At 28.1% G+C, this 125,105-nt stretch overlaps 4 protein-coding genes and 2 pseudogenes across 5 annotated transcripts; 5 read left to right on the top strand and 1 right to left on the bottom strand.

Moving 5' to 3' along the window:
- Positions 1-27,316: 27,316 nt before the first annotated feature.
- Positions 27,317-29,004, top strand: LOC132937141 (uncharacterized). 2 transcript variants are annotated; one of them, XM_061003973.1, is made up of 2 exons: positions 27,317-27,593; positions 28,161-29,004. In XM_061003973.1, exons 1-2 carry the CDS (start codon positions 27,497-27,499, stop codon positions 28,880-28,882), a joined length of 819 nt encoding a protein of 272 aa, XP_060859956.1. In that variant the 5' UTR covers positions 27,317-27,496; the 3' UTR covers positions 28,883-29,004. The 2 variants fall into 2 exon arrangements, with proteins under 2 accessions (XP_060859956.1, XP_060859955.1); XM_061003972.1 differs by having other exon boundaries at positions 27,985-29,004.
- A 12,654-nt stretch (positions 29,005-41,658) lies between these two features.
- LOC132935188 (thioredoxin-like protein 1) lies at positions 41,659-43,706 on the top strand. The gene is made up of 2 exons (XM_061001660.1): positions 41,659-42,389; positions 43,163-43,706. Exons 1-2 carry the CDS (start codon positions 41,853-41,855, stop codon positions 43,481-43,483), a joined length of 858 nt encoding a protein of 285 aa, XP_060857643.1. The 5' UTR covers positions 41,659-41,852; the 3' UTR covers positions 43,484-43,706.
- Positions 43,707-51,637: 7,931 nt separating this feature from the next.
- Positions 51,638-52,973, top strand: LOC132941068 (uncharacterized; annotated as a pseudogene).
- Positions 52,974-78,136: 25,163 nt separating this feature from the next.
- LOC132933605 (uncharacterized) lies at positions 78,137-79,832 on the top strand. The gene is made up of 2 exons (XM_060999873.1): positions 78,137-79,592; positions 79,657-79,832. Exons 1-2 carry the CDS (start codon positions 78,137-78,139, stop codon positions 79,830-79,832), a joined length of 1,632 nt encoding a protein of 543 aa, XP_060855856.1.
- A 17,860-nt stretch (positions 79,833-97,692) lies between these two features.
- LOC132941058 (uncharacterized) lies at positions 97,693-98,401 on the bottom strand. The gene is made up of 2 exons (XM_061008914.1): positions 98,134-98,401; positions 97,693-98,075 (listed from the first exon to the last, which is right to left on the bottom strand). Exons 1-2 carry the CDS (start codon positions 98,399-98,401, stop codon positions 97,693-97,695), a joined length of 651 nt encoding a protein of 216 aa, XP_060864897.1.
- A 217-nt stretch (positions 98,402-98,618) lies between these two features.
- LOC132941050 (uncharacterized) lies at positions 98,619-100,514 on the top strand (annotated as a pseudogene).
- Positions 100,515-125,105: the final 24,591 nt, after the last annotated feature.

The following is a 125,105-nucleotide window of genomic DNA, read 5'->3' as shown; positions in this document are numbered from 1 at the left end:
TAACGCGTGATCTATAATACATTATGATTATTATCATAACGACTTTACCGCATATACTTATATGCATTGCCCAATTATTATTATAATATCATTTAGGCACGCGGCGGTGGCGACGGCCACACATATTATAGCGATATCGATCGATGATAATGATAATATTATTATTATAATTGATGGAGCGAGGGCCACCTATAATACTTGGTACGTTGCATACATACGTGAGTACTCGCATACTATCATTACACACACACATGCATTTATAGGCTAAAATAGTATGTATAGTGTGTGCGCAAACGTACGTGTGCATTGTTCGAGATACTAAACAGTATATAATATTATTATTATACTATATCGATGATAATAAGAAAATGGCACATAAAATTTAAATAAATTAGCACGTGCGATAAACCTGTAGAAATTGACCCGGTGTTTTATTGTATGTGCAATTATCGCACATTACTGGCTATCTACCACGCAAATTACCGCGTACCTATAATACCTACTGCTGTAGAAAGTGATAACAGCGGCACCGCTTTGATTTTCCGTGCGAGTTGAAGTTTATATTATTATAATATTTTGGCACCGCGGCGTTCAAATCGTTCGATGTACAGGTACTAGCTAGGTGTTATATAACAACCTATGCAGGAATGACAAAATATCAACTCGATAAGGCGACAACTTCTAACATAAGACGATTATTATATAATGCGGTCATTATCGCTATATTCTCGCGTAATAGCGTAAGTCTACATAGTTTGTACACTGCACAGTCTCGTGGCTGAAAATAACGGTGAAATAGATCGGTACCTATACAACGGTCAGCTTGAAATAATAATACAAACATGGCTACGTAGTTAATTATACATGAATATAGTAACAAGAATAAGTCTAGCATCAAGAGTATAGCGGATATAGAGGTATAAAAACCGAAAAAAGTTTGACCCTCCCCCTTTAAATTAGTTTTTTTCATAACTTAAGAAAGTATACTATCTTATGACGTCCAGACACTCCCTGCGGGACACATTGTATATAGCATTATAGTGTAGAATTCTTAGCAATTTTACCGTCCTAAACCAAACAACTATCCAACACAATAACTACAAGCAATAACAAACATAATCACCGCTGAAAATTACGCCATTCTTGAAGCAATTAAACTAGCCAATTCCCTCCGAGCAGCCAACATACTAACTATTAACCCTTAACGTCCCAACAGCACTCAAAAACCAGTGGCCCAATATTGTAATTCTCCAAAACACTCAAGCTGAATTGATATTGACTCTCATGAGAACATATAGAATTCATGTGGATGCCGTCTCACATTGGAATAAAAGGAAACGAGAAGGTCGAAGAAGCAGTCGATTTAGCCAACATATAAGTAGCTACCTACAAAAAATAAACTATAACATGTTAAAATCTACCTATATAACTATATAGGTATTTATATAACTACAACATCGAAAATAGATCCTCCGATGACATATTTAGGTAGGTACATCTAGTCGTAATAAAATTATATCGTCATGGCAACACTATACTGGAATTCCATCTCACCAACAAACAAAACTTAAATCTATCAAAGGTTCAGTTAAACAATGGTATCCACCTCCCGACCTCCAGTCATCAAGTCATCACCATTACCAATGTATGAATTGGACACACTTTCATTAGAAATTCCTTTCTAATTAGCAAAGGTCCTCCCCCAATATCACGCAATACACGTCAAACATACATCACAATTAAAATATCTTTGAGGAATGTCCAAGATACGAATCGACACGCACAATTCATAATCTGCCACGCAATATAAAAGATTGAAAAAAGCCATCAACCTCGAAAATCATCACGTTTATTTCTAAATGTGATTTACTAAATAAACTTTAATATTGTAAACAATAGCCATAATCATACATCAAGTTATATTTATTACTAATTTGGCATGTTCAATATCTGTAGTATAATGCCGTTGGCTAATAAGTTATTAGTAGGTATAATAACCTTAGCTGTTGCAAAGCCAGTATATTCTGAAATAAAAAAAATAAAAATGTACCTATAGCTAATAAACGACCCGAGACGGAAAACAATACCTATGAATCGGATTAGAAGTTTACCTACGGCTAAATACACCGACGCGTATAATATTAACAAAATATTATAGATACAGGGTGATTATTTAACTATGCTCACTCTATTTGTATGTACAAGTTATGAAAATTCTGATTTAAAATTTTTAAATACAAGTCTTGAAGACCATATTTTTGAAATGAGATTTTTGTACCACTTATGACTGATCTTGTGACAATATTAATTTATAATTTTCAATTAGGGCCCCCTCCCCCCTTTTTAACTTTTAATAATTCAGCAGATAATTTTTTTAAAAATTTTAATTTTAAAATCAAAATTCAAATGATTAGATTTGAGTTATATAACTTTGTGTATTAAGGATAATAATATGCCTTTGCTATTGGGATAAGTAGGTATGGGGACTTAATTGATTTGAAAATGTTAGTAACTAGCTGTCCTGCCCGACATTGTCCAGGCCAAATATTAGTATTTTTAATAAATATATTTGTACAAAATGTATATGCCATATTTTTTCTAATTTATTATAATATAGCTGAACCCATACAAAATCCCGTAAAAAATGTCAACTCTTAAAAAAAATATGATTGTTCAACTCCTTTTGGATATAGCTTGCTGCAGTAAGTTCAACTCAGCCAGCCCGATAGGAAATCCGACTACATCGGATCGTGGACAATTTGCGACACCATATCAAGTAGGCCAATCACAAGTTGTAAAATATATTTCTAATTGTTCATGTGAAATATCTATGAGTTATACAACGTTGGCTTATAACCTTAACTATTAAAAAGCCTGTATGCTTGATTACAAAAAAAATGTACAAATTTACAGGTTGGTAGCTTGGTGGCTACTTATAACCAACGACACAAGATATACCGGAACCGCGTAATTTATACCAGTCGGCGGTGTTATAAGTTTCCTCGCGGCTAAAATACATCAATGAAAAAAAAACTGGCAATAATAACACTCGTACAATAATGCATACCTGCGTATATTATAATATATATATATATATATATATATAGCCCATAATATTATAATATATTATATTAAACATTACGTGAGTCACATAATACTATGTCTCCTGCAAAAAATCCGCACGGAGTTACGGTCACACAGCACCCGCGGCGGCAGTGTGAAATTCGCCAACTCCGCGGCAGTAACTTGTAGACGTTGTCGCGGGTGTGGTGACCGCGGGCGGGCGGGCGGGCGGGCGGGCGGCCGAAAGTCTACCGGACATGATGGCGCGCGCGGCGTCCGCTCTCGATGACCGTCAAACGGTGCAACGGTCGCGGGTACTTTCGCCACCGCCCGCCGACGGAGCGTCCCTGATCTACGCGCGGTCACTCCGTGGAGAGTAAATTATGAACGTACAAATAATAATAATATAATACCTAATAATATATATAATGTGATATAATAACGAGTACGTGCGATATCGTTAAAATCGCGGCGACCGCGTGTGGGCGCGGCGGCCCCGCGCGAGTTGTTTTTTGCACGTTGTCCGCGATCGCATTTCGGCCGGTCGGGAGGTTTTTTTATTATCTCGCCGTCATGTATTAATAATAATAATAATAATAATAATAATTCGTTATTTATTTCCGTCCGCCACCCGCCCGCCCGCCCGGTGCAAGTGTGTATAACGAGCACCGGTGTGTAATAAAAAAAAAAAAATCGCGAGCGCAACATTCGCCAATTACCGGCGGGCGGGCGGCGGCGGCTATGTAATTACACACACACACACACACACACACACACCCGGTCGTTTTTTTCGCGGTAAACGACGCGGCGGCGACGTTTAGCATTGACCCCGTCGCGCAGTGGTCGTCGTACCCTATGCGCCGGAAACACGTCGACTTCACGGCCACCACCGCCGCCGCCGCCGCGCCGTCGTTATTTTTGTAATTTTTGCGTTTGTATAATAACGTGATTATATTATTATTATTATTATTATACTTATCATCGTACCGCGGAGACGTGTTGTTCGATACTACCAAGAGCGGATTTAGGTATCTGTGTGATGGCCTTTAAGTGAAATATATTTTGGGGGCCCCGAATAAATGAACAGGACAATGCAAAAGTATGTATTTTTTTATCATGCATTAATATAAGATTTGATACTTTCCATTTATTGAATTTACTTAATAATAAATTGTAAGGACCATCAAATTGGGTAGGTAATGTCATTGATTATGAATACTATAGATCGCAGTGGGCAATCTATAATACCTATTTATAATCAATGGTATGTACCTATGTCATAATATAGAGTTTCTTTATGAAAATTGCCTAAACATTAAAATATTTAGTGTGACTTAAGTGAATAATAATAATAATAATGTTTATAGGTACCTATAATGATTAAAATTAAATGTCTTAAAGTTTTCTTGATTTTATACTTTCGGCGTCAAACAGCACAAAAAAAACCTTTCTTATATCTAGATTCTAGAACATTGCCCATTTATTTGAATTTGAATGGTTACTATATGCGGTCCATCCTTTGTATACGGTCTAATATTAAAAATTCGAAACGAAGACACATTGTAGGTTTTAATATTACATGCATTAATATATTATATAATATAGAATAAACTACTTATATAATATAATGTCTTTAGTCATGAAAAATTATATTATCATAAGCAATTTATTAAGTTTTATACAATTTCAACTAAATTAAAACCAAAACTTGTCAAAGATGGTTTTGAGTTTTTGTATAATATATAATTATATATTTACCATAAATATAATAATATAATATTATAATGAATTGTTTTTGTAATTTACATTTTTGTCTGAAAATTGTACTTTATAAAATTGTTTTTATTATTTGACTTGTTTGTATTATTTTATTGGTATACTAGGTATATGTTTGTTTGTATGTATATTATAATTTATAATAGTACAAAGTGTCCGTGTTCTGAAGTATACATTTTTACCTAACTTCAGTACATGTACAAATTGTCCATGTTTCGCACTAACATAACAGCTAGAATCATTAGAACGCACGTATTACATACGCTAATGGTTAATACAATAATTTGTAAAAATATACAACAATTTCTATTTTATTATTTTTATGAAAACTTAGTTTCAGAAGTTTAAGTTCCATAAATCATAATATTATACATATAATATATTTTATCATAAATACGTTTTTGGTTTCTGACCGATTTTTTGTGAGGTTTTTGTTGCCATGGTTTCACTCATTGACAAAAATATACACTTATGATTTATAGATTTTCCTTGTAGAGGGAAAATATCGAGAAGCGTGTTATGGTTAGTAAGTTAGTTTTGAATATGTGTGAATTTAAACTAAATACATACACATTTAATACATACATTTGTATGTATTTACCGTTAAATAATCATACAAAACTGTGGGGCTCCTGGGCTGCACCCATTCAGTCTTTCCCTAAGTCCAGTCAGGGCCAGTCGAAGGGCTGCTAACATTTTGGGCTGGTAGGAGAAATTAGCCGCAAACCGGGTTATGATGACAAACTATATAATATAACCTATACTTACCGTCAACAAACGTGATAAGGTGATTATTATTTATCAATGTTAAAATTTGGTCAATATGGGCTTGGACTTCTATAAACATTTCTCGAAGGGCCGAGACTACCCAATCCGGCCCTGAGCCCGGCCCTGGATACAATAAATGGTCGTATCTGCAGCCTGCAGGTACACACGATGTTATTAAATTATACAAATAATATATCTATCAGAAATAATGCACATCAGCTGCTAAATATAATATTATTATTTTTATTAACCGGCGGCGGAGCGATCGTTTCTTACAATATAACATAATAATATTCTCGTATATTCTCTCGCGCGAGGGGTTTTGCGTACGCCGCTGGCCGACGATCACCTTGACAAGGACGCTGGCTGCCGCAATCGTGCAGCACTCGCGGACATCTCGTGAATAATGTAATATTTTATTATTATGATTTATTAAATTCCACGTTTTTCGTAAATTATATTATAGTGTTTAATCATCGTCTCGCGTAATCCGTCCCGTTCATATCGTCGTCGTCGTCGTCCAATAATAATGTATTGCACATACTATTATTATTATTGCAGCACTATATACGGATTGTCATTAGAATATTGTTATTACATTGGTTATATAATATGCATTATAATGCGCATTAAATTACACCGCCACCGACGCAGAGTAAATAATATAGCTGTACGTAATTTATAGTAATCGGTCGTCACCGTTAATTATTATTTTTTATTATATAATATAATATTATTAGTAGTATTATTATACCCATATGATGAATGCTGGCGTGGCGTATTGGTTGTACTACTGCTAAAGCCTCCACCGCCCCCGCCACGCAGACACCACCTCGTAAACGTTGTAGGGGGGTTCGAGGGGGTATTCGGCGGGCTCGCGTGACCTACATATACTTATAATAATGAGCGTACAAATCGACTAGGGCAATTAACGATAATTGCAATGTGATTATATAGAGACAGTTATAAGGTATATGGATAATGGAAAAAAAGTAAATAATAATAATCTGTCTGTATAGTTATTACTTATTAATTATTATGTCCGCGGTTGCAGTGTATAGATACACGTCAGGATTGTATACGGACATTACAGTCCAACGCGAAACGTAAGAGACGACAACAATTTTATCCTGGATTTCATGACGTTGTTTGATTTTGTGTTTTTTATAAACGATATAAATCTATGTTTTGAAATACTATACTTGTATAAGAGGTACCTACATAAAACAGTCACTAGATTGTCACACAAATACAAACGTATCATCGTACGAATTTATGATTTTATTATTGTTCGTGATCATGAATAATTCAAGGGAGTTTTACTGGACAGGAAAAAATATTTTTACTCAATTTATACGTTAGGTGATAAATACTAATCGAATGACATAATAATACACATAATGGCATTTGAACATAATATTATATTATGTCTTATAAATAACCGGGAAATGGACATACGTGGATATTCTTTGGCTTTAATCGTATTTCAGTGCCTCAGTGATGACGTTTGATGTGTTCGTCCGCAGAATAATTATACTCGTGACCCAATATTAGCAATATGTAGGTCCTAGCTAGAGCTGAAAGGCTTACAAAGTTATAATATGTCTTATGTGGCAATAAGGAGCACAAACATATTAATTAATGTATTATAGTGCGTACTACATATTATTATTAACTATTATTACCATTATTACCTATACATTATTATAATAGGCACCTAACTAACGTCTAACTGAATATAATTAAGCTTCGCACGTGTGTTAAATCATTTTTGAGGACACCACAGTGTGAATTAAATTAAATCCTGGGAAGTCACTCCGCTGAATAGTGTTTTAGATGTCAAGTGTACCTCGTCATTGAGTACGTCAACTGTAGTCTGTAGAGTATTCGTTTAAATGTATAAATCCAATGGTACACCATCGCATACGAAAAACGGTTCTGAGCGGAGACGGAGTATCAGACTTTTTTTTCTAATGATAAATTTTATAATTTATTTATATGACTATTCGTAATATATTTTTCTATTAGTAGGAGAGTACCTATATTGAACTAATTTTTGCCAAAAACATAGCACCTATTATATTATGTTATATTCATATATATTATTATTATTCAATGGCCTAGGTATATTCATTGACGAGGTCCACTCGAAATGTACTTTACAGCAGAGTGACTTTCTGGGTATTTTGTCTTTTTTTTGTATATTTGATTAAAATTATTATAATTATTATGTTATTTTGTTACTACTCAAAAATATTATTCGTGGGGGACTTTACTTATATTATTTAATTTTACTATACATAATGACATTTTAAAATTTTTTAAGCTAACTGTATTACCTATTTAAACCACGAACCAAGACATATATATTCACACCATTCCACGGTAAGTATTGGCATTGACTTAAAAGTTAATAACAATATAATATATGATATAAATATATATAATATTATAATAATAAATTAATAATGTAATAAATGCTATATTTTCAGCAAAAATTCATTCAACCTAACCTAACCTATTACTAACACTTAACAGTAACATAAATTACAAATAGCAATATAATTATTATTTACAAAACCGTCTCCGGTCAGATTCATTTTTCGTAGGTACGAAAGATTTATCATTGAATTAAAATTTAACACATCCATTACCGGTCATCTATTCAATGACTCACTAAATTCGATACCTATATTATATACAGCAAAGCGAGTTCCCGATTTAAAAAAATTAATACTTTTGGGTGTGGCTTTATTGACTACAAATTCCCGTCCAATGTTAAAACATTAAACTTTAAATTAGTACTTCCTAATAAGTTTTTTTTCTTTTTTCCCGTTCTTAAAAAAAATTTATAGCTCTAAGTATATAATTATCATTATTATTAATTTGATTTAAAAACAAATTATGAGGAACATTGTTTTCCATTTTTATGCTTTTTGACTCACAAAAAAATGTTATCATACATATTATAAATCAAAAAAATACTAAAAAAACTAGAAAATTTAAAATGTTGATAAAAAGTTTAAAAAGAGTCATAATATTTCGACACTTTAATTTTGACATTATGTCGTGCATAAGACATGCTGACATAAAATATACCTGTTGAAAATGTTAAGTCTCTACAACAATTATTCATGTTTAAATTGCAACAAAAAAACAAAATCGATTTTGTTTTTTCTTTGTTTATATCTTGATTATTTTTAAAATTTAGTACCAACTAGATCTATTTTGCTTCAAGAAAACATACACAGTGTAGAAGATTGAACTATTGATGTAATTTAACAACTCAAACCCGTATTGATGGATACAACGAAGAAAGTGAAGAGGATGTCAGCGCAATGATTGTTTTCTCTCTCCGACCCACGCGCAACATAGACAAAACGCATTTACGCAGAATCATTTTTTCTATGTTTTTAAGTTATCTTATAGTAATATAACTAACTCATAACAAAAAAATAGAGAATTATATTTTTGAGGGAATGACATATCGATTTGTCTAAATATTGTCTCAAAAAGTCAAAACCATAACATAATTTAAATTTACAACATTTGTTTGTTTATTTTGAAAGTTGAATACAAAGTGAAATAACAATAAAATATAAAATCGATATGTCATTCCCTCAAAAATATTATTCTCTATCTTTTTTGTAATGGGTGATTTTACTCTAAAATTATTTAAAAACATAGAAAAAACGCTTGTCAAGTCAGGGATCGGCATGTAAACTTTCTTGATTTTTAATTTTTAGAAATGTATTAACTCATATCACACCCAACAGTATAACAATTTGAATCCAGAAAAATATCAGTGTGAACAACCCCACAAAAAATCATTTTCATTTTCATTTAGTGAGATCGATCTCCGAAACCGGACAGCGGATTTCGTTGTTTGGGGTCTTGTTAGATTCACATTGGTTAGATTTTCAGAACTTTATCTTTAATAGTTAATTCACTACAGAACATTAAAAATAATTAAAACAAATTTTATTGGGCGTTTTTTTATGTTTTTCAGCTTAACAGCTTTGTAGTGAAATCACGATTGGAGATAAAGTTCTGTAAATCTTCACTGCACTTCTCCTAGCCAATGCGAATCTAACAAGACCCCAAACAACAAAATCCGTTCTCCTGTTTCGGAAATCTACCTAGCTAAATAAAAATCTAGTAAAAAATAACTCTTTTTTTATCTGTGAAAAATTAAATATTTTTTTTTAGTATCTACTTGATAATCCCTTTTTAATGAGTTTTCAACCAACTTTCTAGCTATCATAGTTTAGGAGAAAAGTTTAAAAAAAATAGAAATTTTGGGACTGTTCACGCCGACGTTTTTATGGAATCAAGTGGTTATACCGCTTGGGTGTGATATCAAATCTCTCTCATTAATATTTTATATTAAAGCTAGCTAAATCAACCACCTACTCATTATTACTGAGTTACAATTTTATTATTTTCCTATTTAACAAAAATTCTTGAAGTTTTAAAAAATCAGACTTTTTCATTTCAATTACCATACTTACTTGATTAAAAATCAAGAAAGTAAAATGATTCTTCGTTAATGCGCTTTGTCTATGTTGCGCATGGACCAGAGAGAGAAAACAAATAGTGCGCTAACATCATCTTAATAAAACAAATCATTGTAAAATATCGTTCCACTCAACATCTAAAATAGGTACACTTTATTTTCACTTTATAATAAAGTTTATTTTAATTAGCATAAAATTAACAAACGTTACTGTTACTACCATTATTTTTAGAATAAATTAAAAACCAAATAAATGTTCCATTAAGTTTTTAATTTTTGTTTTTTCAATAAATAAGTACCAAATGTAACCTTTAAGCATACATGTACCGATTTAAAAATTCAATCCGCATATCCGATCCGATGTCAACTTGTTATTTCATGAGTCGATGTGATTTTTTTTAAGCATATATTATATAGGTGCACTAAAACATGATACAGATTTATCTTAATACCTTAATATCGTATTAAAACATATCAAATTATATATCTTTATTTTATTTATTTTTATTATTAATATATACAATCTATAAAACATTATTTACAATACGAATATGTGCCAAGATAAACATGACATGAGTTACATGAAAAAAAAAGTAACCCAGCGGTTACACTTTATAAAATTATATATCGTTTTTTTCATATAAAACTGAGTTAAAGCCATACATTATTGTATTTACTCATTTTACTTGATTAAAAATCAAAACATTTTAATCTTTTGCGTTAAAACTGTTTAGCAATTAATAAATAATAACTAATACCCTGTATAGTTAATGGTTACGTATGTTATTATTATAAGTTATTTTATCTATGTCATAGGTTTGTAATTAAAGTGGGTAATATTATCTGTCCCTGTGGAGAATAAATATCAGATAAACTATTAAATACGTTTTAACTAAAAAATAAAAGCGAACGTGTTATAATTAAAAATTAATAACTATTAATTAATTGGTAGGTGCTTATATACATAAAAAAATAGGTTGTATTAATTAAATATTTTCAAGGAACTTTGAATTTTATAATTTGCTAAATTTCTTTTGTATAGTATCTACTATAATGAATGATAATAATGTTTAATAACATTAATAATATAAACTTACATTTTAAATACATTTAATCAAGGTACTTAATTACAACATACAATTAAAATATGAATACATTATAATATGGACAACTCCTATAAATATTTACCTAATAAATTATTATATTGTCGTATAAATATTTCAATATTTTGTTAGAAAATATTAAAACTAATACCATTGTTTCTCCATAGATAATAAACATATGAATTGATTTTGTTTTCTGGAAGTTTTGGTTTTGGATTTAAAATCCTATATAAGGAACTGAACAAATCAATTCAACTGATATTTAGTACCTAGGTATCTAAATATATTATGCAGTCATGTCAGATACTCAACGACCAACCTCTAATTTTCAGAATTGCAAACTTTCAGTTTTACAGAACACACATGTATGTTGAACATACCTCATAAAAGCTCATGTACATTAATTGTACATATAGTTTTCTCTTTTCCGTTGTATCCAGTTAGGTGGCACTTATGAAATAGGTCCATATCTCATAAGTACCTGTGGTAAAAAGGAAAACAACCTTACGAGTAGCTACATATAAGTTACACGTAAGTCGTAACTCGTAATATTTATTAAGTAATGACCAATAACATATATATTATTTTGTACTTTTTAGGTTCCTTATACTTATCAAGTTTAAGGGCCGCATTCGTAGTCGATGCTCAAGAATAAGTATTGCTTAAGCTAATTTTGATAATTTAAAATATAAACAATTTGTGGTAATAACTAAAATCAATGCTTAAGGTAGGCAGGCCTCAACCAACCTTAATTTAAGTAATACTTTTTCTTTTCTTAAGCCAAAGTCTCGTTTATGAATCTCATTCGAGTTATAACTCATAAGTAGGTATGGCTTAAGCGATACATATTCTTAAGTATCCAGTATGAATACGGCCCTAAGGTTTAACTTATGTTGACAACCATACGTTTTTCATGAGAATGAAGATGGCTAGTGAACGGGATATAAGGAGCTCGCGCGTTTAGGACAGTTAGCTTGTAATGGTGAGTCGTCAGCTACTATATTATATAGTTTCCATGAAAATTCGAGCTGTTATAACTTATAACGAGATTTTTCGTGGAAAACATGTTCTATAAATTACAAGCAGTATTCCCGTTACGTCATCATTGTCGTCGTCGCCAGAAAATTTCGTTGTCCAGGGACATAAATGTGGCTATGATGTGATGCACTGACGTCATTGTCCTTGTAGGTATATGTAGGAACATTTCTTAAAAATTGAATTTAGTTGTGAAATATTTGTTATTGGCTGACAATCATATTGACGAGTGTATTACTTTGTGTTGAATGTTACCTCCGACCTCCGTACAACCGTACCCTAAATGTGAGTGTGTGTGTGTGTATTATGGAATTAATTATATCCATGGTGGAAAGACGTACTTGCATATAACAAAATAAATACAATAAATCAACTTACATTCTTATTGTATAATATTATTACAAAATTGTACATAGGTACTATTTTATAGTTTGATAATTATTTTATAAAGGTACCAAATCCTGGTCGGATTATATATTAAGGTGTTGTGCTATTACAACCAGGGATCGGAAGATTTTTAATTTAGCGGTATCGGTTCCGCTACTGGTTCTCCAAAAATAATATAACTGTTCCGGTTCGGTTCTGGTTTTTTGATAAAAAAAATAAAGGTATCGGTTCCAAATAGTTATGATATCGGTTCCAGATAATTTAGGTACCGAAAAGTATAATCATTTTAAATACCTATCCGGAATGTGGGTATAATTAATAGAATGATAATATTAGAAAACTCATATTATGATCATACATAGTTTATACACAAAACCATTAAATTATGATAAAACAAAATATTTTATTTTTGAACCTAAAAGAACCTATTTAATTTAAAAATTCCTGTTCGGTTCCGGTACTTAATTTATTAGAATAAAGGTTTCGGTTCTTAATATTTTAAAGGTTCCGGTCCCAGAACCGATTCTTTTAGGTTCGGTTCCAGTCCCTGATTACAACCAAAAAATCATTTACCTATTTTCTTCTGACTTTTCTAGATGAAGGACGGATTTAAATTTAGCATGGAGAACAGAGTCTGAACTGGTATGGTTAATACCTCTTAATAGTTTTTTTTTTAAATATTTTTTTTTAGTATTAAATTTACTTTCTTACTTAATACTTACTTTAACTCTGAGCACCCTATACGATCCATTTAGCTCTACATCTTAGTTGAAATTAACAACTGACGAAATAAGATAGCGCCCAATCGTTGTACAAGTTGTCGCACTTGTTTGAAAAATCAAAACAGCCACATACGACAGGACTTATCTGAATACTTAAGAGTAGTAAGGACTCTAAAAGTTTGATAGAAAATAAAACGGATCGTGTATAATACTTTTAAATTTGTATCACCAAATTCTAAATATACCTAAAAATACCTAAAAATAAAAAAATACTAGTGAATTTTATTCTAAGAATAATAAAAAATTATTAAACTATAACGATTATACTATTGTACTTATAAGAAAAAAAAAATATTTTAATATGTCTTAAATTTAGTTTATAGTTTCAGTAAATAATTTGAATGAATTAATGTTTTTAATATACATACCTATTTTATAAGATTCTCAGTGCTTGTTGTTGATAATAGTATATTTAATTTTATTAATTTTATATTTACTTAATGTTTTTGGAATAGTACCTATTATAAGTGTATACAGAACGCAATTGGAAATTAGATAAGTACTAAAAGTACTAAGTCTACTCAGATACTAGTATTATTAAATAGCATCTATATAACCTTTTATACAGTAGAATCAAATTTATTATTAGGTATCTACATATTTGTTTTTTTATGCCCATTTGCAATAAATGTTATTGCTAAAACCAAACTTAGATGCGCCTATACATGTTTTATGCTAATATAATTAATATTGTATAAATGCACTAATAAATTATTACATATTATTATATTACCTATGTAATTTCGTATTCCGTGGTTTTTTCTCAGATATCCTTCATCAAACAATGTACTTATTCAAATATTATTCTATAATATACTAGTTCCGACGTTTTTCTGTATTTGTGTGCCAATTATATGTTTCATTTCTTTTTTATTGACGTATTGCATCTTTTCATTTTCAGTACGGTACTCACAGCTGAATCAATTATACAATCTACAATGTATAGATAAGTACATAGGTAAAAATGAGTACCTACACGCTGTAATTATTATTGTTTATTTTATGTTATGCATGCTACATTATAATAAAATATCCATATTTCATAATATTATTCATGAAATGCATTTTTGAATTAATTTATAAAATATATTTTGCATGAAAATAAGTACCTACTTATTTCTTTTATTATTGAAATAATATAATGTCATAAATACTTAATATATTAACATATTAATTACATTTTTCGATTACGGCTGAAAGTATGTAATACTATATATGTGTTCAGTACTCTAGTATTTTATAAATTATTAGACACAATACTGAATATATATTGCGACTAAATATTTTTTTAATACCTAGTTATTTTATATACATAAGGATAGTTTCTGAAAAATCAAATTAATAGATTTTAAATAATATTCATTGTTTATCGACATAAGTTTACCTAATGGATGATTTGAACAGTTTATATCCTATCTACTAGAATTATGATTAAAGTTATTACTTGTTATTTATACAGATGGCTCCATGATATGATGTTGTCCGTTGTCGTATAATAACTTTTATTAGTAGGTAATTTAACCATAAGAACAGATCACAATTACAGAGATACAGCGTTGTTATGATTTTATATCTTTTATCGTTTTTTGGACGTTACATTTAATTTTGTGTTAAATAAGTTTTTTTGTATTTTTTTTTCAATTCATAATATTATATTATAATGGCGAAATTACGTTTTATTAGTATTTTAGCATTATTACCAAATAAATGCATACAAACGTAGGTATGTATTCATTTTTTGTGTAATACGCAAAAAGAACAAGGACTTTGGGTAATTGGTTAGGTATATTTTTTCTACTCCATAGCAAATTTTGAATGTGAAAAGGCTATATCCAATGGTACTAATGCAGCTTATGAAATGTAGCCGCAAACCAATATTTCAGGGTGTTGGTTTCGCATGTAACACAATCTTGGTGTCGTCAAATACAAGATATTGACTTTCAAATAATTTGAATTTGGAAAATGGCTACACAATATAATAATATATTTTACTTATTAATCCTGAAACCGGAAATGATTGTTTCGTCGAGGACTTTATGAGCGATAGTGTCCAATTGATGAAAGATTACACAAATTTGACAATTATTACTTTGTTGAAAAATATTCATATCTGAAAACTATATTTATTCACCAGAACCTTGGAAAGTTGTATCTTCAGCACTTACACGCATAACAAAAACCTGTGAGTCATTTCATGTAGGTATATTTAAAAAAAAAAATTTTATTGACATTTTCTATCTATTTTACTGGGTTATAATTTAATAAAAGACGTTTGTTGTAAATTATGGACCTACGATAAGCCAAAAAACCTCTGAACCAAATTTTGAAACTACAAAAAAAGGAATATTTAATTGATCAATCTAATAAAAGAGGAGACATATTATGCCGATAAATATTTATCAAATATTCGTATCACTATACAAAATATTAAGATACCTGTTTATAACAAAATACAATTTTAAATTATTAACCATTAAAATTAAAATTAAAACTACCTACTTTGAGAGTAAAATTTAAAATTTTTACATTTCACAGTGTATGTATGTTCCACAGTATTACTTACAAAATATTACTTAGAAAACCTATTTGAATAAAATTAAAATTAATTATTTATTTCGTATAATTATTTAAATGCATCTTCTTTTGTAATAACGAATAACAGGGTAAAATACTCTATATGTATGCAATATAAATTTTTAATTTGTAACTGTTATACTTGAATGTGTTTTAAGTTTTTTAAGATAATTTTTAATTAATAATCTATTATGTAGCTTCTTTTTTTTAATAGTTCAAAGTTATTTTAAAAATCATTGGCAAATTCAAATTTGTAAAACTACATCTTTTTTTTATAATAATAGGGTTTATTAAAATGTAAAACTGAAATTTGCTGAGTCAGAAAATTAAAATATATTAAATTATTATACACTGGCAAACGGAAAGGTTGATTTTGGTGGGAAAGTGGAACTCTCAAACCTTTTTATTCTAATTATAGACACTTGTTTATCTTACAATTTCACCTTGCTTCTTACTAAATAAGTTTAATAAATAAGTTTATTATTTTTACATGATTTAATTTTATTCATACATCATGTACATGTTGTACCTACACATATATAAATATATTATGTGTACATTTTAATTTCTGAGCGGAGCGATGAATTTATTGGTTTTACAATGATGTGTTTTTTTATTTTTGTGTCTGAATACCATGACCTATACCAATATACTATACTATACTATACTATACTCGTTTATTTTTATAATAGAAAAATGCATAAATTTTCAACTTCGAAGAGGATTTCTGGTAAATAATTGAATGTAGCTGGTACTCTAAGGTTTTAAAAGTAAATTGCACGTACTTTTCTTAATAATCAGGAAAAACTATATTACTGTGTATAACGGTAATATTTACGTAAATACTAAATACGTAACTATAAACGAAAAATGACGATACCTTTTTTTCTAATGGTTATAGTTATTTAATTATTAATTCAAAAATATATAAACGAAGTTAGGCACTTGAAGTAAAATAAGGTAAAACATTTTAAATTTTCTACTTTTCTAGTTTTTTTTTTTTCTTATAAATCTTTATATTTGATACAATATGCACATTGTTGGATAAACTAAGTAAAAAATATAGATAATTTAATATATTACCCTAGGTTCTTAAATTCTCATACATTGTCTTTATGGAATTTAAAATAAAATTGAACGTAAATCCAATTAAATTTTTATGAGTGGATGAAGTTCTATTTAAACGATATTTGATATTATTCACACGTAAAGTATCGTTTTCTCCTCAAACTACTTTTGTTATATTGTTGTAGTTCAAAACATATTAATTGTAAAAATTCGAAACTATTCGTCATTACGTAATGATCGTATTTACTATGCACAACGAAATATATAAAATATGTTATTAATCTTAAGTTATATACACCACGAACTTATTCATATCGTTCTACGGTATTGACTTATAACTATCATAAGATAATAACAATACTAGGTATATATGAATATTATATTATATTATTAAAATAAATTATAAACATTTATTTCACATAACGTATTAATAATTTATTGCAATATAAATATATAACAAAATATTAGTAATATACAGGTTCACAGACCACTCCGATCAGAATCATTTCACATACATTTATTTATCATTGAATTCAAATTTAACACATCCATTAGTCACCTATACTCAATGACGAGATACACTAAGATTATGTACGATATAAAGCAGAGTGACTTCCAGGTTTTTTTAAATTTCTTATTGACAAACTGAAAAAAAAAACTCAATTTATATCAAGTCTCAACTGAATATTAGAAAAAATTTATGTATTTCAGAAAAAAAATAGTCCAGATTATAAATATTATTGTTGTTTAAATCTCTATTTAATACTAAACATAATATGTATATAGTACGCACGTGTCCGAAATATTATGGGTTTTAAGGCCTCGCCACCACGGCCTTAGAACTACCTTGACCGCCACCGATGTGAGAAATAGCATACTAAGCTTTATTTTTGCCAATATGATTGGTGTATACAAGGTCCATGACGTGTCCAGGGGGGTAATACGAGACTGCGCAAATTCCGATGACTGATTAGTGATTACACAATCATCAAGATATTAATCACTTGTATACATTATGCACCCATTGTCGTCTGTCACACTACCCAGCTCAATAGCTTATAAATATTTAAACCTATCTACCTAGGCTACCTACTACAGAGTATAGGTTCACCGTCTTAAAATACTATTTACACGAAATACCAAACACACAAAATGTACTAATACCTAGGTACGCATTGTTCACATCCACATGACGTATTCCAAATCAACATTAAATTTACGGATTTCAACCTATACCTATAATACCTATATTTACCTTTTTTACCAATTAAAAAATATATATACAATTAAACAATTTATATTAACATGATATAAGTGTATTTCAATTTTCAGTACAAATATTCTAAATCCGTAGGTACAATGTTTGTGAAACTTGAAACTATGCTATTTAAAACAGACATCATAATGCTAATGTGCTTGTTATTTGAATAAATTTTTAAATAATTTTAAAATATTTGAACACTAAATATCTAATATATATTATGTAAAAATGAATTTTTAACCAATTTTGACCAATTTTTGAGCAAATTTTATGTTTGTTCATTTCTTCCCGGTTGAAGTCAGGTTATACAGTTAGTATATGTAGGTATGTAATACGTACCCAGACATAATTTTGAAATGATAATATTATAATAACATTATAATAATATTTTTAGTCAAACATTTGCTAAAAATATTTAGACTGAATTGGGAACTATAATAGAAATAATGTTCGTGATTTTTACTTCAGATACTCATAAACAATTATTGTGGATTTACGCTCATCTTTTTTTTTTAGTTTCCACTAACAACAACTTAAGAGGAACCTTGTATTACATTTTCAAGTTTTTTGACCAAGCAAAAACTTTTTTATTGACATTTGTTAAATAAAAAACTACTAGTAATCGAAAATGTCATATACTTACCTACAAATAATTTAACATGAGTCAAAATTATTCTATGGTGTGTAGAAAATGCTAATATAAACATTCAATGAAAATTTCATGTATCTACAGTAATTTTAGTGTTTGAAGTAATTTTTGTGTTACAACAAGAAACCCGATTTTGCGTAAAAATTACTGTTTTTATGGTTTTCCTTACACTTTTGGAAACAATATGAAATTTTAAATTTTGACTTCCCAATACATCAACTAGATTTATTTTCCATAGGAAAAGATACTGAAGTTGAAAACCGAAGAATTTTTTTAAATACTTATTGTATATACACAGACACAAAAAAAACACACAACATTGTAAGATCAATATACATTTATTGCTCCGCTCAGAATCTAAAAGGTTTGAAAAATGGAGAGGTTAGGTACAAATATTTATGTATAAAACACTAAAAATTCGTATTTTTCACTGACATTATTACTTTATAATTTATAATTTATACATACATATTTTATTTAATACTGTAAAATAAATTGTCCGTCCTTGATCAAAATTTTTATTTTATTGATAATATCTTAATCGTTGATATACAATATTCAATAGGTAAACCTATTTATGAAATTCATAAAATATTAGTTAAAAAGTCACTCAGCCGTATAAATATATAATTTGAGTGCACCTATCTCGGCATTCAGTAGGTCATTGGGATGATTGATGTGGATGCATTAAATGGATGGATTAAATCAATCAATGGATGCATTAAATCTGAATCTGAATCTGAATGATAAATCGTTGCAGCATATAGAAAAAAGAAAAAACGATTCTAATCGAAGATGGTGTGTCAGCTTTTTCTTCGAAGATATTTATAATTTATCTGTATTACTATATGTCATTTATTTTTCAATAAGTAGTAGCTAGGATATGTAAAGTAGTATAATATGTTATGCGTATTCGAAATTTTTATGTTATTATGTTATTATAATATTATATGATATACTTACTATTGACTAACCACACAGCATAAAAATATTTTCTCACTATGGTAAAAATATTTTCAAGAAAATAATATGGTTGTCAAAATATTATAAAAAGTTGCGTAAATAATTAGGAAATATTTTAGTTATATTATTTACCCAAGAAGTTCAATTTTCGAAAATATTTTATAAAACACATTTACAAAACATTTTAATCATATTATATTTTCAAAAAATATTTTAATGGAAACTTAATAAAAATAATATTAAGTCAACATTTTTATGCAATCATATAGTACAATATTTCGTTATTACGAGAAAAAAATACTTAATATACAATATAATATAATATAGTTAAATATTTATTATTCAAGCATTTTGAAATATTCACAAAATGTTATTATTTCCCAAATGCTGCAGTGTGGGATAATATTGTTATTCAATGACGAGGTAAACTCGAAATCTACTTTACAGCAAAGCAAGTTACCTGAAATATTTTTTATTTTGGTATTTGTATCTACCTATATTTGAGTAGGTATCAATAATAGATTCTTGGCGGAGCATGTATGCGTTGAATATATAAGACTTATTAATACAGAAAAAAATAGGTATGTTTTTCAACTTCAATATCTTTTCTTGTAGGAAAGTGAATCTAAATGCTTCTAGGAGGCAAGAGTAAAAATTCTCATTAATTTTTAAAATAAAAGGAAAAAATCGAAAAAAAATTAGAAAAAAACAGGAGTTTCTACGCAAACAAGTATTTGACAAAAACGATTTTATTATTTTGTTATACCTATTGTACCTAATTCAAAAACGAATAACTATAGATACTTGAAATTGTCACCAAATATTTGTATTATTATTTTCTATACATGGTAACATTTTAAAAATATATAGACTCTTTTCAAAACTATTTATAGACATTGAATTTAAGATTTTAATTTATTTAAATGTTGATAACATTTTTTCTTTTGATCAAAAACTTCAAAATGTTGTTCACAATATCTTTTAAGTTGTTACTAAAGGTATTGCATAATAGTTATACATACATGCCTAAGACAATTAACGTAGTTCGTAAATATATATTAGTTTTCTTAATTAGTATACTTACATTTTTTTTCATTTTTCATGAAGCTGAATTTTTAAAAGTTACTAATCTATCAAGGAAATTTCAAAATAAATGAAACAAATGACAATTGTTTGGGAGTTGTATAGTCATGTATAGATGGTAATTATTGGTAATGTTAAAAAATTGCAAAAACAAAATATGTACCATACCTAGGTTGGTTAATTAAATGATTAATATTTATTATTATACATATTATTAGAATATTATATACATAAATTATATAATTAAATATATATTATTAATTAATATCAATACTTAATAAAATGATTCGAACATTATACTCTTAATAGTACACTTTTCAAACGAGATTTCCGATTCAAAGATCTTCCTTATTTCACCTTACTCGTTAATAAACCACTTCAAAGTTAAAGTTCTAGGTTATATTAAATATAACACTAAAATGTTTTCTTCCACTGTTCGCCTGTTCGCCTACGTATGTTATACAATACTCGACTTTGCTTTAGTTCGGTCTACATTGGAGTATGGTTCAGTTATTTTAAATCCTTATCTGAATCAATATAGATTCTTCTCTTATGCTGCATAATAGGTATATTCTAAAATGTCTATTATTTTCCATATTCCTTCTCATTCCACTTATTATGGCAAAAATCATCTTCTATACTGTTTGCTCATTGCTCGACTAGGCAAAATTATTAAAGTAGGAACTCTGTTTACTTTTTGAAAAAGAGCGTCTCCATCACTTGTTAAAAGTTATTGAACAGTTATTGAATCCCCTAATACCTCTCTTTAAATCATATAAAAAAAATTTATAAATAATCTAATTAAAAAAAAAAATACAAGTTAATATAAGACTATAGTTACTGTACCTATTATATATTTATATCTAGGTACTATAGTTAAAAATAATAAACTCAAAAGTATAATAAAAATAAATAAATTTATAGATCCGTGGTTATGAAATAATTCATAAAGCAAATTATGATGGTATCTAATGCATTTTGATAAAAATGAAGAATAATAAAGTGTCCTGCGTGTTCCCCTTATAAATAATAATAGCTAAAATTTCTAAAAAAAAGTGTTAGTTTACTTCGTTCCCCTGTGTCGCTCCAAAGGTTGAGCACTGTGTATGCTTTGTTCCATTAATAATAATTCATATCTGTGTTAACCTTAAATATTTAATCATATTATGTTAATTTATTATTGTTAATAGTATATTATTGAATATTGTCCATAATTGAACTTTATCAATTACCTATCTACCTATATGTTATTAATTGTATTATTATATCTATATTTTAATTCTATAATATATTATGTAATTATATTATTTAGGCACCTACTTATAACCTACTTGTAAAACTGCCAATTGGTGTTAATCAATAAAATTTAAAAAATAATAAATTAACATTATAAACATATAGGTATTACATTTAAATCATAACACAGATTCTAATCGTATTTCACCACTGTGTTCAAAAGAAATATAACCATCAGACTTGCATAATATTATAAGCTTTGTGTTATTTGATATCGTTTGTTTAATGCCTATCGGCCATCAAGTGCTAATGTGTTATGATAACTGACTATTGCAGATCATAACAGCCTAAATGATTATATTAAGACTTCAGACTGTTACTAGTTGAAATAATTATTCAATAGTACCTAAGTTTTAAACAAAAATAGTAATGTTTATTGCACTTGTTTTCCATCTGAACTAAATGTTTAAATTTTTGATATTAAATATATAACTACCTATTTTCAAAACAAATATATATTTATGAAAACATAACAAATAGGTACCTAACATTTAACAATACTTAAAAAGTATTTATCTATCTAGAATTATAATATGTACCTACTTAAGTATCTAGGGACCCAATACAATGGGATAATAATAATATTATGATAAGTTCATTAAAACAAATTACTAATTATTAAATTTTTTAGTTAGGTATTTTAATAAAATAAACTAAAAATTGATTACAGAACCCAAAGAAGATACTAATTAAGATGTTAATTTGGAACCAAATTAAACATTATAACGGCAATTTACCAGAACTTGAACGTTATTGTAATACAGGGGCCACCAACTAATTTCTATGGGGGTCTGTTTTGAAACTTACCAAACTTTCCGTAGTCCTAGTAATATAAATTTTATGTGACACATTTATAGTTTCTATATTTATATTATACAAATTTAAAAACTACTCCTTGGATAAAGGTCCATAAAAAAAGTGTTCGTGGTCTGCATCAGGACCGCGGTCTGCCAGTTGGTGACTCCTGGTGTAGTACAACGTTGAATTATCAATTAAATATAATTCAAAAGGCCACATATACTCAAAAATTAGAATGTTCAAGCTATACTAATGGTATATAAACTAACCTATCTACCAATGTAAAAATATAATTATATTATGTAATATGTATGTTACTCAACCAATAATTAATAAATTCTAACATGTGTGATGGGTAGGTACACAATTATTAGTATAATAAATTATTAGTTGACACTTGAAATTAAAATGTATTATGATAGTACCAATAGTAGTACCTACTAAGATAGGTAAGTAAATTTAAGTAGGTAGGTATTTACTTCTATTAATTATAATATTGTTCTTGATAAATTATTATATAGCTACTAGGTACACTTCATAGTCAACTGATTATTGAAGTTTAGAATGTATAATAATAATTTATATAAAGACAAGTTTAGCTAATATACCTAACTTAATTAAATATAAATTATACCATGTTATCTATCAACTTTAAAATATGCTAATGATATAATATTATCCCATAAAATGTTTAACTGTTATTTGCCACATGAATATAGTGTACCTACCTAGAGTGTATACGGAGGGAGTACATCCAAAATATAAACTATAAATTATAATTCAAAACACTTAATTTAGGTACTTAGTATAGTAGGAAGGTAATTAAATGTATTCTGTCTTAATATTATATTATTCTTATATATTTATTTATTATATTTATCTAAATAAAAATTAATACCCATTCATATATTATGTTTGACTTGACCAAGTTTATGAGTGTACCTACTATGTTGTATGAATCACTCTGTAAATTAACAATAAACTCATTGATATATTACCTACTAATATACCACTATAATATATTGTAATATATTATATCAAAGATATTTTTTATTTTGGCTTAATTTGAAGTTATTGACAGAATATTACATTTTACCAGAAATATATTGTGATTAAACTAATATAGGTATAAATATAGGTAGGTATATATTATGTTAATTAAAATATAAGTAAACTCTGTTTTAACTAATGAGGTACCTGATCAATTTTTAGATTGATATTGACTTTTAAGCACTTAATCCTAATTCTTGGCAATTATGAAATAATTAAAAAATATTGGAAAAACTCGTTGGTGCTTTGATGGCCAAATTTAAAGATTATAATCCTCAGTCCTCGTAACATGTAAACATGTTTTACAGAGATTAAAAATTCCTGTGAAAGTAATTAATTCATGGATTAGTTATTGTATAAATACTATGAATTCCCACAATTGTCTATAACAGAACACATTTTTCAGATGCTAAAGCTAAATAGTAGCTGTAAGCTTGTTGCACTCAATATTTCTAAATTTCTTCCCATACCTAAAAAACTGACAATTGATGACAGAGGAAAAAAATATGATAAAATATTCCTTAAAAGATTTATAAAATATCTTCATGGTAGCTTGCAACACATACCTACGTAACAAAGACAATGGTCAAAGATTCCAAAAATAATCTCAATGAACTGAAATCCGATTCTGCCTTTAATTACCACTAGGTACATCCAAAGAAAATAATTGTTTATTTCAATAGATCTCTGTTACAAAATATTTCATGATCTATTTAATTTAGAATATTCAAATCAATTAGACGTGATTGGATTTTCATTCAAATTAATTATAATTGACACTTGATAAATGTTACCCTAATTTAATCTAAATAATTTGTAACTTGGACCATAATGTATAAACAAAAAAATTTAGTTATTTAAATAAACTGTATTAGTTTTATTGATTTTATTATAATATTGATACCAATTTAATATTATACAATCAATGAGTAATAATTATAATAAAATATAGATATCTACCTAATAATTTAAATATATTTATACACTGTTATTATTACTTATATTCAAGGCTGGGCATTAACAAATTAATAAGTTAGAAATTAAGTTAACATTAACTTATTAACTTAACTTACTAATACGTGGTTTTAATTAACTTAACTTTAACTTAACTCATTTGCCTCTATATTAACTTAAAATCAACTAACCGTTTTATTTATTTTCCCAACTAAGTTAATTTTGAATATTCCTATTATCCAGAAAAATATTTTGTTTATATAACGTGTTTTTGGTTTATAATAATTATTATAAGTTCACAGAATATAGAAAATATTACCAGAAAAAAATAAGGTATATTTACAAAGAACTTCATATTTATGTTTAAAGATAAAAACTAATAAGTTACTTATAAATATTAATAAAAGGGCAACATTATTTAGTCGCTAGTATGTTTGAATAAAGACATCAATAGCCCACAATGCCACAAATTATATTCATAAATCATAATACCTATTCATTACTCATTAGTTACTAATTATTTTTTATTCGTACAATAATGATTATCATAGATTGTTTGAATAGTAATATACCTATGAATGATGATTACTATTATCACTTATTTCATTAAATAATAAATCATAAATTAATTTTTTTTTATTATTAACTTAACTTATTGATTGAAGTTAAGATAAGTAAGTTAATGGTATTTGTCAACTTAATCTTAAAATTAATTTATGTAATAAAAATGTCTATTAACTAGTTTTTAATTTAATTGAGAAAATCATAATGAACTTAACTAAACTGAGTTAAAAAATATCATTAACTTACCCAGCATTGCTTATATCAATAGGTACCATTGTAGATACTTCATATTACTATTTAAGTAACTGATTTTAATGTACCTGCCTAACTGGAGGGGTTTATAAAAAAATATATATTTAATAAATTAATATCATAAATTAAACGCCATATTAAAATGCTGTAAAATCAATACATTTGGGAGGAGGAAGTTGACCCCTAACCGCCCTATATATGCCACTGATTATAAGTAGCTATATATTTTTAATTTTTAAAATTTTACATACTAACATAGGGTACTTATATAATAGATAGGTACCTACTGTATAGGTATATTACAGAATACAGAATATTTTTAAAACAATGCATAGTATCTAATAATATTATAAATTATAATTTATTGTGTATCATAAAAAAAGTATGTGTGTCTTGTGGAAAATATTATTTTAATAGCCATCAACATTCAACATGTTAATAAAAATAAATTCTCACAATAGAATAATTTTAAATGTTATTACGAAGTATTAACATTTAATTGATTTTTCTGTTGGTTTGAATTGAGTATTGTTGTTATCCTGCTCAGCTATAACTATTTAAAAACAAGTTTAATTTTAACAACTAGGTATCCTAGCCTACCTATACAAAACTATAATACGCCTTAATCCTATTAACTATAATATTGCTATTATTTAGTATTTTAGTGATAGTTACTTTACGCTGTGCAAATGTGACATTTGGAAATCTAGTGACCAGTATCTACATACGCAATATAGTAAGCATGTATTGACGTAGTGTGGACAGTTTTCGTTAATAAAATTCTGTAGTTAATACTTAGTTTCATATAGAAGTGCCAACGGGTTACAGATAGGTATCTATACTAACTAGATAAGGTACCCTCCCAGTGGCGCATTTAGGGGGGGGCAAAGGGGGCAATTGCCCCCGGCGGCAAATTCATAGGGGCGGCAGTTTTTGTACCTAAATAATTATTAAAAATTATAATAATATAAAATTTATAATTTTGTAATTTGTTCTAAAGTAATGTTAGCCGCTAGGTACCTAACAAAATATGAAGCAATTTTAAAATAATATGTAATTTACATAAATCGTTTACACATACGAAATTGATCGCTAAACAATCTCAGGTTTGTTAAATGTTATGTTATAAATACAGACTACCTATGGGCTATGAAAACATAAATCTATTATTATTTATTACGTTGGATGCCCGATGCGGGATGGCAAGAACATTGATAACGTAGACGGGTCCTCGTACCGGCTTATCTGTGTTTATTATGTATTCTAAAAATAGTTGTTTCTTTGATTGTCCGTTCTTCGTATTGAAAATATTTGATCATTCCTGGTTTCATATTGCATAACCGTCGGATGTCATTCGTCTGTTATAAGATATGATAAGATTTTCTTATAATCTCTGTGTTTGAGTTTTAACTTTTAAATTTTAAGTACATAAGTTCATTGTATATTGTTATTTGTTCGTACGTCGTACCTAAACTAAGTCTTAGGTATCTTTACATTTGAACTTTGAATTATGGACGGTCGAAAAAGGCTAAGTGGTGCTAAGTATAAAAAAAAATGCATGCACTAATAAAAAAACAGAAACATACTGTTCTTTTAAACAGTTTTATGAAAATTCAAGAGATGTTTAAATCTTCAACATTAACAACTGAAGGTAAATTGTTGTTTATTTTGCTATTTTATTTATTTAGTATAAGTATGAAGTATATAGGTATTATATTTAAAAGCTAGTCACTCTTTTTTTAACCAAATAAAAGTTTGTTGTTTATTGATTTTAATATACACGGTTTGAAATTTATTTGAATACGATTTATCTATAATAATCAGGTCCATGAAACAATTTAATAATAATACAATTAGAAAACTTAATTGCTTTTGGTTTATTGTAAAGTGTATTTAAATAACTTTAAATTTAAAAAAAATGTTAAGCTACCTTTGGTACCTACTTAGTTAGAATGTCCTATACTAAATAGTTAATTTCTTACAAGTCATAATAAATAACAATGAAGCAATTTATAATAGTTAACCGTGTACTTATTATGTAGTGATGAACACAAATGTTGCCATACCTTGGAAATGTCATTCTTGTCATTATTTTGGGGTGATATTCTTAATCAATTTAATAAATGCAGTAAAAAACTACAATCAGTTGAAATTAATTTGGGTACAGTCATAGACATTTATCAGTCATTAATTACTTATGTAAATGACCTTCGTACAGATGAAGAATATATACGTTATTTAAATCTGGCAATTTCAATTTCATCTGGACATTTTAAGAACACAGTAAACAAGCGCATAAAAAAAAGGAAAACATTCAGTGACGAAAATATAGATGATGAAGCCAGCAACAGTGACATAAATTATAAGATAAGTACATATTTTGTTATCTTAGATAGAATCAAAAATGAGCTAGAAAAAAGAAAAATAGCCTATGATCAGTTATTTGAAAAGTACTCGTTTTTCTTTCAATTGGAAAAATTGAACAGCGTAGAAATCAGAGAACAGGCAAAATGTCTTCAAGATATATATGTTGATGATTTAGGAAGTTCTTTTCCCAATGAATGTGTTCACTTTAAGTCACATATAAAGAACCTCAAAGTTGATGAAAGACCAAAAAATATTCAGCAAATGCTTATATTTATCAAAAATAATGATTTTTCTGAAATGTATCCTTACATTGTTATTGCGTTAAGAATGTTATTATGTACACCATGTAGTAACTGTTCCACTGAACGGTCTTTTTCAGCTTTAAAGAGAGTTAAATCATACCTAAGATCAAATATAAAAGAGGAAAGATTAAATGCGTTGGCAATCCTAAATATTGAAAATGACATTACAACAAAACTAAATTATAACAATGTTATTAATAATTTTGCTACTAGACAAGCACGTAGAAGATTTCAAAAGCTGAAAAAGACCTTTTGGAGGAAAAGTTTTTAAATAACCTCAATGTTTGAATAATGTTTAATAAAATTGCATAAATTATTATTATTATTTTTTTTTTTTTTTTTGGGGGGGTAGGGGCGGCAAAAATACGTTGCCCCGGGGCGCATATTTTCCAAATGCGCCCCTGTACCCTCCTATATAATTAACATTATTATCAAGTTAAGCTCAATTGTGGACGGACGCCACATTTTATTCCCGGGACCCAATTTCCCGAGATAAGGTCATTTGGGACCAAATTAAATGGTAAATGCCCACATGGAAAATAATTATAACGAATACGAATTTTCATCTAACTTTATTCAGACTTCATTCAGACTGATAAGACAGTAATAACTTAAACATAGTTGGTGTGGTTATAATTTGTTTTTTTGCATTAAAAAAAGTATAATCCAATTTTTAATTGAATCCAGTCCATATAATATAGACAATGTACCTAAAAGTATAGGTGTGTAATCCATATTATATTATACATAAATTTGATTAGATTTACAAAAATGAAATACAAAAACAATACAGTTAAGGTCAATTAAACAATTTTTTTCGTGTGGAAACTTACGTAGGCGCGGGTGTATTATTTTCGTGAAGAAACTTACATATTATGGAACCATTTATGTTAACCTGCTAGGTTTCGTCTTCCGTGTAATCGTGTGGAAACTTACTAAATCTAGTAAACCTCTTTTTGAGTAGCCAGTACCTATAGGTACCTATTTTGTTTTTAATTTTTAATATAATAATTTAAAGTGTTTTTGTAACTTATAATTTATTTCTCAATACAAAAATTGAGCGATTTTGATAGTAATTGATTTAGATTTGAATTCTATAGAAAATTATGAAAATAATGCGGTTTAAAATTATAAGGTAACTAGCTGATCCCGTGCACTTCGTTTCCTGTTAAATGTACCAACTCTATATGACTCAAACTTTGTTCAATTCGTTATTTAATATTCGGTGTATGATATTCAAAATGTATCTTAACTTTTCTGTTACTTGCAATAAAAATTCTGATTCGCAGCAGTATATTATCAGGGAGGCAATCTACCTGCGGTAGATCGCGGACCCCGTACTGTTTGTACGTAACTTTATAATTTAGCTATAAAGTATCTAAGTTATACCAACTACCAAGTATGTCACTGAACTCCTCCTGAACGGATGGACTAATTGTGAATACCGAGTCTGAGGGAATATTTCCTCCTCGTCCACGGAGACGTGGCATTGTTTTATGTACGTAACTTATATGTGAGTATAATACGCTCAATATTTACGTAATTGCGATACATATAATATCAAAACACAGCGTACAAAAAAATTAAATGCATTGAATGAATACACTGATTTCAGGGCTATTATAATATCTTTAAAACCCACGGAAACCATTTATAAACAAAAATTTCCACCGTAAATCTCTAAATCCCCGTTTGAGCACATCTCCTAGTTGGACCTAGGGGGATGATTTGTGAATCTAAACCATCCAGGGCGTCACCCAAACGAATACAAAAAATTCATTCAAATCGGTCCAACCGCTTAGGAGGAGTTCATTCACAACACACGCACAGTAGAATTATATATATAAAGATAAAAATACCAAATAGATATTTCGCATATTAAATTATATATAGTATACCTATATATAATATATATTATAATATTTAATTTTTCAATACAACAAGTATACAGCTAATGGCGGTCAAATGATTTTGTCATATTATGGAGGGTAGAGGCTGATCTTTTAATATATAGGTACTTTGATCATAAAAACATAATTCTTTGATTATTAATTAAAAACATAAACTAAAAATCTAATGAATAAGTATCAATATTGTATCTAAATTAATAGTAAATTGAATTCAAATATTTCACCTGGGGTTATAATGGTTATATCTACAACAGTATAGGTACAACCTTACAATAAACAGGCTTTGTAGCCAAGCCATTGAGACGACTCTGGAATAACATGATAATTATTAAACAATTTTATTTATTAATAATACAATTTCAAATTAACATTTCAAACATATTTTAAATTAACTATAAAATAAATGAAAAACAACTTAAAAAGTTATAGTTTATAGGTACCAGTCTTGTAAAGAATACAAAATAAATTTTGTATTTGGAATACATATTCGAATAAATGAGAACTAAGGTATTCAGAATACGTATTCGAATAGTTCTTAAAAAATATATTCAGAATACATATTCGAATACTTTAAAAAGTATAAGTTATTTATAAATTTTGACCACATTTATACAGCCGATACGTAGTACAACACATTGGTGTTTATAAAATAATCATATCATGGGACAATATTATATTTCGTTCAAAGAATAAAATTAATGTTCAGGATGTTCACGATATAACTATTTTTCTGGAAGGAAAAAAAGTATTTTTTGAATGAATAAAAAATACAAATAAAAGTATTCAAATACTTTTATTCAAATACATTTATTCGAATACTTTACAAGACTGATAGGTACTATGATATAAATATACCTATTATGTTTGCTGAACCGTTAATTTTATACCTAGGTATTTATTTTATTTACATAGGAAAATAGCAATTATATTCTTTTAGCCTAAAGCACAAGTACAGACTACAGTATTTACTTCTACGGCTCTATCATATAGATTATAGTTGATTGTTTTAATAATCAGAAAAAAAAATTCATTTTACCGCTGATTTGTACCTACATCAGTTCCGTCGATGCTGCTGCAACACGCACACGGCCGATCATCGTGGCCGCGAAATCATCTATTTAATTATAATATAATAGATAACTAGCCAACTAGGTAAGCACACTGCCACCGATGAGTTATAAACTTATAAATTATAACTAATTAACGGCGCGTGCATCTCTTGTACACACATTAACAACAACTACGAGACAACCACGTGTATCGCATACCTAATAGACGCCCTTATTGCAAACGATTAACGACATAATAATAATAATATTATACGATGATGGGGACGGCGGCTCTTACGATGACATTTCGTGGGCAGCGTTTATGTCACGCAAACGCGCGCGCGCTCCAGGAAAAGCCGACCTCCACTGCCGCCAACACGGCGATTAATAATTATATACCTTCGTCGCTGAAAACCCAATGGTAGGTTACATCTTACACGCATTTACATAATATTGTAAACACCGCCTGCACCGTAGTTGCAAAATCTCTTCATAACGGATACCACGACGGTTATTATTATTTATTAGGTAGGTATATGTATTATATTATTGTTATTGTTATGTGTATTATTTTGCATTATTGCACGTTGGCCGCCGCCCTGATACAGTGACTGTGTAATAATTATTGTATTTAGCATCAGTGTCATTGAGGCATTGAGCATAAAATAATACTACGTTAAAAAAATTTTAATATTGCACCTATTATACTATAGTACCTATAAGCCTATATAATAAAAATATATTGTATAAAGTACAATAATTATTATACCTATGATACGTTGTCATGTTACCTATAATATTGGTCTTGTCTTGCGGTGCACCCGGAAAACTGCAACTCGCGTTGCCGTTGCAATTAGCTCACGTTTTCCGATCATAATATACTATGATATACTATATTACCTAATTGTGTGTAAAAACCAGTGTTGGGTAGTAACGTAACGTGAATTACAAATTACTGTAACGAAATTACTTTTGCAGTAACGCTGAAGTAATTTAATTATATTTTATTTAAATTAACACAATTGTAACGAAATTACTTTTTAAAAGTAATTTCTTTGGAGTAACGTGTTTTTTCCTACGTTATTAAAATAAGTTATAAAGGTAGAGTGTATAAAAAACCCGACCAAGTGCGAGACGAACTCTCGCATGAATAGGGTTCCGTACCATCATCTATAAACATGTTGGCAACACTACTTATATTATTTATTCTAGGATTTTTAGTATTTGTTGTTATAGCGGCAAAAGAAATACATAATCTGTGAAAATTTCAACTTTCTAACTTTCACGGTTCTTGAGATACAGCCTGGTGACAGACGGACGGACAGCGGAGCCTTAGTAATAGGGTCCCGTTTTACTGTATGGAACCCTAAAAACTAGCGTTTAGGATATTTGAGATAAATTAAAAATCCGTAACATTTATTTACGATTTAAAAAGTCTTTATAAAATAAATAATAATCAACAATCAACATTATTATTAAAGACCCCAGGTTTTAATACGTAGGTATACATTTAGTTAATTTATAGCATTAATAAGTCATTGAAAATGTAAAATAATTTGACGGTGTTCTTAAATAAAATAAATTAAGTATGTACGGGATCAATATACATTATTTTGTATGCTAGGTTGGTATTACTATGTAGAAGAAGTTTTATGTGGTACAATAATTTTATTTATATTGTTTGCAAAAAGGTTTTATCTCATATTTGATTATTAATTTTTGGGCTAAAAGGTCTTCTCTTTAGAACTATTTAGTTCCAAGTTTTGTTTTATCAATATTATTTGATAACCCAATTCCTTCTCAATTAACTGTTCAGATAGTATAAATTCTGATTCAATTTAAAAATTGTTGATAATTTATACGTCCAAATCAAATAGTTATAAGCTGAAAAATATTTAAACACATTTAAATTGGCTTTTCTGAAAAATTTCAAATTTACACATAGAACCTTTTGGCCCGCGAATACTTCTTATTCGATATCGACTGATTTTGTAATTAATTTTTTTAAAAAAGTAATATTATTTGTAACGCCCTACTTTTTGAATAAAAAAGTAAAGTAACGTGATAAAAATAATTTTTGGGTAACGCAAATGTAAATTAAATAAAAATATTTAATGTAACGAGTAACGTAGTTGCATACTTTTCAAAAGTAATTTACCCGATACTAATAATAAAATAAATATTTATAATGATAGTAATATTACAGATTATATAATATAATATAATTTAATATAATCTGTGGACTGTGGTAATATTATCGTTATATATTACATTACACACTGCAATAAGTGTTCTGCTGTCGCGCAGTGAGCCAGTGATAAGTGGTTCGACTATATTTAATAATTTATTGAGAAATATACTAAAAAAAGATGTGTATATATTTATTAAAAATTTGCATTAAAACAAACCAAATTGATACAGTTTTTGTACATTTTAGATATATTATTTTATTAATTTATTACAGATAATTCACAAAAATAACATTTCACTTTTTCCATCTGTATAAAATTTTATTGTATAAATTAGGCAATTTAAATATTATATACCTAATGGTATTTCGAATTTCTAGATTTTTTATTATATTAGCTTTAAAAAAAAGTTGTTTTAACGCATCCATATGGCAGCAATAGTCATTGGAGATAAAAACAACTGGTTGAGGTACCTAAGCATAAACTATTAAATGATACCATGTAAATTGCATTATAATTTTATACATGATGATAAAATTGTACCTACAAATTAGAAGTTTAGCTTCTTATACATGCAACAAGCATTTACATTCAAATAAAATGAATTATAATATTATGTACAATGTACAGTATTAAATATTATATTATATTCTCCGCTCTAAATTTAGTCCTGTGACTAAATAAGCATCTGTGTGTATTATGTGTATCAGCTATAGTACTCATAGTTAGTATACTGTATAGTATAGCTATACAAAATATGCAAATACAATAAAACTAATAATGCTTGTGTACCATGTACGAATGATGAATAGATTAATTGGACTCTTCGTCTTTAATTGTCATGGATTTTTATTTTTTTTAGTATTTATCATTATTTGTTTATTTTTTTTTTATCATTCAATGTTGTATTGGATGGACCAAATGGTTTTTGGAAGAAAAAAGACATATCGCGTAATATGGATATGAATAAATAATTTTAAAATTTGCGAAAAGTGTATACTAACTACGTTACTGGTTCTATAATTATAAATTATAATATGTATACTAAATATGTTAAAATTTTAAAATTACTCATAGTCTCATTCGATTCGTCACCAATAGGACGTATCGAGAGCGAGGACTTTTGGGGCTCATGCCTTCTCCCACCAAAAAAATTATTTTTTATATTAGATTATATTATAACAATGATGAATAATTTTGGTATTTTTTTCAAATTTGATACAAATGTTCAACATAGCTAATTGTACTTAAAAAATAATCCATTTTACTCTGTTATTTTTAAAATAAAAATTGAATTGACCCATGATAAAATTTCAAAGTGAGATTATCAGAAGTAATAATCTCTTAAGAGAAGGTCAGCGCACTATTTGTTTTTTCTCTTTGACCCACGCCCATCAAATCAAATTTTACGTTCACAATAATGATTTTAATTTATAATCATAATAATTTCTAAAATTTGAGTGAAATTGCCTGTATTGAAATTTAAAGGTAAGATTATTATCTAGGGTATATCGTATATCATAGGTGTTGTATTATATTTTAATTTTAAAGCGAGTTATACGTATTCTAAAATGCAAGGTTGGGCATATTAATGAGTTAAAAGTTAAAATTAAGCAATGACCGATCGATTATTTGGTTGAAAATTATTTTTAGATTTATTATAAGTTCTCCATTGGTGCAACTAGGGGGGGGTTGGGGGCTTACCCCCCTGACTAAGATTTAGCCCCCCACAAATATCCCTTCATGATTTAGATATAAGCCCCCTATTGGTAATTTTAAATAAATAGTTTTGTTAGCCCCCCAGAATTTTAACCCTAGTTGTGCCAATGAAGCCCCCCCCCAACAAAAATCCTGAGTGTGCACTGGACGTATAATTACTGTATATTATATGTACGTACGCACAGTACTCGAGTTATAGGTAACTTATGTCTTATAAAGTTATAAACACATTTTGGCTGGCATGAATAACTACATTTTAACAGGTTTAACAGTCTTACGTTCATCAAATCAAGTTCACAATATGTTCTGCTGGGTATGCTAAGCTATGGGAGTCACCATACTCACCAAGCGTCACATAGTTGTTCCATGCTGGATATTATATTATTATATTATAATTTACCTAATTATTGCAGATATACGCTTTGCATAAATCAATGACTAGTCAATGATCATCATAATGACTTGATATAATATTATTGTCTAAACTGACAAACAACTACAGTTGCTGCGGCATGACAATAACCAGTGTTAGCCAAATACGACTATTTTCTTAGACTACCTAAATTATATACCTATACATCTTTTCCACCGGCTAATTTATCAACAATTTAAATAACTTATATTACATAGTACAAGTATAATATTTTTTGATATTTAATTTAATTTAAGTAGGAAGTAAAATAGTACAAATAAAATTATAGTAAGTATAGAAATACAAACAAACAAACTCCGATTAACACTAAAATATTAGGATGAGCACCGTAGAACAAATAGTAATCAGGCCACGATTTGGATTAGACCTTTTTTCGTAGTTATCTTTGGGAGGCATTATAGCCTTATTGTAATATTATGCAGCCAAACGTCGCTTGCATGATGTCATCTCAATCCGATAACGTGGACGCGCTAAAGTCATTACCTGCACAGTGCAACTAATTTGTTTACTTTATTATATAGGTATACCCAATATGACCATGCACACCATATTATATATATATATATATGAATATAAATGTATATATTATATTATATAATATTATAGTACGTTGATCCCCCTTCACCAACCAAAGGTCGGACGAAAATGGTGAAAACAACCACAGCAGCAATGACGGTCGGACAGCAGCGAGGTTATGATCGTCGTTCGTTGATTATTATTAATTATTTATTATTATAATCTACTCTTCAATATTTATTATTACAATATATTTAATGTTATTTATTAATATTATGTATTAGAATGTAACTGCATAGTGCATAGTATACATTATTTTATAGAGAAGAAAACATGTATATATACATATTTTAGACTAATATGCAAATAAATGATTGACCTACCTATTATTTTTTTGTGATAAATTATAAAATGTACGTTTATATAAACTTGTCAAAGGTGCCTACATAGCGTTAGGTAGTATTTATTAATCGTAAGAAAGTCAAAAATACTATCTACGTAGACACTCATCCGCTAAAATTAGCATATAAATCGAAAATAGATATATCTCTACCTAAACTTATATACATAAAATGATCAATTTCCAACAAACAAAATAATAGGCATCGCTTATGCGAGAGTTAACACTTTAAACGTCATGTTGTCTTTGCATAATAATGTTGTACCTTTATAATAAGCTCATATTATGCATATTCATACAATCATACATATAGACAAATAACTAATAATATATATAAATTATTATATAGGTAGGCATACCATTACTACACACGAAAGTAGTAGAATATAGACTGGTATAGGTATAGCCTATATGATAAAGGAACACGTTTTTGTAACCTGTTTATAATAATATTAGTACATTAAAATTCACTATTCTGGATTGAATTTTTCAGTTTGAGGTGGGCTATTAAACGGATATTACCTATGCGTTGGGAGTTTATTTAAATTTAATCAAATTAAAATTTTTATTTTCGCACTATAAAATATAATATGGGACTCTCTCTCTTCTGTATATACAATATATTTCGAGTGTAGGCATCATTGAGTATAAGTCAATATAATTAATATGTTAAATACAAATCATGTCAACCAGTCAACCTACCTATATATTTCCAGTGTTTTGAAAGAACGTCGTTAATGAACGCTTGTTCACGCGTTCACGTCCATATTTAGTGAACGATATGTGAACGACATTCGTTTCTTTTAAAATAGAACGTGGACGTGAACGAAGTTTATATATTTAATGAATTTTAACGATTTTTAAGACGTTCAAATTTATTTATTATTTAATAAATATTTATTGATAATACAATAAAATTATGATATATGATATATTACGAATTATAAAAATAAAATTCATGAAATTCCAGTGAGCACGCCTGGACATAAAACAACAATAATATTATGATTTTCACGATTTTGTATCGTTTTTAATCGATACATAAAAATAAAATAAAATAAATTAAATGAACTTCGAAATGAACGCATTTAAAATTTTAAAGAAGTTCATTTGAAAAAAATATGAATTTGAATGTGAACTAGTTGCTTTTTTAAGCACTGAACGTGAACGTGAACGAATTAATTTTTTTTAGTGAACGTTCCGAACACAGTATATTTCTAAGTATATTTTATCATATAATTATTTTGCTATTATAGAAGTTAGTTGATTTTTCTATGAGTTATACGGTCGTAGGTTGGACTAATTTTTGCCAAATCCAATTCGCATAGTAGGTATGAGTAATTATTATTATAATATTGTTTCATTTAATATTAAATACCAACTGTTATAAACTTATATATTATAATAATAGATTGGGGTCGACGATTTTTCCAGTATGCCGGTTATTGTTTTCCGGTATGCTTACCTATCGGTATTGCGGTATATACTGGTATTAAGATTTACGGTACTATAGCATTTCATACCGCTAACCCTAAATAAGACAATACCGACATACTGTAGCCAGGTATGATGGAATAACAAAATGGCCTTGTTGTTTAAAGTAAATTATAATATAGGTACGTATAGTGACGAAAATGTTATAGTCCTTGATATTTTGTCATGGTACCAACCTATATATTTTATATATTTTAAAAGAGTTTGGAGAAAATATAGTAGCTTCTCAATTTACTATGAAAAGGTATAAAAAGGCCGAGGAAAAATATATATGAATAGCCTGACGAAAAGTATTACCTAACGATCAACCATTTTACAAGAAGTAAAACAATGGATTTAAAAATGAAGCAAGGTGAAGATTTTTGGTTAATTAATGATAAACAAAAAATATAGTTTTTTTGGGTCATACAAACAATCCATTCTTAAAAGAAATTGATACATTATAATATGTGGATGGAACTTTCAAATATTCAGCCCGTTTTTTTTTACACAACTGTTCACTTTCTATAATATAATTTGTTTTACTATACTTGCCAGCCAAATCGACAGAATTACAGAAATATACACATTAAGGTACATTTCGGTTAATAATAATTATACAAATATAATAACAATATAATTATTGTTGATGAATGTTCCACTCTAAATGTGTAATTATTACCACTTCATATAACTATAGATTTCGAAAAATCTATATTAAATAGCATTTATTAAATTTACCCTAATGGAAAATTATCGGTAGTAAATTTCACCACACAATCATGGTATACTCGAATTAAAAAAAGTGGGCGAGTTTGAAGTACGTTACGCTCTGATGTAGGTGTCTACAGTGGTCGCTTTAACGGATGTGTTAATAAAAAGTGAAATAAAATAATTGTATACACGAAAAACCTTAAAAACCTTAAAAAACCAGTTCTGGGACCGAAACCTTTATTTTAATAAATAAAGTACCGGATCCAAACAGGAATTTTTAAATTAAATAGGTTATTTTAGGTTCAAAAATAAAAAATAATTTTATTTATTGTAATTTAATGTTTTGTAGGTTAGACTATGTATGATCATATTATGAGTTTTCTAATATTTCTCATACTATTAATTAAACCCAAATTCCAAATTCCGAATAGGTATTTAAAATTATTATAGTTTTCGGTACCTATCTGGAAGCGGTACCAAAATATATTATTTTATAAATATTTTATTTATTTGGAACCGATACCTTTTTTTTTCAAAAACCAGAACCGAACTGGGACAATTATTTTATTTTTGGAGAACCACGTACCGGAAACGATACAAATAAATTCAAAAGGTTCCAGTCCCAAGTTTAAATACTAAAATATCTATAAAAAAAACTGTGTTCATATATTTTTACATTTTTTGGTTACAATATGAATTATTTATGAGAAATATTGTTTTAAATTTCCAATTCTCAGCTATACAAATTGAATATTTTATAGATTTTTAACTAGGTACAAAATAATTTGCACATTTTTGATATTATGATGATATTTGTCAAAATGTTAACTTTAAATGCTTATAAATATTAAATAGAAATCGTGCCCACGTATCTTTAAAATTGTTCAACTGCTATTATAACAACTTATAAGAAATCTTGTATCTAAGCTTAAGCTTTTTGACCCAACTAAAACTTTTTTTGAGCATTGAACAAAAAAAACTAAAAATAATTTCAAATTTCAAATGTTTAAAAATAGCTCAAAACAAATCGAAATATTTTGAAATTTTTATCGTGTATGGAAAATGATAAAATAAACATAAACATTTTAAGTTTGGAATTAGGTACAAGTGTGCATCCAAATAAGAATATCGTTCAATAAGAATTCGGGTGAATATCAAATGTGGTGAAAATTTGAACTTAAACGCTTATAAAAATTGAATTGACTTTCTGGTAAACGTTAAGGGTAAAAAAACTTATGATAAGAGTCTTGTTATACATTTTTAAATTAACAAATCAACAAACTAGTTTAATCAATTTATAACTTAAATTAAAATGCTAGTTTTCGTGATTTTGACGAATTTATTTAAAGTTTTTACTTCGAACGGTCATAACTTTTTTTTTAATTTCTATTAACAGTGACAACTTATGTGGAACTTTGCATTATATTTTCAAGCTTTTGATAAAGGTAGCAAAAAATTGTTATTGAAATTGAAATTTTAATATTATGCCTAAAATAGCTCAAATAAATTCAAAATATTTTATGGTGATGCTACACATTTAGTGAAAATTTAAAGTATTGATGGTTATTATTTTTTGAGTTACATAAAAAAAACTAAATATATTTTGTATTGTAGAATTTGTATTCGTTATCTCCCCTAAGTATCAACTTGATTCACTTTCCCGACAGAAAAGATGCCGAAGTAGAAAATCAAAGCATTTTTACTGCCCCAAAAGTTGTGGTTGGACAATTTCAAAACTATGCGGAAACATTTTTCAAAAAAGAAGACGGGCCATGGCCCGACGTTAGTGTGGAATTTGGCGCCACTGAGAGCACCAATAGAATAAAGACACCCTCTATCCACCACTATACCTGCAACCAAGAATTACAGATTATATCATTTATATTATCTTAGTCCGTGTCTACACTGTCTGCAGCGGAAAATAAGGCTGGTTGGCGGCTACTTCACGAGACACGGGAGCAGCTGCAGCAGCTGCTAACAATTGATTCTGTCCCCACCACTGAACGTCTGCACGGCAAGAACACCGGCTCACCGTTTTTCGACCTATACTACATTAGAGCTCCAGTATTTTTATCGATCTCGATAGATGTACCACAGGACAATTGGCCCACCCGAAATTACGCCGTATGCGGACATTCATATTGGCCGCCGTCATAATTGTATACACGAGCAATAAATTGTTCCCAGGCCTCGAGGCTACAAAATATTTTTTTAACATAAAACGTTTTTGCATTTAATAATTTAATATTAGAAAAATTATAATTAGAAAAAATAATTAGTAGGTAAAATGTTCTTTGATGTTTAATAGTAATACTTGGACTATACAAATAATTTAAAAATTCAACTTCTGAAAAGTTAATATTAAAATTGATACAAATAGATAAAATGTTTTTTCTTTATCGCGTATAGTTTTATAATTATAAAACATTAGAAGATATGGTGGAACAATAGGTGGTTGACGTCTCAAATACGTTGTTTTTCAAATTCTGTAATTGTTGCTTTATAAATTCCATACTCATTACTTAGTGATACGTAACTTTAATTAATTATTGTAATGCTGCAAAAAAAATTTCAGTGTATCGAGATAAAAAAATTGGCAATGGACGTCATGCCGTGGGCCGATTGTCGGCATTTTTATATGGGGACCAAGTGTCATTGGTCCACGGACCAACTGTCTGTATACCATGGGCGATGCCCACATTACAATACAATTTAGCCATTTTAGGTTCATCTTTTGTGTGCCGTTCTGTTGTGTCTGTATTTTTCCGCTATAATATCCTTTGTTTCATTAGTCTTTCCAAATTTTCTTAAAATCGAAAATCTTGTCAAACAGCCAAAATGGTCGTGAAAGAAATTGTGAATGATTCCCAATTTCGAGATATATTGAACTTGAACGTCTCGAAGCTGGTCGTCGTGGACTTCTACGCTACTTGGTGCGGTCCGTGCAGACGTGTCGCGCCTAAGTACGAAAAACTGTCGAACAGGTTCAACCGTGCAGTGTTTCTCGAAGTGGACGTTGACAAGTGCCAAGACACAACCACCAGTGAAGGCGTGTCGGCCATGCCGACTTTCATACTGTACCGCAATAAATTACAAGTGGCAAAGATCCGGGGTGCCGATATGATAGCCGTCGAATCGGAAATCATACAATTGTACGAAACATGTAATGTTGATGCCGTCGAAGACTGTGGAGTACCGTGCCAGAGGGATCTTAGCTCGTTCATTATGAAAACTCAGTGCGAGGCCCTCAATGATTCAGATGACCATCCACTGCCGGGGCTTTTCGAGAAAAATGGCTACATTGAATCGGACTGTGATCAGCAACTCATTTTGTCATTGACTTTCAAACAGCCTGTCAAAGTGCATTCCATCAAAGTGAGTTTGTTAACCATTTAATAATAGGCAGTAACAAATGTAATGTAATATCATGTGGTTGTATTGCCAGTGTTACAAACACCTGGTTGTTAACTGCTAAGGTAAATTAAGATAAGTACCTAACTAAGATTTCCTACAACTACCTACGTTGATGCCATGGTATAACGAATTTATGTATTATTTGTTAAGTTTAATTAAGTATTAAACTCAATATAATTTAGTATTTATTATTCAATAAAAGTATAGTGTTAATTACAAAAAAAATTATTTTAATTAACCCTCCTAAAAACACAATATTTAGAGATTCCTATAAAAATATAATTGTTTCAGCATCAAAGATGAATCTATAACCCCTATACAGAAATAACTGAAAGGGAAATATAACACCAGGCTGGCGATGACTACTTAGGTATACATGTACCACAGTAAACTGATTCTATATTTTACAATTTGTTGTAGGAGTACCTTTTAATGATATTATAATTTTCACAAAATGTATAAGTTACTTTGCACTTTGATCCGTTTAATAGATACTTCTTAATGTCTTAATTGAATAATGAATTTCATTCAACCGTGAACTGAAAATATTTAAATAGGTAAATCAATTAAAAGTGATAAATGCTATTGTATGAAAATGAAGTCTATTTATGAAACTATGATCCTTTAAACGAAACTAATATGTAGATGTAATTTATAATTTTTTTCAATGATTATTTTTGTATGACTGATTTCAAAATATAAATACAATATTTATTTTTTTTATTATCATTTAGGTTAAAGCTCCTAAAAATAATGGACCAAAATCATTGAAGTTGTTTATTAACCAGCCAAATACCATAGATTTTGATTCTGCAACACATAATTTAGCTGCACAAGAACTGGATTTAAAACCTGATGAATTAGATGGTAAAATTGTCAACTTGAAATATGTAACATTCCAGAACATCTATAATCTACAGATATTTGTTGTAAACAATCAAACTGAAGAGGAAGTTACAAGAATTGATAGCTTGGATATTATTGGAACGCCTATGTCTGCAACCAATATGGGTGATTTCAAGCGTATTTCTGGTAAAAAGGGAAGAGCTCATTAAAAGTCCATTGTTAATTTTGTTCACATTTAGTTCGTATGGTTTTTTAATAAAATGTCGTTTGTAAATTATTTATTTAATTAAAAAACCATATGAACTAAATTAATAATCTTAATAATAACTAATTATATACTTGCCATTTTTTTTATTCTTATAAAATTATACATTTTTTATGTTTATTATAAAACTTGTATTTGTAAAATAAAGCAAGTACCTATTAAGTAAACATATCATCTGGCTTAAAGTCTTTATTTATATTAGATCCTTCAAATTCAATATTTCATTATATCGTTCGTAGAAACTATCACATATAATATACACATTTAATGGACAATGGAAATAATATGACATGTTTCATTGATTTAGACGGAGATAAATTTAAAAGTTTTCTAACCTTTCACCGTACATTTTTTTATATAAATTTTTAGCTCATTATTTTTTACCTAATTAGCTCTACATTCTTTAATTAATATTTTATTTTTTTCTGACAACACCGCCTTACTCAATATTTTTCCAAAACAAAAAGGTATCCATAGTGGTGTAGTGGAGGGTACACATAGGTACACAGCGTGTGCCCACCTCCTAATTTTATATTTACACGTGTACCCTTAACGAAAATCGTGGTACACAGGTTAGGCGTAGCTCCTACGTTACTTTTTACAATGATTAAGGAGTGTACTCATAAAGTTTTATAGGACTACATCACTGGGTATCCAAGATAAGTAATTATTTTATAAAAAAGAAATGCATCAAGTTTCTGTGTAACTAAAAATATTTGATAATCCTTTCATTAAAATAAGCGCCTAAAGTGTTGTGTTGTATAAATTATTAATGCGGGCACCAATTTGCTTAATTTTTTTAAATTAATAATTAAAGTTTATTATTGAGTTGAGTTAGTGTACTTGTGTTAAAATTAATAATTGTTTTTTATGTTGCATACTAAAAATAAACTTAACAATATTATGTATACAATTGGCATGAGAATCATGGCATTATGAAATATTATCTTCTTTCTGTGTTTACTACTAAAATAGACCTGTCTTATGATAGTTGTACCAACTTTTACCTACGTATCGGATAAAACTTTTTAAACATGTTTTAATTTGTCATAAACGTTACGTAAAAAACAACTTTTCTACTTTTTTTTGAAATTGAACTCCTAAACTCGTCAAAATAAAATTTTAAAATTTTGAATATTATGAATCCTGGAATGTTGATTATATTGAACTAAAAAAATTATACTATTTCTTGTACACACAGTAATAAATGATCACATGCTACGCACGACCCGCACGCAAGAGTATAGGAAATTTCCAATATTAAACTCTTTAAAAACGGCTAGTATCAAAAAAAGGAGATTTGATTTGCGCAATTGTCAACTGCTTGGAATACCATTTGGAGAAAACTACAGTTACAAACTACATTAAAAGCATTAAATTAGTGCATTGCGCAATGGCATACAAAAATATAACTTTCCTACTAACTTTAATTAATAAATTACAAATCATGCTTAGGTCGCTTATGACTTATGTTTAAGACTATATTATAATGTTATCTAAACTTAACAAATTAAAAATACAGACGGTGGAAGTATAAATAATAAGTAATAAGTATCAACTACGCTCGCTACCTTCTATTTTGTTTCTAAACAATAATTAATAAGTATTAAACAAAAATGTCACTTGAAAAATTTCTGGATTTAATAAAAAATTAATTTATGAAAATTATAGTACCTACCTAATGTATTTTTATATAATAATTATCTTAAAATATCACATGTGAATCCAAATTTTCAGTTTTATTATCAAGCTGCAATAAAAAAAATCATATTAGACTCGGGCTTTTCAATTGGTGGTTTTATATTGATAAATGCAGTAGTTTTTAGTTCAGAACTTTTTACCAGGATTATAAGGTATATTAAGGATTTTCAAATCAAACCATTTTTAAGGTTTCAGATTTATGCAATATTCTATATTATCCACTGTGAGTGCTGTGTGTTTACTGTTTAGTACTGGTAGTGACTGATCGCTTAATCACTAATTTAATCAATAGTGTGTGTAAGTTCCATGAGCACTTTATGTAACTAAAGATAAACTACAGCTAAGACTCTTGGAATCCAGATGCGTACATATATCACATCACTATATTTTGTGTTCAAAAAAGTTTCAACTCCTGTAGCTATGAAATTCCCAAAAAGCGAAAGAAAAATTCACCCAGTACCAAAAGCTTGATTTTAATTCTGAAAACATTTTGAATTCTTTATTATGATTTCTAGGTTTTTTAAGAAATGGATTTTCGATTTGTTGTATTGTTTAATTAGTATAATACCAAATTAATTTTCTTTTTTTCAAAATGCACTTTTACTGTAATGTTAGTACTGTTACTAAAAAAAATTAAACAAAAAAATAATTTCCTACAAAAAAACAGACATTAAGTGCAAACTAAAATATTTTTTTCAAAATTCAAATTGCACTTCTGGAAGTATATATTTTTTCTTTTGCTAATAATATTTATCTAAATGCAAAAAAAAATGGCCCACTTTCAATAGTCTCAAATCTTCAGAATGTATCATAAATGAACTATTTCTGAATTCTGATAGCCAATAAGAATTTAGTACATTGCTACTATTTTTAGAATGCGCATACTAAACTTCTTATAATAGTATAATTGCAAAACAGACATTGCAAAGATATGTGATAAATTAGTAAAATTAAAACAGTAAAAACAAAGAAGTATAAACATTAAGACAATTTAACAATAGCTAATTACAGGTTATGTACTTAGGATTCATAAATAATAAAATAACGAGCAGTTTAACACAGGTGCGCAATTACTTGCTACAAACTATACTGTACTTGCTAGCTATGTTATACATTTTTTAAGATAGAGATCATACATATGTATATAAAGTCCAGTTAAAAAAATAGCACAAAATTTGAATTTACAATCAAACCATTCATTTGACATATATTTTAAGAAATCAAACAGCATTTGTATTATTTCTGCAACATTATATTATGTACCTACCTATTTATATTTATATATTTTATTTATAATTAGGCATAAATTATAAATGTAGAAATTAAATATTAATAATAGGTACTTAAAAAATTATATTTTAATTTTTACAATTATTATTTTTAAATTTTACTTTAGACTTTTATGATAAAATATACAACTGGCTCAATTTATTGCTTACAGCAGTTGGCAACTGTGTGAAGTCTAATTCAAACAGCAAATTTTAATAATATGTATCACTAATAATGTTTACTTAAAATAAACTAATTGTAATACCAATGTTTTAATTATGTTTCACTTTATCATACTACAATAATATAAAAAAAAATCCCATATTATAAAATATACAGTAATAAAAAAAAAAGGAAAAAATAACTGTCAGTTCATCAACAATAATAAAGATACAAAGGTAGTAACAATAGCTACTTAGTTTATTGCAAACATGTATTAAACATTACAGGTAATTATTTCTATATATTATAGTATAACACAGAGAAACTTCTATACATAATGGTCACCAAAAAAATTAGAAAAAACGAGCACTATATAGAGGCAAACATCATTTTGGGGCAAATATAAAAGGAATCATACTTGAACAATGGGACCAAAAAAAATACTGTTATATAGAAAGGGCTGTTGACAGAAGTATCACTGTACCAATATTATAACTTTTAAACTAAGAATAAATAAAACTATGATCCTAGTGATCCACAATAAAAATAAATATAACTTTACTTTTAAACATGAAAATACTTTTCCAGTATGTTTTTTTAAATTAATGGTGATCTAATGATTTTTTAAAACATTTTAATCAGTAATATTTAAAATAAATACAAAATAAGTAGGTAAAATATGTAAATTTTATAAATCAAAAGTACAGGATATTGAATTTATTATAGTAGTATGTTGCACAACTGCCACACCCAGATATATTATGAAACAATTTACCAAAGCTTTCCCTTAACCAATATGTTATAATCAGACCACACAGTAAAATATTCAACCAAAATTGATTTGAACGTTGAATATTTTTATAATGCACATATATCTGTAACAAAAAAGGTAGATAGATTTAAATTATTTTTACTATTTAAGAAACTACAATAATAATACAAACTACAAAGATAACATTAATTAATATTACCTTAAAATAACTGTCATTGAATTTAAAATTATTTTTAATGATATTTGAACATTTCAATTTATCTTGAATTGCAGCTGTAACATAGTTTTCATTTTTATTTTAACAATAATATATTATGACTATTATATTTTAAAGTATATAATAGAAGTATATATTATAATGACACTATTTCAATACCTACAAATTTTAAGAACCAATGTGTATTATCATTCAAATGATTACTTTTTATAGAAATATTGTGTTTTATAATTTTTAGATTCTGAACGGAGCGAGGAAACTAGTGCTTCTACAATAGTGTTTATTTTTTATCCTGTGTACAAAATTTCTACCAGAAGGAGTGTTTTAATTTCAACATATAGTTTCTTATCTTTTAGCAAATTGGACCAAGATGGTACTTAAGAGAGGTCATTTTTCTCAAAAGTTATTTAATGCCACGGGAAAAACCACCGACAAATTACGAAATACCGCTAGAAACGGGATTTTAATTTCTAATGCTTTATTTAACACCATAAAAACGAATAAAAAAATAATAATATTATAATAATAATTCAACTTACAGGCTATAATAAATAATAACAATATAAAATATCCAGACTGACAAACCGTCTCCGCTCAGAATCGTATTTCTTATAAAATGATGTTATATCATTGAATTCAAGTTTAATACAATTCATTATACATTGACCCACTTGTACAGCAGAGCAACATCCACTTGACTGCTTTTTTAAAATATTGCATTTAATAATAAACAACATATTATAACATTAAACATTATAAACAAATATTTATAGTATTTGTTTAGATTTAATTTTTTCAATATATTTTTCAATCAAAAAATAATAATATAATAGATACATTGTTTATGCCATGTGCACATATTTGTTGTATTTAAGTAAAATGTTTAAATCATTATTTTATATATCAGTGACTTATTATAAAAAACATATGAAAATAAAAACTAGATAATAATACTTAATAATAAGGTAACTACAATCCATTTACCTAAAATCAAAGTATTTCAATTTCAATCTTAGTAATTGCCAAATTTACGTTGGAACCATTTGACATTACAGTATCTATGTTGAACTACTATTATCATTGATCGTCTATTGGGCGTCTATTGATCTGCAACCTGTACCGCCAATTGATGTTGTCGATGTTGAACTTTGCCACAGGTAGTTAACATCAAATGAGACAATCTAATAACATAAAGGGTGCATTTAGAATAAAAAATCGAATTACACTAAAATATAAAGCATGCGATTGAGGAGCCTATACCTATACCCACTTTTCATATGTATTTTCTTATATTATTAAAATTATAACAAATACCTATATTAATTTTTCAGCATCTTTGAAAAATTGTATATTGTATATTGTATATGGTTCATGATCAAATAATAAAATAAAACAAAAATATAACCACTAAATGTTTTAACAATTTAATTTTTTTTATTCCATTTATTTTATATTATATTCAATATTGTTACCATAAATTGTACTGTCACAAATAACTGTAAGAGACGCTCCATTAATTACAAGCCAAATAACATCTTCAAATAAATTAATATTTCTTTACCTTTAGACATTACAAGAATTTATTAAAATGAGTCATACTCATACATCTAAATAACTTAAATCAGTCACCTATTGAAAACAAATTTCAAAAAATTAGTTTGTACATAGTTGCTATAGGTTATGAGTTAATGATTTATGACTTTATGAGTTATGGATTGAATAAATCAAAACAAGATTTTAAAATATTTAATTTTTAAGAAAATCATTCAATTAATAACTATTGGTGAATTTCAAAAAAAATCTTTAGAATTTAAGCAGAAGAAATAAATGTATAAAATGTTTAGTATGTAATTCTGTGTATTTTTTACCCATTTACAGCTGTTATCACAATTTACAATATTACACATTTTACGCAATATGCATACTTACGACTATATTATGAATTGTATTACGACATGCATCATACTAAAATATATATTCTACTCACCTATATAAAATATTGTTTCATTCATTAACTATACAACATTTTAGTAAAATTAGAAATGAATGAACGACATTCAATACAAAATTATATAGATGATAGATATTATCCACACTTTATTATTATAAAATATCACGGTTTGTTAAATAGTACTAGATAGCGAACTCCCGCCATGAATCGAAGCTTCAAGGTCAGTTGGCAATTGTATGGTATTTTATATATGACAAAATAAGATTAATATTATGATTTATTTTGTATTGTATTTCATTAATTCTAAACCTGTAGTTTAAAAAAAAAAATAAATATTTAATATAAATCATTTTACATTTTCTATTTTATTTAGCCATTGAAAACGATATGATTCCTAATACATTTTGTGTAATGAATAAAATGTTTTGCCAACCGACAAAATGGCGGCCGTCCACAGCTGAGCTCCACCATAAATAATATAAGATATGAGCTTCACTTGTAACAATGTAATTTGTACCTAAGGAGTTCCTTATCTATAGTGTAATTATTTATTCATTTACACATTTCAACACTTGTAATGTATAAAACTTTTGCTTCCACAAATCGCGGTAAATTACGATTACATTGATTTCAATAATGCGGCATCCCGGCACATTTAGCAATTTATTAGGTATCTCTTTTTTTACATCTGCACTGCGGCCATTTATATAGTGTAAGTTGTCCTGACCGTTCGAGTGATGGAAGGAAGAGAGGGGGGGTCAACGGAACTATTTAAAAAAGTCTAATTGCCTCCTAAAAAATTCAAGATGAACTTAATAACTTATCATTCAAAAAAAAAAATGTATCAGTCAGATAATTATATATCACTATTCAAAATTATATGCATTAATGTAATGAATTAATAGGTTATTAATAATAAAATAGATTTTTTACACAAAATTTAAAAAAAAATAATTTAATTGAAAATTATAATAATAAAACATGAATTTTAAGTTATATAATAATTAAAATATATAAACTTACTTATTTAGATATTAGTAAAATAATATATCAAAAAATGTTTATTCATATTAGGTAGGTACTATTATAATACTATTATTTAAATAAATATGTATGCTATTTTGTTTTTGTTGAATAAATTATTATTGTTATCCTAAGAGTTTAGTGTAATACCTATTATTTATAATGGGTGGTTATTTTTTAATAATGATAATAATATGCATATAGGTTATGAATTATTATTTTATAATATAATGTTTTTTACCTTTTTTTTACCTATTCAAAAATATGAAATATATACATTTAATTAATTTAGGTAGTTAATACAAATTTCTACTTATATTTATTATACTATATTATCTTAATAATATAATCAATGAGATTTTCCATTAGGCAAACAATGTTTTATGTTTTGTAATAGTTTCCTGGGGTTTTTTTTAGATGTACCATGATCACTTAAAGCTGGTCTACCTACAACATAATCAAATTTGTTAAGGCACAATATTATTGTTATAAATGTCTATTATTATAAATTACCTGATGGTAAACGCTTGCTACCTCTTGTTATCCCTGGTCTACGCCTAGATATTGTAGTCGGCTGTACTCTAATAGCTGCACCCTCTCTATAACGTAATAGTATTGTCACAGAACCAGAAGTTGCCAAAAATGTATTAAATTGCCCTTCTGTTTTTAGTTTATCCAATCTATTTTTAAATTTAAGTAAATTTTCAAGATTTTGGATACATGCTACCTGCATCAAGTGTAGAGTTAAATACTTTCTGAGTTTCTTCAGTAGTATCAGAATACTTATAACATCTTTCTAAATGCTTGCATCATTAATGTACGATGTTCTTTCTTTATGTAGTTATTTTTAGAACAAATTATGCTTTTTATATGACAGTTTGATAATTATATTATATGATAATTAAAAAATGTATTTTATCACACAATAGAGTATTTAAGTGTTTTTAGTCTATTAGTCCTTGTTCATTTTTTCTTTTAATCCTACATTTCTTAAAATTAAAAGATGATTCTTAAACTAACTTTTGATAATCTTCCTCCATCATTTAAAAACATCATAACTGTAATTAATGATGATATTACAACAATACGGCCAAATGTAAATGATTTATTGAGTATGACCAATTGGATAGAAGAATTTTCTTTTAAAACTTGTACAAAGTAGAATGTTAGGACATCTGTCCCTAACAGTAAATACATTCAATGCAGGTTAATCACCTTATTAACTTTTTTAAATTGAAATCAGTTACAAGTGTAAAAATGATTTCCTAACTGTATGATTTATGTTATTATTATTACCTATCTTAGAAAACAATACGTGTGTCATCATAGCTCTTGCCACAAAGTTGATAGAGGAAACAACTAAAGAGGTTGTTTAAAAAACACATACTGTAAAGTCACAATTAAAATTGTCATTAAAGTTGATACTGTTACCACGAGGAAAAAAGACCCATTTGTTAAAGTAAGAACAAGTTTTTTTTTCTAGGCCTTCCTATAATTCAATGTTCACCCAGTTAACCTATGTATTGTGTTCGTTAATTTGATATTTATTTTTTACTTATTTTAATATATAATAGTTTTATACATTTTATCATTTTTATATATTTTAATATTTATAATTATGCATTGTTATTCATTTATTACTCATTATATTTTCCTTTGTTATTCATTTATTACTCCTTATAATAGAATGTATTTATATATTATAATTATTGGCACTTATAATCAATTTATGGTACCATTTAAGTGCATTGTTAAATATATTTTAGGATGGATTGCTAACTGTAATCACTATTATAAATGAGCATAATCATAATTTAAACACTGCTGAAGCACTGAGATACTTAAGTGCAAACAAGAACCTTAGAATGAAGTTTGATGAATATTTCACAGATGGTATGACCATAACTAAAGCAATTTGGTGAGTTATTTTTTAATTAACACTTATGAAAAAATACTAGATAAAGTTGTTAGGTATGTTTTGTTGATTCATCTTGTAATAATATTGCTTTAAAAAGTTATAATGTATTGTTGATAATAAAAGCTTTGTATTTTTAATTTTTTAATTACCTACACTTCCAATTTACCATTTACCTATAAAACTAATTTAATATTTAAAATAATCAAAATGGGTTTATATTTTTGACAATTCGGTTTCGGCTTATTTACTTTACGGGTATCATGAAAGTGTTTTAACTATATCTGATTGTTCTGTTGAAGATTTTGCAAATGCTGTAATTAATCCAACATACAGAGCGATACAAAATTGGCATGACCAATGGAGGGTGTCAAATCTAGGACCACGTACTGGAGAAGGAGTTATCAATGTATCAATATTATAATTAATAAAATAAAATAATTAGGTATCCACTGTTTAGGTGCATTAACAATAGTTTCCTTTGCTCTGATATTTAAAATGTTTTTAAAAAATTCTAATACAATAATAATAATTATTAGCAATATTTTCAATATTTAAAATGGACATAACATTAGTTTAAATTGTACTTTAAATGGTATGTATTTTATAGTTAATTTAATCCTTATTTACAATTTAAATGTATACAAAACAATTGATCAGAAAATGTATATATTTATCTTCTTACATAGGTATTTATATTTAACGAAAAGTAATACAAAATTATAAAAAGTTAGTATAAAATCTAAATGATTAGATTTGTCTATAAATTTGTTGCAATATCAAGTTCACCCCCAGTCATGAATTTTTTTTTGTAATTTATAGTTTTTTTTTATCTTAATTCCAAATAAATATAATGTAAAATTCATGAAACAAGTGGTTCAAAAGTTATAGCGTTAAAAATTTGAAATTTGTGACTGGGTTATAAACATAACTTAGGCCTATCATTATAACTCAACTAATAGTCACTCAAAATATTTATCTAGAAATTAAAAAGAAAATAAAGAAACCTATGCTGAAAGTGGAGTTTCAATATTCTTCCAGTCTGAACCATTTGCTGTGCTAATATTAGCACCAATCATGAAACGAGCCCATGACTTACCTCTATCAAAAAAAATAGTATTTGTTGACTCAACAAGTGCATGTGATCCACAGAACCATTGTGTAACTTTTTTATTGACACCGTGTGCAGCTGGCGCTGCTTCTTTAGGTGTGATAATTACACATGGTCAGAGTGAAAAAGCATATAAAACTGGATTCAGTCTAATTAAGAATAATGTAAAAAATGCATTTGGTGGACTATCCTTCTATATTTTTAACTGATAACTCTGATGCCGAAATAAACGCTTTAATGACAGTATGGCCAAATTCAACTTCACTTTTATGTATTTTTCACGTTATGCAAGCAGTTTGAAGATGGTTATGGGATAGCAAAAATAGCATAAAGAAAGAACATTGGACATTAATGATGCAAGCATTTAGAAAGATGTTATATTCTGATACTACTGAAGAAGCTCAAAAAGCATTTAACTTTACCCTTGATGCAGGTAGCATGTATCCAAAATGGCAGAAATATGTAACTGTACATTACTGGGAGCATAGAGAGTGTTAGTGCTCAGCTTGGAGGGATCACACAACTAGAGGCCATCATACAAATAATTATAGTGAGATGTCTGTTAGGATCTTTAAAGAAAATGTGTTATGCCAAGTAAAAGAATATAATGTAATTTCACTAATAGATTTTTATTGCACAAAATTGGAAGAATATTATAAAAAAAAATGTCTTGAGTTTGCCAATCAATGACAGAAAAGCTACAGCTCGCTTATATTTTGAAAGCATAATCAAGAAAAGTAATTATGTTACAAAAGATAAAATTACTGTAGAAAATGAGCATTACTATGTACTTAGTCAAAATGATCAACAACTAATGTACTGTGTAGAGCCAAGTATAGGAATTTGCTCTTGTAAAGATGGCATGTATGGTAGATTTTGTAAACACCAATGACTAATTTATGTATATTATAAATGTGTGGGGGTTAATTTTCCACCTATAACTGTAGAGGATAAATTTTCAATATCAAATTTAGTATTGGTAGCGCCTAGTAAGACATTTTATGAAGGGCTTATACTTAAAGAGGCATTACACCAGCAACTCGAAACTCATCCAATACACTTGCCTATATCAGAAACACACAGACCAGACGTAAATAATATACATGAAAATAACTATAATATTACAAAAAAAAAAAATGTATTCAAAAGTACAACAGTGCCCAATGAAGACAGTCTGATATCAAATACACAGGATAGTTATACAGTATTGGAAGATATAAAAACTCTATTGACTAACAATGTAAAACAGTTCAGCCAATCTACTCTTGAAAATTTACTTAAATTTAAAAATAGATTGGATAAAGTAAAAACAGAAGGGCAATTTAATACATTTTTGGTAACTGCTGGTTCTGTGACAATACCATTACGGCATAGAGAGGGTGCAGCTATTAGAGTACAGCCGACTACAATATCTAGGCGTAGACCAGGTATAACAAGAGGTAGCAAGCGTTTACCATCAGGTAATTTATAATAATAGACATTTATAACAATAATATTGTGCCTTAACAAATTTGATTATGTTGTAGGTAGACCAGCTTTAAGTGATCATGGTACATCTAAAAAATACCCCAGGAAACTATTACAAAACATAAAGCATTGTTTGCCTAATGGAAAATCTCATTGATTATATTATTAAGATAATATAGTATAATAAATATAAGTAGAAATTTGTATTAACTACCTAAATTAATTAAATGTATATATTTCATATTTTTGAATAAGTAAGAAAATTTATTTATTAAATATTTAAATATCTTTTGTCTTTTAGTTTCAAAATATGTGCAATAACATAGACATCATTGTCTATTTCCAGAATGTAGCTATAGGTACCAAACTTAATATTATATGATATAATATTTTAATATTTTTGAAAAATGTTATGTTAGAACTTGTATTAAATATGTGTACACCAAATGAACGCATAAATACATTAAATAATGAACGTTATATTATATAAGACTGTTGTAATAAATCAATATAATGTTGATAAAGTAAAATAAAAATAAATACCCAATTATTTGAGTTGCCTGCTTAAAATAAGGTTAGGTACCTTTGGCTCTTACAAAGGTAAAAAACATTATATTTTATAATAATATAAATAATAATTCATAACCTATATGCATATTATTATCATCATTAAAAAATAACTACCCATTCTAAATAATTGGTATTACACTAAACTTTTATGATAACAATAATAATTTATTCAACAATAACAAAATAGCATACATATTTATTTAAATAATAGTAGTATAATAGTACCTACCTAATATGAATAAACATTTTTTGATACATTATTTTACTAATATCTAAATAAGTAAGTATATATATTTTAATTATTATATAAACTATAATTCATGTTTTATTATTATATTTTTCAATTAAATTAATTTTTTTTAAATTTTGTGTAATATTTACTGTTGTAATAAATCAATATAATGACAGTTGATAAAGTATAATAAAAATAAATACCTAATTATTTGAGTTGCCTGCTTAAAATAAGGTTAGGTACCTTGGCTCTTACAAAGGTAAAAAACATTATATTTTATAATAATAGAAATAATAATTCATAACCTATATGCATATTATTATCTATATTATCTATATTATTATTTAAATTTTCCCTCCAAATGTGTAAACCAATCAGAAGGCAGGATTTAAACATTGGTTTTATTTCGTGTGCAGAATGGTAATATGCGATGCGGATACGATTAAAGATATCTTTAATCGTGGATCCGGCCGGCATTATATCTATCTACAGTGTGCAGGACTTGAAGCGAACATAAGAAACGACGTTTCATTGATTCTCTCTCACCGTACGGGAGAGAAACGTCGTTTTTCAATCCGTTATGTTGGCTTCACTGTGTCGCATCCATATTGTTTAATATCCAAAGTCCTCACCCAGTACCACGCCCTAAAACTCCTAAAAACGCGGGATCATTGTCTTTTTGAATTTTCATACTTGGAATCAATATGCCGTATGCGTGCATGGACATTAAATTAATTGATATAATCGTAAGCAGGGGTTAAGGACGTACTTAAGGCCTGTGGAAGAGTTCACTCCTCCCCAAAAATTTATTTGAGTACGCCGAATACGGCGTTTGATATTGATATATATACCTACCACCAACTAAACAGTCGTTTGGTTCTGTTCTTAATTTGTTTAAATCAACTACTGTCAATCAGGAAATATTTACTCATAGATATATTACAGTAGATTTATTACTTAGTAATTATTACAAAATAGCCTTTATAGTTTATTCACAATAAAAAAATAAAGATTATAATAATTGTTTTAATTTCAAACCGAAACCTATTTGGCGCTTTTCGTTATCATGGCGAATCATAACAGCAACGTTATATAAATTGAGCGCATGCGCAATTGTGCCAAATTCTCGAACTATTTTAGTTATGATTTTATGAATTTATTATTTATGATTTATGCTGACTGATGGCTTAAAACATTTAGGGTGGGTTGCATAAAGGTTTATTAGCTGTTTACAGAGCCGTTAATGCATAAATAATAGATTGTAGGTGTATTTCTAAATCTAAACTGACTAAACTCTATAAAGTTATAATATAATATTGTTATAACATTTGTTATGACTTGTTGCACACTAAATAAAAAGAAAAAACTGATGGTCTGTTAAAAAAAATTGGTATAGCTTGAAGCTTGAACGCTTGTTAGCGTTAATGGGTCTGTAATTTATCGGTACTCAGATACTAAAGTACTAAACTACCAAAGTACAGGTCAGATTTTGGTTCGGTAACTTTTACAGATCCCAAGGTGGATTGATATCAATCCACCTGGACAAATCCGTCAATATGGCGATAAGGAATATAATTTCTTATCAGCCATCATTTTTTTATTATTAAAATTACAATTAAATTAATATAAAACATAAATATCAAATACACATTCAAACAATACCTTGTTTCGCTTTTTACCATCACGCTCATAAAATATTTCATCATCTGATTCAACGAATGATGAATGATTTTACATTGAAGTGCTTCAGGTGTCACCGAGACCACATTATTTTCGTGATAGATCCAATCCATTTACAGAATACAGATTTTAAACAGAAATTCAGGTAGGTACTTTTAAAATATTTGATTTGACTATTTCCCATATTATATTATTATAAATAGTAATGCCTGCATTTGGTCTAAACATGGTTAAATACAAATAATGGTTTCTATTTTCATGAACTTCGTACTTAAGTAATTATTTGGTATGTATATTGTATATCAGGTTTTCTAAAAAATTTTTTATTAGATTACCGAACATGGTTCAAGATAGTTTATGCCAAAATACACACCACAATATGTCATTGTCATCAATATTGCAGCTTTTGATTGAACTTAGATATTATGCAACAGGTGAATTTTTAGATTGTTATACATGTCTATTAATTGAAGCATTTTAATATATTGTACTTATGTGTGTCAAATTTTAGGCAGTTCTAGGAGACCGTATACGAATTCATAAATCATGTCATGTGTACCGTATCATAAAAAGACTATCAACAGGTATAGCATCACTAAAACCAAAATACATTCAAATGGCAAAAACAGGAACTGACAGAAAATTGATCTATGAAGATTTCTATATAATGTGCCAATTTTCCAAAGTCATTGGAGCAATAGATTGGACAATAGAATATAATCTCCCAATAAAAATATTGGATAAAGATTCCACAATAAAAAAGGCTATTTTTCAATTAATGTTTAAGCCATATGCAACAGTAATTTGGAGCTTACAAATATTCTGGCTCGGCTAGAGGTAATTTGAAGCAAAATACTTCACTTATTAATAATTATAAATTCATTTTATACTGATATTATATTATAAAACATTATTAGATAGCCTGGTTCAGTTCATGACTCAACAATATTCGAGAACTCTTTATTAAGAGCACAATTTCAGAATAATGCATTTTGAGATGCTGTAATATTGTAGGAGATGGAGGTTATGCACATCGTAATTAATTTATGACACTTCTTTCCAACTTTATTACCGAAACAGAAGTATGATATCACGTAAGAAAGCAATATGATTATTTCATAAGACAACCACAATATGTGTTGTTTTGTAAAAAGCAATAAATATACAAGAAATATAATCTGTTGGAATTCAAACTTAAATCAAACTACTCTTATTACTATTATAGCTACAGTAGTATTGCATAATATGCTTATAAAATCAAATAACCGGTAGGCAAAAATATCTTAATTGATACTATCCATTGTATAATAAATACAATGACAATATCCACAATACAATATCCACTTAATACTGATGCAGTTTTCTTTGATTGAGTTACTGATTAGAGTTCTTAATATTTCATACCTTTATAATTTTCCTCAAAGAAGATACTTATAGTGGTTTTTAACACTGCCCGTTGCTGTATTTTGTTGATTTTTATTTATTGAGTATTTTGATTCATTGTTTTTTATCTACTGCTTGTAAAGTGGCTATTAAATGGTGTGAACTTTTGGTTATTATTCTAACTCATGAATTACAGAAAAATGTTAATGTCTTTTACCAATATCCCATGTCAATACAACCAACACTTCAATGTCTGCTAAATTCGCATGGAAAATAAAAAGTATATTTTTATGGTGTTTTATGATATTTTTGAAAATAAAAACTCTACGACTCTAAAAATTGTGGTTCAGACAATCTTAAAAATTAGTGTAAGTTAATACATCAAAATATGGAAATTAAATATGTTGTTGTAACTGAGTTTATATATTCTTTTTAGGTTCATCAAGATGACTTTTTGCCAAAACAAATAGTTATGTTATGACAAACTTTCTGAAAAGTAAATTATGTCATCTCAAAAGCGCCCTTCCACAGCATATTTCATTCAAAAAATGATGGCAGAAAATAACGTAAGAATTTTATGTTATTTATTATTATATTAAACATAATTGTACTATAATGGTGTAAAGCATCATTCATAAATCGAAAAAAAACCATCTGACCGTTATTAATACAAATTACTGAACCTCATATTAAAAATTAATGAATTAATAATGAATATAATACATAGCTTCCATATGGATGTATTAGATCAAAACTACTAACATTACCTACTTTATATTTACATCATTAACACTAGTTACTAAATATTTATAAAATATGTGGGTATAATTATATGATATAGGTAAATGTAAACATTATAATGGCAGTTTTTCCAAAACAAAAATAAATGTTAACACTGTATTTTTATTAATTTACTTATAATATGAACTGATGTTATCAATCACAACTATCACAATTAATAAACTAATATGTATCATTCATTTTCAAGTATAAAATAATAATATAATATTATTAACCATTACTCAAAAAATATATTAATATATGAATGTGTAAAATGTATGATGAATGTAAATATTGGGTTAAAATAATGGTAAATTAAAAAAAAAATTCGTACTTATATACCCTATTAGGTATGTATCTAATTTTAAAATGTTACTAAATAATCAAATATATATCTTTATCACTCATGTAGATTAAATTCATAAAATGTATTACCATTTTAATGTTAAAACTAAAAAATAAACTACACTTTTTTAATTTATTCTTTTCAAATCAGGAACTGCATACTACTGCTACATAAAAAAATTGAATTTCATCACCAATGAACAAATAACAAGAGGCTGAGCAAAATAAAAAAGTAGGTGAATGATAGAGTAAATATTTGTTGTAGAACAAAGTACTAATAAGTATTATACAACTCTACAAAAAAATTTAAAAAAGCGGGTAAGTGGATGTCGCTCTACTGTACAGTAGATTACAAGTGGGTCAATGTACAATGGATTGTATTAAACTTGAATTCAATAATATAATATCATTGTATAAGAAAAACGATTCTGAGCGGAAATAGTTGGTCAGTTTGGATATTTTGTATTGTTATTACTTATTATAGCCTGTAAGTTGAATTGATATTATAATATTATAATTTTTATTTGTTTCTATGGTGATAAACAAAGCGTTAGAAATTAAAATCCCATTTTTAGCGGTTTTCTGCAATTTGTTGGTGGTTTTTCCCGTGGCATTAAATAATTATTGAGAAAATCGAAAAGTGACCTCTCTAAAGTACCATCTTGATCCAATTTGCTAAAAGATATAAGACACTATATATCGAATACGAAGCACTCCTTCTGGTAGAAATTTTGTACACACGATAAAAAAAAAATAAAAAAATAAACACCATTGTAAAACTTGCTCCGCTCAGAATCTAAAATGCAAATAATATGTATAAAAATTATGTCTTGTATGCATTATGAATACTACCTATATTGTAGTATTTAGAATTCATTTTTACTTAATAACATGATAAAAAAATTAAGTTCTCAAATTTCATACTAAATAACACAAAAACGTACCTAAACTTAAAAATAAAATTGCGGAGGGTATTAATTGTAGTTGTGTGTCGTGTGATATACGATTACAGTATTTATATTTTATTATTGTAATGTACTTAATTATATTTATATGTCCCAGAGGCATATGTCATATTATTGCTGTTAGATATGGAGCTTATTTTACGTAAAAAAAATATTGGTAAATTTTCTAATTAAGTGGTTAAAATGGTAAAATAGAATCTAAGGTTAAATAATAAAATATCTTAGAGCCATCTTTTAGGTTCTCAGCTGCGTGATAAATGTATTGATTTTGCAATGATGTGTTTTTTATTTTTATCTGTGTCTGTGTACACGATAAGTAGTCGAAATAATACTTCAGTATCTTTTCCGGTGAGAAATTGAATCTAGTTGGTACATTGGGGAACTCAACATTTAAAATTCTTAGTAGCTTACAAAAGAGTCTGGAAAAACAAAATAACGGGCATAGCCCCCGTGGCTAATGAACGTTTAACAAGTGATGAGACGCTTTTTTTTTAAAAGTAAAAGTTCCCCTACATTTATTTTGCCAAGTCGAGCACTGCTTACTACGTAGTACGCACGCATTTACACGACCCGCACATACATTGCCTATATTAACTCCTTAAAAACTTATTACAAAAAAAAAATATGTCAACCTATAAATCAAAGATAAACACAATAATGATAAAGTATAAAGAAAACAATTATCATTAATTTTTATAGGTTTAAAAAATATTTTGAATGAAAACGAAGCATTTTTGTGAATGTATAGACAATTATTTTTCAGAGCTTCTACAGGTCAGCAGTGTTACCGGTGATTAATAATAATAATTTGATATCAATAATTTTTTTTTCGTGATAATCAATTAATATATATATTTAAAATTTTAGATTCTGAGCGAAGCGATGAATGTATTGATTTTACAGTGATGTATGTTTTTTTTTTGTCTGTCATCACCTTTTAGGACAGTAAAAGTGCTTGGATTTTCATCAACAGTAACTTTCCTGATAGGAAAGTGAATCTAGTTAGTACTTTGCGGGGTCAAAAGTAAAAATTTCTCACTAGTTTTCAAACGCGATGTGAAAAACAAAAAAAAAATTAAGGAAAAACGGGAATTTTTACGCAAAATCTGTTTTCGAGAAAATCGATTTTGGTTTTTTGTGCAACTCTAAAACAAATGACCGTAGGGACATGACATTTTGACTAAATATTTATAATTGCATTTTCTATACTCCATAACATTTTCCAAATATTTTGACTTATTTTGAGCTGTTTACAGACATTTTCAGTTTCCATTTTTTTTAGTTTTTTTTCTATAAATATCAATAAAATTTTATCTGTTGGGTAAAAAAGCTTGAAAATTTAATAGAAGGCTCTTAGGTTTTTGTTACATTTGAAAAATATTAAAAATTCTTAGTCACAGTTTTTATTTTTAAGCATTTAAAGTTCAAATCTTGACAAAATACTGAAAAATCACGAAAATTAGCAAATTATTTTGAATTGAGAATTCATAATAATTTTTCTTTTTAAATCGAAGATTTGAAAATGTAATACAAGATTATCCATAAGTTTGTCTACTTTTATCAAAAAAAAAAAAATATCTACAAGAAAGTTATATCAACTTTTTATGAGCGTTTGAAATTCATATTTTTACAACATTTGATATTCACTCGATATCTCATGTAACGATTTTCTTATTTTGTTGTAATTAAAAAATGTATGACTGTGGATACTTGAAAATTTCACTGAATGTTTGTATTAGCATTTTCTATACACGATAAAATTTTGAAAATAATTTGACTCTTTTTGAGCTGTTTATGGACATTGTCAGTTTTTAATTTTTTTAGTTTTTTTTCTATAAATATCAATAAAATTTTATTTGTTGGGTAAAAAGCATGAAAGTTTAATATAAGGCTCCTGATATATCGTTCTAATAGCAGTTGAAAAATATTAAAAATACATAGGCACAATTTTTTTTTTTATAAGCATTTAAAGTTCAAATTTTGACAAAATTTATCAAATTTAAAATTTAATAATTATTTTGTAGTTCAAAATTTATAAAATGTTCAACTTTTATAGCTAAGGATTGAAAATTGAAAACAAGGCTCCTAGGCTCCACGTAAATAGGTTATATATAAATTACTTTATTCACAAATATACTTGCTAATATCATAAGCTGACTGACCCTTTTGGCTCAGAATCATTTTTCTTATATCATTGAATTAAAATTTAACACCATCCATTACAGTGACCCACTTGTAACCTACTATACAGCAGAGTGAAATCCACTTACCCACCTTTTTTTTTTGTCAACTATTGAACGCGTTAAACAATTATATTTTCGGGATAAAGATGGGCCCCCAATGGACCGTTCCCCCCATGCCCCCCCTTAATCCATGCTTGCAGACTGTTGTCAACAGTTGTACAGACATCAAACACACACATTATATACGGTACAAGATAATCGGTAATCATCGTCTTTTGATATTTTATGTTATATATTATAATATATTCCCAAAATAAAATATTACAATTCCTAATAATATTTTGACGATAAGCAAAATGTCAATATTAATAATTATTATAATTATTAGAAGTCAATTTTACAAGTTTTATTTATGGATACAATATTTAAAAGATTATAAAATAAAAAATAAAAATATTTCGAATGATCGAAATGTCAAATAATCTAAAAATGATCAAATAAATAATCAATGAATGTAGGTATTAGGTACCTAATCTTTTAAAAAGACTATTAACATGATATATTGTTTAAAATCGTGATATAAAACAAAATAATATTATTGTTAATTTTTGAAAATTATTTATTATATTTTAATTTTTTTACTGTTAAGTAAGTATACTATACTACTATAGTGAATGTAATCACACCAAAAACACTTCGTTATAACTCCGTGTAAAAAAAAGCTAAGTTAAAAAAAAAAAAAATTAGTAATGATTACATCTTTAAAAGACGTGATATAATATGGAAATTAAGTAAAATGCCATTTTATAATATTACAAATACCTATGATGACAAATAAGATCAATTGTTATGTTAAATACTTAGTCAACATATTATGTTTAACTATTTGGCAGGACGTAGAAGTATACTTAAATAAATATAATTTAGTAACCACTACAGTATTTACAGTAATTAATAATGTATCAACAATATGTTGACTAAGTATTTAACATTACAATTGATCTTATTTGTCATCATAGGTATTTGTAATATTATAAAATGGCATTTTACTTAATTTCCATATTATATCACGTCTTTTAAAGATTTAATCATTACTAAATTTTTTTTTTTAACTTAGCTTTTTTTTTACATGGAGGTATAACGAAGTGTTTTTGGTGTGATATCAACTATTTTTAATGTTGATGTGTTAATTATCTGGTATTCTATAATAATAATAATAATAATAATACTAATAATAATAATTTAATAATAATAATAATAATAATAATAATCTTTAATAACCGCTGGCCTCCTAATAGTAATATAGAAGGAAATAGTAATAAAAATATAAACACGTCGCGAACAATCGAGTGCAAGTTACGAAATGGTTTGTTTTTGCAATTGTCAGTAGTCACTTAAGAGTAATAATATCGTCCGTGCGTCGTCGTAGTACATCGTCGATGCCGCCGCCGCCGCGATGAGTGTAGTGGTAATGGATAAACGGCGGGTCGGGGGATATTTACGAAATATTCGTTCCCTGACCCACCGCTTATCCATCCCCACTGTTTCGTACGCAAAATCTCTACACAATCTCGGTCTTAAAAGTACTTGAATATTTTTGCTTATAACTTACAAACTATCTAACCAATCTGCTAGCGAATTCCTCTATTCCCACCTGCACAATATTTCTGATCGATTGATACCTCGTACTACTTTATATGTTCAGCCGTTTGCCCTGTAGAGCTTGGCAAAGAATTGACATAAATTAGGACGATTTTTCAATGTTAAAACTCGGTGTCCTGTAATTATACGTTATTGGCTACTCCGCTATTTTTTTTTACTTTGCTTCGCGCTACTACCGTCGCGCTGGATATAGTTGTAATTAAATACAAATAATATGATAATTATTACACTAATTAGCTTTTAAAAATCTTTGACCAATCAATACCTAGTTGTCAGTAACATTGTAGTCTGGAGGAAATAAAAATTAGATAATTACATTTTTTCCCCCAAAAAAAAGTAAGAAATACAGTTTAATTTTTAAAGATTTATTAATATTTTAGGAAACAAATGAATAATTTATTTTGCGGGGGCTATCAAAAGTTCTAAGCCCCTAGAATTCTATAAAATTTGAAAATTAAATTTTATTTTTTTGTTGCCACCTCAATTATAAGACTTTTTCACTAATCTACTACCCGATACCTATTCAGGGAGGGGTGTTGATAGGGTGTATTATATCGAAAAAAAATGTCTTAACGGGAATAACTCTCAAGCTTTGTAGAATTGTCGGATTTTGATGATTATTTTTTTTATCTGAAAGAAGAAGACTTCTTACAGCCCACATCGATCTCTGATTTTGTATTTTATTTCAAATAATCGTATTAAACAATTTGTAAAAAAATGTTTTTATCTTGTATTTTTTTAGACATATTATAAAGTTTAAGAATAAAATATTGAAAAACAGAGATCGATGTGGGCTGTAAAATATTTCCATCTAGCAATTAAAAAAAAAAATTATGAAATTTGGTTGATTCTAGAAGGATACCGCAAGTGTATTTTTGAGGACAAAATGGTATCGGCACCGGGCGCCTCAATAAAAATATAATAATGAGAAATATATAATAATATTATTAATAATGATTAGGTAATGACGACATAGTGATTAATGAGTATATACAAACGTGTATAGGTTATGTACTGAATTAATAGTTATTTTTTTCATTCATTAATGATGCGGTTACCCTTATAACATTTCTGTAAATAATATACTTATATAATATAATATTATGCACTATTATTATCAATTATTTTTTATCAATTAGTATATTTAATATCTTAGATTATTATTTTTTTTTATAAAATTAATTTTTACAAAATTGAATATATTTTTAATCTATGATTTAGGAATAAAATCACGTTAACGTGACTATAAAATAAATTAAAATAGAAAAAATGTAACTCGTCAAGTTAGAAGTTATTACTAAAAAAAAGTAGGTAACTAGTTAATTGACTTAATTAAAAGGAACTTAACTCGTTAATGCCCAGCTTTGAAAACTGAGATACACCATTATAGAGTATATTATATTATAGTATATACTGTAATAGTATACTATAATAAATTATAGGTTTTATCACAAAAAAAACTGCACACTGGCGAATCTGAAATGTTCAGCTAGCTTATACATATAAGTAATATAAAATTATAGCTTAAATGACTAAATATTAACTACAATAATATAGATAATTATATAAAATCATAATAATTATTATATATTTTACTATACATAACCAATGGCAACCCTGTATATAAACAAATAAATACAAGGTTTTCATGAACCATAAAGAAACATTATATTTATATATAGATTTATAAATGTAGTATAATATAGTTGATATTGTGTGAATATGTTTCGAATATGGTTCGTCGTACAAATAGGCAATAGCATAAAATAAATATAAATGTTTTAGAAATGCCATTGTGTATTTAAAATATAATCATATACGTACCTATTACGTACAACTGTATACTTGTTAAGTTTCACAAATAATATTTTTGATTTAGGTACAAGAAATTACTAAAATCTTTATTATTCGTTTAAATATTTAATTTCGTCTAAATTTAAATTTATGTCAAAAAGTATTGTCTTAATATTTTTTAGATTTTTTTTGTTTTTAATTTGAAATATTTATAAACACTATTGTTTTTTTAAAATGTCAGTTGTTTGATTTATAAATTGAACATTTTATACATTTTCAACTACATAATCATTTGAAAAATGTCTTTATTTTGTCAAAATAATCGTACCTATATATCTATGATAACAAATCAAATGTGAGATTATTATGTGTGTTTGTAAGTTTGTTTATATTACACAATGTTGAACGTAAATTAATTGTTAAATTGTAGGACGGGGTCACACTGGGCACGTGGGTGCCATACCCTCTTAATAATAATAAACAATAAACGCAAGTATCTATGCATTGTCGACGGTCAGTAATTACAACAGGTTGCGGGGTAGAAAGGCCAACGTGGTATAATTTATTATGTGGCGTTGTGCGAATGACGTAGGATTGCCGGGAGTGTGGACGGCAATCTTTTGATCGTAGAGCGTGCGGCACTGCAGGTAGATTGATTAATGCGGACGGCACAGGGATAGTCAGGTTGCGACGGAGCGCTCTTCTTGGTTGGCAATGTCGTCAAAACCTGTTAGATTTTATTAAAGGTCACCAACGACCAATCGATATACGCCATGTAGTATGTACAACAAACAGACTGAATTTAGTATCAGTTGTTGATACGTCCCGTCCCGACTCCCGATACAAGCACAGATTATATTAAAAAATTAGTTATACAATAATCTTATCACTGTATATGTTATATGTATATTATATACAATAATCTAATTGTAATTTGAAGGTTAGTGCATTACCTAAAATGTAGGTATCTTCTATAATTTGTCAAACTGAGAACCAAAAAATAATATCTATGAAGCTCTGAAGGGTGGGGAAAACCCACAGATATATACTATAATACTAGATGCCCGACTCGGAGACCATAGTTGAAGCCAATCGTCCTATACCCTAACCTATATGGTTGGGCAATGTTTACAAATCGATGTTATTAATCTTCTATCTATTATATACTATAATATTGATAACAGATTGTAAACATTGCCCAACCTTTAGCTTCAAAAAGAGAATAAAGTAGAATATAGAGTCGGACATCTAGTATAGTAGTATATATCTGTGGGAAAAACTCATCAAGAATTCAAAATTAGTATATTTATAATATACAGTGCATACAAAATACTAAAATATATACCTATTACATGAATACCCACTATCATAGAAGTATATATTTTTGTAACATACTTAACTATAATATACGTATATATGGGACCTAATAATATATAAAATATACAGTAACGTATAAAACTAAAATGTATATAACTATATAATAATTATACTCAAAATAGCAAATAAGTTTGTAAAAGCTTGCGTGGCCGACTGAGCCGTCATAGCGCAACGGTTGGCTGCATTAATCGGAATGTACCTATCGTTAAGCCGGGCGCACACCAATGCAGTACAAAAAACCCGCCACGACGCACTGCATGACGCATGAGGCATAGCGCGCTCTGCATGCACACTGTAATAACCTTGGGGTACGTTTCGTACTGCAACTGTACTGCTTTGGTGTGCGCTCGGCCTTTACTCGTCGTAGTCGCGGTCCGCCGCCGTGTAAACAGAGCACGATTTGCATCCGAATTGATTAATTCGGGTTTTGGGCGCTGCATGTAGCAGTATTATTATTATTATTTTTTTTATTTTTTTATTTTTTTTTTTATTTGGGTATTCAAATATCAAAATAAAAAATGTAAACAAACGTTTCGGTGTTAAAAACCGTCAATACGGGTGTTTAGTAATTGAGAAAAAACATACATTTTTATAGTTATTTTATTAGATATTATTTTAAATATTTAATTGTTTAGCAAAATATCCAAATATTTTTAATGTTAAACAAATAATAAATTACACAATCGAACTAACCGCATAAAATATATACCAACAAAATAATATATTACATTAAGATTGTAAAATAAAAAAATTTCGGGTTTACCAGAATGTTTTATTTGGGTTTTGGGCAAATCGAGTGTTATGAAAATAGAATAATTGTTATATGTTTCGGGTGCTTGAATTTTTAAAGGTGGAAACAATGACAGATTTCTCGTGTTTAAAAATCTAAATTAAAAAGAAAAAATGTAAAATTGATATTTTGATTTCAAAAAAGCAAAAATATGTTCAAAATCTAATTATAATCAATAATACACTAAATCGATAATGAGCAACTACATAAAAATCATAAAATTATAATATCAATATATTATTTTAAATTTAAATTGATATGTGGAAATTAAATTAAAATGTTTCATTCCAGTATTCACTAATCAGTTCCAAGTACCTACCAAGACTTTGATTTTATACATTAAAAATAATACAAATGTATTCAAGTTGTTACAAGTAATTTATTGAACTTTTTACTATACTATAACTAATATTAATAATGAAATAGTAATGAAAACTGTACTATTAACTTCAGGTAGCACTCTTACTACCAATTAGTTCTGCAAAGTGTTCAATGTTAAATTGTTATGACTTATAAAACATTTTTGCTCAAAAAAGTCATTACTGACTCATAATTATAAATGTCCAGAAAATGCAGATCCTCAATTGTTTATTAAAAATGCGCTTATGCTGGTTACAAAACTTATTGGATAAAAATGGGCCTCCCCGATTAGTTATGAAAAGGTATGTCGCATATACAACTAAACTTAGCGCGCCTGGTGGAAAAAAGTTGTGTTAAACGACTTACATTTTGTACTTTCATAAATTAAATACCAATTTCTATTATTAAATCATAGTAAACTATATAAACTATTATTAAATTGTAATTGTATTGTTCTATTGTTCTGAAAATTACTTATAAATTATAATAGATGTTGTTTTTAAATGTTAATTATCTAAATGAGAAAGACTGATTGCCTAACTGTACACGGTAACAAAATCCATCTGGAATTGGAGGAAATGAAACATAAAAATAACAACTGTAGATATTTATAAAATAATGTATCATCATAAAAACCTAATCAATAAATAATAGATATAACTTAAGCTTTAGTTTGAAGTCAGCTTTAATCATAATAATATTAATTATTTATTAATAACACAAATAATTTAAAATAAACATTCATTAATTATAAATCATTTCTACCTACTTAAATATAGAAGAGATAATTTATATTAAAAAGATAACATCAGTGGATAATGGGAAAAATTATTTTATTGATTTTATATGAACAATTGAATTTATCTGAACAATGATTGTAATTTTTTATTCTACTTAAAATAATGACAGTATGCAATGGCATATTGGCATAGTAAAGTAGTTCAGACTTTTAGAGTTACCCAATCATATATTTTTTTTAATAATTATTAATTAGGTAATTTATTATATTAACTTATCTAGTTATATATCATACATGCAATTATTTGCTATAAAGAATAGCTCTACTTTACAAAGCTTTTAATATCCAATGCAGTATGGAATAGCTATAAAAAATATTTTAACGCTTTAGTTAAAGTCAAATTGACAATAATAAAAATATTCTATTGTTAATTTGATTTAATTATAATTATAGTAATATTTTAGTATAAGTAGGTACATTAGATAGAACAACATTAATCAATTCCTTATTCTTCTAAATTAATAGAATTACAAATACTTGAAATTAATTCTTCATTATTTGTTTGACTATTTATATGTTACTTATATAGATACAACCGGAATCATACTCACTAAAATGTAATAATTTTTTTGTGCAAAGAAACTGATTGTCTGTAAAATACAATTAAGATCGTGAGAAAATACAAATTTATTTTGTCTCTATAATAAGATGATATAAAACTGACTTACTAATCAATAATGTGTACTTAAACAATAACATAATATTATATGTTGTGAATCAAACACAGAAGTAGTTGCAAATTACATTTGTCCCACGGTTAACACAGTTAATTTTAAAAAATTTGTATACTTAATTAATGTTTTATTGATATAGAATAGATTTAAATTCACTGAAAATATAAGATCCAATTTGAAAAACTATGCTTTAAAATATACTATACCTACTTAGGTTATCTACTCACATATTTGCTTTAAAACATTATGAAAGCAACTGACTGTTGCTCAACTTTCAATCAGGTGCCGGTTGATTCGGTTAAATCTAATTTACCTAGCTAAACAACAAAACAATGGAAAAGAAGTCTAAAAAAAAAATTAATTGAAAGTGAAGTGTCAACTGTAATTTTTGTTTAAAATGTGTATGAATAATGAAAAATTAAATTAAATTAATTATATATTATTATACTATTATAGAAGTATTTGAATGTTTATTGATCAAATAAATATAAATAGTATGTAAATATAATATAATAAATAACACAGTATAAGGAATATGAAGTATGCTCATTGGACAATGATAAGACTGCGCATATTTTATTAAGGGAAATGTATAATTTATAAATGCAAACATCAATAAACTCAAGGTGACGTCACACGTATACATTTAATCAATATGCAATAGTTGTATACTATGCACAAAAACACAAAGGCGATGCACATGCGCGACCTAGAACAAAAACACGGATCGTGTTGAGCATAGGTCTTATTTCTTATACTATGATAAATAATACAATGACAAAACATATACCTACTCCGGTCTGAAAAAAATAAAAAAATCTCTCGAGGCGCCCAGCGGAAGCCACGCATTAAAACAAAACATAAAAATTACGTACCTACTGGGCACTGGCACACCCGAAAATAAACATTGCAAATTACGACCACGATTTAAGATAAACCTAAATCTTAAATCGGGATTACGACTACGCGGTATCGCAAGATGCACCGCAGCGATAATGATAAGATGCGGGACAACAATGTTATCGTTGAGCTGATAGCTGCTATTTGAGTAAGGTTACGTTTGATCAACGATGACGAAACTCTTGATAACTGACCACGGTACCATCAGCTGCTGTGCTCGTACGTGCATACTGCATAATACTACGTTTCGTCTGTACAAGTGGGGTGCGCCTGTGCGCCACTCCTCGGCCCTCGCTCATCAGTCATCAGTTGCTTCACAGGAGGCATACGACAACGACGTTTAACTGCGGCGCGTCGGTCTGCTGTTTGAAAACCTATAAAAAGAACGTCGATCATTTACTGCGCAAGAACAAGTGCATATAATTTGCGTTTGTTGGACACCGTGTGACCTGTTTTCAGTGTCCAATTTACAAGAGCTGTTCCGTCGCGGTTTTACGATCAACAACCAGCCGAATAACCGACGTGAAGTGGCAATTCCAATTCCGGGGTAATTATTGGCTTACTTACCTCAATTTTGAAAAAATTCGAACTGCGGCCTCTCCATCCACGAGTATCGTCGACTACCATTTTCTAGTTCAATTTTTCGAGTGTTGAGTGGTGACATTTTGATTAGGTTGTAAGTCCCATATAATAATATGTATGTATGTCCTACGGGGAAGTGGGAACAGAGACCGTCTAGAGTCCCCCTACCCAGATAACCATATAATCGCTCGCAAGTTGACCCCTCCGCTCCATTTCACCTAGTACCTGTACGTTGCCTTCCCCCTTCCCATAACCACCCGATCGTTATTCGCACAAGCCAATAGTGGTTACCCCTCCTGCCCCTATCATCGGTGCACATAAAACGCTGTAATACTCCCGGGCATTGTGCATGACGTCCTTTGTTGTCGGAATCTGTGGCATGTTAACAATTTTTAAACTTGAGGTAAGAAATATGCCAAGAAATCATCCACCCATAATATGGTTTTTATGTCCTATAAATAATTTTTTACAGCAAAAAACCCACCAAGTTAAATTATATAATATATATTTTTTAACATATATCTCTCGAAAAAAAATTCTAAAACCCTTTAAGTTATTGGTCGATAATCAATGGGCCAAGCCAATATAGTCGAAGATATATAATAGTACTATATTATGTCTATCACAGACATAATGGGCCTAATAGAGGAATTTGGAACCCGATGATTAGTGATTACCGATTGTGGTGATGGGTGGTCACACTTCCGCCGATTGTGACGTTTAATTCAATCGCCAGTAACGAATTCTGTTCGTCACCATTACGCAACACACCATATTACACAATAGCAGTCTGGTAAAACACAAGTATTTTTGAAAATAGCGCCACCCACCTGTACGATTTTTCAATCACTATTTTTACAGTGGCATTCTTGTCAGGTACCTCTTGCACGATAGTAAGCAATATACATACGCTTGATTGTACGCTATTGGTCCAGATCTCCAAGAAACGTACAGGCGTTTATCCATCTTTTGACTTTTGTCGACCGATTTCTTCAGATACTCTGATTATGCGTAGCGTTGGGGTTTTCTATAGACTCTTCTGCGTTGTGGTTTTACCCATAGGCGTAAATCCGTTAAAATTTCAGGGTGGGCTAACAATATTAACATCAATGTGAGTGTGAGGGCTTTGAACTAAAAATGAGGGGGTTTGACGGACTTATTTGGGACTAATCCCCCATAAGCCCTCCCCCCTCGATATCCGCCTAGTACGGAGTTTTGTATGCGTATTTGACATTGTCAAAAATAGTCCTCCTCTGTATAAAATCAATTTTATTTATATGTATTAAGAGGATGTCAGCGCACTATTTGTTTTCTCTCTCTGACCCACCGCAACCAAGCAAATTTTACGTTCAAAATAAAGATTATAATCATAATAGTTTTTAAAATAAGAGTGAAATGACCTCTTATAAAATGTAAAGGTTTTATTAATTATTTTATAAAGGAATTATCTAGAGCATCTCATAGGATTGTTATTATATTTTAATTTTAAAGCGAGTTACTTATAAGAATTTTAAAATTGCACATTGTTTGTACATCTTAAAATACTTACTCATAACTTGATTTAAAATTAAAACATAATAAAACAACTATGTGATGCCCGAGATCAGGAGTAGCAAATTTTGTTGACAATATGGGCCGTCGGGCCAAAAATTACCTTTTTTTCCGAGCGTACCTACCATTAAATTATGAATAGAGAGATGTACATAAAAACTGAGGTATGTATATGAGCATGCGGCTATTTATCGGTAAATAACAATTATTCAATTTTATCTATAGATATTAATATATACATTGTGATGTTATTTATTATTTAAAATAAAAATAATTAATAAATATAATATATATATTTTAATTTTTTGCGTGCCTTCAAAATGTTTTCGCGTTCCATGTATTTGCCATCCCTGTTCCTAGATAATAAATAATAATAATCTTACCTTTAAATTGTATAAGAGGTCATTTCACTCTAATTTGAGAAATTATTATGATTATAATGGTTATTATTTATCGTGAACATTTATTTGTTATGTTAGGCGGGGGTCAGAGAGAGAAAACAAATAGTGCGCCGAGATCTTCATAAGAGGACACTACACCTGCATATTATGTTGTCTCCGTTTTACAAATGTAAAACATGGCAAACATTTTTTGTGCAGGTAAGAACGGACTCAGGCTGTAGTCCAAACTAAGCAACCAAATCGCCATATTATAATGAGGAGAACATTTACTGTGCAACGTCGTTTTTATTTTTTTAGTTCTTATATCGAACAGTTTTTGCAACGTTTTAAATTTGAAAGATGGAGACAACACATGCGGGTGTAGTGTTCTCTGAAAAACAAATTATATTTGTTTTTGACTAAAGTACAACTGCTTAGTGAAGTACACATTAAAGCTCTAATCACTATTGATTAAAATGTTTAATATATTTTAATACGTACATTAGGAATAAAACAATGCTATAGCCAGGTAGGCACAGAAGGCAACTGCCTCCCACCGCTTATTTTTTTTGACAAATAGTATCATAATCTAATAGGTGATAAGTATTTTAGTTCTACAAAAACTATAGAAAAAAATTAAGTGCCACCCCTATACAAAAAATCCGGCTACAGTACTGCATTCAAATGTATAAATTACTTATGTAGGAACTATCAATCAAAAATAATATACAAGTGGTGATGGGACAAATGACAAATACGCCCTTGTAATTGTGTGGTTACAATCGAAAAAGTGGTATTGCATTTCTTTTTCAAAATCAAGTTATACATAATATTATATTCATATTATTAAAAAAATGGCGGGAATTCAAAATTAAATTCTGCTAGATTTGTAATATGTTATAGATTAAAACAGGTTTGAAAATATGATTCATCCAAAACGTATAGGTACTATTGCCAACGCAGAATTAAGTCAAACATATTATTGCCATACCAGGTATAGACAATATTATATAATTTAATATATTATTCACATTAAAAATTATTTAAAATAAAGTATTTTATCAAACCATTTTATCTTGAAAAATATGACAAAATATCTACCTACAATTATTATAATGTTATCAACTATTGTGATTTTAATATCTAGCTTACTGAAATCCGTATATATATATATGAAACAATCGAAAAATATCTACAAATATCAATTGATATTATACTGCTAGCATAAAGATAACATAATCTACTTATTAATTAGGTGACTATCACGAATAATAAAGGTACCTACAATAGTTACCTACAATAGTTCAATAGTTCATACTATCTATAGCCGTGATGTCTATTAGACTTAACCACAATTTAACATATATCTTAAGCCGTGGACTTAACTGTCTAAGAGTAAACCTTATGAAACAAAGATAAAAATACCTCATTTGATAATTATGGATACAATTTTTTGATTTTAGATTGGAAAAACCGCCATTAAAAATTATTGTAAGTTATATCTATTATCTATATAAATAATATAACAATTAATATGTTTTAGTGCAAAGGTAGAGTTTTTGAAGATGGTTCATAATATAGGTACCTACATATATTTATATACATATATTTAATTTGATAAATTTATTATTTTTGTCAATACATTAGCTGACTAACCCAAACTTAGTGGTACAAGAAATATTCCAACCACTTTTTTAAGCAGAAATATAATATATTAATATTATAAAAAAATATTGAAGTTGGATTTGGTTGTCTATATTTTAAAAATTATAATTATCTGAAAACTCAATAATTATTATTGAATTTACTATTGTACCTTGAATAATTAACCAGGGCTTTAAAATTCTGTGATGTCATAGAACAATAACATCCAACACATTTAAAAACAGTACCTGTTTCATTCTAAGATGTGTTTATATTTATTTTATCTATGTCAACATTTATTTAGTTTGGTTAAATTATAAAAGTAATTTATAATTTAAATAAATAATGAACATTTTAGTGTCTATTAGTGTAATTACCTACATGCAATTAATTATAATTATTATTGAACATTTAGTAATAATTAGATACGTGCTAAATGGATGATTATTGATTAGCTAATTATTTTTTATGATAATCAACAGCTATAAATATTGTATTGAATAAAGAATATACTTTTATTTAAAGTTAAATTACTATTAATATTTTGTTGACATTATTATAATTAAGTACTAAGCAGCTATAACAAACCTTGATGAAGAATATAATTGTATTGATAATAAATAATAATATTTATGGTACTAAAATAATTCTGAAAATAGAAGAAGTGCTGAAAAAGAGATGTTAACTTTTTAATACAATTATGATACTTAATGGATAATTAATCTTAATAATTTAATTGGAACATTTTAATAAAAAAAAAAATATTATTTATTCCTTTTAGACCACAACAATTCTAGTTTAATTTAAGTATTTAAAGTTAAAAGTTAATTTAGCATCAAATATACATTTAATTTTTAATTTTGACTGAACAATGATAATGATAGTTATTTTACTTAACATAGTTTTCCTATAAAGGTTTTTTTTTATTGAATGAATTTTATAATTTAAGATGTTATTAAACATCACTATACACAAATAACAATATATAACTTAACAATTAATGTTTATATTTAGAATTTAGACTTTTAAAAAAAAAATATTTTTACTTATTATTTGTAGTTTGATTATCATAACAAAATAATTTTAGTTCAAATGTATACTAAAATTATATAAACATTATTAACTTAACCTAAGGAATAGTATGAATCAAACGTTAATATACTTTTAGTCTGCAGTTTAAAATAATTAAAATAAAATTATTCATATGCATTTGTTATACAAAATTCAAAAAAATTAATTTCTTACTAATTTCGTAAATTTTACTTAAAATTGGTTATAATTTATTTTTATTTAATAATAACAATACAAATATTATTATTAAATAACACCCTCGAAGGGTAATGAGGTACAAAAATAAATAACTATATAAAAATAAGATTACAATGTGCGTACAATTAAGCTAACAATATATAACCATATAAGAGTGGTACAGGGAGATATTTACATACAATAAGATAAAGATACTTTATGATTAGTAGGTAATAGAATAAAGGAAAATGATACATTTCAAAAACAAAAATTAAACATTAGATATAAGGAAAAATAAAATTAGTTAGTGATTAGTAGAAAAATAATATCTTATTCTCAAAAAATGTAGATTACAAAATCTAACCTACATATGTAATTTAAAAAAAAAAATTTAATTTTAACATATAAAATGTAATTTATTAGTCTACCGTGTCTCATTCTGTTTTTAAAAGCCTTTGCTACTATTTTGGACAAGTTATCTAATAATGTTACATAAAAATTCTTGATAAATCATTTTTTTTTCTTCATTTTAATTTCACGTTGTTTATAATTTTTTTATATGCATTTATTTAAATTAATATATTAGGTAAAAACCTTGACTCATTCTGTAATAACAATTTCACATTCCTCTACAACCTATAATAATACATTAATCACCAAATAAAATGATCAATTTCTAATTATACAGAAACGCAGTATTGGGGTGAAAAATGGATAAATTAATATAGGATTAAATATAATCAGTGTTTCAAATCTCAATGCTAAAAAGAGCATGCTATAATATATTTCATTATTATTTCATTAGTCAATCGTAAAAACAATTTTAATAATAATATTAACTTTTTTTTATGTTTTCAGAATATCAATCTGGTACAAAAATCCCAATTTATATCATTGTCTAGCCAGATAATATCATGTTGGAAAATATTTGAAAGGTTAATTTTATACCATTCAATATTTTACACATTCAATGCCTAAGAATTGAAAAAGATTAAATCTGCGGTATAAAAATTTAATGAATGAACTTAATGAACTTAAACTTAAAAACTACCTATAATTTGTTATTAGGTGAACATTTATCTGCAACATTGAAGACGAGCATCTTCCGATATGTCTCATACTGTAAATTCTAACACTAAACATCATGTAAACAATGATGTGGAATCAAATTCATCTAAACCAGTCCAATCCACTCAAGAAAAGCAAAATAGACATTCAGCCACTAATCAATATGCACTTGAAGTTACTGAAGAAACTACCTCTTCAACTCGTTCTTGTACACAAAGTAATGGTACTAGATCTAGTGCACAGAGGAATTACAATATACCTAATATAGATGGATTTGACTTTGGTGAATCTAGTTCACAAAGCAATAATATTGATTCTAGGTCATATATGTCACACTATGTACATAGAACATTATCTGGACTAACAGCTGAAGCATGGGCTCAATATAAGACTAGATATCCCATTAATACTAGTCATCATTTTCAAAAAACACATCCAAACTTAATAGAATACACTCAGGTATGTCCACGCTGGTATCGTATAGTTTCAATTGATGTCAATGCAGCTGAATCAAATGAATCATTCTCCACTCCTCAACCTCGAAAGGTTCAACGTACAACAAACGGTCGTCGCAATACTGCAGGTATAACTAATTCTCAATCTGATGTGGAATGGTATCGTAGGGTGAATCGTGATGTTATTGAATCACAGAAATCAGCCTTGACATTGCGATCCGAAAGGCTGGAACATAGGATTGAAAGTCAACAACCGACACCACCTTCATCGTCTTTTCAAGCTGATTCCAACGATTCTCATCCAGAGAGTTCAGTGAATAATAATCATCGTTCTGATTCACTAACTGAACCGATTGCCTCAAATACTCAGTCTAACGAGAATGTAAGATACCAATCTGACAATTTTATTCCTCCAGCCTTACATTGTCAACTTCAAAACTTAAACACTAATCAGTCACCAGCTGCATCAACTTTCTCAAATCCTGAACATGGTGCTGCTCAAGATATGACATTTGTTCCTTCTTCAAATGTAACTAATAATTCAAATCGTGCCCAAGTATTGATAGACCTTGATGACATTGCTACTAATACAGAAGATCAACCTAATTCTTCTTTTGAAGTCAACCGTAGTTTAGTTACCCATGGAATTGAAGTTATTCCAACACATCCTCCAACCAATTCAACAGTAATCAATGAACCTGAAACACTTGAAGTTGTTATTCGTTCAAGGAACAATGCTGATTATAAATTTGTTATCTCAAATCCTGCTATTATCCGAATGCATAAGGTTTTGCAAAGACGTATTTTGAGTTCAGACAATACAAGTTCTTCTGCAAATAATTCAATTTTGTATCAACAAGTCAATCATTACATGCAAGTCTTAAGAAGTACTATATTATCAACAGACTCCAATTCTTCAAGTATTTCATCACTTATGAGTGCATCAGTTCCGCGGTCACTCACTATTGATCAATCTTCTTATTCCCTACTTGAAAATACATCTGAAATGCCACCAGTAATTATAATTGACCGCATACAAAATGGTAAGTATTATTTATTATTTTAAAATATAATACGTATCTACTAAAAATATTTTACAATTTCTAGGTTGTGTCATTAAAGAATTAACAAACTGTGCTATATGTTTGGAAGATGACAATGGTAATGTTTTATTAGAGCCATGTAATCATTACAATATGTGTGGGACTTGCATGGAAAGACTGACTACATGGATTTGTCCAATTTGTAGAAGCCATATCACAAATATAATAGTTTATGTTTAAGTATGATATATATTATGTATAATTTACATATATATTATATACTTTAGGATGGTCCTAATTTTTTAACTTTAAAATTTTTGATTTCTTATCCTTCCATTTTGTTCACTACTAGGTATAAGAAATTAATTTTTAGTTAAATAATATTTGGTCATGATCACTCAACTCTCACCAACAAATAAAGGGGTTAAAAAGTGCAAAATGGGGTTGTTTTGACTTTTTTGTGTTTAATTAAAAAATATTGTACTTATCAAAAAAATGTATGGTAAGTAAATTATATATATATATATATGTGTATATTGTTAGTAAAAAATACATATAACATTTCTCTACATTTATTATTTCCCAAGAAAAATGATATCAATTAATATAAAACTGATTATCGATATTATGAGGTACTTTTCGTATAGGTAGAAACGTGAAATTTGGCACAAACTATTTATAGTACAAGTGGAGAAAAAATCTTAAAATTTTAATTATCTCAAAATAAGTTTAAAATACAACTTTAGAGTTTAGGGTGAGTAGAATTATGTAGGGGCATATTTTTTAAATTTTACAAAACTTGCAAATTATTGTACATCAATATTTAGATGCTAATAAGGGTGCTGAATTCAAATATTTTATCAGTTTTGATGATAAGAGTAAAAAATCAGCTTTTAGTCAGATATTATTAGGGTGTGTAAATTTTGATTTGACCAACGGCCATGCGCTCAGATTATGCTATAAATAGTATTAGAAAAATCAAATTTACATCCATACTCACCCTAAAATAACACTATAATGCTTCTTTTACTAAATTTCACGTTTTTACCTGTACGGAAAGTATCTTATAATATTGATGATTAGTGAAACTGTCAGTCAGTTACAAAAATTCATACATTGAATTTCTCCCGTTTTGAAAAGGCTTAATATTAAGGGCTCAATTATATATGATATTGATGCGTGTAGTGATAGCATGTATAGTGTAGTGATGTCATTGCTGAAAATTGTCTGGCGCCATGCACTCAGATTAAGTATTTTATCATTATTCTTGGGAAATAAAAGATTTATGGGTAATTTTATAAAGGAATTTTTTATTAACAATATATATATATATACTATATAGTTTATGTAAATATCATACATTTTTAACAAAACAACCACCAAACACCCCGATTTTGCAATTTCCCACCTCTTTGTGGCACGTGAAAAGGTAGAATAATCATGACCAAATTTAACTAAAATGACTTTCTTATAGTACTGAACAAAATGGCAGGGTAAGAAATCAAAATTATACATATTTTTTCCCTTACAAATAAGAACCCCCTACTATACATATTATGTACCGCGTAATATTAGTAAATCAAAATAAAATTTGATAACACGAGGGATTTTCCTTCTCTCTCGCCACTCGCCAGTGGTGTCATTTTAGGGTGGCGAGATAGACAATTTGCACCTGGCTGATTGTAAAAGCAGCCCAATTGTTAGTGGTTGTTACTTGTTAGTGAAAAAAACATAAGTATAATTTTATTAATTTTTCTTACTTCGAGGAAATATAATATTGTGTAAGCACTAGAAAATTATTGTCACGATAGTAATATTTTTAGTTCAAATATATTATAGACATATTCTGATATTATAGAAATACTATAGAAAAACAAAATTATCGCTCTTAAATTTATCCATGGTTTCAAAAAAATATCTATTGTAGAATAGATGTTTAAAATGTTTCATTTATATTTTAGTAGTCGTTTACTCATGTTTCATAATGTTATGTAATTTGGGCTCTATTATATGGGCTGATAAAAAATGTTCACACTTCTATTAAAAACTCAAATGACCACTATCAGTTTATTTCTTTCCCTCAATATATTTATCAACGTTTGATACTGCCAAATCATTATTATATGTTGTTATTGTTAAAATAAATTTCTCTAAAGTTCGATTTTTTTTACTCTTGTTAAACTATGCGGTTGTGATAAGTGATTAAATGGGCTTTTTTTAACTTAGTCTCCACAATTATATCATATATTATATAGTAATAAGGCTGGGCATTAACAAGTTAAAAGTTAAAGTTAAGTTGTTCTTAACCGAGTTGCATAATCAGTTTTTAGTTTAAAACTAACTTTCAACATAACAAGTTAAATTTGTTTCAATGGTAGGTATGTAGATACTAACAAGCTAATTAATTTTACAATGTTAACAACGTTAAGTTGGTTTTATTCCTAATATACACCTCACATATTTTAAATATATTTTGTTTTATACAAACTATTGTTTTGTATAGAAGAAAAATAATATGTAGGTAATTGAATACAGGTATTTTTTTTAATATATATTATAAATACTAAATTGTAGAATGTAAAAGTGTTGAATGTAGTATTTCTGGATTTCAATAGGTATAAAAATAAAGTATATATAAAAGTACACAGCTATATTTATTTTATCAAATTTATTAATCTCTCTCAAACATTAGTATCAAAACCCGGCATCCCGCAATAATAGCACATTAACGATATCAGATCACCCAGTTCTACATTAAAAGAGACATTGGTTCCATGATTTCTTGAAAATTAGCCAAAATAATTTATAACATAAATTATTAAGATCCTATCATTGGATGATCTCCCTTTATATATTTATTTCACATGTATTTTTTAATATTAATTGCAGGTTTTATCGGTTTTTACTTTTATCAAATTTGCTTATTGTACTTTAGCATAGACAGTAAATTTTCAGTATTCAAAAAAAATTGATTTTAATTAAGTTAAGTTATTTTTATTTTCTATTTAGCTTGTGGGTAACTTTTACAAGTTAAAATAATAGGTATACAGCTTAAATATAATTTTTAACTTAAAATAATACATAATCCATTCTAAATTAAAAATGTTTTTGTATTAAATATAATTCATTTTATAATTTTGCATAGTAGCATCATGTATTTGGCATGAAAAAAATTAAGGTTTTAAAAATAATAATAGTAATAATAAGTAATATTAAAATATAAAATATAGGTAACTGAACTACATTTGCTTTTAAAATTAATTGAATTTAAATTTAATCATTGAAGTTTTTCACAGGATTAAGCGATAATTTAAATTGCCATGCATAGTTAGTACTTAATCACATATTAAATTAACTACACTTAAGAGGATGACAGCACAGTAATGTTTTATCTCTCTGACCCACACGCAACATAGATAAAACGCTTTCATCTAATATTGTATGATTTTTTAGTAATCTTAGAGTAAAATCACTCTAAGATTACTCAAAAACATAATAAAATGATTCTGCTTAAATTTATTTTGTCTATGTTGCGTGTGAGCCAGAGGGAGAAAACAAACAGTAGGCTGGATATCCTCTTAAATCTTAATGACTTATTAACAATTCATTATTATTGCCTTTTAAATTCAAATTATACAATTGTCAATTACAAAATATTTCGGTTTATTTATTTTATGATATAGTGCATTGTAAAATGTTTATATAATACATTATACTGTTACAGTGCCATTATTTCATTAAATGTTATTTCTCCTGATCATTAATTTTATGAAGATTATTTTTAAGGATATTATTGTTTTCAGATATTCGAATTTGATCTAACCCACTTTAAATGTATAACTTGTTAATTATGAGAATACTTATTGTATTTTTTATAAACTATGAATAAATAATAATGTAACGTAAGCTATTAAAATTACCTACAATAGGTATTTTCATACATTATAAGGCTGTTGAAAGCGAGTCGTTTTTTTGTGTACCTATTTAGACCAATTAGTGAAAGAAAAAAATACTGCTAGAAGTCCAATTTGAATTTTGAAAAAACTATTTGAATTTGTTTGCTTCTTGTCTGTGTTTTGTAGAAAGTAAATTTTTAACTATTTTTTCTTAGTAACATTACAGTAAAAATTAATTTTGAAAAACAAAAGAAATTTAATTTGGTAGCTACAATACCAATTAAACAATACAACAAATCAAAAATCCATTTCCTACAAAACCTAGAAAAAAGAAAATGGAATTCAAATACCTATGTTATCAGAATTAAAATCAGTACTGGTATCTTTATTTGCATTTTGGGACTTGTCATATCATAGTCACATGAGTTGAAACTTTTTTGATCACAAAATATAGTGACGTGTAACTACATAAATTTATACTACGGGTTTCCAAGAATCTTAACCGTAGTTTATCTTTAATAACAAAGCGTTTGAGGAACTCACGTATACTAATGATCTGTCACTACACTACACATAGTCACACAACACTCACAATTAATCATGATGGATATAAAATATTGCCTAAATCCTATCCTTCAAAAATGTTTTGCTTTCAACAGCCTTACATTAAAATGTAATTTTGGTATTTTTGCTATAATTTATAACTGTGGCTAAGAAATAGGTGATTACAAGCTCACTCATTTAGTCAGTCAACACTACTCATGGATAGAGACTGAATGTTACTTAAATTGTACTTACTTATTAATTAAGGTGCAAAACATTTTTTTTTATTACATTTTGATAAACATACTTATAAACTATATTTAAAGAAATATTACTGATTTTATCAATCTTATATTATGTGGTTAGAAAAATATTTATGATTAATTTTGTTTCAATTACATTTTCTAGTTTCTAACATAAGTCTTAAATTGGAACAAAAATAAAGGTCAAATGAAGGTTTTTGGAAATTTTATATAGTTCCATAAATAACATTATGCCATAAACTTGCACAATGTTACTATATATTGATTGTCTTTTCTTTCACTAATGAACCTGGGGTACACATTTAACTAAAAATAAATTAAATATATTTTAAAGTAAATCATATAATTAATTTAGTTGTTACCTAGACACCTATTACAATTATTAAAATTACCTAAACATTTTACCATTTTTAGATTCAATAATGATACTATATTAAGTTTGTATCACTCCTGATTGTATAACCGTGATTGCTATTATTTAAATTATTTTTATTGTATAGTTTTTATTTTTGGAAAGTTTTTTTGGAGATAATAATTTTATTTGTTGACAAGTTGACAAACAGTTTTGAATTTTTAATAAAAACAAAGGACATGCACAAATAAAAAACACTCAGAACTGTTTTATGGCCACCGCGCCACATACCTAGGTAACTAGAAATTGCCTGATTTATTCCCCTTAATGAATAAAGTATCCAAACCGACTTCGACTCACTTATCCAATAACAGAGTTTCATCATAGGCGCAATTCCAATTTTTATTTGGGAGTTGGGAAAATTTATGTCAAACTGGGTGATTTCCCTCATTGACTTAACTTTAAAATTTATTTTTAATGTTACTAGATTTCATATCATATTTTATTGATGCACTATGATTATTACTCATGCCATAAAAAATGATTTTCTCAAATCTTCTATTAAAATTGTATGCTTTTTATTTTGTAGGTTGACACTTATTATATAGGATAGGGCTTTATATATAGCAAGTGCTTCAGCTGTAATATTATGCTACAATTATCTGACAACCAATATAATATATTATTATATATATTTGTTTCTAAAAAAGTAGGGAATAAATAATTAAATAAAAATTCTATTAACTATTATTCATAAGCACAAATAGGCTAAGCCCCCCCCCAAAAAAAAAAAATGTCCATAGGCAAACATTTCCTACATTTTGTTTTAAGCTTATTCAATATTATCATAGTAAGGCTTTAGCCCCCTCCCCCCAAATGTCAAACGCTATTGGCGCCTATGCTGTTATTTGAATTATATATTTGTATCCTTGTAGATATAGTTGAAATGTAAAATTATGAAAAATGTATTTGAGAACCCGCTCTGCTGATTAGTTTAGGTATAGAATTTAGGTACGTCGTCATTGAGTTGGTCCCTTATATAATATTATATATGTTAAATCTGAATTAAATCATACAAAGGAAAAACCATTCTGAGTGGAAATGGTCCGTCGACCTATAAGTACCGATATTTTATTATCTATTTACATTGCTATAAAAAATTTATTTTTCTATTTGTAACTGAACAAGGTTGAACTAACTTTTACCAAAACCAATTTGCATAATATTATGTTATATTCCTGCTCAGTAAATATTATTATAACTTATTATTATAACTTATGATTACTAGCTGTTATTTAGTTATTAATATAATACTGCCTACTGGCGAACCGTAAATCGGCGTAAATAGTTTCGTGTTCGTATAAATAGGTTAAAATTCTTCGATATATTTTGAAAATTTAATTTTGAATAGAAAAAGATGAATTATAATAACATGTCAAATTTCGTATAAGATTAAACATTTTTAAATATTAACAAAAACTTGTTGAGAAAGTACTTAAAATGAATAATAGGTGTGTTTAAATACTTTAAATATCCAAGGACATAAAAATTGTTACTAAAACATTACTTGGTACAAAAAAAGCCACCCATAAACCCAACTTATTTTTAAAACTATGTCTTGTCTAGTACCTAAATGCTACTATAAAAATTTGTTGAAAATTAAAAGTATTATGGTCGTTTATTTTTTAAATTACTTACAATTTAAAATAACAAAATCTATCTTGTCGGAAACTATAATTTTGCAAAAAAATTCCAAATTTTTATTATTTTTTTTTTTTTCCATTTAAAAGTTACTTTTGACACCAACTAAAATTTTAAAACTGAAGCATTTTTCTGCTTCAAACGATGACGATTACACAAAAATACACATCATTTAATTACCAATTAATACATTCATCGTTCCACTCTAAGTCCAAAATATATTCATGATTTACAACAAAATATTTGTATTTTTTTTTAGTTTTTAGTTTTGGAGCTGATATAATTAGCATAGCTAGTTTTTATGTTGTCTATTAAACAAATTTTGTAAAATAATTATAGAATGACAAAGGTTTACCCCTACCTCTAAAATCACCTATGACAATTGTCATAGTTAAATATATATTTTCGCGCCACTGACCACCCCTGCATACGTTGACAGCCGAATGAATCACTCAGCCATTCATATTTGTTGTTATACATTAATAAACTTATGATAAAATGTTAACTGGATTGCCGCTATTTCCAACCAACCCAACAGATGCCACTGCAGTGCACTGCTGCTAGCGTGTTTGCGTGTTTTTGAGAAACTATAAGATCTCAAAATTCAACATTTTTTTTTAATAAAAAATAGTATATATTTGTATATCCTTTAAATAACTAATTTCAATTATATTAAATTAAATATGCCTAATCTAATCTAGTTATTTTTCCAATTTCTATACGGGTGATATCGTCTTATATGTCGTATATAGTGATGCACTTCGCTAGTAGTAAATTAGAAGATACCGATCATTAATTTGGGGAGGATCTATCCCTCTTATCCCTTCAAAACTATGCTACTAACACGAAGCCGTATAAAAATTAGGAATAAAACCTATTTTTAAATGTGTGTATACTGTTTAGCCATTTAGGTGATAGCTAGGGTGGGCTCGATCCGTTATACTATAGCTGTTTTGTACGAATACGCCGTTTATTTAATTTTGCTAATTTTTCATGTTTTTATTTTATAACATTTTTATACTAGGTATCTAATTTTTTTTTGTAAAATTTATTATTTACATTAATCATTTTAACTGTCAGTTTTCAGGTTTATGATATAATAATTGTGTACTTTATTCTATAATATTATTATGTTATTTTATAAATGTGTGTGAAATTTAATAAAATATTATTGTGTAAAATTCAAATTATATAAAAATAACGCTATATACTATATGGTTTTGTATCCGGATTAAGATATATTCCAGCCGTATCGGGACCGGGCTGGGATCCGTTTTTCGATGAAATAACCTGTTTACCTATATGCATTGGCGCAAATAGGGGGGTCAATCAAGTCAAGTCCCCCCCCAGTTCAAAATCTAGTAATTAGTACTAATTTTTATATTCTGTGGTACTAAGCAATATGGCCTATGGGGAGGGGGCTTGTGTCCCCAAAAACATTTAGTCAATTTGCGCATATGCCTGTTTGATGTCAAAAGTGTCATATTATAAGACTCCTCGTAAAATCGGACGATAAAGTAGCTAACTCATCAGTTATCTATAACGAACTATTTTAGTGGTATTTTCATTATTGTTAATGATACCTAATATGATTGTATTCAATTTTTCAATCTCCAAAACCACATTTAAATCACAATAATGTAAATATAGTTTAACATATTATTATAAAATTATTCAATAGTTTATAAATTAGGTGTACAAAAAAAATTATTCTATTTTTAATATGAATAATATTAATAATATAAAATATAAATAATACCTACCGTTAAAACAATATACCTAAAATAGTGAAATTTGTAACACCCGATCGATTTTTTAAAAGATGTTGCTTACAGCAATGACCTTTTTTGCCAAAACTTAAAAAAAGTGTTCTGGTTGTAACTTACAGCTTAATTTTTAATTAAACAATTTCATTTTTCATTTGACGTAGTAAGTTAAGTTAATTTATTTTGTTTTTAATTTAATTATATTTCACTATTTCAGTCAATTTCGTTTTCATGTCAAAAACACTTGCCAAGTCAGGGATCGGCATGTAAACTTTCTTGATTTTTAATTTTTAGAAATTTATTTACTGTTATCACACCCAAGCTGTATAACAATTTGAATCCAGAAAAATGTCGGTGTGAACAGCCCCACAAAAATCATTTTCATATTCATTTAGTGAGATACATCTCCGAAGCTGGAGAGTGTATTTCGATTTTTTTTTGTTTGGGGTCTTGTTAGATTTACATTGGTTAGAAGAAGTGCAGTAAAGATTTTCAGAACTTTATCTTTAGTAGTTAATTCACTACAGAACATTAAAAAAATTAAAACAAATTTTATTGGACGTTTTTTATGTTTTTCAGCTTTACAGCTTTGTAGCGAATTAATGATTGGAGATAAAGTTCTGAAAATCTTCACTGCACTTCTTCTAGCTAATGTGGATCTAACAAGACCCCAAACAACAAAATCCTATATCTAGTTTCGGAAATCTACCTCGCTAAATATAAATCTAGCGAAAAAAACTATTTTTTTATCTGTGAAAAAATAAATAATTTTTTTTAAAAAACTGGAATTCCACATTAAGTATCTAATAGATAATCCTTTTTTAATGAGTTATCAACCAACTTTATAGCTATCATAGTTTAAGAAAAAAGTTTAAAAAAAATAGAAATTTTGGGACTGTTCATGCCGACGTTTTGATGGATTCAAATGATTATACCGCTTGGGTGTGGTATCAAATCTCTCTCATTAATATTTTATATTAAAGCTAGCTAAATCCTCACCTACTCATCATTACTGAGTTACATATTTATTATTTTCCTATTTAACACAAATTCTTAAAGTTTTCAAAATTCAGACTTTTTTCATTTCAACTACCATACTTATTTTATTAAAAATCAATAAAGTAAAAATATTAACCGTGAATTGTTTAAATTAAAAAATGTATATCATTCGAATGTAACTTATATGAAATGATGGAAATACTGTATAAAGTACCTATACAGTATAGTTTAATTTAGTTTTGGGTTGAAAACAAATTAAGTACGCTAGCGTTGTATAAACAAATTAACTTTTTTTTTAACTTAATAAAAAGTTAACAAAAAGTGTGTATTAACTTTCAACTTAACTGAGTTGACTTTTAGTTAAATTAACTTTTTGTTATTGGTACATATTAACTTAACCTAACTGAGTTAAAAACAATCATTAACTTGCCCAGCCTCGCTTTTTTGAATCTGTGCAAATAAGGTAATTTATTATTTGGGCGAAAACCAAAATGCCGGTTTTGGGTGAAAAAAGTTTCACTCAACCGCGCTGTAATGCAGCGCCGTGACAAACCGGCCACAGTAGTTATGGCGCATATTCGATAAAATCGCAACGTAATGCACGACCATGTGGTATAAAAACTGGTCATGACCGAGAAACGATATTTAAGAGTTTTTTTAACACGATAAATAATTAATTAGTTACACATATTTAAAAAAAAAGGGAAATAGTTCTGTTGTATATTACTAGTACAATATATTGTACCGAATGTACCTCGCCATTGAGTAATAATCTGTCAAATTTGAATTCAACGATAAATCAATATACGTCATATAGGTATAGGTCAGCCTACATTTGTAAAGTACTAAGGATATTAAAATAATTAATATTATATATTTATAAGTATTGATATTAGTAATTTATTTTTCTATTAGTAATACGGTAGGTTGAACTAATTTTTAAAACAAACAAATTTCATATATTCAGGGTCTGATGGACAAAAATTCAGTACACTGAGTTTTCCGTATTTTACCAGCCCACTTACAAACTGGCGGCCCTTGGGTACATTCTTATTCCATGCATAGTTTTTTATATTTTATAGACTCCATTTCTTAAACTTTTAACTCTTAACATATTTTCAGTCGGTGCAGCCCCTCATGATTCTAACGGCCCAAAATTGTCGCGGCGCACCGAGTTTTACTCGGTAACCCGCCGGGCCAATCCGGCCATGCATATATTATGTAGGTATTATATAATTAAAATTATAATTTTGTTTCAGAAAAATTATTAGCTGTTATCGACTTTTAAGTTAATACATAGCATTAATCGTATGATAAATATACATTAAATTAAATGTAGCCATGTACAAAAAAATAATGAATAATAACAAAATAACAAAAATTGTTGCTGTTTTAGATATTCTTGTTTTACCTTTTTTTCCCCAATTTTTAAAAAAAGTAGTTGACATTATTTTTTTCGACCTTCCAATGATCTATTAGATCCAATTTGAAACCATAAACCACTCCTGAATGTTGAAATTGACGATCAAAGAATTACCTCTGATATAAAATATGTTTTCAGCCGCACAAAAAAAAAATCTTTGTAAAATCAGTACAACGCTCCTCTCAGAATCTAAAATTGCTTTATTTTACAAAAACAAATAGCTTAGGACACACCATAATAAAGATATCTGATGATTAAAATTGACAGGGAATTAATTGTTAGAAGAAACAACCCAGTGTTGACACTAATTGTTTGTTTTATTTTTTTCAAATAATTATTTAATTATAAGATTAAGTTTAAGTTCTTGCTAAAGACGTCTTGGAGGATTACCATTAGTTTCGTTTGTTTATAAGTTATGGATTATGGGAATAGAGTGTGAGTGCAAAGTCAAGTGTGGAATTTCATATTTTGAAGTTTTTCACTTCTTCCTAAAAAGTTATTTTACTATCATTTAATATTTGTATTGTATTGTTATAATACATTTTATTATAACGAATACTATCGCCGGCCATCACCAACGTACTAGTTCCTAGCAATAAATTAAATAATTTAAAAATATTATTTTTGAATTGATTGGATGTTCATTGCAGTGACCAAATCATGATAATAAGCTTGTACCTACACTCGAAACCTAGTATACAGCAGGGCAACATTTCCGGTTTGTATACAGCAGAAATATTTAAGTTTTTTAAGAACCAATACATCATGATAAATAGATAATTTAATGCAAAAATAAAATGTATTATAGGAAGACAAAGTTAAAATGGGGGGCTATATTTTTTATTGGAAAATATTTTGTCAAAACGTTTGTTCTCGGAATATATTTTCTTGGATTCATGTTTATTTGGAATCGTAATTAGTTGAAAAAATATTTAATTGGAATGTATTTTCTTCGACCCTTATTTATTTGGAATTGAATTTAAGTATTGATACTTTTAGATAAAAATAAAATAAAAACAAAATAAATAATATTCTTTTACCAAGCGTTTTTGTCATGTGCTGGTCGCGGGAGAATCCTGTTATTTCTTGTACCTGTGCACGCTTTAGTAATATACTGATATACGATTACAGTGTCCGTGTGTGTCATTTGATCACTACACACACACTCAAACGGCATGCAAACACACACTTGGGAAATTGTCTATATCGAACTCGAAATCGAATCCCCATGTGGCCTTATTATAAAGACCTTATATATCGTTTATCGTTTCACGTTTCTTTAAATCAGAGTTCAGTAATTCCTCATACATTTTTCTCCCAACTATAAAATATCAGAAGAATTAGGAATAAAGTATTTATTCTTTTGTCACGCCTGCACCGAAAGTTAGATTTTTGATAACGGTTGAAACGTTGGAAAGCGTCCTTTTTCTGTCCAGCGGGCAGTAAAGTGGGAATCCCTAAAAGTGCCGGGCGGTAAAGTGGAAATACCCAAAAGTGCTGGGTGCACATATCACGCGGGTATCCCCTGCACAACCAGACACTGAAATCTATACCACGGTCCTTAAAAAATATAAACTTTCGGTTACATCTACATTTTATAATCATATTATAACTTCCACGCGAGATGCTTAAAATAAATAAAACCAAATCATTTCTTTCATAAAATATTGTTGTTGTAGAATTATGGTCTAGTCGTTGCATAGACCCCTACATTACCTTTGCCGTGATCGATGAATGTAAAGGCGTGACAAAAAATAGTATGTGTGGCTCGTGCAGGAAGGCAATTTCAGTCTAGGGCGAATAAATAAATAAATGCACAAATAACTCACTTCCCGCCATTGCAAAACAATATACTATTCTGTCACACCTGCACCGAAAGTTTGGTTTTCGACAAGTCTGGGTAAATTAAGGATAATTTTTAATTTAATTAAGTTAAGTTGAGAGAAAACATTTTAAAAAGTTTAAAGTTAGTATAGTTATCCTATTTTTTTTTTTTTACTCAGTTAAGTTAAAAGTATTTTATGGAAACTTACAATTAACTTATTAACTTATGTTAATTTGTTTTTTTTTATGAATTGATAGCCAGTTATATAGTTTAAAATTGTTGGAATTATAAACAAAACACCCTATATAATGTAGTGTATAAGTAATATATTCACAACGTAGTTAAGCAGACGCTGACTATACATTTATATAATACTACAGCATATATGTCTTGTGTAGTGTAGCCGGGTATACATAGTTAGACAGTTAATCGTTGATTTATATTACGAACACTACTGCCTCGTAACACTATTATGTATCTATCATTATACTTATTATTATATTATACAGTGTGTTCACGAAAACAGGGAACACTTTATCATTCATTACCCTGTAAATATTTTTCAATTCTGTTTGTGGGACATTCAACTAGACTAGTGGATCATAAATTCAAAAACTCATGTATTTTGCGCATGCGCAATACAACTTCATTTTTTTAACGGTAACTTCTGTTTTTAATATTATTTTTTCCAAGTAATTTTGATTCATCAACTTGTATTCTAAACCCAAAGTTGGCGGAATTAGAGCTAGGTATATTAAAAAAAAAAATGATTAAATTAAATTCAATTTTAAATTGAACCATTTGTACGTATTGTTTCCTTTTTACGACCATGATAGAAATTATTATAAAAACACGAAATTTGGAAAAGACCTATCAGTAATCATTCGTTGTTAAACTAATAATTGAATGGGCGAGCAAGGACTTCTAACAGGATGCATTCTGTACTTGCCAAGGGAGCAAGGACATTCGACCTGGTGCAAGAATTTGCAATGGTGAATAAGATCTTGAAACAACAAGCTTCAAGAACATACAAAAGCTAGCAACGATTTGCAACCACTAGCAATGGCCTGTAACATCCAGCAAGTACTTGCAACATCGAGCAATGACTTGCAACAGGAAATATTATGTATACTTGCAACGTGGATCAAAGACATTCAACTTGGTGCAAGAACTTACAATGGTGAATTAGGATATGAAACAACGGTGAGCAAAAACTTGCAAGTTGCAACAACGAGCAAGACGTGGTTGCAATGACGACCAATGACTTGCAACAGGGAGTCAATACTTGCTACAGTGTGCAAGAACTTTCAACAGCTAGTAAGTACTTAATTTCTCGTTGTTTCAAGTCCTTACTCTCCTTTTCAAGTTCTTGCACCCTGTTGAATGACCTTGCTCCCTGTTGCAAGTACATAATGCATCCTGTTGAAAGTTATTTCTTGACGTTGCAAGTATTTGCCAGCTATTGCAAGTTCTTGCAAATTGCTGGAAATATTTGCTTCCTGAGTGTTTTTGACATGAAAACGAAATTGACTGAAATAGTGAAATATAATTAAATTAAAAACAAAATAAATTAACTTAACTTACTACGTCAAATGAAAAATGAAATTGTTTAATTAAAAATTAAGCTGTAAGTTACAACCAGAACACTTTTTTAAAGTTTTGGCAAAAAAGGTCATTGCTGTAAGCAACATCTTTTAAAAAATCGATCGGGTGTTACAAATTTCACTATTTTAGGTATATTGTTTTAAGGGTAGGTATTATTTACCCTTTTAAGTGTTTTATACTTGCATCAATGAAAGTCTTACTGACCGAAAATTGTGTTTAATGGAAGGTTTTAAGGTGAATAACACTTTCGGAAAAGGTAGGAAGACAGTCCAGTGGCGGCTATCCTATACCTCAAGTGTATCGACGGATACACATGATTTTGGGGTGGGTGGGTAGTTGGGCGACTGCTTGACATATTATAGTATTATTATAATTTAGTGTAAATAGCAAATAGTATACATAATTACAGACATACTGCTGTATTCAGTATTGCACTAATTAACTGAATTCAGTTGACACGTCTCTATACGCTGTACAGTGGTCTGAAACCCATTTTTAGCTGGCCAAATGTTCTATTTCTAAAAACTAAAAAATGCTACATTTTAGTGTTTATTTTTTTTTGTTATAATATTTTGATGGTAATTTAAAAAAAAAGGAAGTAATTCATTTGATTATTGAATGTTATAGAACTGTTTGATTAGATATATATATTTTTAACGATTATTTCCAACTTTTACGCTATAAATATTAATTCATTTTTTTCACTCTAAATAATTTATTTAAAGTCTATATTTTATTATTTTGTTCTTAATATTATAATACCGTGAGAAAAAAAAATTTAATTTACTTTAATTAAGAGTAATACGAAATTTAACACGAAAAACACAAGGTTTCCATTGGTTTTTTGGTTATTTAAGAACATAATTAAAAATTATGCAGTTTTACGTAATGTTAAATGCACACATGTTACAGTACAAGTTGTCAACAACAAATTAAAGAAGAGTGAAAAAAATTAATTAATATTTATAGCGTAAAAGTTGGAAATAATCGATAAATATATATATATCTCTAATCAAACAGTTCTATAACATTCAATAATCAAATGAATCACTTCATTTTTTAAATTACCATCAAAATACTATAACAAAATTAAATAAACACTAAAATGTAGTATTTTTAGTTTTTAGAAATAGTACTTTTGGCAAGCTAAAATGGGATTCAGACCACTGTGCGCTGGTTGCAGTAGCCAGGGCCGTCCCTAGGCCGGGGCTAGCGGGGCCCACGCCCCGAGCCCCGCGCCCTGGACTTCTCGTTTGGGCCCCGCACTCACGCACATGAACTTTGCCTTCTTTCAGAAATTATTGATAAAGGTACATCACCTTTAAGAGTAAAAAAAAAAAATAAAAAATATTTTACAACAGTGTTGGTGATATTTATCCAAATGTTGCTATATCAATAAGGATTATGCTCACATTACCAGTTACAACAGCGACAGCAAAAAGATCATTTTCAAAATTAAAGTTGGTAAAAAATTACTTAAGAACAACATGAAGTCAAGAGAAAACTACAAATTTAGCAATAATATCTATAGAACATGAAATAGTAGACGGATTGGACTTTGATGATGTTATTGACACATTTACTGATCTCAAATCAAGAAAAATTTATTTTTAATTATTATTGTTATTTCTGTCGTTACCTATAGTAAATAATTGTATTAATCTATTATAAAAATATACAGTAATTTAATCACAGATAATATATACATGTATATGATGAATTGGTGCAAAATGGTTAGGTGAGGTATTGGTAAAGGTAATACTGTATAGGTAAAAATACTTTACATACTGAAAAAGGGCGTGAGAGGAGTGTGGGACCAATGTAAAAAATCTGGTAATACAGCACATACTATTTTTTTTTTTTTTACAAGTATTATGATGAAAATTATTATTAAATGAAATAGGCAGCAACCCCCTTGGTTTTGGAGCCCTTGGTTTTGACATTTGAGAGGTTACAAGAGTGTAATAATTTCCTTTCTGTGGAATGCATCGATTTTTATTGTGGGCCCCGCAAATTGTAGGGACGCCCTGGCAGTAGCAGTAATAAGAGACATGCAGCATCAGGCGCGTACTGCCTACCGGGATACCGGAAAAATCCTGGTAGGCCCTCTTAAAAATTATAAGACCGGGGCCCCCTACCAAATAGGTCATTTTAGTTTCAGTTTAATTCAGTAATTGTATTATTTTTAACAATATATAATAATTGTTTTAAAATTATTTTAATTGAATAATTGAAAAAATAAAATTACATAAAGGACAAATAAGAAATTTCGTTGTTTAGTTTTAGTTACTGGTAATGCAACTTTTGGTGTACTAGGTTTGATCATATAATACAATTCGTATATTCGTTGAAAAACAAATAATTTTTATTTAGAATTCTAGTGAACACTATAGACAAGAAAAAGCGGTATGCGGATACACGGTTGAGTTATAGGTTAGGTTCCAAATGTCTCTGTTTATTATAAAGTTATTTATTAATTGCATGGTATATTAGTTATCAATGATAATATTATTAACCTAGTATTATATGTATTTTATTTCATTAATTTGAATTTCTTCGACGGGTTTAGTTGTTTTCTACAATTTTAACAGTTTGTACTGATCGCCATACAGCCCAAACAGGTAAGTTTCTGATTTTTTTTTAACTTCTAGAATAATAAATTTCTTTAGTAGGTAATACAAACTATTAAAATAATAATTTAAATAAATTTAAAATAGCTTATAATTTTAAAATGATTTTAGATTTGGTGTGTTGAACCTAATTAGTGTTATATACTTATATATATAATGAAATGATATTAAGACAGGAATTTTAAATTAATACATAGAAAAGTCAATGTAAAAGTTACCTAGGTACTATTGAAACAATGAAATATGAGTGGAAAAAGTAGAACTTCTATTTAATTTAAATTTTTTATTAATTACTACATCCAGATTTCCTACTTTTCAGGTGAATTTTCATAAAATATTCTTTCGTAAAAACTTTCTTCTAGCAATTTCGAACATCTTGAAAAAAATTTGAGCCAAATCGGACCAGCCGTTCTCGATTGATGAGGTAACGACAATTTTTCACGCTCCATTTTTATACATATAGGTATATAGATTAAACATAAACAATATTCATAATAATATTATGTTACCTAAGAAACACAACAAGTAGGTAATTATATAAAAGTTGATTACAAATAATTTAGAAAAAACAAGAAGAATCGTAAGTATTAATTTAATAATAGAAGTACAACAAAAAAAAAATTAAATAATAATATTAATAATTACTAATTATTATTTTTTTTTTTTTTTTTTTTATTGATCTTGAGCCCGGCAGCTGAGGCCATTAGCTATTTTTAGTTTTTACTGTAGGTTATTAAGTCGGTAGGGGGAGGAACACGTATGTGTTTAGTTTGGCAAAATTTTTGATTGGGCACGTAGGTATCTGCCATAACCGGGTGGGGGATGGCGACACTTGTTCTCCGGACACCGTGACTTGTCCGAAGAAAAATGCCGCCCATGGTCTAGGAATCGAACTCGGGTCGACTGCGTCGCAGCCAACGCCTTAGTCCGCTCGGCCACTCCGTCCCCCTAATTATTATTATACCTACTAAAACCTATAGTTTACATATTATTATAATAAAAAAAAAATAAACAATTTTTGATTCCAAATATTATTATTTAATTTGCTAATTTTAAATAAATCTATATTGGAATGGTATTGAACCTGGGCCCATAAATTAATCAGCATATGCGTTTCTAACCTCTATCCCATGTGCTCTTGCTGGAGCTCCTCGAATTTCTAAGTCATCGGCCAACAGATTTGACTCCATATCTTCATAACTAGCTCCGTCCCTTTGGCGAACATAATTGTGTAAAATGCAATAAGCTTTTATTATTTCATCGGCCAAATCTGGTTCTACTAATAAAGGAGTATGTAATACTCTCCATTTGTTGGATAATACTCCAAATGCACACTCGACCGTCCTTCGTGCTCTTGAGAGCCTGTACTTAAAAACACGCCGCTTATCATTTAAACCTCGCCCAGGATATGGTCTCAACAAATTTGTATGCAAACCAAAAGCCTCATCAGCCAAAAACACATATGGTAATGGAGAACTTTCTGTATTAGGTAAGCATGTTAGTTTTGGTATATTTAGTTGTTGAGCATAGTTTTTTACCAAATGTGCTTTGTTTAAATACAGTAGAATCTGATTCCCTACCGTAAGCTCCAAAATCAATACAAATAAAACTGAGATTAGCATCAACTACAGCCATCAATATAATAGAAAAAAATTTTTTGTAGTTAAAATAATATGAGCCAGAGTTTATGGGATTTCTACATCGTATGAGTTTGCCGTCTATCGCACCCAAGCAATTTGGAAAATTTGTACTTTGATAAAATCTATCAGCTATTCCAAGCCATTGTTCAGCTGTAGATTTTGGCATTTCTGTAGGCTGTAGAATTTTCCAAATAATAGCACAGGTCTTCCTAACAATTTCCGCAATGGTACTTTTACCAACGTGAAAATCAAATTGTAGGGCTTCGAAACAATTCCCGGTTGACAAATACCTGAAAAAGCATATTTTGACAACATTTATATTTATTACATATTGAAGTGAAATTAAATTATACCTACACTACTTTTCAAAATTATACCTTATTATGAATATTGTCAATTACGAACGTAGGTACAAATTGTTGATAAACTTATATCAATTTTATCGTTTTTAACAGGAAATTAACTTAATCTTTCATAAACTTTTTAAGCAATTTCAATAAAAATATAGTGATTAATTTTGCATTAAGTACTTAATTAAATTAAACTGTTCAATTTATTTTAAATTTTCTTAGATTCTGAGGGGAGCATGAATGTATTAATCGAGGTATTAATTTTACAATGATGTGTGTTTTTTTATTTATAAATTATTTATAAATGTCAATAAAATTCGTTGGGTCAAAAAGCTTGAAAATTTAAAACTAGGCTCCTAATATATTATTACAATGGCAGATGAAAAATAATGAAACTACAGTCACAATTTTTTTTACAAGCTTTTAATTTTGAATTTTGACAAAATACGTAAAAATTACGAAAATTTACAAATCATTTAAATTAAAAATCCATACAAATTTAAAAACAAGATTCCACGTGGATAGGTAAATAAATTACTTTATTTCCATTAATATATTATATCATCAAATATATTTAGTTATATTATAGGTGGACTGACAGTCTTCGCTCAGAATCGTTTTTCGTATACAATGATATTATAGCATTGAATTCAAATTTAACACCATCCATTTCAGTGGCCCACTTGTAACCTACTGTACAGCAGAGTGACACCCACCATACTTAATACTTAATAATTACCAAATAAAATATGATATATTTGTGTAATGTTCATACTGTAGCCAATATATATATAAATATATAAACAAAATATATAATATTTATATATTATAATATAAATAATTGTTTTGTTCAATTTAGTACTTAAATAGATTATTTTAATATTTTTATTTAAGCTAAAGATTTAAAAGAAAAAAAATGGCGGAATGTCCGTGACCAATATATTAAGTGGAACAAAGAAGAAAATTTGACCCCTTCTGGTTCGGGTGCATCAAAAAAGAAGAAATATCATTACGCTGATATTTTATCATTTTTAAAACCGTTGCTAAAAAAAGAAAGTAATTTTTTTGTTTTTTTTTTTTTATATTCATAACTATAATAATTGTAGTATTATTTACATTATTATTTTTAATAAGCATTATTCTATATAGCTTTTAATTTTTATAATCTGAGAAAACCATGGATGCATTGGTGATTTAATTTATATTTCATTTTCTAGTAAAAGTAGACAGATTTTACATTTTATAATTAATTTTTAAAAATGAGTACTCATCGATAGATGCATAGATACTTCAAAAAATACCGTATCATATTTATCTACCTCCTTGTTATAATTAAGTAATACATTATTTTATTTTTTTGTTTAGTACATCTGGAAATTTTGAAGATAATCTCGACGAAAGTGTTCAAGGTGAACAAACTTTCGAAAAAATTAACACGACTGGTGAAACTGAGCAGAATGCAATAGCCTCTACATCCACTTCTCAAGTACACTTAAAAAAATTTTAAAAAAGTAAAAAGAACCTGTTATCACTCCATTTCAAAATAAATTATTGAATTATTTAGAGGAAAGAGAGTGAAATGATCCGGATAAACATTTTTTATTGTCTTTATTACCAGACTACAAAAATCTTAACGATTCGCAGAAATTAGATTTTCGCATTAATACACTTAATTTTTTTAAAAATGCACAGCAATCTCATAATATTAGTTCATCTTCTTCAACTTATGAACCAGTAAATGTATATCACAACGATAACCCATATCAAGATTACCCATCTTTCTATTTACCTCCTCATAGACAACCTCTCGATAATGCCTTTGCGTCGTTGTTCATATTTGTTAAAACTAATATTAAGAACACCCGCAGTGTTGTTTCCATCTTACACATGTATGGCATTGACAAAATGCGTTTACTCACTCAATTTTGATATTAGAATAAAAACACCTATTACAAAATTAAAATATTTTAGAGGGCAAGACGTTGAGTTTTTTTTAAAAAATGTTGAAAAGTTAAAGGTATTTTAAAAATGTTGAAATTTTTGCTATTTCTAAACGTTGGAACGTTTAGGTGGGTTTTCACTAGATACGTGTACGTTTACGTCCATATATTGACCGGATACATTCGCTATGAACTGTCTTACAAACGTTTCCCATCGGTTAATATGGGTTAGATCGGTTAGAATTGGTAATATATTAGTTACCTCATATATTCTTATGTTATCAATATTGTTATCAATATAGTACCGTGTACACGTGAAAAGTTGAATTGGATCCAACTTCATGGTATTATGGTCAAGCCTGTGGTAAGAACGTATAATATTCTGGTATACCAAAAGCTTACCATGTATACCAACCAATCACAGAAAAGTATTTTAATGCGCGTACACGTACACGTATCTAGTGGAAACCCTCCTTTATATTTGGTATAATGGAAGAAACGCAACGACTTCCTCTGAGAAATATTGTCACAATGCAATTTTATAATAGGTATTTTTCAGGCTTGACACAGGTTAGGTTAGGTAATTTCCCGGAATTTTAGGGAACCTATAATCGGTTACCGTTATTATAAGCCTATTTGTACTCCCGATTATCGGTTACCGGTTACCGTGACAATTTTTCATCTAACATAAAACGTATAAAAACTTAATATGTCTTAACCGGTTAAGAACCGATTACCATATTTATAAATACTGACTACCGTTAAGTATGAACTATAATAATATTATGTTTAATTTATTTTAGCTACATAAATGATTACACGCTCGTAGCTACTAATGATTTAATAAATAATAACTTCTTAAAACTATTCTTAAATCATACTATAATATGTTTGTTTTTTCCCTAGTCTAAATTCTTGTAATAATAATTCAAATAATTGGTATTCTACATTTCTATTTCCTATCTACCTATAATATCGTTGGTTGGTAATGATAGTCGAAAGCTGATAGTCCCAGTCATCCTCATGGTATATTGTACTGAGAAATCTAAAAATAGCTTGATTCCTATAACAACAAGAATATTGTATTAAGTATACGGGTACAAAGGTGTAGTACAATTTTTTTTTTAGAAAACCGGTATTCAATCGGTTACCGGTAACCGACATTTTTGGAAGCGGTTATCGCTTAACGGTAACCTATAATTTTGAATACCTATAGTACCAGTAATTGGTTCTACAACAGGACCGCTATAAAACCGGTAACCGGTATCCAAAAAATTTTCGGTTAGATTAAATTACTAACGGTTTCACGCCCTGGTATTTTTACTCTAGAACTAAAATTGAGCGAGTTCTATTCAGACTGCGTAAACGCGTTTTGTCTATGTCTTCTTATACTTGTAATACGGAAACAACACATGAAGATGTGACGTCCTCTTAACTTCCTGTACGGAATAGGTATATTTTCAAATATCCAATAGCTATAAACTTGGGATTTATATTGTTACCGACCTTATAATAATAATATACTATGCCGGGTTGCATGAACGTTCATTAAATATTTAATGAACCAATAGTACGCTATTGAATGAATAAAAAGTTATTCATCCACTAAATGTAAAATAAACGTTCAATAACGTTATTGAGTCATTAAACTATTGGTTACCGGTCAATTAAACTAATGATCCGATTTCGGTTGAATAAAAATTTATTCGTTCATTAAACAGTAGTATACAGTAGGTACCTACGTCAGTAACTACCTATGCGTCTTGTCAATGCGTTACACCACTTACACGCTCTTACATGTTACATTCTTGAATTTTTACTTGCTTACCAAGTATATAATTAATTATTAATATTTAATACCTACATCACAAAGTAATTAAATACACTTTGAAAAATGACTGATTCCGACTCATCTAATTCTGATGATGAAATGGTGTTGGATGTATTATTTTATTTACCCAGACCAAGATTCTTTCGGGATAGGTCAAGCCCATTGGAGGATTTCGACGATTTTGACTTTAAAAGTAGGTTTAGGTAAGTAACTAATAGCTATAATAACCAATAAGTTAAATAAAATGTAAATCGTACCTAATTTGATACACAATAAATGCATTTTTTTACAATAGACTATCAAAGGAAACTTTTGTATTTTTATTACATTTAATTGGAAACGATTTGCGACGTTCTACAAATAGAAGCTTCGCCATTTCTCCAGAAATACAAATTTTGGTGACTTTAAGATACTATGCTACAGGTACCTTTCAAGTATGTATAGTGTAACCTACATCAAAATGTATAGTGCTGTAACGATATTCGTCATCGACATCGTACATTACTCCCTACGTTGAGCACGGCTAATATGCTGAGTGTTAGTAATGACAAATGTGTATATATGTATGAAATATATATTATGCTGACGCGATGTTTAGCTCACATCGTGTAAATAACCGACCTGGACGCCTGGCGGGAGTCAGTTATGATAGAGTCGACAGTGAGGAGTCATAGTCGATAGAATAGAGTCGGCGGTGGATAGTTGGATGGTCAAGAATGAGGAGTCATAGTCGGTGGTCGATAGTGGAACTCGAGGGCTGACAACGACCTGAAGAGGACCTGTGGACGACCAGCTCAGCCCACATTTGGACATCGGCACCCACGACACACCATGGCCCGATCGGTAGCCCGGAGTATAATTTATAAGTATATTTCAATATTGTAACTTGTAGTAAATAATAATAATACATCAATAACAGATATATATATATATACATTACGTTGAGTACTTGCTTCACATAAGGTAACCCTGATCCCTAGTAATAATATCACACACCGAGGTCGAGTCTCCGAGACCTCGTTAATAGAAACAGAACGACACCGGAACGGGGAAGAGCCCAGGTGAAGAGGAGACGTTACAGTTGGTGGAGGCGCCCGTCCCTGGAGTCCCGATTTTTTTTTGGAAATTATATTTTGTTTTTTCTCGAGAAAAATTTCGATTCTAAGGTACACCCCTTGTGTTGTGATATTATTGTTGGGTGTCATGTGAATCTTATGTGAAGTTATTGGCCTAATAATTCTTAATGGATGTCAAATTTTATATTAAACGAAATACTAATAATCAGATTGCTAAAGTAACAAAATTAAATATTTTATTTTTAAATGAACACTTCGATTCAGAAATAAATGCAACAGAATTGATCGGCATATTACGACAAATCGATGAGAATAATTTAGGAGATTTTTTTGAAAATTCGAAATTTGGAAAGATACCTTTATCGGCTAAGTTAGTTAAAAAATTTACGCTTTGCACATTATACGAAGTCGAATGTTTAAGTAAAGATGAATTTAATGCACTAACACCAGTAGAAAAAAAATTTGAATTCATAATATCTCAGAAAACGGTATCGTGGATACTTTTGTTAGATAAATCTGAAGTAGTCGGTTTTTTAAAATTTTGTAACATACATTGTGAAGAATCGTCAACCCTCTTACACTTAAGGGATCTCGCGAAATCAGCAATAAAAACTTTTAGAGTTGGACTTCTTGATACCGAAGATAAAGATAATTATAACGATAGTACTGCAGATCTTACCTTTACTGAAAATAAGTTATCATTAGATTTCAATAATAGCCAGAAAAATCATTGTGAAAAAAATATTAGCGAATCAGACTCACAGGTAGAATTAGAAAATAAGGGTACCGATACGGTTGGACCTAAAGACGTGGCCCAACAGTTAGAAAATCTCTTAATAGACCAATCACTTTCACCAATTAAAAATACTGAGCGACCAAATAATTTAAAATTTGAATCTGTAGAGGTAAATCAAAATAATAAATTGGACGCTAGTTCAAAAATTGATAATATAGTTAAATTAAATACGAAAAATAAAATGGCAAGACCTCAACAATTTGTACCTAATATTTTCAACGGTTCGGGCGATGAATGCGTTTTAGAATTTTTCGAGTACTTTAACGTGGTAGCTACTGCTAATGAGTGGTCTCCGCAAATAAAACTAACTTACTTGCCATTATATTTAAAAAATTCCGCTTATAAATTATAGAAGACATTAACAATTAATAACTTATATCCGACTTTTGATGAAATAGAACAAATATTTAAGGAAAAATTTGCATCGCCGGCTAGGAATCGTATGTTAAGAAACAAATTACGAAGTAAAAAATTAAAATCGACAGAAACAATATCGGAGTTCTTAGCAGATATTTTATACTTAATCAGTCAAACAAATTGCACCATTCCTGAAACCGAGAAAATTGATATAATATTAGAGGCACTAACACCAGAATATTATAACACCGTAACTATTATGAATAATGACACTTTAGACAATTTAGAAATTAATTTAAAGAAAATAGAAAATTCGAAATTGATGCACACAGATTTTCAAAATATAAGTTCCGTAGATATTGACACTCTTAGGAAAGAAAATGAATTTTTAAAATCTAAATTAAATAATATTAACAATGGTAATAGAAATTTTAACCAGAAAAAGAAATTTAATAATAATATGCATGTGAATAGTCCTAGCCCATATTACAATCTTCAAAATAATCCAAACAATGCATTCAATAATAATATGTGCAATTACGACCCATGCAATAATAACAATAATAGTTATAGTAATCAAAAACAGAATTTAAATAATTCATTTTATCCAAACAACAATTTTAGTAATCAAAACTATAGTTCAAATAATTCATTTATTCCAAACGATTATGTTAATAATCAAAATTATCACCCAAACAATACTTTTTATCCAAATAATAATTACAACACAAATAATGAAATTAGACCGAATCAATATATAGATCCTAATAAACACTTCCATCGAAAAAATACATATAACCATCCAAATCATTTTAATAGTAATAATGGCTATACACAACCAAAGTGGGATGATAGGTATAAAAATAGGCCTAACCAAAAAAGTTCGCAATATTATAAAAATAATGTGTATAATAGTAATCAAGGTGCAAATTTTAACGAACAAAACGTAGGCCAAAATTATCAAAATCCATCGCATGCTACAAATGGTATCAATCAAAATAATGTAGACGTAAATAACGTGATGAATCAGCACACTATCGGTCAGGTGCCTGATAATGATACACGTAATTTGAATAAAACATATTTTCATAATAATCAAAAAAACTATTAAGGCAAGAGAGAGTGGTTAGACTCCCTCTATGCCAGCAAAAAAATTCTAACGATACCATTTCTAGTACAACATTGTTGGAAACAATAATAGCGAAAAAATATAAAAATGACGAAACCTTATTTCCAATTCCAAAACAATTAAAAAACTTAAAAATTAACGATAAATATAATGAAATTGATATTAATAAAAACACTGACATAGACGATTATAATATAGATAGTTTATTCAATGAAAAAAAAGTAGCAGTCATGAGTGACCATAATATTCATCACAAATTCGCAAGTAAAAATTCAGTAACTGTTGAAAAGCAAAAAAATAATGACAATACGATACAAAAATGTATAACGACGTGTAATCCGACCTCGCTTCCGGCAGCATTCGAACCAGGTCAAAGACTTGAGGTAGTAGGCAAAATTGAAAACATAGAACATAATTTTGTAATAGACACAGGGGCCACTGCGTCTATAATTAATGCTGACAATTTACCAGTAGGAATCACTCCAAAGGCAATCGATTGCGTAAAGCTAATTACGGCAAACGGTTCCGATTTAGAACTACTTGGTATTATTAATACAGTTGTTGTGTTCGAAAATATTAAATTCCTTATTAAATGCATGGTAGTTAGGAACTTAGTTGGACCTAGTTTAATAGGTACAGACTTTTTAGAATTATATCAAGCCAAAATAAATTTTGTTAATAAACAGATAGTTTTAACAGGTGATAAAGGTTTAGTTGTTTTGGAATTCGATCAAAAACGTAGAACGTCAGATAATATTAAATTGAAAATTGAAAAAATAGTTGATGAAACTACATTAAATAGGGATACGGATAATGACAACAAAATTGAAAAAATGAGAAATTTAATATTAATTCAGCCAACGTTACGTGAAATTGTTAGATGTAGTAGTAAGTTGATTGAGGTCCCGGGAGACGGATTTTGTGCAATATATGCGTTGACAGTAATGCTGGCGCACGAAAATATTTATGTAACTGCAGAAACCATTTCCCATTTACTTGATTTAAATTTACACGAAAAACCAATTTGGTTAGACGGTGAGGACGTAGCAGCAGTAGCTGATTTTTATAATTTCAATTTAATAATCATATGCCCAAATTACGAAAATTCTAAAAAAACTGCAGGTTTAGGGTTTTATAAACCAGGTAGGAAATTTCTAGTAGTTTTTTTTGAAAATGATCATTGGACACCAGGATGTTATGACAAAAAATATGATAATCCCGACCTAGAAATTACACAAGTTACTTTTACGCATGATTTTCGTTCTCTTCATACTTCTCGTGCTTTGCTAAGAGAAAGGAAAATGTTAGAAGCAATCAAGTTACCCGAAACCGAGGTAATAAACAATGAAAACGACTTGAAACGCACTAATTGTCCATTAACCAAAGTTCGCGAAGTAAAACACATTTTATTAAATTCAAACAATCCAAATATTCCTTGCCAAGATAGAAATATAAAACCTTATACGGCATTTCAAAAAGTCGACCAAAATCTACCTCACGACAGTAAAGATTAATACAAGAAAAAATACATTTTCGGATAGATATGAGCTAGGGTCCCCACACAATATTAAATGTAATTAAAAATATTAAAATATAAAGACAATTTGCATGGTCTCTCACAACATATTATTTACCACGTTGTAAATAATATTACTGTGGAGAGACCACCATAATATATTTCACAACCACTTAATTTCTTAATATTGTTAAGCAATATTAACGAAGCTAAGTTGTTTGTAAAAAAAAAAATGTGTGTGTTCATCACTTCATTTCCTAACGATAGATTTTAATATAATATTATAGTGTAGGTATATAACGTAATTTTTAACAGTTTGGCATTTTAGCTGAATAAATATAGGTCAATGAGTGAACGACATAAATATTAATTCAGCACAATTTCATTCATGGGCATATATTATAATATTATTAATATTATAAGTAAGGATATATATATAGCGTATACATTAGCGAATGATATTATAATAACACACCTAGAGCGTGACTACGACAGTCAATGAACAATGTGTCATAACTATCGTTTTTAAAATTGTAATTTAATATTTAATATTAATAATATTTAATCGGCAATCTTTATACTATATTATAATTAATCATTTCGTTTTAATTTTTATAATTTAATAAATTGTAAAATGTTCGCAATAGTTACAGTTGTTCTAGCATTAAGCGTGATAATACCAGATACGTTGCAAACAGAAGAGACAATTATCGACAACTACCAAGGACATGGATCGGGTATTTATTATGAACCAATTTATAAAATGAGAGTATATTCGAGTGAATTTAACTTACTAACACATGTAAATATTTCCGTTTTTGTCGAGAAATTTTGAAAAAAATACATTTTTAATGTAAAAATACTGCGTTATTGAATTAGCAACCAATCCAAGTTTAGCCAAAAATTGGTGCTCTACTGTTGAGTTTATTTATAGTTAACTAGTACAGTTTTGATTAATAAAAATTATGTACTAAATTATGTAATTAGGTTTTGTACTAGTTAAAACACTAGACATAACTTGAGTATAATATTTAAATGTATATTATTATATCAAAAAAGAAAAAAAAAAAATTTTTATTATTGTAATTTAAATTATATATTAAGTTAAACAAAACAAATATTTGTACATTGTTTTGTATACTATTTTGAATTCAAACATGTTATAATGTATTATGAACATTTATTGTAATAGTGAAAAAAAAAAAAAAAAAAAAATGTTAATAGTACCTACTTGCAATGTTTTTGTAACCTTATAATATATTTCAGGTACCATCTTCAATGTAATTTGTATGAAATTAAACACTATTTCTTATATACATATATATAAAAAAAAAAAAATGTCTTTATACTGCATACTTAAATTTTAACTAACTCGAAGCAACTGAAAGGGGTAAGTGAAGACAGCCGTGGGTGTCGGTATTCAAGGACGGAAGAGCCAACGACAATCCACTTCACTATCCAGAAGTTATCAAGCAATAATATACAATGAGCATATATTATTAATATTATTATATACGCATGACCATTGCCTTGGTGGCTTGGTGTTTGTATACCTAAAAAATTCATGTTTCACAGTCCAAGCAAGAAAATACAGTCGGAGGAGGTTGGAGTACCGTTATTCTTTGCTACTGGATGAACAATGAACATGAAATCAGAAAATACAACACTACCACTAACACAGCTACCGTTGCTTGACTTCCCAAATCTGGGGTCCAGATTTAAATGGACAAGGGGTACATGTAACGATATTCGTCATCGACATCGTACATTACTCCCTACGTTGAGCACGGCTAATATGCTGAGTGTTAGTAATGACAAATGTGTATATATGTATGAAATATATATTATGCTGACGCGATGTTTAGCTCACATCGTGTAAATAACCGACCTGGACGCCTGGCGGGAGTCAGTTATGTCAGTTATGATAGAGTCGACAGTGAGGAGTCATAGTCGATAGAATAGAGTCGGCGGTGGATAGTTGGATGGTCAAAAATGAGGAGTCATAGTCGGTGGTCGATAGTGGAACTCGAGGGCTGACAACGACCTGAAGAGGACCTGTGGACGACCAGCTCAGCCCACATTTGGACATCGGCACCCACGACACACCATGGCCCGATCGGTAGCCCGGAGTATAATTTATAAGTATATTTCAATATTGTAACTTGTAGTAAATAATAATAATACATCAATAACAGATATATATATATATACATTACGTTGAGTACTTGCTTCACATAAGGTAACCCTGATCCCTAGTAATAATATCACACACCGAGGTCGAGTCTCCGAGACCTCGTTAATAGAAACAGAACGACACCGGAACGGGGAAGAGCCCAGGTGAAGAGGAGACGTTACAGTGCCTACCTATATTTTTATTTGTTTTTCTAAATGTAACGTTATATATTATGGTAAAGTTACTGTTGAACTGAACACATGTGTTGATGCATTAAGATTTAAGACCTCCGCTCTGGTCTATAATAGTGGCAATTTGCAATTTTTTCGCTGCCATCCAAGGCATGTATTAGTCATAAATGATTAGATAAGTCTGTGCCTGGTTTTGAAACCAATTTAAAAAAAAATTTCCGAAATCAGTTCACTACGTGGCAGTGGCGTGCTAGGCGAGTTTTTGATCGAAAAAATCGGTTACGGGCAGCCCTTAAGGGGACGTCGCACACTCGCACCCTCAAATTATGTTGTCTTGTTGTCTCCGTCTTACACAGTGAGGAATTTTGTATAGGGGAGGTGGCTAAGTATACAAATACAATATGTCTTTTATTTACACTTTTTATAGCCCCTTAGTCACCCCCTGGTCTTACATACGTACGCATTGCACATTTTACGCTCAGAAAATCACGTTTAGCTCCGTTATTTTAAAAATAAAAGTGAATATAAAATTATAAAATGTATCTAATAAAATTAAAATTAATATAAAAATAATCTTATAAAATTCAAAGGTAAGATTATTATCTATAGTGAATCACGTAGGCTTTTTTATTATATTTTAATTTTAAATCGAGTTATAAGTATTTTAAAATTGTAAATTGTTTGTAGGTACATCTTAAAATTAAAAATACTTATAACTCGCTTTAAAATTAAAATATAATAAATAGCCTATGAGATTTCCTAGATAATAATCTTACATTTTAATTTTATAAGAAGTCAATTCACTCTTATTTTTTAACTAACGAACATATCTTTCTCCCATTCGGTAAAGTTTTTTTCCCCGTTGCCGTTTTAATTTAAAATCACTTACATTCACTTCTGACATAATAAAATTATACTTTACTTATTACAGACGTAGGACGTAGGTAAACATAAAAACACATTAAATAGACAATAGTTAGGTACTAGGTAGTATAATATTATACAATATAAATGCAATTATTTTGTACCGAACTACCGATTAAATTTTCAAACTAAAACAACAGCTGATTAGTTGTTATCAATTTTCAGTGATAAGCTTCAGACTTCAACATAAACCTTGGTATCATGTTTGAAACCAATTCATTTTTATTCAACTGTTTGTGCAACCCAAATCGCTTAATAAAATTATTTAATGATTCAATAAAACTATTCATTAAATAAATTTAAGGAACGGTTTCATGCAACCCGGTATATAAGTACCTAATATAATATCTATTAACCAATCGATCCTATATGGGAGCTAGGTAAATTGGGTCCGCGATAATTTGGGTTCGTTTTGAAAGCGGTAAGTTGAGTCCTGGGTATAAAAAGGTAATAGGTAAGTTGGGTCCCGGCTATAAATCATTGGCGCAATTAGGTCTAAAATATTAAAAACTTAAAACTTAAATATTTCATACTTATGTAATTTATCATTTAGCGTATTAACATTTTTTGCCAGTACACAATTTTTTAATTATTTATACCATATGTTGTAAAATTTTACGTACTATAATATTATTTAGCGTATTGACATTTTTTTCCCGGTACACAATTTTTTAATCATTTATACCATATATTATTTATTTAGAACATAATATTATAAAAACCACATATATTTTAATTTATATATTTTTTTCCGGGACTCAACTTACCTACTACCTTTTTTTTCCGGGACCCGATTTACCGAGATAAGGTCTTATGGGACCCAATTTACCAATCCCGCCTATATGTAGGTACATATTATTATACATTTATTCGATGTGGGTACGATACTATGATATACTAATAAATTATAGATACGTAGTATGTGAGTTTGTATAATATTCCCTAAATACCTAATACAAATGTGTAATATCGTATAGTAAACATATTATTATATAAAATAACTATGTAAAATACCAAAATGTGTATAAAAGATAATTAGAATAAAAAAAAAAATTAAAATACAATAGTTCAAAACAATTGTTATTAATTACTTAATACTTCATTACTCATTTCCCACTGACTACTACTTTATATTTTATTTTTTTAATTTATCCAATTTTTATTAAGAAGATTCAATTTTTAAACAGAAAATCATTGAGTAATTAAATCTAAGTTTTGTATGTAATTTCGAATGCGCATTTTTTCTAATAAAGGAAATTAAATAGTACTTACACCGTATAAAATGTGTAAATACATTAATACATTAAATATTGTAGGTATAAAATGGTAAAATACAAATATTTATTATATTAAATGGTATAAATAAGTATCATAGCACGCAAAAATTCAAAATCAGTATCGTATATAACCATTATAACCATGGTTTGTCCCTTGGGGCATAATATGGTAAATACTGCTCTTGGTATGATAAAAAAAATATAATAATATATACTGCACAAATAGGTAGACAAACTTTTAAAATCTTAGATTTAAAAAGAAAAATTTTTAGGAATTTCTAACTCAATATAATTTGCACGTTTTCACGATTTTTACATATTTTTTCAAGATTTAAGCTTTTAATGCTTGTAAAAAAAAATTGTTACTTTGGATTTTTAATATTTTCAACTGTCATTGTTACAATATTTTAGGGGCCTTGTTTTAAATTGTCAAGCTTTTACACCAAACAAATAAAATTTTATTGATATTCATAGAAAAAAAACTAAAATAATTGGAAACTGAAACTGCTCAAAACCAGTCAAAATATTTTGAAAATCTTTTCGTGTATAGAAAATAATATAATCATTCAGTGAAAATGTCATGTATCTACGGTCATTTGTTATAGAGTTACGCCAAAAACCAAAATCGATTTTGTCGAAAACCGAATTTGCGTAAAAATTCCCGATTTTCCTTAATCTTTGTTTGTCTTTCCCGATGCTTTTGAAAACTAATGAGAATTTTAAATGTTGACATTCCCAATGCACCAACTAGATTTACTTTCCCATCAAACAAGATACTGAAGTTGAAAGTCGAAGCAATTTTCCTGTGCCCCAAAAATTGATGAAATACACAAAAATTTAAAAATTTAAATAAAAACATACATTATTGTAAGATCAATACATTCATCTCTCCGGTCAGAATCTAAAATAATCTAATTAGAAAATGCTAATGTAAACGCTAGACGTTCTTTTAAATTAATTATTTGTACTTGGAATATTTCGATAAGCAATATTTTGGACTAAAAAAATAAAGAGTTTAATCGTATATTTTCTACACACTTAGATTATTCGTTGATCCGAATATTTTAATCTCTCTTTACAAATATAAATATGTAATAGAATTTTAACGTCACTTGTGCAGCATTATACTATATACAGTGGAAAACCTATTGAGTGTTCGTGTGTATTTATAGTTTTTAACAATAAATTATATTTCATCCTGCCATCATTGCTATTCTTTCACTACTCTCAAAATATAAATTTTAAAATGTTAATAAATAGCAAAAATAGGATCAAATTATTTTAAAAATTAAACAAAATGTATTCATTGTGGAGCTTAATAATATCACTCTTAACTTAATACAATATGTATTACTTTATTTATGTAATTAATTCTTATATTATAGATTCGGAGCAACGAATACACGATAAGTAGGTAGTCAAAATATCAACTTCAGAAACTTCAGAGCCCAGTAGTTTTCAAAAGTGTCGGGAAATGCAAAAAAAAATAAGAAAAACTAGAATTTATACTTAAAACCAGTTTTTGACAAAATCGATTTGATATTTCGGTGTAACCTACTCCTAAACGAATAACTGTAGATACTTGAAATTTTCACCCAAATATTGATATTAGTTTAGCATATATATAACTTCTGTAATTACATGGTGATTGGTAAAGTTTTCAAATATTTTGAATCTTTTAGAACTATTTATAAGCATAAGAAGTTTTCGATTTTTATTATTTTTGTTTTAATTAGGTATAAGTCTCAGTAAAAAATTATTAGTCATGTCAAGAAACTTAACAATTTAATATAATGCTCCTCGTAAGTTTTTATTATTGCTAAAGTTAAAGTAAATAAAAGTTGAGCGTAGTATCACATTTTTTTTAGTTTTTGAAAATAGAATTTTGCCAAATTTTGTTAAAATTACGATAATTTGAAATTTAATTTAAGTTAGGAATTCATACAAAATGTTCTTTTCATACCTAAAAATTGAAAATTTAATACAAGATTTCATGTAAGTTTTTCTACCTATAGCAAAAAGATAAAGTTTATGGATAGTCGAATTGATTTTTTATGAGCGTTGGAAGTTATAATTTTTTTTTACATTTGTGATTCACTCAATTTCTTATCGAACGATATTCTTATTTTGTTGTAATTCAAAAACGAATAATAATACTTTAAATTTTCACACTTTAATTTAAACATATTAGCATTTTCTATACACGGTATAACTTAAACTCTTTTTGAGCTATTTATAGACAATAGACATTTTAATTTTATCAATTTTAATAAATGTAGCTTAAAAAGTTATTAAATAATTTTAAGAAGTAATAAATATCTACATATAAAACGGTGCTATTTTTACATTTTGACAATTATATTTAAATTCAAAATAATTAATTCATAAATATTTTCTTCGTTTATATGAGCTATAGAGTAGGCAATAATGACTAAAAGTTAATAATTTCTAATATAAAATAAAAATAATAATTTGAATAAATAAATAGAATTAATAATAATTTTAATCTATAAGTCAAAATAATTCGTGATAAAATCATTTTCATTAAATTAAATTGTTCTTAATTAAAATATGTAGTTATGAGTAATATATTAATTGAATAGTGAGTATACGTTATTAGCATATTTAAATTAATAATTTGTTTAGTTTATATCAGAAGCATTTAAAAAAATTATGTCACTTAAAAACTTACCTCTAATCATTATCATATTTGTTTAAACAATTTTAATTTCACAAAATTACCCCTTAAAATGTAAAAATGCAGCTTAATGTAACTGATATCAACCACTTTCTTATCAGTGTTATAAATGTATAATAACTTACTATGCGCGCTGATCTTCTTCGCAGACATGCCATTAGTTCGCAGATTTCTATAAGGCGGATTTGTCTTTGTCATAACTCATAATGTAAGGTGCTTCCAGCCTTCAACTAAAAATAGTATCAATTTAATATTATATCATTATTTGAAAGGACAGAAAATGAAAAGGACAAGGTAATAATATCAACTATGACAAAATTATAATAATAAATGATCACTTGTATTATTAACATTTTTAAATATTATTATAAATTTGAAAAAAATATACTCGCGGTTTAAGATTGTGGACAAAGTGACCATGTAATGTGCTCATATTAATTTATTGACAGTTAGTGCCATCTAGCGTCGATTTCTATTTATTTTACTAAATGTGCTAAAATCAGTAATTGTATTTTACAATGTATTTTAATATTATGTTTATTTACTATTTCTTATCCCTCATAGGGATCTCAATTATTCGTGACTACTAGATCGCGTTAAGAGCAAGTAAATTGACATATTAAGCACTTCCTCCTGCACCTATTTATCGTTAGACACGCAACAATTCTATCTTAAACAGTGTTCTATAGATAGGATGTGCCTTATAATAGATCATATTATTGTATTGTAGTGAATGGGAGTAGCCAAGTAGGTATTTCAGTATAAGTCGCTGCTGCAGTATATCAACGTTTATTAATAATATTACACAGTAAAAATGAGTGTAGTTGCAAATAATTTTAATTTTAAAAGTTAGTTCGTATAAAAAATTAAAAATAATATTTTAAGTGCAAATTAAATTTCTATAGATAATAAAGAAAATAATAAATAATAAAAAATGACGTACCTACTTACAAGCTAAATATTGAAAAAATAATAAAGCATTAGGCTATAAAATAGTAACAGATGTAGACGTTTGAATCACTACGATATGGCTAAAGTAGGCGAGTGAAGTTAGTGAATGAATTTTTCCATTACATAGTACAGAAAATAATGAAGTTAAAATACCGGTATTTTTATTTTCGGTTCCAAGCCCTGGGTACCTATATTTGTACCCGGATGAAACTACGTACTAATCAAAATAACAATGTCTTCGGATCTTCAAATATTAATAAAACAAATCTAAGTAATTTATATATAGATGTTACATATTTTCAACAAAACCGTCAAATATAAACAAACTATGATTAAGACAAAGCTGCCTATGCCATATTTTTATTATTTTTCACAGCTTGATACTTTAACGAAATGGATAAAAATAAGAAAAAGACTTAACTTTAACAATAATATTATGATTGACTTAAGTACACTTATACTATTTCCGTATTACCTCCTAATTATAAGTAATTATCGAAATATATCAAATGTGACGAAGATACACTACAATTATTGTTGTTAAAACTGAATGATTTATTGGAGGATACAAAATATCAAGGCTGGGCATTAACGAGTTAAAAAGTTAAAGTTAAGTTAAAAAGTTAATTTTATTTTAACTTTTTAACTTAACTAGTTACTTTTGGCTTTTCATTAACTTAACTGTTAACTTATTAAATTTCTTTCTTAATTAACGTGAAATTAACGAGTTAATTTTTCATTTTAAGAAGTAAGTAAAGTTAATTTATTTTGTTTTTAATTTTATAATATTTCACTATTTCAATCTATTTCGTTTTCATGTCAAAAAATATGTATTGTAAATTGCTTAAAGTTAAAAATGTATATCATTCGAATCTTACTTATATGGAAATCTGTATGAAGTATTAACACTATATCCTATAATTTAGTTTTGGGTTGGAAAAAAATTAAGTACGTTAGCGTTGTATAAACAAATTAACTTTTTTTTAACTTAATAAAAAGTTAACAAAAAATGTGTATTAACTTTTAACTTAACTGAGTTAACCTATAGTTAAATTAACTTTTAACTTTTAACTTTTTGTTATTGGTGCATATTAACTTAACTTAACTGAGTTAAAAAAAATCATTAACTTGCCCAGCCTTGCAAAATATAATATAATAAATGAATAAAATATATTTAGACTAGCTACAACTATACTTATAATCGTCAAATATTTATAACTATAGTAAGTAATAAGACATGGATGAAAAATAATAAAACTAAAATAACTGATTGTCTGTGATTGCAGTTTATCTTGTTAAAATAATATTACTTCAAAAGAAATACAATTCTAGTGTCAAATGTTCTTGAACCCTGTGCAAGTCCTTGCTCATCATTGCAAGCACTTTCTCTTTGTTGCCAGTACTTGCTCATTATTGCAATCATTATTACTCGCCCGTGCAATGATTAGTTTAATAACCAATGATTAATGATAGGTCTTTACCAAAAGTAAAGTCTTTTTTTCAGTGGTCCTTTTTCCCAACCTAACCTAATCGAATCCGATCCAGTGAATTTCAAGGAAGCTGTGGAGTCACAAAATTCAGAAAAATGGATAGAAGCGGAACATGGTTTCTCGTTAAGTTACCTAAGGACAGAACTATTGTAAATTGTGGTTGGGTGTATAAAACTAAACATAATGTTCATGGACATATTGATCGATATAAGGCTAGTCTAGTAGCAAAAGGGTATAGTCAAATATTTGGTGTTGATTTTAATGAAATATTTAGTCCTGTAGTAATGTTAGATTCAATTCGGTCTGTATTAGTTATATCAGCAGCAGAACAACTACAACTTCGACAATTTGACGTTCAAACAGCCTTTTTATATGGAGATTTGGACGAAGAAATTTACATGAGACTACCAGAAGGGTTCAACGATAGTATTAAAATGCTGTGCAGACTTTAACGCAGTTTATATGGTCTAAAGCAATCACTACGATGTTGGAACATTAAGTTAAAAACATTTCTTCTTAACTTTAATCTATTAGAAACAATAGCAGATCCCTGTGTTTTTGTTAATTGAGAAAATAAAAAAGTATTAATTGTCGCTATATTTGTTGATGATGGTCTAGTTGCAGGTACATCGAGTCAGGATGTAAATGCATTAATGGAATATTTGAGACAACATTTCAATATTACCAAAGGAAATTGAATCAATTTTTAGGAATAGAAATTGAGCAAAAATCCGATGAATCAATTGTTATGCACCAAGGGTTGTATTGTAAAAGAATACTAGAGAAGTTCAATATGACTGAAGAAAATCCAGTTCAAATACCAGTCAACATTCATCAACATTCATTAGATGAAAAACAACAAAATACTACTCTAACTAGTAAAGTCCCATATCGTGAAGCAGTCGGAAGCTTATTATATCTCAGTCAGATTACAAGACATACATTTTTCAGTAAATCTAGTTAGTAGATACATCGAGGATCCAAAGGAACAACACTGGACAGCAGTGAAACGAATTTTAAAGTATAGTGTGTCCCATAAAGTACGCAACTTTTAAATCGGCCGCCATTTTGGTTGGCAGCCCTGTTCTTATTATTTCTAGTATCTATTATTACTTCGATTTAATTAGTAGTTGTTGACATAGATCTATTAACTAATGGACAGCGCTTAGAGAGACAAATAGACGAAAGAGAAAGATCTATGTGTTTGGGAATATATGGAGGACCATTTACATTAAGTTTTTTCATCCATACGTATCATCAATATTATAGCTACGATATAGATATAGAACACATGTAAAACACATGGCTAAAAAACCATAATGTAAATGGTTTTCCATGATATTCCCAAACGCATAGTTTTTTCTCTTTCACTCTATCTTGTCCTCATGAACTGTTGGCAGGATGGTGTGGTATGCGCTGTCCATTAGTTTATAGGTCTATGGTTGTTGATAAGTAATTATATGAACGAGGATGCCAACAAAATATTTAAAAAATGGCGGCAGATTTAAAAGTTGCGCACTTTATGGAGCACCCTATATTTAAAGCCAACTATTAATTTTGGATTGATATTTAGTTCTAGTCAAAAGTGAAAGTTAAAGGGATAGGTACAGTGATGCTGACTTTGAGGATAAAAAATATAATATTATAAATAAATAAAATATGTATCGTCAAATATTTATAACTATAGTAAGTAATAACACATGGATAGTAAAGATAATAAAGCTAAAATATCTGATTGTCTGTGATTGCAGTTTATCTTGTTAAAATAATATTATTTCAAAAGAAATACAATTCTAGTGTCAAATACTCAAATGTGAACCTATTGTACAGCCTATTGTACCTTTTACAATTGTAAACACCTGCAGTTAGCTATAATAACAATTTATGAGACACCTGCTTGTATTAAATTTTAAATCTCTCTGATCAAAGGAAATTGCTTTCCTCTACATTAATCAAAAAAATTGAAAATTGAAAATATCTATAGATGGATTAAAAATAGCTAAGATATTTTTAAAATTATACCGCGTGTGTTTAAGGAAATGCTAATTAAAACATATTTTGGTGAATAATATCTATTTGTCTATCTAAGTAGTATATTATCGACGGTTATTCATTTTATGCGGGTTTCTGAACATAAGTTTAGAACACCTTATATCCCAGTTGTGCACCTTAAATTCCAATGAAGTGATCGGGATCATATAGTAACAATATGAAATTCTGTGGCTTGTTGCAAGAAGGTCCAATGTCATATTTTGACAATAATTTAGGCCAATTTTTAAAATGTACATAAAAATCTTAAATTTTATGTTGGAACTCTAAAAATTCTGTTACTCGATTACATATTTTGTTTTTATTTCATTGTATGACTCTCGTTTTGTTTTAATATAATATAAAATATCCACACTGACAAACCATCACCGCTCAGAATCGTTTTTCGTATACAATGATTTATATCATTGAATTCAAATTTATCACCATCCATTAGAGTGACCCAATTGTAACCTACCGTATGTACGGCAGAGCCACTTACCCGATTTTTAAGATTTTTTTAATATTATAATCTACTTTTAAAATATGTGTTTGCTTTGTTTTAACTATAAGAAAGTACTAAATTTAATCCACCTAGTTCTTATCCCAACTTAAAACGTACAATTATAAATTGGAAAAAAAACTATAAAATATTATTGTAAGAGGTTAATATCAATATACAATTTTATCTAAAATTACTGACCTGAGAAATCAGTGGTAGTGTGCAAACTTTGCGTATATAATATAACCAGGCCGCTATATTACACCACTACAGCATCTAAACCCTTGTCAGCGAAACCGTTTTCTTACTATTTATTTCGGGCTCTTACGCGAGTAGATCAGTAGATGTTTTCAACCAATACTAATCGCACATCGGTCCAGTAGTTTTTGAGTTTATTCGTTACAAACAAACAAATCTTTCCTCTTTATAATATTATCATAGAAGTATAGATTACTTATTATTAATACGGTAGCTGGTAGGTTTAATTAATATCATAAAGTTACAACAAAATAACTTAAAACGTTATTACCTTATCCCCGCGTAAATTAATATTATTATATCGCGATGTTATATATATATATATCTTCAAAATATAAAGTCGATATTCACCATTTACTTTACAATATAGTATATATGTTACATACTTACATTTTAAGTCCAGAATGTTCCCAATGTGTATCTACTGTGATTTGTGTATACATATCGTGCGAACTGTACCTACAACGTAGATAGATTTGTTTATAGAATCGATATACACGATGTGTACAACAATCACTATACAGTATACAATTAATGACAAAATATGATAATTATCTAAACGATTTTACAATATTGTAGATACCTACGGATGTTCAGAAATATAACTTTAACAGACTTTAGCCCGGACTAGTGCACTATAATATACTGCTGTGTTTCAACGTGTATTAGTAAGATTTTACAAATAATGTGTGCAATTGAAAATAATTTTAATTTTAAAATTTTTATCGTACGAAAAATTAAAAATATTAGCTTAAGTGAAAATTCAATGTCCATTGGGAATAGATAATAAAGAAAATTACAAAAAATAACAAATGACGTACTTATAATAATTTAAGCTAAACATTGAAAAAATATGACTTCATTAGACTACAACAGACGTTTGAATCACTGTAATATTGCTAAATTAGGTGCGTGAATTTATTTTCATTTACATAAAATAGACGAATTTGAAGTTAAATATTATGTATATAATGATGAAATGTATGATATTCTTGAAAAATCCCATTAAGGAACAGGTTGAAAGTCCATGGTATGGTTAAGTGGAAATAATGCAATTTATTAAGTAGTTTTTGAATTTGTATCGTATTATAATGTACCATTATGTTGATGTTGATGACATTTTTAGTGAGTGTTTGAGTGGTTCCCACTTTGAGTGGTTTGGATTCACAATTTGACCAGCTAAGTCCAACCTGAGGAGGTGCTCAAAAAAGGAATTTTGAGATTTACGTTGGAAATTGTCGTTTATAAATGGTTGCTATTGGTTATAGGATAAATAAATAGTAGAAATTAGAATTTATTATTTTATTGGTTGCCATTGGTTATCGGGCAGATCATGTACATGCATCAAATCGAATTTTCACACATTGTCTGCAAAGTGGCTATAAGTTGCACTTATAGCCGCTGATCGACAATGTCGCACATTATCTGTAATCCTACATAGTCGTACAGGGTGTCTGAGTTACACTTACTGCAACGAGTTACACCCAAAAATAGTTGAACAATCACAATTTTTTTTTTAATTTGTCATTATTTACGGGTAATGAAGTGCGAGGGATCAGCTAGCATTTAGATAAACACAGAGGTAGTGAAAATATATACGTATGTGTTAATTATATTAGCACTGAAACTGGTAATTTAAAAACATTTAATTTGAAACTAATTTTTAATCTGAATTTTGTAATATACCTACCTAATTATAACAAAAATAACAATTTTAACTATAGACAAGACAAGACATAATAAATACTGTCCATTCTCTAAACATGGTTGTGGAAGTATAAATCAAAATTACAATATGTGTCGACTGAAATATTGAAGATGTTCATATTAAGAAGAAAACACATCAAAACGAATTCATATTGAACCTGATCATTTAAGACGCACCACGAGCTAATTTTTTATTTTTTAGTATAGCCAAATTTTTAAAGATTTTTCTAATTAAGTGCATTATGGATAATAAAATATCAATGATAAAGAGTCGTAGGAAGATCACAATAATTAATTGGCTAATTGTATTTAATGCAGATAAAATCACTGTATCCGTGTTTAAGTATTCCACTATGAGTACTTTTGAGTTATGACACCTATTTCAATATGAATTCGTCGTCTTCATGTGTTTGATGATTTATTTGGTGGTGTCCATCTCAAACGATCTGGCTCAAAAAGAATTTGTTTTAATTAATTTTTCCTCTTTATGTGAGCGTCTACAAATTACAATACTCCAGACGGGGGGCTATAATAATCCGGAAAGTATATGTCCGGACCGTATAATTCCGGAATGTATTTATCCGGACCGTATTTCGACGGAATCCAAAAAATATAAACCGTATTTTAACGGAACGTATAGTTCCGGAAAGTATATGTCCGGACCGTATAATTCCGGAACGTATTTATCCGGACCGTATTTCGACGGAATCCAAAAAGTATAAACCGTATTCTTCCGGAACGTATATGACCGGAACGTATTTGCCCGGACTCTTAAAAGGTAAAAACCGTATTCATCCGGACCGTATTTGCCCGGAACGTATTTGTCCGGAAAGTGTTGTAAATTGCCTATATTAAACCCCTTGCATAACACCAGATTACAATTAATAATCAGTTGGTGTATTTTTATGTTAAAAAAATTGTTTGTTTTGAACTGTTTTTTTCTGTTCAAAATGGTTTTTAAACAAAAAAATTTGTTTGAGTTTCAAGCAGTTCAAACAGTATATATTTTTAAACGGTTCAAAACAAAAAAAACTCAATATTACTTGGAGTTACACTGTTTTAAACATATTACGTTTTATTCGTTTTAAACAATTAACGAAATATTCAAAATAAATGTTTTGAATTTATGTTTTAAACATGTTTAAAACAAGTTGTTTAAAACTTGTTTTGTAAACATATTTGTAATTACGTAATTAAGTATTGTCGTATACTCCGATTGCTTTCGACGTACATAATAATTAAACTCACACCATGTCACACACGAATCGCGGACATTCTCCCCCCCCCCCCCCCGGTACTGTTTTGGTGTAGTAGGACATTCCCCCCTTTTTTTAAAAGTTTACTATTTAAAAATATAATATTATTATTTAGTATAAATATATTTATGCCTAATTTCAAATATTTTCATAAATATAATAAATTATTAATTAATAAATTACTTATTATTTTTTAAATTTTTATTGTTTCAAGTAAGTAGTTCAGTTAATCAAACATATACATTTATAATCTATTACATTTATGAAAATAAAAACTATTTTATATATTTTATATTTTATTTAAAAAAAAAATTTCATATTAAATAATAAATAATATTATATTGTTAAATTCAATATTATTAGTCAATAATTAATTAAAAAAAATTGGAGAAAAATGTCCGCATCAAAAATATAGGGGGGGATGTCCTACTAAACCGAAAACAGTCGGGGGGGGAGGGAAATGTCCATTTACCGTCACACACACCGCGGCCCAATGTATTGATTTTACAACGATTTGTGCTTTTATATTTTATTTTTATTTTGTGTCTACCATCACCTATTAGGACAGCAAAAATGATGTGATTGTATACTTCAGCATTTTTTCTAATAGGAAAGTGAATCTAGTCATTACTTTGTTGGCTCAAAACTCAAAAGTAAAAAATTCCCAGTAGTTTCAAAGCGCCATGAAAACGAAAAAAAATTAAGAAAAAAAGGTAGTTTCTACACAAAACCAGTTATCGACAAAATCATTTTTCTGTCGTACTCAAAAATGAATAACCGCTCCACCGTAGAAACTTTTAATTTTAACAACATTTTTATATGATATAATATGTGCATTAACACAACAAGAAAACCAACTGAACATAGATAGGTACTTAAAATTGTCACCAAATAATTAAAATAAAATATTATAATTTATAATCGTCTGTACCCAGTGTCGGCTGGCTAATATTGGACTCCCACGACAATAATTTTCAATAGGCCCCTTTACACAAAAAAAAAAAAATTAAAAAATGTTTTTTACATAATATGTAGTTTTACTTTTCGTGTAAGTGCGAATAAAATTAATTCATAACTATAACAATACTAGAATCCAAAGTCCAAACTTATGAACATGGTGTTATAATTATGAGATAAATAAATAAATAAATAAATGGTTTGACAATGGTTTTGGTAAAAAATATATTGGTACTTTTTATGTTTAAATAGATACAAAATAAAAATAAAAATAGTTAGGTATACAATTATTATACATCTACGGTATATTTAATAATTGGAAAGTCAGTTACTCTAATTCGATAATATATAGATATTCTAGTACAGTTTTTTTTGTATGTGTATCGTATGAATAATAGCCTCCTTTTCCCAATGTCTAAAAAAAATATATTTTTAAAACGTTTAAAATCTGTTATGTAGATTTAAATATGGATAAAACACAATTTTAAAATCGGTTTAATTTTGATCGAACTAAAGCAACTTATATTTTCAAAAATACTATATAATAATATAACTAGTATTGTAAAATTGTATATGGTTTAGACACTTTTATAAGTAATGCTAATCAAATAGGTAAATATTAATAAAGAACACATACAACTTGAATTCAATGATATAATATTATCATTGTATAAGAAAAACGATTCTGAGCGGAGATGATTTGTCAGTCTGGATATTTTATATTGAAATATATTTATTTTTTTATTCGTTTTTATGGTGATAAACAAAGCGTTAGAAATTAAAATCCCAATTTTAGCAGTTTTTTGTAATTTGTCGGTGGTTTTTCCGTGTCATTAAATAACTATTGAGAAAATCAAAAAATGACGTCCCTAAAGTACCGCCTTGATCCAATTTGCTAAAAGATAAGATACTACATATTGAAATCAAAGCACTCCTTCTAGTAGAAATTTTGTATACAGGATAAAAAAAATAAAATAAATAAACATCATTGTAAAACCACTAGCTTCATAGCTCCGCTCAGAGAATTTGATATAGTTATGTTATAACTTATAACTTTTATAAAAATATTTCCTAAAATACATTACTTCATTCATTGTTGATCTTAGATAACTTTTCAACTTTTAACTTTTTAAGGTTGAAAAAAATCGCCCTGGCAATGTACAAAACTACAAAATATTTGATTTAAAAAATAAACTCGGTATTTTTCAACCATTTTCGGTACCAAACTGATAACGGGCCGGGAGAGGCTGTCTATACCTACTACCTACATGATAAAATGTTCATAATAGGCAATTTAAATGTTGAAAACTTTTTTTTCTTATTATTGATCAATGAAATCTAAAATCTTGAACAATTAATACAAGGTTCTTCATAATAGTTGTTATGAAGATAAACAATGAAGATTTTAAGTTCAGATTTCTACAAAATTAGTCAATCTCAATATCACGAACATTTGCAAATCA

Source organism: Metopolophium dirhodum, chromosome 1 (assembly GCF_019925205.1).
Source record: "Metopolophium dirhodum isolate CAU chromosome 1, ASM1992520v1, whole genome shotgun sequence".
Classification (NCBI taxonomy): Eukaryota; Metazoa; Arthropoda; class Insecta; order Hemiptera; family Aphididae; genus Metopolophium; species Metopolophium dirhodum.
This window is presented reverse-complemented; position numbering and strand designations above follow the sequence as displayed.

Excerpts from the sequence above, each read along its gene's own strand:
- LOC132937141 (XM_061003972.1), top strand. The coding sequence starts at position 28,016 with ATGTCATTCTTGTCATTATTTTGGGGTGATATTCTTAATCAATTTAAT.
- LOC132935188 (XM_061001660.1), top strand. The coding sequence starts at position 41,853 with ATGGTCGTGAAAGAAATTGTGAATGATTCCCAATTTCGAGATATATTG. Across the intron at positions 42,390-43,162 it reads TCAAAGTGCATTCCATCAAA|GTTAAAGCTCCTAAAAATAA; the intron begins GTGAGTTTGTTA and ends ATTATCATTTAG.
- LOC132933605 (XM_060999873.1), top strand. The coding sequence starts at position 78,137 with ATGTCTCATACTGTAAATTCTAACACTAAACATCATGTAAACAATGAT. Across the intron at positions 79,593-79,656 it reads AATTGACCGCATACAAAATG|GTTGTGTCATTAAAGAATTA; the intron begins GTAAGTATTATT and ends TACAATTTCTAG.
- LOC132941058 (XM_061008914.1), bottom strand. The coding sequence starts at position 98,401 with ATGCCAAAATCTACAGCTGAACAATGGCTTGGAATAGCTGATAGATTT. Across the intron at positions 98,076-98,133 it reads ATTTAAACAAAGCACATTTG|AAAGTTCTCCATTACCATAT; the intron begins GTAAAAAACTAT and ends TACCTAATACAG.